Below are 144179 nucleotides of genomic sequence, written 5' to 3' on the forward strand. Positions count from 1 at the left end.
TTTCTGATACATGTGTTATTTTCTTATTTCTTGGAATGCTTGGAATAGCTCTTCAAAAAAAACTTAAGCCATATTATCACCTCTGATGTCAATTTTTAAATACTTTCAGTAAATACTATAGTTACTATGTCTCCTCCATCTTAATATCTCCACATTTCCAATCATCATATTAACATCTCCGAAGTTTTGATCATTCTCCAAAGAGATTCTCCAAAGTACATATACCTAGTTGTACTATTTCCTCAAGGCCCCAGGGCTTATATTTTCCAATTTAATGATCAATAGTCCACCTTGATTATTTTTACTGACACTGGGTTTCACAAGCCATCTGAATTTTTAGAAGTACAGTTTGATCTTTCTATGGATTACCAGAATGACTACCAGCATCTCAGAAAACTGCACTTTGGTTTGCATGGATAGGCTGTGAAATATTCTCTTTGAAAAATCATTAATATTTTTTAATGTTGTGGGTCTTGAAATTAAAAGCACAGCAAGGTGGCTTTTCTAGCTCAGAGAATACCCTTGTCCTGTGTGTATGTGTGTACACACAATCTCTAGTCCTTTCTAAGAGCCGCTGAAGGACCTGGGAGAGGTAGGAGACTGAAAGCGGAAGGAGAGGGAAATTCTTCGTGCCCAATCATTACCTAAAGCGAACAGATAATATCCCAATCAGTGAGACACTGTAAATCTCGTATAGAAAAGAAAAATAGTTTCAACATTTTACAAATCAATAAATAGCAGCAATCAGACATATAAATTTCTTTTCCTTTTGTTTTGCTAGGTTTGCCATCTAGAAAATCACATACTCAATATTTAAATTGTTGGGATATCTGGGTTTCTCCACAATATGAGCAATAAGCTTTCCTTTACCTGAAAAAAAATCCCAGATCAGACAGACAGACACACACACACACACACACACACATACAATGTTTTGCAACACACTTATCTTTGATGTATCCTGTTTGAACTATCACTGACAAACACAGAATTATTAGGGAGAAGGTAGACAGATTTCATTGTGTGCCAGTTTGAAAATTGTTTTGTACCGCAGAAAAGCCATGTTTTAATCCTGATCCAATCTTGTGGGGGCAGCTATTTCTTTTCATCCTAGTTCAATACTGTAAGGTGGAAACTTCTAAGTAAATTATCTCCACGGAACTATAGCATGCCCAATTGTGGGTGTGACCTTTTGATTAGATGGAGATGTGACTCCACCCATTTCAGGTGGGTCTTGAATAGTTTACTGGAATCCTTTAAAAGAGAAAACATATTGGAGAGAGACAGAAACAATAGAATTGCCAGAAACTTCAGAGCAAACACAGAGGCCGACGCTTGGAGAACAGATATAGGTGTTTGGAGATGCTTGGAGTCCAGTAGACGTCACCATGAGATATTAAGCAAACCAGACCTGGAGAGGCCAACGGAAACCAAGAGATGAAAGCCAGCCCCAGAGAAGCAAAATGAGGAACCTCCACAGAAACAGAGACTGAAAGCAATGGAGCCCAGGAGCAAGGGACCAGCAGATGCCAGCCATGTTACTTCCCAGCTGACAGAGGTGTTGCAAACCCATCGACCTTCTTTGAATTAAGGTATCTTTCTCTGGATGGTTTAATTTGGACATTTTTATAGGCTTAGAACTGTAAACTTGTAACTTATTAAATTCTCACTTTTAAAAGCTGTTCCAGTTCTGATATATCACATTCCTCAGCCTCCAAACTAGATACACTGAAAACAATAATCTCCAAAATGTATTGGTACCTTTCTGATTTCTCCATAATGATACTAATAGAAAGTCAGTCACATAATAAAAATTTAGCAATCAGAATAATACATGCTTCAAAATTTTGATGAAAGGAAAATAATAATAATGCAAGTTTTACATGACTCCCACTCCTGTGTTTCTTAATATCAGTGACCCAGCAGAGCTTACTATGGTTTCTACTCCATGATTGTAAAAAAAAAAAAGTTTTTATTATTTTTCATGCTTACTTATTTTATCCATCTAAAATTTATTTAAACGTAGGGAATAAAGAAAAAAATCCATTTTTTTCCTAAATGGATTTGCATTTCCAGCACCATTTATTAAATAATCTGTCTTTACCTTACCTTTATATAATACCACTTTTCTCTATAAAAAACTCCCATGGGTAGCTGGGCTTATTTCTGTATTTTCTATTTATTTATATTGAATTAGTCCCTTTTAAGTTCTCCTTGAGTGAATATTTTATTCAAAAAGGTTTCATAACCTTGGACAGAAAACGTATCTTCATTATAACTCTAAGACAGAAAGAAATCCTGAGGGGGTGATGAGACAAGCTGCCTTCACAGTAACTGTACACAAAGAAGTCCAATTAGCTGGGTTTTTTGTTTTAATATTTCAAATTTCAAAGTCTCAGGAATTTAGGTGTAAGAATAATTTATAAAGTTTTCTTTATCTTCCTATATACTTTCATCCGCACTTAGTTCTCAGTCATGTAATCTTGAAGAATTCTACAAAGATAGCAACACTTCTATGGATTTGATAACGCCATTTTGAAAAGGACTTTGGCACAAATAGTCAGGGCAAAAAAGTATGTTCACCAGTGACTTATAGTTTCCAAGTATGGGCATTATTATTACTATCACCTAAGACTCATAGGCTGGGAATCTGTCTCAAAGATATATCATCAGTCAAACCATATGGCTAGCAAATAGCAAAAAAAAAGAATCTCAAATCAAACCCAGATCTTTGGATAGTAATCCAAAGCTTTTTCTACTACAAACTTTCCAAGCTTAGAAGCATTTCCAAAGTTTGGAAATTGGTCTGACACTATAATAGGCATCGCATGACAGGAAAAGTCTTCAGTTCTTATGGGCTGTGATAGGATGAAGTTATCTCTAATGTTCCATACACTGGGCAGAGATAAAACTGTGAGGTCAGTGGTTTATCTTGATAACCTCTTGTCAATTTTCTAATACTCACTTCTCCAACATGCTGTTATTACATGTTTTCATGGCTCTATTTGGCAAGAAACATGTCTTACCCAAACTTGTTGAACTTAAACTTACTTTCACATCCTGAGTCACAACTCTTTTCGCTTTTAATATTGCAAACTGAGAACTCTGCATTCTGAAGCAGTCTACTAAATTTCCCTATGTGTGTGTGTGTGTGTGTGTATAAATATTTAATTAGAGTTGTAGGTTTACAAAAAGTCATGCAGAAAGTACAGAGTTCCCATATAAAATTCCTCCCAATCCCATACAGTTTCCCCTATTATTCACAATGTGCCTTAGTGTGGCACCTTTGTTACAAACGATGAGACAACATTATTATATTATACTGTTAAGTCTAGTCATTATTTTCATTTTTTCATTGCAGTTCACTTTTTTATTGCTCAGTGCTGTGTTGTTTTTTTTTTAAATTTTTATTAGTAACATATCTACAACCTAAAATTTCTCCATTTCACACATTCAATTATATAATTAAGTGGTATTAATTACATCCGCAGTGTCATGCTACCTTCATTACCACCCTCTACTAAAACTTTGCATCACCTCAAATTCTGTACCGATTAAGTATTATCTCCTCATTCTTTATACCCCTCTCTGGCCTCTGATAATCTGCATTGTAGTTTCTGACCTTTATGAATTTGCTTGTTCTAATGATTTAATACCAGTGAAATAGTACAATACTTGTTCTTTTATGTCTCAAGGCCCATCCATGTTGTCACTATGAATCGGAGCTTCGTTGCTTTTTATGGTTGAATAATATTCCATCGTATGCATACATCACATTTTGTTTATTCATTTGTCTGTTGATGGACAGTTGGGTCACCTCCATATTTTGGCTATTGTGAATAATGCCTCTATGAACATCAGTATTCAAATATTTATTCAAATCCCTGCTTTCAATTTTTTGGTTATATACCTTAAGTAGGATTCCTGGGTCATGTGATAATTGCATACTTAACTTTCTGAGGAACCACCAAATTGTTTTCAAAGTTGCTACACCATTTTACATCTCCACCAACAGTGAATGAATTTTCCTATTTTAACACAACCTCACAAACACTTGTTATTTTCCTTTTTTAAGAAATAGTAGACATTCTTGAGCTAGGACTCAGCATCAAGGGACTGAGGAAAGTTTCTCGACCAAAAGGGGGAAGAGCAAAATGAGACAAAATAAAGTGTCAATGACTGAGAGATTTCAAACAGATTCGAGAGGTTATCCTGGAGGTTATTCTTACGCATTAAGTAGATATCACCTTTTTAATAAGGTGTAACAGAGAGGCTGGAGAGAACAGCCTGAAAATGGAGATCTGTGTTCCAGTAGCCATGTTTCTTGAAGATGATCATATAATGATATAGCTTTCGCAATGTGACTTTGTGATTGTGAAAACCTTGTGTCTGATGCTCCTTTTATCTACCTTATTGACAGACGAGTAAAACATATGGATTAAAAATAAATAAATAACAGGGGGAGCAAATGTTAAAATAAATTTAGTAGATTGAAATACTAGTGATCAATGAAATGGAGGGTTAAGGGGTATGGTATGTAAGAATTTTTTTCTATTTTCTTTTTCTTTCTTTTTCTGAATTGAAGCAAATGTTCTAAGAAATGATCATGATGATGAATATGAAAAAAAGCAGCCATTCTAGTGGGTATGAAATGGTATCTCATTGTGGTTTTGATTTGCATTTCCCTAGTGGCTAATAATACTGAGCATCTTTTCATGTGCTCTTTGGCCATTTGTATATCTTCTTTATAGAACTGTCTATTCAAGTATTTTGCCCATTTTTAATTAGGTTGTTTATCTTTTTGTTTGTTGCATGGCAAGATTTCTTTATACAGCCTGAAAAATAACCCTTATCAGATATGTGTATGTGGTTTCCAAATATTTCCCCTCATTCTGTAGTTTGTCTTTTTACATCCCTTCTGAAGTTTTGTGATGCACAAAACTTTTCTATTTTGGTGAAGACCTATCTATCTATTTTTTCTTTTGTTTTTCATGCTTTTGGTGTAAAGTCTAGAAAACCATTGCCTAATACCATGTCCAGGAGGTGCTTCCCTTATGTATTCTTCTAGGAGTTTTGTAGATTTTCTTCCTAAATTTAGGTCTTTGGTACATTTTGAGTTAATTTTTGGATATGACATGAGCAGGGCTCCACCATCATTCTTTTGTACATAGGATGCCCATTTATCCCAGAACCATTTGTAAATTTTCCTCATTGAATAGACTTGACACCCTTGTGAAAATCAATTGGCTAAGGATGTGGGGAATTATTTCTGAACTCTCAAATCTATGCCACTTGAATCTATGTCACTCCTTGTACCAGCATCTTGCATTTAGATTACTGTAGCTTTGTAATGAATTTTAAGATCAGTGAATGTGAGTCCTCCAACTCCGTTCCTCTTTTTCAAGACAGTTTTAACTGTTCAGGGCCCCTTACCCTTCCATATAAATTTGATAACTGGCTTTCCCCTTGCTGCAAAGAGGCTTTTGGAATTTTGATTGAGAATGTGTTGAATTTATAAACATCATTGGGTAGAATTAACATTAACAGTATTTAGTCTTTCAACTCCAGTACATAGCATATACTTCCATTTACTTAGGCCTTTTTTGATTTCTTCTAACAATTTTTTTTGTGGTTTTCCATGTACAAGTCATTTACATCCTTGTTTAAGTTTATTACTATATTTTTTATTCTTTTAGTTGCTTTTAGTTGAATATGGATTTTTTTTTCTTGATTCCCTTTTCAGATTCTTCATTTCTAATGTATAGAAAAACTACTGATTTTTGCATGTTAATCTTGAACCCCTATAAACTTGCTGAATCCGTTTATTAGCTCTCCCTCATTTTTGACAGACATTGCTGGATATAAAACTTTTAGTTGGCAATTGATTTCTTTTAGCACCTTAAATATTGCATCCTAGTGCCTTCTTGCCTTCATGTTTTCTGATGATAAATTGGCACGTAATCTTACTGTGGCTCCCTTGTACACAACACACTGTTTCCTCTTGCAGCTTTCAGAACTCTCTCCTTGTCCTTGGCATTTGAAGTTTGACTACTGTGAGTCTGAGCCTGGTTCTCTTCTAGTTTATCCCATTTGAGGTTCAACAGGCTACTTGAATGTGCATATTCATGTCTTTTGTTAAATTTGGAAAGTTTTTTGCCATTATCTGCCCATTTTTCTTTCTTCTCCTTCTAGAACTCCCATAATGTGTATATTGGTACAGGTCTCTTAGGCTCTGCTCACTTTTTTCATTCTTTTTTCTTTCTGCTTCTCAGCTGAAAACATTTCACTTGTCTTCTCTTTGAGTTCACTGATTATTCTGCCAGCTCCAATCTGTTATTGAAATTGGAATTTCTAAAAATCAAATCTATAAATTCAGAAATCTAAGGAATTTTTCGTTTCAGATTTTGTGGTCTTCAACTCCAGGAATTCTAATTTGTTCCTTTGTAAAATTTCTCTCTCTTTATTGAGATTCTCATATTGTCCATTCATTGATTCCCTGATAACCCTTAGTTCTTTCTCTGTATTTTCCTTTATGTTCTTGACTAAATTTAGGATCATTTTCAAAAGTCTTTGTCTGATATGTCTAGAATCTGATCTTCTTTCTTGATGTTTGCTGACTTATTATATTGTTCTTTTGGATGGATCATCATTTCCTGTTTCTTTGTCTTGTGATCTTTTGTTGCACACTGTACATGTTCATATTTTAATGCATTACTCTGTGATATAGACCTAGTTCTGCATGTTCCTTAAGTTTGTACCCAGATAGTGACGTGAAAGAGATTTCATTAAGTGACAGAAGCTAAGAAAAAAAAACAAAATAAAAAGCACCTTTCACAGTCTTTATGTCAGCTGGTGCTCTCCTTCAGAGTATAGCCCTCCTATTAAGATGATCAGCTCAAGGTGAATGTAAAATACAACATTCACTGCATGTTTTCTGATACTGCTTTTTGTTCTGTGCTTGCTTGGGACCTAACAATTCCTCCATTTATCTTTATCCAAATATGATGATTTCCTTAAATAAATTCTAAGTGGTAAATTCCTGAGTCAATATATATTCAAAATTTGGAAGCTTTATAAAAGATTTAGCCCAAAGAAACAACTTCCTACTGAGGCACATTTAGGTTATTCCAACAGGTGCATGAGCGAGTTGCATGGATCACATCATGTGAACCAAGTAAGTGCTCCATTACTACGTGTAAGAAAGATTGTTCTTACAAGCCTGGTATTCTCAAAATTACGAAGGGTCAAAATGAAACCATTTTATATGTTTAATAAAGGGCCATGCTCAACCCTTTATATTCCATGGAAGAAATTTCTAAGGGAACACTGAAAAGACAAAGATTGGAAAACTGGGAGCATTGTCACACATGTTTTGAATAATAATGAAAATCGTGAGTTCAAATACACACGGAGACATACATCATCATTATTTTATGTACACTAAGAGAACTTAACACTTTATCAATTTTTAGAAATTTTATATGGTGATTGAAGGGATTCTTTTTTTTGCTTGGGCAGGCACCAGGAATCGAACCTGGGTCTCCAGCATAGCCACTGAGCCACCATTGCCAGCCCTTGAAGGGATTCTTGTAGGTTCATTTAAACATAAATTTTAACAAATCAATCTTGTGGTCACACTACAAGAAAAATATAAGCAAAGTAAAGCAAACTTTTAAAGTATTTTGTAAAACTTCTTCACATTCAAATTTTGACATTTCTTGAATCACTTTTAGACTCAGAACTGTCCGTGTTGAACTTCGGGTGCCCATGCTGCAAATTTCAATGACAGCTCTCTTGTGACTGTCTCTTAGTGATGGCTGTTATAAGATACACCCCCTACTTCAGAGATATTCATTCATAAATGATGTGCATCTTAGAACTGATGAAATATGGTGTATGTGTATAATCAGTCAGTCAGTGAATTATTATAATGCATATGTGGCAGTAGGGTGTGCAGAGAAATCATATATAAACAGATACATTTGAGGAACATAAACACCAATATAACAAGAGCCAAAGTAATTAATCATAACCATAATCTCAATTATATATTTCAAGTGACATTCACCATTAAAAATCAGAGGAGATATTGTAATTTTCCAACCAAATTGCAAATATGCATTTCTGGTAAAATGGCATGATGAGTCCATTACCTGATGCACACTGAGTGTGTAAGCGGCACCTGATTGCACCTGAAATTCACCTCCCAAAGGGTAATTAATCCCTTCCCTTTTCGCTTAGGGACTCCTTTCCCCTTCTCTGCTTATAGATATTTTTTCCACACAAAATAATTCATATACTAGAAATTTTGTCATAGAGAAATTGTCTTCTTTAACAGTCTGCCCTAGGAATAGCTTGGAAGACAACAATTTGCATTTATCAAAATCATGAAATGATCATTGTGATTCAATCTGCCAAAATGTATCTTTCTAGAAGATATGAAGAACAAAAATGTTGCTACTGATGTCAGAAACAGTTGAAATTGCATTTGAATCTTTTGGAAAAATGTGTTTATGTTTTCAGAAAGCAAATAGAGTATGCTGGAATCCACAAGGCTCTGGTATATAAATAAATGAGTGATACAACTTTGAGTAAAAGATAGCATGAGATTGGCATTTCCATTAGAACTTTGGAGATATGACTAAATAACAGACACTGCTTATTTGCTCTTCCACCATTCTTAAATGTTGTCCCTGAATAATAATTTTAGCTATTGGTCAATTGGTTGTGTTCCCCCCGAGAGAGAAAATAAAATTTATTGGGAACTGAGGTGGCACTTTTCTAACCTAGCATATAGTAGCAAAAGTTGAATATGCAAAAACAAGTTTCACCATTTAGCTAACCTTGCCACTTAACATTATTCATGAAATAGTAAGTTCTCTGAGGGTGAATGAAATCCCATTTTAGTATAGTCCTGATGACTGCGGTCAGATATGGAATGTCACCCACTGCACCAATTCTGTGATTTGAGGGAAAATACTGCTCCTTCATTGTTCTCAAGATCACATCTCCAAAGCACATTGAGTTGCAGAAGATTTTCGGCATTCTGTGTGACTGTTCAATGTGGCAACCATGAAGGGAAAAGCTTTAGGAATATTGCACAATGGGAATGAAGAACAGTTCTGTGTGGGTGAAAAACATCCCATAACACCTTCTGTTATGAGTACTTGTGGCTCTTTCCTTTTGCTTTCCCCCGCTTCGAGCCCTTGTGTTGGAAAATGAAAAGGGAAATAACTCTTCTAGTTTCTGCTTGCCTTGATAGTGCACTGCAAGTCTATTTCTGGCTAAATTTGCAGAAGAAAATTATAGTCACATGCTTCCAGGAAAGAGTCCTGATGATTACAAGGAAAGGAGGAACCCATTACTGATTTCATTGGGCTTATATTTGGGTCTAAATTAAGATTTCTACATGTTAGGAAAAGCATTTCACAGAATTATTTTCTATGTTTTGCTTTTATTGGTAAATATAGAACATGTGAAAGGGCATTTGACCAAATCTAATGCCTTGGAAATTAGATCTGATGGTACGGCAAGTATTTCATAGAGGAGGCATGTTCTAGTTTGCTAGTTTCTGGAATGCAATATATCAGAAATGGAATGGCTTTTAAAAAGGGGAATTTAATAAGTTGCTAGTTTACAGTTCTAAGGCCAAGAAAATGTCCCAATTAAAACAAGTTTATAGAAATGTCCAAACAAAGGCATCCATCCAAGGAAAGACACCTTGGTTCAAGAAGCCCAATAAAATTCAGGGTTTCTCTCTCAAGTGAGAAGGCACATGGTGAACACAGTCTGGGCTTCTGTCTCAGCTGGAAGGGCACACAGTGAACATGGCATCATCTGCTAGCTTTCTCTCCTGGCTTCTGGTTTCATGAAGCTCCCTGGGAGGCGTTTCCTTCTTCATCTCCAAAGGTCACTGGCTCGTGGACTCTCTGCTTCATGGTGCTGCAGCATTCTCTGTTCTCTCCGAATCTCTCCAAAATGTTCTCTCTTTTATAGTACTCCAGAAACTTATCAAGACCCACCCAAATGGGTGGAGACATATCATCACCTAATCCATTTTAACAAACATTCTTGATTAAATCACATCTCCACAGAGATGATCTGATTACAGTTTCAAACATACAGTATTGAATAGGGATTATTCTGCCATTATGAAATGGGATTTTGATTAAAACACGGCTTTTCTAGGGGACATAAATCATTTCAAATCTGCATAAGGCACATTAGAGGAAAAGGAAAGCAGGCTTTCAAGTGGAAACACTTGAGTTCTAGCATTTTCTTTAGCCTTATAAATTGGGTAATAATGGGTAAATCTCTGGGTTCCTAGTCCTATAACTAAGCTTTAAGTATATGGGAAGCCAGAGACAAATTCCACTTATCTGAACTTCATTTTCCTTATCTATAAAATTAATGTAACTGCATTTGCTGTCTCCTTTAAGGATAGTTTTGAGGTACAGTTGAGATCATATTTATGGAAATCAATTCCAAAGTATAATATAGGATAAAATTCAAAGATTCAGAACAATGCACTTATAGGGATCTTTGTAGGAATCCTGCCCATATCTCTTTGGTATGTATGGATTTGAGGGATCTACTCTTGGTACACAAGGAAATTGAGGCTGATATAAACAAATATGGCAATGATTCTGTAGAAGCGTTGGGGCTTTAAAACAAAAATTCCATCATAGCATATTATAAATAATTTTTTCATCATGTCCCTTGCACAAGGGGTTGACTATTTTTATTATGTCAAAAGTGGGCACAATTCACCACAAACTAAATTCTCTTTGTTTTGGCCACAATTGAAATATACTGGGTGTTTTAGTTTCCTAGGCTGCTTAAAAACTAAGATGTTGCATGTACAGTGAGTGATAAAACCAGAGCAAGGGTATGGGTCAATAATGTCCCTTGAATATTATTGTTTGTAACTCCAATAAATGTTTATGCTCTTTAAATTTCCTTCTAATTTTATTTATACTGTTTCATAGGTGTTTAGAGCACTCCCAAAAGTGTTTTCTCCATCTTCCCAAGACACAGAACTGGTGATGTACTCAAAGGAAATGTTTCATAAACAGGGCAAAAAAGAGAGAAAAGAATGTTGTGACTATTTTTTTCAATGTCACACTCCTATTCTCCTGTTTTCAATGATTTGAAGGCTCTTTCCTCATTTGGAAAGGTGTCTAGGGCAATGTGCCGTAATATTGATCCTTCAGGACATGCCACTTCAATACTCTTTCTTTACTTCTTAATCTCTCTGTGCCTCATTTATTTATTCTATAAAATTGGTTTATAATAGTATATAGCCCACCAGTTATGGTGACGATTAAAAGAAACAACATGCATAACACACTTTGAACATTTCTTACATAGTAAATGCTCAGAATATTAGCAATGATTATTGCCATTGGTGTTACGGTTTTCTAAACTCTTTTCTCAGCCCTGTCAGCAAGATGCCAGTTTTAAGGCATATAAGGATATTCTCAGGGTACGTGGAAAATTCTGACCAATTAACCTCAATATAACATATGAGTTTGTCCAAACAAGCCAGTTTAAGAACAGAATAATTTTAAGATCCCTTGTGAAGATTGTTCCTTATAATTATAATGGCAAAATGTCATGTGGAGGTTAGTATGTGTACTAATAGTACAATACTCTTTTTAAAGTATAAACATTTGATAATTTGATTGTGAAAGGAAAATGTTTACCAGGAATGTGAAAAAAACAATAACCCCATAACTGTTTGAATTCCTCTTAATAAAGCTATTGCAGGCTGAGATAAAGATTATGATCCTTTTTCTAGAAGCTTTCTGAGGACTTTCTACTTCTCATGACTGTAATTGGACCTTCTTATGGATTCAGTGGGATTTCTTAGAGACTGCATTCTTAAATTATATTTTTTTCTCAAAGAAAACTGGAATGTGCCCAGGTCACACACCAAAAATGTGTCTATATATTTTTTATTACGTGCCAAGTGCTTTATGGCTCTAACCTCCTTGAAGTTCTTATTAACACTGCAAGGTAGTTATTATGATTCCCGTTTACATTGCTTGTAAATGTTGCAGCAGAGATTCAAAGCTATCTTGGACATTCCATGCTGCCATGTGGAAAATTTAAGTGGTTCAATCGAAAAACCAACATTCTAGGAAATATTAACTTTAAAAAAATTCATAGAAATATTCAGAATAAAACATATAGCAATTCAAATCAATTGAAATATAAAAAGAAGCAATATCTTTTGAACCAGCTGTTCTGAGAAACCAGTGGCTTTATATTGTAGCATTTGAGAGAATGTTCTAGCAAATAAAAAAATATTTTGCTCTTAGCAGATATTGCTAGAAAGATTATTTTTCATTTTAACATTTATTAACATGAATGATTAGCTTGCTTTACCATGGAAAATAAAGAGTTCTTTCTTGTTACTTTCTCAGTGGAGCTGCTTGGGACTACTAATGGTTCTTTGGGATTACTCATGCCCCAGTTTCCTTTGAAGCCAGTATTACCTCAAAACCATCTGAAAAGTCAAGTGGGGAGGAGATGGTCAGGGGTCACACGAAGGCCGAGTTTCCAGCTTTCTGGAGAGCAGAGAGCACTGTGCACAGTGGCAGCTTCCTTCAGCAGCTCTGTGCCTGATTTGGGCGATGGAGAAGTATTAAGAGAGTGATAATAGTCACTTCCACCCTTCATGGGGTCTCTGGTTTTCCTTAAATATTTTGTTTTGTACCATAGCAGTCTCTACTGCTTTATTAATTAGATGCCATTTCCTAAGTACAGTAATCACATGTTGGAAGGAAAGTGGTTATCATAAATTATGTCAGAGTTTTCTGTTTATCAGGGAAAACATTTTTATAAGTGTTATTTAGGAACAGATAATTTTCTTTGGAATCATGTGATGCTCTTGAGTGGGTAAACGACAGATATGGTCAAATTGCATAGAGCTCTTTAATAATTATTAAAGAGCATCTTCCACTCCAAAAAAGATCTGCTTTTTAATTAGACTTTTCAGATTGCCATACAAGTCATAGTAATTCATTCTATCAAAAAATAAATTTGTCTTAAATATTTTAGGATCTCCAGCTGAATTTAATTTAGTAAGAGGATACCCCCCGTGTTTTTGCTCGCTAAATGGTTGCTGATTCCATGTAAACTTTTCAAAAGCGGCATGCTACACATAATTTTAAGGCTCTGAATTAATTTGATTATATATTGTGATATGACAAAACAAAATAAATACTTTTCTCAAATGCAGGAGCCATCGTGAGATAGTAGGAAAAAGAAAATTTAGGCTATAGAGTCAGAAAGGCCTGGGTTTGAATTTAGACTCTACCCCTTACTAAATGGAAGACCTTGAATAAGTCTCTTGATTTCCCTGTCATGCAGTTTCTTCCACTGTGGAATGAGGACACCATTTGCCACAGAGGGTTGTTGTAAAGATTAGGCATATAAGATCTCCAACGATTTGGAGTTCCTTTCCATAGCATACACAAAGCGTGCTTTGCTGATCACTGCACACAGGAAGAGGAAAGAGCGTTCTTCTGCCTGTATTGCAGACAGCACTGCAGACCCCCTAATTAATAGGAATTGCATTTGAGTCAGGGCATAGTCTAATGGACTGGATTTAAAGAGCAGCATTAAGCTTGATTCTGAGAGAAAGATGTGTTCCAACTGGAAGAAATTAAACCTGGGCACATTTAATTAAGGGCAACTGATAAGGATCCTGTATCTGCAGTTACTTTTACTGCAGTAATGAACACCCACCCAGCAAAGATCCTTTCCTTTGCTGTGTCCAATCTGCTGTTAAGCCCAACCAGTGCATTAGAGGATATCTCATTCTTACAAAGGAGTTCCTTTCTGTTCTGTGAAATGATGAAAATGCCTTTGCTCACGATAGGGAAATTTACAGGGAGAAAAAAATGACATCTCAAATGTCTTTAGAAAGCTTTTATATAAAGATGTAGGTCATTCCAAATAATCTCTGAAAATCCCCTCTAAATTAAAAAAATTAAAGTTTAATAAATATAATGCTGAATTAATATGATTATAGGGAACTTCAGGTCAAACTAATGATGTAGGCAAACTATATTTTTATATATTCATCCTATAAATATCCACATTTTGGAATTAGAACACAATATTAACTAATTTTATCATAGAGATTTTTTAGTTCTATATTCAGATTTTCATGATATAGTATTTTAATACATACAATTTACTCTGTGCTGAGTTCTTAGTCACGGATGCAGCATACAAATGCAACATTGATTCTATTGAGGAAATAAACTGGGGATTTCTGTATTTGACGGAAAATATTCAAAATACCACTTTGGGCAAAGCCTCTAGAAAGAAAATAAAGTTAACTTTTGCTCTGAAAGCACTTGACCCCCAAAGTTTTCAGTTGATATTAAAATTGAAATATTTTGCTGATTTGTCTTGAAAATTGTTTCATTCTGTTGTTTTTTGCCATAAATACTAAAAGGTCCAAAAGGGCCTAAGGTGTCTGTTTATATATCTGATTTGAGGTTGGGTAGCCTGTTATTTCTTAAATACCCTAGTTGGGTCTTCTCCTTCCCAGAAACAATATTCAACTTTTAGTACTAAAGTCTCAGATTTGCTGGGAATTCTATGAGAGAATGGCTCCCCAAATTAGATTTTCAGTAATGTGCAAAGTAAGACTTTAACATTTCCTGTCTAAAAAACAATTATTTGGGGGACTATTTAAGAGATTTAGGGAAAAGAATTTTGCCTGGGAATCCTATAGGGTCACTCCCTACAGTGCTTTTATTAGAAACAATGGGGCACCATTGCCGCCTGCCCTGTTCTCTGCTTGGTCAGATTCTCAAAGGTAGAGTACAAACCCTAGAAAAGAAAACGTATTCTCTCTCACCAAAACAACGTCATCTTTCAAATAAAACCATTCGGTCTAATTTGCCAAGAGTCATCTCCATATTTTCTGAGTAGACTGGGCAAATGGTTCTGAAAATGTCCATAGGGGCACCTTGAAACCCCCTCACATGTCACATGGCTTAAATCTTCATTATGGTTCAGTTGAATCCTGGCCTTTCAGCTTGGTGGTTTCCTTTATGCTGTAGTTCATATCTATCACACAGAACTTTTCACACAGAAGTTGAGTTTTCTATGATCGAGAATATAGGAGTCATAGACTTTGTGTTCCTCCAAATAACTATTTCCTTAAATTTAGTTGAGGAAACTTTTTTTTTCTAAAAGTAGGAAAGCATGCCAAAATGTCTCCCTACAGAGAGGTTTCCTTTTTCCTCACTCCTCAGTTTCTTCTCAGGCAGAGATTTTTAGGAAAGTGATAGACAAGAGAAAAATGAGGAGCTAAAAGTTTATTTTTAGATTTATCCAGACTGTGCACCAGGAACTTACTAGGATGTTTCCTGACCAATACATGGGCCACTTTCACTGATCTTAAGTGTGGGGGCCACAAAACCAGTACACTTTTCAAGTTGCCTGAGTGATTTTAATATGCATCTAGGGTTGAGAGGCCCTAGAGATTCCAATCATGAAACAATAACAACTACCTCTCAGGTGCAAAAGCTCAGCTTCTACTTGCTACTGCTTATTACTTGTGTGACATTTAATATTTCCTATACTGGTTTCGTATTGTAAATTGGACCTGGTGAGTGGTGGCAACAGCTCTATTCTTATCTCTTTTTTCTTCTTTAGTCATTAGAATCACAAGCAAAGTTTCCCTTTCATAGAGCAATTCATTCTGCTTGAGGATATAAATGTGCATCAGCGTGGCCAGCGTGATCAGTGTATCTTTTCCACTCCATTTATTGTGTCAGAATTAAAGTTCCCCAGGCATTTATTTAATAGCTACTGTATGAATTTATTTTTTTCCATTCGTCCATTCATTCATCAAATGTCCATTGGATACAAACAACTCATGAAATGCAAAGAGCACACATTTATACTGCAACCAGCGGTAGATAAAAGAGGGGAAAGCAATGTACACATATGGTCTTGTTACAGTCCCCTTCATCATAGGTAGGTGACATCCAGGGAGACTGTCTATTCAATATAAATCTTAGAAATACATTCCTGGCAGTGCAGTAATATGACATCAGGCCCTCAGTCGTTATCTTAAGAAAACAATCTAGATCCTCCGGACCTTAGGTCTGTTCCATATCAATTATATTACATTATTCTATGTACTTCACATGTGGAAAGAACATTTTAATAATTTATAATTCAGACCAAGAGCCTACAGTGACTACTGTACATAAAATTAATTCAGGGCCAATTAGCAACTTGATGCTAACTCTTAATCAGGCTCATATTCCATTCCTGCCTAATGAGGTCACCACCTTTCAGTCCTCTTGGCTTCCTTACCAGCTCTTGGATGCCTTTGATAGTTAGAATGCCTCATCTCAGAATCCGGGATCCTAGAGCTAGAAAAGACCTAGTTCAAACTTTTCCAAATTGAAAAGTTAGAAAAAACCAGACCTAGGGGGTCTTGTGTGTGACTTATTCAAAACGCCACATCTAAACTTTAATCTCTTACTTGAAATACCTGAGCCCTATTTTAGTCATCTATTGCTGCATAACAACTTTCTCCCGAATTTAGTAGTTTAAAACAATGATTATTTATTATCTCTCACAGTTTCTGTGGGTCAGAATTTATACAGGAAGTCTGGGGCTTCAGCTGAAAGACTTCTAGGCAGGAACGGGTTCATCTGAAGGCCCTTTTGTCACAAGTGTGGCAGTTGATACTTGGTCTCTTGACCTGTATATGCATGTTTGGCCCTCTGTGTGCCATGGCCTGGACTTTCTTAAAATATGCTGACTGGGTTGCCAGGGCAAGTTTCTCAAGAAAGACAGAGAGCCACACACACAAACATCGTGGTGCCTATTATGGCTGATCTTGGCCTTTGTGAACAATTACACAAGGAAATGCAGGCAACATCAGCCTGAATCCACTCCTGCACAGATAGTGGTATAGGGGAAGATTTCTTTAGTTCCTTCTGCTTTTCTTTTCAACAACTCTTCTCTTTTCTTGGTAGCTGATTCAAGTTCCAGGCTGTTTCAAGAACCCCAGCATTGATGCCCCACACGGGCCTGCCCCCTGCTCCTGTCAGTCTTGGCTCACTACTCTCCTTACTCTTCATTGCCTTGCCAGCTGGTCGCCCTTTGGAAACACTGCTGTTAATCTAAATGCTTGCTCAGTGGGGTGTTAACTGACTTATGACAGCTTACTGTGTCCCCTTTTTACCACTTCCGCCCCTGTTGGTGTATTTACCCTGTGTGTGCATATGTATGCGTGTTCAACCAGGAAGTGTTCTGGGGCCACTCTAATTACAATGAAGTGGTTTTCACTTCATTGACTATAAACTAATCTTAATTTAGGTCTTTGGGAGTTTATTCTTTCCATATTATTAGCCACTTCCTGGAAAAGTTCTTGCTTAAGCAAGTAAGGGAAGAGACTGAGATTCTCCAGACCTTATGCCACAATCATCAGCTGAAGTGGAAAAAAACAATCACTACAGACAACTGTTTGGCCAGATGATTCAGCAAACAACCAGGCCATCTGGATATTTGGTAACAGGTAGTAACAACAACAGAGTCCTGTTTACCGTCAATTTAGCAATTTTCTTCTGTAGTGTAGAGAACATTGTTTTGGTTTTTTGTTTGTTTTTTAAGGAAACACTAAGAAACCTTAAGCCCCACCTTTGTGATTGTTCTTTAAGTTCCTGGGTGTTGGTGATGTAGCCACAGTGTGTACCAAAGATACACCTACCTCCGGAAGAGTATGGATGAGAAACCATAAAAATTGGTCTTTAATAAAAATCACTTCATATCCTGACTTATTAGCCTCCTGGCAAAACCTGTTCCTCTTCCAGTGTACCTGACCTCAGTGAATTCCACCTCCTTTAGTCATGTTATAAAAGCAAAAAACCTGAAAGCTATCCTCCACACCTTTTCTCACTCATATCTAATCCATCATCAAGTCTTGTCCATGTTACCTCTCAAATCACTTCCAAGCTGTCAGTCTCTCCCCTAGACAATAGCAATTGCCTCTTAACTAGTCTCCTTGCTTGCATTCCAGCGCTTTCCAAATTTTCCTTAAAAGTTACATGTCTTTCTTGTCACACCATCCCCCTCAAATCCCCCACTAAAATACTTTAAAGGCCTCCCATTGTACTTAGTTTACAGAATCAAAGCTTTAACAGGGCTTTAGCCTTCAACTTCGCTTCAAACCACAGGTTTGCAGAGCTCTCGTTTGCTTCTGTTTACTATTATATTTTCATGGTCTAATGCAAAATAGATGCTCAACAAATGTTTTTGTTTGAATAAATGAGATGACTACAATAGTTCTCTTACAGATGTAGCAAAGCAAATAAAACTAACATGAGGAAATGGTTGACATTTTGGAGTTTCTACAACACTAAGAGATCAAGCAAAGGTTTAACACAGGAATCTCTATTTGTGACCCAAATTAATATCTGCCCAATAGTGACATACAGTTCACATTATTTGATTTTCACACAGGCAATATATCTGTAATAATTGTTAATGGCTCATTCATAACCTCTGGCCATTTAATTCATTTCCATTGCAAATCTTATTATCTATTTGTTTGTCTTAGTTTGTAATTCAATTTTATTTTATGCTTTTTCTTTATGCTTTTTTATGGTGATTTCAGCAGTCACCACTGATATGCTTATTAACTGCGCAAAACTACCCTAGTGAAGCATTTTAATGGCACAGTACCCTGTGTTTTTTATGGTAGCTCAAGGAAGCTATTAATGTTCTTTCACAAGAAACTGTGTAGACTATGTCTCTAAGGAAAAGAGAAGAGCTATTAATGTGACTAACACTGCTGATTTCAGTGTCTTCTAATATTTGGTCTCACTCCGGTGCTCTCCAGGAACAGACATTCTTGTGATTCTTTTCAAGAATAATTTCTCCCTTTTCCTCTAATAGTTTCACCCTAAAATTGCTTTGCTTTGGTGCTTTGTCTCACTTGGCAGTCTTGGTTAACTTCTGATATTTTTCTCTTGATGGATTTCATTCAAACTGAAATACATAAAGATTTTGAGGATCTTCCTGTCTGAGAATAAATATATTTGTCTTTCTTTTCCTCCCCATTAGTCTTCACTCCCTAAACAGTCTTTTAAAAAGTACATCTAAAGTTTTGTCTTCAATACATACTGGAAGTACCATTAACTGAAGTACCCACTGCTCTGTCCTTACTAAAGAGTTTTGGCATTTATTACCTGTATAGTGTATTTGTCTTCTCACTAGCTTGATTTGAGATGCAGGAAAAATGACAGTCTATGAGGTATGAAACTGATTAGTACATACACATACCAAAGAGTCAATATAGAACTTAACTTGGACATGCAATCTGCCCATTTTAAACACTTGCCAAGAGATTTAGTTACTACAGTTTCAAAAGAGCCTTGTTATGAAATAGTCTCTCATAAAGATAGCCTCAATCTGTACTGTTCATTGTGCATTGAATAAAATATATTTATAGGTATTGAGACATATCTATATTTCAGTTCCATTGATTGGAAGGAGTAAATAGTATCTTACCTATTTCACATATAAGGATGTAAAGCCAAAATCGGTAATACTTAGGAAAGTAAAAGTGTTATATAAATACAGGGGAGCATTATGACTGTGCTGTGCATAAATTTGGACTAATATCATTAGCCAGAGAATAACTATTGTTAATAGATAATTTCTATTGAGCACATCCTATACATGCCAGTCAGTGCTCTAAATGCTTTTCATCTCATCCTCATAGCAACCTGATGAGGTAGGTATTATTTTACAGTTGAAAAAACAAGGCACAAAGAGGTTAAGTAATTTGCTTAAAGAGACACGACTAAGAAATGGTTGATTAACTGGGGCCTGATTTGTAATTCTATTATGAATTATTTGATAGCTTATATAAGACCTGTACCTCCCCGAGAAATGTCATATTAAAATACATGTAAATTCGAAATAATGTATGAGTGAAATTCACAGAGCGGTCAATTTGTTTTGTCACAGATCTATCACCAGCCTATCACAACACTTGACTCACAGTTGGTGCTCTCTAAAGGTTCATAGAATTCATCTTGACACTCTAGCTTCAACATGTTTCTAGAGCTACAAGCATCCCACAAAGACTTATGAGCTGATAAAAAAGAGCAATTCATTTTAAAAAGAATTTACCTAGCATTATTAGAATGCTAATATACACTTTTGAAGGAAATTTCGCATCTAAGTGAACTGTACCTAAAATTAATGCAAACATTTTGACTGATAAAGCATGGGGGTATTTTTACCTATAGACGTGTATTTTTCAGTTGATCCACTAAGTCTGCAAATCAAGTTTATTGCACTCAGTGAAGGGACCCTGGTTGCCTTAAGCAGAGGAAAGACTATTTGGGATACAATTCCAATTTATTTTGTACAAAAAAATTCTGTTTCCATGCAGTTTTCGTAATGTAAGTGTTATTTATTTTGGATAATCTTTTGAAATTTTTGAAAGATAGTTATTTCAGGGGGTGCGAGGGTAGTTCAGTGGTAGAATTTTCACCTGTCATGTGGGAGACCTGGGTTGGATTCCTGGTCCATGCACTTCCCAAACAAACAAACAAGCAAACAAATAAATGAAAAAACAAATCAAACAAAAATTCAACAAGTGGTGCTGCAATAAGGGGATACTTACATGGGAAAAGAATGAAATGTGACCCCCGCCATATAGCATACAAAGAAAAAAAAAGATAATTACTTTAATTAAAAGTCATTTAGAACTCTTTTTCAGATGGAAAATAACCAAGCAAAGAAGTATTTAATTTGTTTGATATTTGAATCTGCTAAGACTACAGCTGTGGCACTCAAATTGTGTTTTTAAAAATAAACTTTAAATTTTAATATACAGGGTGGTAAGTCGGTGGCTCAGTGGCAGAATTCTCGCCTGCCATGCCAGAGACCCGGGTTGGATTCCCGGTGCCTACCCATGCAAAAAATTAAAAAATAAAAAATTTTAATATACACATTTTAAAATGTCATATTGAAAACAGATATTAATTTGTTTTGGAGACCAGGAAAATACGACTCAACCATTAGGCTAAAACATACTGAAAGAAGCTTTTGATGAAAGATATTCAATAGTCAACAGTGGTGATCCATATTTAGAATTTTTAGAGTTCAGGGGTCCCCACACAATTTATTGTTATTGAAAGTGTCAGATATGTCAGAGAAACAGATTGAGAAATTGAGGGCTACTTATTAGTAAAATTTAGATGGATTATTGATTCATGTGTCTTTTAGTTTAGTTTAGGCTTTCCCAATATTATGCCCAGATAAGCACGTGGGAAAAAATAGACTGTGGACATTTCATCACTGAGATAGATGACACTTTTCTTAGTGCCAAATTTCTTCTTTTTAGTGCTTAGGAGTTTCAGGGTTCACAAAAGATAACAATGTGAACAGTGTATTTGATTCAACTTGTTACTTTAGAATAGTAAATTTCCTTACATGTAGGGTGGGAAGGTATAGAAAAGTGTTTGGGCAAGTGGTTTCATTTCCTCTTTTGGAGGGAGGTAGGTAGGTCTTGTGGTTATTACGTTTTACAGACGTGATTTGTCTACTTCTCTCTTTATTTTGTTTTTGGAATTGCTTATAGCAGAGCTAAGACATTTGGTAAAATTCCCTGCAAAGAAAGAAGCACACGAGGAAACAGGAGGGGAGAAAGCACAAACAAAATGTTCAAAGAGATTTTTCCAGAGAAAAATCAGATTCTCATTGACACATACACACTGTGTGACTCTGAGCTGTCCTTTCTCCTCTCTAAGTCTTGGTTTCTTCATCTTCAAATGAGGATTTTAGTTTACATCATCTCTAGACTCTTTTCTGAACCTTCCCGAGTCTGTCTCTAATCCAAATTATTTGAAATGTCCTAGGTATGCATAAAAATGTAGCTATTTCCAAAAGTGATGTCATTACACCCCTTCCGCTTTGATAAGAATGGACACAACTAAATATTTGGTATTTCAATCAATTCATCGAAAAGGAAAATCTAAATATGGCAGTGGGGGGTGAGTGTTACGCAGAAAACTTCTGGTGACTTTTTCACTTGGATATGCCCTTGTCATCTAGACATCATTGAAATGATGCCTGAAATATAGACCTATTCCAGATGCACTTGGAAATACTCAGATCTGGAACTCCCTTTATTAAATAGAGGGGTGATGGGACTATGTCAGGACTGACAAAGAGAAATTTCCATAGGGTCTCCACTATTTATGCAATAATTGCTCTTTTTTGCAGAAGCATCTTCAGCGAAGGGGTGAAAAAAAACACATGGTAATATTGCTGCACTACTAAGATTTTTACTGTAAGGGCTATATGGCCTGCTTCGCTTTAGAAATAACTAAGAGATGTTGATCAAAAATCATCACAAGTGGATAGATAATATAAACTCAAGTCCTCCTAGGAGAGAAATACCAGGGAAGAGTAGCTGGAAAGATTTTGCTTCACTCTTATGGTTGAGAGTCATTTATTTTAAGAAACGTAAGTTTCTTTGTTTTTCTAAAATGGGAAACAATTCAGTTTTGCCCAGAAAAAAAAAAAAGAATGACAGTTAAAGAGTTGAAGGATACCGAGCATTTATTTGAATATTTATTTCTTTTAGAGCTTAAAACCGTAGAGGTTGTGATAGACAGAAAGACCTGTTCTATTTACAAGTTTTGTTTGTGTGTCTGCCCAAGTTGGCAGATCACAGATTTTACATGCATGGGAGAAGGAAAAATAAATTGCTAAACCAGGGAACATAATATGTAGTTAAAGAATCCCTGCTGGTGTCTTTTGAGTACCAGATATTGCTGAGGTGGATATTGTGACTATTTGAAGGTCTGTTATTTTGCAGTCAGGGATTGTCTTTATTTCAAATGCAGATGTTGCAATTTTTAACTATTTTTAGCAACTTTTAAATAATTTTACATTAGCAGTATATTTGGGGGAAGACAAATGTGAAATTTGATTTTTTCCCTTCCTTATGGTGGGAATTTCCAAAGAAGCAAAGCAGTAATGAGTAAAATGGGAAACTTGGGTGATTTTCTACAATATCATTGAAAGTTCTCTACCTTTGTTTGTGTTTTGTAGGGAATTGTTTTTATGGGTATATTATGACTATTTTTCATTGGCCGCTGAGATTCATTTCCTTTTCTTGATGTTTAACTGCATTTATGAAAAATATTGTCAATCCCTAATCACCTTCAGGGCATTCTTTAGAGATGTGGTTAGAAAGCTCACCAAACATTGTCTTAAATGTATTGCTAATTTAAAATTAACTCATTTTTTACCACAACTTGCTGATGGTATCATGAATGATGTTTTAATTACAGAGAAGGGCCTCTCAAAAACTGTGTTCTCGTGGGTTTAAGTGTCTTCCTTTAATTTGTGGGGTACTTCTCAATGGGGAACCTTTTTCCCATGCACATATAACTATTTATTTACGAAAGCGGATAATATTCTACATCCAGTTTGTGGTTCTTTTTAACTTTTTTTATTGTATAATATAACATATATATAAAGCAAAGAAAGAAAAAGGCAGTAGTTCTAAAGCACTCTTTTGTGGTCCTTTTTAAAGTAATAGCATACCATGCACATCTATCTAGGTGATTAAATATTCATTTAAATAATTTTTAATGCCTACAGTGTTCCATAGTGTACAGGTACCAAAGTTTATTTAATGAACCATTTCAAGCATTTAGATTGCTTCCAAATTCTGCTACTGTAGGAAATGTTATAATGAATATTTCTATAATTAAGTCTGGGCCACATTTATGAGCATATCCTGAGAAAACATATCTACTTATAGAACTGGGTTGAGGGTCTGGATGTTTTAAGGATTTTGACATATATTGCAAAATTGTTTACAGTTTGCAAAAGTGAAACTTAACAAACACTGCAGTTTTGTAAAGCAAAACTTAGCTAGAGGATAATTATATATTATATCCAACTCTATAATGGCAGAAACTCCTTCAAGAAATTATATAAAAGTGCATGATTCCTCATGCTGAAGTACTTTCTCTGGCTATTACTAAATGATTTTAGACACACACATACACACACACACACACTACATATTCTGATTGAGTCTAACATTTACCTTAATACAGAGAAAAGCATTGTCCAATATTAATGTCATTCTTCTTAAATGGGTACTGTAGAATCTTTATATTTAATATATCATGTAAGAATAGCAGGTCACATTTTGCAATAACTCTCATATATATATATATATATATATATGTGGCAAATATATGATAATTAAACTCTTCTATACTCTCTTCACCTTATTATTCTTAAAGAATCATTGAGTTTTCAATTAAAATTTAACTTTAAAGACATTTCTCACAGTTTCTTTATTGTGTTTTCAATTGTGCCATAAGTTTTGCTTCCTGTTTTAGTAAATATCACCAGACCATGGGTCACATGGTTTTCCTTTCTGCCAGTTGTGCACGTGTGTGTTGGCAGTGGGGGTGGGGAGGGCAGGACAGGTGGTGGTGGATAGGGTAGGACACTTTATAGTAATGTTTGAAATCTTTTTAAGTATTGAATTGTTATGAACACATACTCCCATAAAAACTATCTTTTCTAGAGAGACAAACTATCATTGTGCTGTCATTAATCCAGTGGCATAAGCCGTATTAGCCATTGTTAATATGAAGAAACTACTCTTAAAAATATTGCTTTTTACATTCGAAAATTCTTTTATGTTTTTATTTTAATGGGTTTTGCTCTTTACACCTTTCTAAATTATTTCAACATTTCTCTTGCCAATAATTAATTAAGCTGGCTCTAAAATAGCAGCTGACATGGACCATGGACCGGATGGAAGCGTTGGGCCAGTTCTATTTCCCACAGCTCTTTGGCTGGAGAGAACCCTGGGACCAGCATCTGTGAACATTGGCCTCATCACTCCCACTGGGTTAAGCAGATCTTTGGTGAACTGAGTATTTTGATTTTCACCTTATTTGCCTTTGGTTGTATAGACTCTGTCTGTATTTGATTCTGGTGAAAGGAGAATAATAAAGCACTGAGTTTTGCAATTATTGTTGGAATATTAAGGCAATTAAATCAAGGGTTATTCGTTGTCATCTAGTCCAATATTCACCTTGGTGGCCAACTCTAGAATTGGCACCATTATTTCCATGAAGAGCAACTTCAAAAGTGACATTGAAGCATTCATGAATAATTGCTTCAATAGCATTAAGTTGGAAAAAAATGCATAATTTACACGTCTTTAAGCAATAATCATTCCAAAGAATGCTTATTAGTTTACTTGTATGATTTGGGAAAAGTCAATAGTCAATTCATTTGATCTTGGGAAGTAATATTTGTGTAATGTTTTCTAAATTAATAGCTATAAATCTCTTAATAACTTTTAGACTGGTTTCTTATTGGAGGTATTTGCTAGATATAATAGGCTGCTAATCACAGCTAGTAATACTCATTGGCTGGTAAACCAACAATAAAAAGTATTCATGAAGAGATTCTAATAGGAAATACATCATCCTTATTTGGAATTAATTGTAAATATATATATTTATTAAAAATAGAGTATTAACATATGAAGTCAAAATATCTATTACAGCTAAAGTTGTAGAAATAAACTGTTGAATACAATTTTAGTAGTCCCAGAAGATAGGCAGAGAATATCTCCAGGAAAAGTGTTTTTTTTTTAATTTGGTGACCACCAGGAAAATTTATTTTTGGTTAGCACTTTGGACCCTAAGGGTATTTGCTAAATTGCTTGGAATGAACTTCTAAATGTTTAAAAAATTTTCAAAGCTCTTCTAAGATTCCGGTTCTCAGTAAGAAATACAAGTTTTAATGTTCCACTCTTTACCATTTAAATGGAGCCAGTGTCCGTGGTCCCTTTTAACGTTTTGGGGTCACGTCATATAAGGACAGAAGCCAACCTAGGCAAAACCATTATATCAGTTTGTTCTTTTAAAGAAACAATCAGAATATCCAATACAAATGTTGCAGGTAATTAAAAGAACAACCTTAGCAAGGGTTTCTCCCCCCACACACACATAAACAGTATTTTAAAGATATCCCCTTTGCTCTTCTTTTAGGTTACATACATTTTAAAAATTCAAAATGTCTTGTTTTTTTGGAGTAGTGTCTAAAATAGACTAGCTAGTCGTTACTCACAGTACACTATCCTGTGTAAATGCACTGGACTAACTCTTGTTTACCATTCATTTATCAAAACCCAACGTGTTATCTGCACTAAGCTCAAAGAATGTCACAGTTGCCTGGACACTTCTCTGATAGAGTGATGGGAAACTGAATATGTACAAGATGGACTGGTGCCAACAAGGGCTTTTACTCTTCTCTTCAGTAAGATCTTCTGTACATAAGTATAATATACAGAATTATATTATAATTAGTTAGTATTATATTTATATACAGGGTTTTTTCTTTAACAATGTGCTTTCCTACTCATAGCCAGCCAATAAATTTAATGTTTCAAAAAAAAATCTATTAGCCTAGAAAAAGTATGAAATACTTTCTACCCATGCATAGCAATCTTAAAATAGAAAGTTGTCAATTTAAGAAACACTAAATCATTAACAAACATCTGTATTCTTTCCAAAATAAAATTGTCCTTAATTTTTAAGGAGCAGATTAATTAAAGAGAAAAATCATTAACAGGTTATTTTTAAACTGTCATCACCAAATATTTATTTTAAATGTGCATGTTTCTAGAAATCAGTGTGAAATATGGAGAGCATAGATTTTGAAGTAAGAACTGTTTTCAAATTCTGTCTCTGCCCCTTCCTAACTATGAGAACTTAGTCAATTTACTCAACCACTTAGTGAACCTAAATGGAGAAAACTATGCATGCATACCTACATTTCAGGGTAGAATAATGTTCTATTAGATAGATGAATATTTGAATAATGTTCAAATCTAGATAGATAGATTTGATAGATCATCTAATCTGTAGATGATTTGCCAGGCTCTCTCTTTGCATTCAATTCATTTTCGTTTCCACCCCTCCATCCCAACAGTTCTCCTTAGAGAAAAACGAAAGTTCTTTTTAATGCACATTTCAATTTGACTAAAGATTACTATGCATGCTTGTTTATCCATCAAAGATTTGCTTGATAAACAGGAGGCCCTACCTACATCTATATAAGGAATATCAGAACATCCTTGGACTTAAAACCTAAAGCCTGGATTGGTCAAGGGTGTATCTCACCCCTGCAGCTGAGAACAAAGGCTGAAGAAAATGTCTTTAGCCTGTCATCTATAAGTCGGCTGTTGGTTCATGAAGGTCCCAGGGAGACCTGTTAACTTTTGGTCAATACAGTGGTTCTGAATAAGCTCAGTGGCTCTGCATTAATTCTATTCTAACTTCTCCACTGCTCCCTTTTGTTCCCATCACTGAAATACATATCACCACCACCACCACCAGAGGAGGTCAAAGGAAATACAAGATGTCACAGGAAATTGTTTAGATATCGGAACAACATGGATGGGGATCATCTGTGGATGGAAATTGCCTAAATGTCCTCCACCCCCATACACACCTTTAAATAATTGAACTTGGACTGTATGTGCTTCTCAGTTATTATCCATCTAGGGATGCATCCCAAACTAAATCACATTAATTAAGATTACTCCTTTGGTATGCCTAATTATGTTTTTGGTTGGCTACATCTTGCTTTATGTCATAAGTCTTTATATATTTTATTTTTAAAAAGGGAACTGGTAAAATAAATCATATGCAAGCTCCTCACACAGGACAGGCTTTCTTTAATAAAATGGTTTGCAGGATGTTCACTTCACCTGAAATATTAAATTGCCACACTGAAATAGATTTTGACACAATCATTTTAGATAAAAGTCCCTTAGATCACAGCCTTGAATATTAGCTGTGAGACTTACAATGGGTAACAACTGCTATGAGGAAAACTACTGCATCATCATGGCTGATATTTATGGAGCTGTCTCTGCTGGCCATCCCTAATGTCACTAATTCCACTTAATCTCAGTGTTTTTCAAGGGAATCCAGCTAACTTTATAAAACCTTTTGAACTGCTTGCACAGTCATGCAAAAAGGATAATTTTTAAGGCACTCAAATTTCGGGGAAATGGATCCCAAAATAATTTAATAGGAAGGAAAGAAAAGCTTTGTGATGATTAAATTTACAGGTGATGCCACTTTTCTCTAATAGTAAATCTATACTATTGGAATTGTAAATACAGAGTCAAACTTGTCTCTTGCAAATTCCAGATGAATTACCTTCGTAGGGAATCTGGGAAATGGTGAGAAGATTAGGAGGTATGTAGAAATAAGGTAGCTCCCTCTCAGGCATTTTCAATTGTATATAAACAGCCCCTGATAGCAAGGACAATATTTGTCACAGAATGGGTTGTCAGTAAATATTTGATGAATGAATTTATAAGTATAAGACATGCTCCTTGCCTCATTCCACCCCATCCCATTTCTGAAAGCACAAACAAGCAAAGCAAGTTATGGGGAAAAGGAGGACAAGTGGGGAACACCAGGGCTGGTTTGTAGCTACTGAACATTGATTGGTACAGCAGTGTGCCATGGTTACTATGCAGCAGTTGTTCTGCTTGATGGATATTTAAGGAGCACTGATTGTTAAATATTTTGAATAACATGCAAGGATGCTCCTTTATTTTAACTCATTTTATTCTGGTCTAAGTACCTTATCTTCTAAGATAGAGCATCTATCTTGAAATCAGAACCAAATAGGATTCCTGAAGGTGCTTAAGGGAAGTCAGAGTTACCCAGAGGATGAGTTGCAGATATGGGTTGCTTTTTTTCTGAACTAGATGAGGCATAGAGGCATCATTGGCAGAAAAATATCTGAGAGGGCCAGGGTGGTAAATTAGAATGTTCACTGGATTGGTAATTATGATCGTGTTTTAACCAGAGCTCTCCCTCTAGCTTCCCCAGTCATTTGAAGGAAATCATATCCTTAGGTTTTAATTAGTTCATCTGTGTAAGAAAAAGTTGGGGATATTTGAGTTCTAGAACCTCTTCCAGCTAACATCACTTCTATCCATTTCAAAACATTTACAATCAACCTAATTAGAAATTCTGTGCAAATTAAACATCAGCTCCCCATTCTTTACCCTCATTCTATCTCTTGGTAGCATATACTCTAGATTCTAATTCAACGAGTTTGTTTATTATAATTAGTTCATAATAGTGAGATTGTGCAACATTTGTCTTTTTGTGTGTAGTCTAAGAAACCATTGCCTACCACAAGATCTTGAAGATGCTTCCCTGCAATTTCTTCTAGGAGTTTTATGGTTCTGAATCTTATATTTAGATCTTTGATCCATTTTGAGTTAGTTTTTGCATAAGATATGAGCTAGAGGTCTCTTTCATTCTTTTGGATATGGTTATCCAGTTTTCCCAGCACCATCTGTTGAAGAGACTATTCAGTTCTAGTAAAGTGGAGTTGGAAGCCTTGTCAAAAATCAATTGACCATTGATGTGAGGGTCTATTACAGATCTCTCAGTTTTATTTCATGGATCAATATGTCTATATTTATTCCAGAACCATGCTATTTTGGCCACTGTAGCTTTGTAATATGCTTTAAAGTCAGGAAGTATGAGTCAAGTTTATTCTTCTTTTTCAAGGTGTTTTGGCTATTCAAGGATCCTCACCTCTCCAAAAAATTTGATAATTGGATTTTCCATTTCTGCAAAGTGGGCTGTTCAATTTTTGTTGGAATTGCATTGAATCTGTAAATCAATTTGGGTAGAATTGACATCTTAATGATACTTAGTCTTCCAATCCATAAACACACAATGCCCTTCTATTGATTTACATCTTCTTTGATTTCTTTTAGCAATGTTTTGTAGTTTTCTTTGTACAGGTCTTTTACATCCTTGGTTAAATTATTCTTAGATATTTGATTCTTTGAGTTGCTATTGTAAATAGACTTTTTCCTTGGTTTCCTCTTCAGTTGCTCCTTAGTAGTGCATGAAAACACTACTGATTTTGTGTGTAATCTTTTATCCCATCACTTAGCTGAACTTGTTTATTAGCTGTAGTAGATTTGTGGTAGATTTTTCCATTGAGTGTGATGTTAGCTGTAGATGTTTCCTAGATGCCCTTTATCTTGTGAGAAATTTCCTTCTATTCCTTTCTTTAAAATTTTTTTTTTAATCAAGGAGGGATGTTGGATTTTGTCAAATGTCTTTTTCTGCATCAAAATGATCATGTGGTTTTTCCCCTTCGATTTATTAATGAAGAGTCTTACATTAATTGATTTTCCTGTGTTGAGCCAACCTTGCATACCTATGATAAAACCTTGCTCATGGTGTATAATTCTTTTAATGTGCTGTTGGATTCAATTTGCAGGTATTTTGTTGAGAATTTTTGTATCTATATTCATTGGAGAAATTGGTCTGTAATTTACTTTTCTTATAGTGTGTTTGGCTTTGGTAGTAGGGTGATATTGACTTATAATGAGTTAGGTAGTGGCCCCTCCTCTGCAACGTTTTGGAAGAGGTTGAGCAGCATTTGGTATTAATTCTTTTTGGAATGATTGGTAGAATTCACCTGTGAAGCCATTTGGTCCTGGTCTTTTCTTTGTTGGTAAGTTTTTGATAAACAGTTTAACCTCTTGTAATTGGTCTTTTGAAGTCTTCCATTTCTTCTAAAGTCAGTGTAGGTTATTAATTTGTTTCTAGGAATTTTTTCATTTCATCTAAGTTGTCTAATTTGTTGGCATGCAGTTGTTCATAGTATCCTCTTTTTTTTTTTTTTTTTTTTTTTTGGCATGGGTAGGCTCTAGGAATCAACCCGGTTCTCCAGCATGGCAGGTGAAAATTCAGCCATGGATTCACGGTTACACCACCCCAAGTATCCTCTTATGATTCTTTTTATTTCTGTGGGTCCAGTAGTAATGTTCCCTCTCCCAATTCTGATTTTATTTATTTTCATCTGCTCTCTTTTAATCTTTGTCAATCTACCTAAGGGTTTGTCAATTTTATTGATCTTTTCAAATACCCAACTTTTGGTTTTGTTGATTCCATTATTTTTTATTCTCAATTTTGTTTATTTCTGCTCCAATTTTTGTTATTTCTTTCCTTCTGTTTCCTTTGGGATTACTTTGCTGTTCTTTTTCTAGTTCCTCCAGATGTGCACTTAGGTATCTGATTTTAGCTCTTTCTTCTGTTTTAATATAGGCATTTAGGGTTCTAAATCCTCCTCTCAGTACAGCCTTCACTGCATTCCCTAAGTGTGATATGTTGTGTTCTTGTTTTCATTCATCTTAAGATATTTACAGGCAATTTCTTCTTTGATGCACTGATGTTTAAGAGTATGCTATTAAACTTCCATATTTTTGTGAATTTTCCAATTCTCCACCTTTAGTTGGTTTCCAGCTTCATTACATTATGGTCATTGTAAGTGCTTTGCATGATGTCTATCTTGTAAAATTTATTGAGACTTGTTTTGTGACCCAATGTGTGGTCTATCCTGGGCAGTGATCCATAGGCAGTTGAGAAGAATGTATATCCTGCTGTTTTGGGGTGCAATGCTCTGTAAATGTCTATTAGGTATATTTCATTTTTCATGTTATTTAAGATCTTTGCTTCCTTATTGTTCCTTTCTATAGATGCTTTATCTGTTGATAAGAGTGGCATATTAAAGTCTCCAACTATTATTGTAGACACTTCTATTTCTTCCTTCGGTTTTGCCAGTGTTCACCTCATGTATTTTGAGATGCATTAATATTTATGATTGCTATTTCTTCCTGGTACCTTACCCCTTTTAGTAATATATATTGTCCTTCTTTATCTCTTTTAACAGTTTTTCATTTGCACTCTATTTTGTCCAATATTAGTACAGTTGTCCCAGCTTTTTTTCTGGTTATTTATTATTTCATGAATACCTTTTTCCAAACTTTCCTTTTCAACCTATTCTTATCCTTAGTTTTAAGGTGAGTCTTTTGTAGACAGCATATAGATGTATCATACTTTTTTATCCATTCTGCCAGTCTGTGCTTGGTTTGGGGAATTTAATCCATTAATATTCAGTATTATTACTGTAAAGGCAATATTTTCTTCAACCATTTTATCCTTTGGGTTTTATATATCATATATTATTTTTGTCTCTTTTTTACACTTAGTTACTCTTACTGTTAATTTCATTTCTACACTCTCCTTCAAGTCTCTTTCTCTCTTGTCTTTTCCTTTCAGTCTGCAGACTCCCTTTAGTATTTTTTGTAGAGTGGGTCTCCTGTTGACAAAGTCCCTCAGTTTCTGTTTATCTGTGAATATTTGAACTCTCCTTTATTTATTTATTTATTTATTTATTTATTTATTTATGCATGGGCAGGCATTGGGATTTGAACCTGGGTCTCCAGCATGTAAGGCAAGAATTCTGCCACTGAGCCACTGTTGCACCACCGTCTCCCTCATTTTTAAGGGGCAATTTTGCCAGATAAAGAATTCTTTGCTGGTACTTTATCTTACTCACTGTCTTAAATATCTCTTATCACTGCCTTCTTGCCTCCATGGTTTTGCTGAGAAATTGATACTTAATCTTATTGCTGTTCCTTTGTGTGTGGTAAATAACTTTTCTCTTGCTACTTTCAGTGTTCTCTCTTTACCTTTGGCACTTGACATTCTGATTATGTATGTGTCTTGGAGTAGGACTATTAGGATTTATTCTGTTTGGAATATGTTGTACTTCTTGGACATGTGTATTTATATCTTCCATAAGAGTTGGGAAAGTTTGGGCCATTATTTCCCCAAATATTCTTTATGCTTTTTTCCCATTCTCTTCTCCTTCTGGGTCTCTCATGACATATATATATTTGTGTGCCTTGTGGTATTATACAATCCCCTGAAACCTTGCTCATTTTTTTCCATTCTTTTCTCTCTCTGTTCTTCTGTCTGTGAGATTACAAATATCCTATCTTCCAACTCACTAATTCTTTCTTCTGCCTGTTCACATCTGCTATTGTATGCCTCTAGAGTACTTTTAATACCTTCCATTGTACTTTTTATTCCCATAGGTTCTGTTGTGCTTCTTTTCATATTTTAAAATTCATTGTTATGTTCACACAATGTCTTCTTAATATCCTTTACCTCTTTCAGCATATTTTCCTTCATTTCAACTTTATTTAGGAGACTTATTTGAACATCTTCAATTAGTTATTTCAAATTCTATATCTCCTCCAACTTTTTAATTTGTTACTTTGACTGGGCCATATCTTCCTGTTTCTTTTATGGTTTGTAATTTTCTTCTGATATCTAAGCATCTGATTATCTTGATGAGTTTACTCTGAAAGTCAGTTTCTCTGTCTGGTCTACAGTTTTGTTGCTGATTGTTTTTTGTCAAGCTGTTCTTTGAGACCTGGTTCATCATTATTTCCCAACCAAAATAGGGCCAGGGGCCCATGAACAGGGTGTAGAATAGTCCCAAAGGCCCTAGGGAAAGAATCAGGTAAGAGGCTAAAAAGTCTTTCTGTAGCCTCCCAATGCTGTGCTTTCCTGGCCTGCCCAGCAGATGGCACTCTTCAGCAAGCTTTTCCCCACAGCCTTAAGTTGGCACAGTGTTATACGTCCACTGGCTCTGCTCCTGTCAGAGGCAGGGTCAAAACAGTGGCATTGCTGCCTCTGTCCAGGGCCGACCAAAACAGAACCCAGCAGACTAAATTCATGGGCCAAGAGCTGTGATCTGCACTTGGCCATGCCACCCCCATTCTTTGGGCTACCAAGTCTTTCTCCATCAGCAGCAGGAGCCAGCCAGGAATGGACCCAAGTCTACTTGCCTTAAGAATGGGGGATGGGCACAGACAGCCAGGGCTAAGAGAATTATTCACCACAGTTTTTCGGTCTCTTTGTCCCACTTCCCCTGGATGCTTCATAGTGGCCTCCTCACCTCTGGAGCCTAGAACAATTATTTCTGATAGTTTCTGCTCACCTACTACCTGTCCTTGGAGGAGGAGTGAGCCCTGAAGCTCCCTACTCCTCCATATTCCCCAGAAGTTCCTCTGGCATTAATTTTAATGTGAATCTTTCACAATCTGGCTTAAAAGGGTTTATGACTTGGAATATCCAATATAGTGCCACTCAGAAAGTCTCCTATGTAACAGAATACTTTTCATATGTTGGTGTTTCTGAAAGTGGACTTTCAAAACAAAACACCAACATATTTAAAAATCATTTCTTCAATAGCATTTCAAAGCAAGGCAAGTTGTGGCAAAGTCTTGCAACTTCTATCCCATTTTAATAAAAAAATGGTAATATGTCTGCAGCATTTGTCCTTTACTACTGCCTTTTCTGCTAATCAAATGACCAACATGTCTTTCATTCACAGAAATCAATGGAAGCCAACTATTAGCTGAATCTGCATGTCCATCCTGTGACTATTAATTGCATGTTAATGTTGGTTACTACAAATGCTAACAGCTAATTTAATGAAATTACTAGGAGGATCCTTTGGCACAGGCCTTCTCAGAAACTTTATTATGTTAATGTACTTAGAACTTTCCAGAAAAGTGTCTATGGTATTCTGCATTTCTCAAACTTAGCCCCAGTAAACTATCCTCTCTCTTTTTGTTATTAAATGAGCATTTCACAGGAATTGTACTTTGGAGAACATAATGTGGAAAATTCTGTTTTAAATTATTTTTCCATTAGAGAGTCAAATAAAATAAATATTTATCTAATTGCTTCCCTCTCTGTGACTGTCAAATAATTTTGTATTCTATTGAAGATCAGTTGAAAACCAAAAATTATTAGGATGAGAAGAACCTTCAATTCTGATCCAATCCTCTAATTTTATAGATAACGAAAGTGATACTCAGAAAGGTGCAGTAATGTATTTAATAGTCATGCAGTAAGTTTGAGGTTGTTCTGGATTACAATATGAATCCTTTCTGCCCTAGTCTGGTATTTTTTTTTTCACTGTCCTGTACTCATTCCCTTTCCCATCTTTACCACCACTGATCTCATGGAAGTACTATGAAGAGACCTAGAACATGCTTTCCTTAATAAAATTGGGTTTGTGACCACATTATGCCTTGGCAAGTTAGCTCCTATAGTAATGGAGGATGATTTTTAATAGGATTTATAATCAAGGATTAGTCCAAACAGATGGCACCGCTAAGGTAACAAACCAGCACACCCTGTGGTTTTGCAAAATTCGCTACCTGTTCACTTGGACTATATCTTCAGAAATATATTAGGTAGAGTTGCCTTCAAAAGAATTGACAAATTTCAAAATTTAAACAGGTTCTAATTTTGGATGACAAAAGCCCATAGCTCTTTTTAGATGAGCAATGCCTACTTCTCCTCATTTCCTGCCCATAAACATTTGTTCTTATAGTCAAGATGTTGGTGGAGACCTTGACAAATAATGCTCCAAAGGAGCAATTGCCTCTCAAACACCTTTTACAGCTTTGGACTTTGTACCAAGCTTGGAGAATGTTTAAAACCTCAAAAATTTCATCTTTGCTATGTGGAGAGGAAAGAAAAAAAATTTTTAATTTAAAGGGCAGCTCTTTCTCATGACTTGCAGGCTTAATTGACTGTAATGGGTTAGAAATTGCTTTTGACCTAAAGCACATTTTCCAATGTGTGTTATGTGGATGGGTTAATCATTTTTATCCACGAAAAAAATGTTTCATGGTCAAATAAAATAGGGAATGATGAATTAAATAAAGACAAGCTGGTGTCTTTAGTATAGGAAAATTGGTCTTTAAACTGTTAGTGTCTGTGGTAAACCTCTAAGAGGAGTATAGGAAATGCCTTATTTCCCCAATTTATTTGGCCATGGAAACTTTATTTTATGCTGCTTCTCATGGGAGTACTGTTATTCTATGGAACACACTTTGGGAAATGCTGATCTATAAGAATAGACATTATTTCCAGACACTGACCTTTCATACTCTTTCCACAAACAATTAGAAATACTTTACTTTTCAAGGAAAAATTGTTCTCAGTAAATGAGGATTATTTTATTCAATCATCATCATCATCAGATTGATGATTTAGACTCTATTTTTTCACAGGAAGAATGGTTCCCACTGATTAACCCAGCCCTTCAGCCCAAGGGTACAATTTTCTAGAGCGAGTGTTAGTGACCAGTGCCCCTTCAGGGATTCAAAACAGCACAGAGCCTGCTGCCCAACCCTATAATTGAAACTCTGATCAATTTCTTCTTCATTTCCATGTTTTAAATCAGGCGCCATGATAAGGTTTTAGGCATCATGTTGACCTGGTTTATATATGTGGTTCCCACAAGAGCTTTGGTTTGAAAAATGTGGTTCAAAGACATTTGGAACCTGCTGCCCTAAGGAGCTAGACTACTGAGACAGATGCAGGAAGATCACAATGCTTCACATATTGGCATGAGTTCTTTTCCTATTCATGAAACATGTAGATGAGTAGTCCTCCTATAGGTAGGAAACCGGGACACAGGTGAAATTCCTTGCCCAAAACTAAAGAAATGAGAAAAGTGGAAACAGAAATTAGAATATGTTGGCTCTATAATTAGGTCTCTTTGGGAAAATAATGATACTTCCTGCCTTACCAAACTCCTGGATCAACATTCCTTAGCTTCTATCCCTACATCATCCCTTACACTAAGCAGCCAACATTTACTGAGTCTCTACTCTAGGATGGGCTCTTTTCTAGGTTCTAGAGTCACAGCAGTGAACAAGCAGTCATTGCTGTGGAGATGGGTACTTTCTAACCAGGAAGACATCAAGAAGCAAGTAAACATCTGAAAAATATGGCACTTAAGCCTTGTTCTGGTTTTCTCTGAGTCATCTTCCTATTCTCCAGATGACCATATGGTCACAGGTCAACTCTCTAATCTGGTCGCATTCCAAAAATGAATATTTCCAAGCTGGATTTTAACTCCACTAAGTGTGTGCCTGATCTGTCCTTTCCCACCTGAAGTCAGATGTAACTCTCTAAGCTTCAGGTCAAAACTATTCTCAAAGCTACTGAATTTTAACCACAACCAATATCTCCTTGGAGCTTGCTGAACACAAATCCCACATTAATCTTTCCCTAGATTCTATCCTTTAAGCTAACCATTCTTCCATGCTATCTGTCAATCATCTCTTCATCTAAGCCATTAGCCCAACAGTTCATCCTGGCTTCTCCATAGCTGTTACTCTTATGAACTCTATTTCCTCATTCTTTGCTCTCCTTCCATTTAAGAGAAGGTGAATTACCATTTTCTCCACTCTGGTTCTACTCTTTTTTGGCCTTGCTTTTCTCTGAAATTCATAAAGCCCGACTTTCTTCACAGTTTTACTTGTATTTTCTTTCTCTCCTCATCAGGAATCACCATGAATATTTTTCTCAAAGAGACATATCTACAAGGCACTATTAAAACAAGACAGTTATAGTTTAACTTTCTGACTAAAAGCAGACTTAATACAGCCAAGATTTACTATAAATTTTGCCAACATAGCATTTGCTGTAGTATATAATAATGCAAAAGTCTTTACAATGATAGAACTTTTTCAATTAAGAGATGAAAAGAAAAGAAGTTGTTTCTTGGCTAAACCCCTCTTTTGTTTCCAAATGTTCACCTTCAAATCTGTTTATATGCTATTTTTATCACCCTAACTACTTATAGTACAATTGTAAAAGCAGTGTGTGTGGCTTTGAAACTATGGGACACCCCTTTCCTATAGCAATATTCACCTTAATGGTAAAGAGTCTCCCACCACCTCCAAGCTCTTCATTTTAAGGATATTTTTGAGTGAAAATAGAGCAACTTACACATTATAAAATATAAAATGACATGAAAATATATGGCATAAATAGCATGAGCCTTTAATTACATAATAGCCCCGATTCACATTCAGAGAGAAGCTGCCTTCTCACCATGCTTATCTCCTGGATTTGGCATAAAGGAGCACAACTTTCATATTGAAAAGAGACTGGCTTTTAATTCTTATACCTGTAATGTTCCAGAGGCCAAACCACAGAATGCAGAGTCTAAATCATAACACTCTCATGAGCAGCTGACTTTAAGAATTCAACGTATGTCCATAACACCTTTCTTTTAAAAAAAAAAAACAGGATTTAATTAAAGAAAGCTGTGTCAACCTACTTTCTCAGACTTATTCCCACTTCCTGGGGGGGTCCAAGCTCCAGCTAAATTAAATTATTTTAGTCATTATTCTTTAGTTACACCTAAGTCTTCTCTGTCTCTATATCTTTTTAAAATTTGCTTTCTCTGTCTAGTAGACCTTTATCTCTTTTTTTTTTTTTTTGCTGTGGATATTATCATCCTATTTCTTTTTTTTTTTTCTTATAAGTGACTTTGTTTTCAAGTCTTCATTAATTAACGGAAAAAAAGAAATTAACCCAACATTTAGAAATCATACCATTCTACATATGCAATCAGTAATTCTTAACATCATCACATAGATTCATGATCATCATTTCTTAGTACATTTGCATCGGTTTAGAAGAACTAGCAACACAACAGAAAAAGATATAGAATGTTAATATAGAAAAAAAAAATAAAAGTAATAATAATAGTAAAAAAAAAAAAAACCTATAGCTCAGATGCAGCTTCATTCAGTGTTTTAACATGAATAACATGATTACATTACAATTAGGTATTATTGTGCTGTCCATTTTTGAGTTTTTGTATGTAGTCCTGTTGCACAGTCTGTATCCCTTCAGCTCCAATTACCCATTATCTTACCCTGTTTCTAACTCCTGCTGGACTCTGTTACCAATGACATATTCCAAGTTTATTCTCGAATGTCGGTTCACATCAGTGGGACCATACAGTATTTGTCCTTTAGTTTTTGGCTAGACTCACTTTCATACACCATATCAACAAATCAAAGCAGAAAAATCACATGATCATCTCAATTGATGCAGAGAAGGCATTTGACAAGATTCAACATCCTTTCCTGTTGAAAACACTTCAAAAGATAGGAATACAAGGGAACTTCCTTAAAATGATAGACCTTTATCTCTTAAAGGGGTGCAAGGGTAGTTCAGTGGTAGAATTCTCACCTACCATGAGAGAAATTCAGGTTTGATTCCCAGTCCATGCACTTCCTCCCTAGCCCCCCTAAAAATTCAACAAATGGTGCTGCAATAACAGGATAGTCTCATGGAGAAAGAATGAAATGTGACCCCCACCACACAGCATGCAAAAAAAGTTCTATTCGGTTTGCCAGTTGTATCTTGAAATACCAATCTTGAATTGATCACCTCAATCAGAAATCATTCCACCCTCCTCTGAATCCCTTTATTTGCACCATTTTAATGACCTTTTTACTCAGCCTGCATTATAGTTTTGGGTTTTTATTTTTATCACAAGTTTTCCATCATCCATACCTATTCCCAGGCCCCACCTGCATGTTCAGTTTCTTGTAATAGGCCCATAACTCATACCGCTCATCCATATATTCCTTGTAGTGCCTTGGCACTTAATACATACATGTGTGTGTTTTCAATTTGCTGAGTGCACTTGAAATAAATCAGAAATAATGAAAAATGACCAGCCTATATGATAACACTTCAAAATTATTCCTTCTATTCTCAATTTCCTGTGGTACTGATATATGAATTGAACACAATTACTCTTTGGGGAACAAGTATATTAGGCACACATCATAGATACTAAATTAAAAAGCAGATACATAAAATCTGTAAGTGATACAATAACTAGTGTAAGATGCAATCATAACCACTAACCCAAATTTTACACAAATCCCACTGATGACAAGAAATTCTTTTTTTCTGTGTTTGGGACAAAGCAGTCAGTTCTTGACTATTGTGGTATTGAATAAGAGTGATGGACTGTTAGATCACATGCTCAATCTTTGCTCTGGAAGAAGTGTATTCTTAATAGCAGCTTAAAGCTTGAAGGAAAAAGTATAGGAAAGTAAAATACCCAAGGCTCTACAAAGAGTGTAATTAAAGAGTCAGTGTATTGGTTTTTTAATGCTGCTGAAAGCAATATACCAAAAATGGGTTGGCTCTTATAAGGGAATTTATTAAGTTGTAATTTTACAGTTCTAAGGTCATAAAAATGTCCAAATTAAGGATTCCAGAGAAAAATACCTTGGCTCAAGAAAGGCTAATGGGTCCAGAACACCTCTGTTAGATGGGAAAGCATGTGGCTGGCATCTGCTGGAGTCTTTGGCTTCTGTTTTCAAATAGCTTCCCCCGGGGCATTTATTTTCTGCATCTCCAAGCATCTGGGTCTTGAGTTGGCTCTGTTCGCTCTCTCTGTCCAAAGTGTTTCCCCTTTTAAAGGACTCCAGTAAACTAACCAAGACACACCTAAATGGGCAGAGTCACAGCTCCATTTAATCAAAAGGTCACATCCACATAACATTTTTAAACTGGCAGAGGTGGCCCTCAACTAACTATAGAGCATGACGATTCACAAATCACAGATTTTATTTGTTCATGTACAATGAGATGATTCTTTATGAGATGTCTCCTTGGCAATATTCATCTGCTCTATTGATGAAACATGCTAACTGAAGTCCACATTGATTTTTCTTATTGTCTCCAGATCCTTTATTTTGGTCCTTATGTACAGAGGTAGCTCTGGAATTCCTTAATAAATGGGCTTAGAAGCAAAAGTGTGGTTGAAAGGAGGGATAACAGAATCTGCAGCTGCATTTGCATAGCAAGCATACTGTTTTTACTTCTATTGTATTCTATTTAGGGCAACTTGAAGGGTTTACACCTATTCTTCTACTTCTCCAGCCTCACTCGCCTACCCCTTCTGCTTAGCCACCTTCTGGCACCACAACTGAGCTAATGAGCAATTGCATATGTGTGACCACCCAGACTTTACACCTCTTGTTTAGCATTCAATCACTATAAAATAGCAGAGGCTCTATTAAGCTAGAATCATCACCTTGTTCAAAAACAAAAGCACTGTGAATTTCATTGTCTAACTAAATGGGTCTATTTAAGAGTTGTATGGTGAATAACTTGCACAATGGTACTTGGTGGCCCTCTGTTAAGCAGTCTCTTACTGGATTTGGAACACATAGGTGGTTCTGGTTTGTTGCCAGAATGTATTATAGATTGTTTTAGTTTGTTAATGTTGCCGGAAATGCAATATACCAGAAATGGGCTGGCTTTTATAAAGGGAATTTATTAAGTTACAATTATACAGTTCTAAGGCCATGAAAATATCCAAACTAAGGCATCCAGAGAAAGGTACCTTGACTCAAGGAAGGCTGATCTGGGAAGTCACTTGGCTTGCATCTGCTGGTCCTTTGGGTTCTCATTTCAAACAGCTTCCCTGGGCAGTGTTTTCTTTCTGCATCTCCAAATGCCTATCTTTGTCAGCTCGAAAGCTTTTCCCAAAATGTTTTCCTCTTAAAGGACTCCACTTAGAGACACATCTCCATGGACACCACCTAATCAAAAGATCCTACCCACAATTAGGTGGGTCACATATCCATGGAAACAACTAAATCAAAAGGATCTCACCAAAAAGAACATGGCTTTTGTGAGGTACACAACACTTTCAAACCAGCACATAAATCTTGGTGACACAGTGCCTAAATTCTGTGACTGGCTTTGTAGCAGGCAGGCCTTGCCCTCTTTCTGGTTTAGCTGTGCTCTCTGTGGAAAATCCCCAAACCCCTCTCCTTGCAGGCAAGTGAGATAAGGCACATTTCCTGGGATAGAAACCCCCTCCCCTAGCCTTCAGAACTGGTGAAGATGCACATAGGCAAGAGAAGACATTCCTGGGGTGGGGGCCCCTCAATGGTTCAGCTCTGGGCCATTCTCAACTTAAATCAGCCAATTGTTTACCTTGTCTTTAACATGTCAAAGAGTCTATAAAAGCTAAGGTTGCCTTTTGTTCGGGGCTCAAACTTTCAGAGGCGACTTGGCTGAGCCCTATGGCCATAGCAAATAAAACCTGCTTCCTGAAACTACGGATCCTTAGTTTCAGCCTGTTCTAACTTCGCTGAACGTTCCTGGAGGCCTGTGGCCTCGTTCCTGGTTTTTGCACTACAGCTTCCTCTAGGTATTGGTCCATCATATTCTCAGATGAATGCATGGGTTTCTTCATGTATGTAGGAATAACTTTATGTGAAGAGCAATCCTTTTACTCTTGCATAGAAGGCAATGTGTGTTGCTCTCCTTCAGAGTGTAATTTCCTTACACAAGGCACCTGATTCACTATCAACTGGTTATTCATAAGACACTACAGTAAAACTGAGTTGTAAGGTGGGGGGGTGGAGTATGGTCTAAAAGGTAAAACAATGAGCCCCAATTCATTTGATGACTTGTGTGCTAGATGCTATTTTAGGTGCTTTTTGAATGCTATTACTATAGTTGAAAATTCATATTTCAAGAGAACACAAAATACCAGCCAAAAGCAATGTCTGTCCTATACCTCATGAGTAAAGTGGATCCGGATATAGACCATCAATTCAATGCAATAATGCATAACTGAATGTGAAATTAAATAAAAGTACAGAGATGGCCATGCAATGGCCTAGACCACTAAGTCATATAGGTAGGATGAGAACTAAAGTGAGCAAGTCTTTTTGTGCTATAGGCTATTTTTACAAACAATTTCTCATCTCCATCCCACCCTTCTAACCAATGATGAGCAACCTGATGGTGCCAGCATACAAAATAACAACCTACATCCTTGTTGAAACTATATGTGACTCCTTTGTAAATATGAGTTATTTGTATTTGTTAGCCACTGTAACACATAAATATACAAATTTCTTTAGTTTAGCACAAAAAAAGCTTTGTTTTTCCTTCCAGCAGCATCCAATTGGAAGGGGGCTCTCCTCCATATAGTCATTGAGGGATCCATATTGATGGATGATTTGTTGTCTTCAAAACGTGTGTTCCAAGATTGTCCTGGACCCTGATATTAGAGGCAGAGAATGGAGAATTGGAGGTTTTTAAGGGTCAGGCCTGAAACTGGTGCACATAAACTCTACTTTAATTCTATTAGACAGTCATGTGGCCTCACTAATTGCTAGGTAGGCTGGGAAATGTAGTCTAAAAGTGTTCCCCATAACCACTTCAAATTCTTTTTATCTTCATCATAGGGGTGTAGAAACTAAAGCTCAGAAATAATAAATACTTTGTCCACAATCACAAAACCAGTAAATATAATTCAAACCCATGGATTCTGACTGTTTCTGGCCGGAATAGTATATTGTTTTTATGTCCTGAAGTCATGGTACCTAGGAAATTTTTTATGAAAAGGGGCAAGGAGGTCAGATCTTGTGTTTGTAAGTGATAGTTGTTCTCTGAATTGGGTCGACATTTGATGATTACCTCATGATTTTGTTAGAATTTAGAGACGTCACACATTGAAGTCAGACAGTATGTGGTCTAGAAACCTCTAAAATAATTTTAATTTTTCTTTCTCATCACTTTAAGTCAAATAGAAACCAAAGAAAAATAAAGACTATGATTAATATGAAAGCTATGTCTATTTAATTGTTATTTTTATTTTTTACAGGAGCACAACAGAGGATCATCTTCAAAAACCAAGATGAGGCTAAAAATTACAAGCCGGTGCATCTTCTTGTTCATCTTTCTAAATGTAAGTAAAACAAAATTATTCAGAGCTATATTAGTTTAGAATGTTGGAATAGGGAAGATTGTTTATGACTGACATGATCTTTTTTCTAGAGGCCAAAACTAAGTTCCTAGAAACCACTGTGTTCTTAATATTTTGTTAAATCAAACTGAATTTCCTCTAATTTAAACTAGTGTTACAGCTTACCCAGAATTTTGAGCTTTGCTTGCTTTATGAAAATTAACATTGATTTGAGGCAACATCTCCATATTACCCATTAATCATGGATATTAACATCATAAATTATAATGCTCTCAGATTACACATATATTAGACATGTCTGTTTGAATCACAGTTTCTGAACTGCTGTCCTACTAAAACATCTCAAACTTTTTTATTCTGATTATTAATTTCAAATGTATTCCTCATCAAAAACTAAGAATCTTCAAGTGTTTACCTACTACTGATTCTATAACTCTTTCTCTAAACTTTAAACTGTGACCAGTTTATTTAATTTTATGTTGTTTTTTCCTAAAGGAGGTAGCAAGTAGTGAGAAGTGCGATTGTCTTAGAAAACATTATCAAAGTCTGCTTATTTCAGTCAGCTCTGTTAAGCCATCATCACATCAGCTTCAATAGCACATGAAAGGGAGATGAGTAAGTTTTACATAAATCAATCTGGAGTTATCTCAAACCTTATCCTTTCTATCACGTAAGAATAAAATTTGCCATTGAATTACAGCTGACAGTAAGGACATTCAGTATTCAGTACCGTTTTATTGACCCAAGCAAAGCTTACCCAGAGTGCCAGAATTTCCATTACTTATTAATGTGCAGTTGCAGGCTTATAAATCGAGCTAAGCTGCTTTTCCTTACATTATTTAAGAAAAAGTATTACTAATATTCATGAGTGTATTTTTTCAAGGCAATTTTTATTTTGTAGTGTTACACATCCAGCAAATGCTTTATAGGAATGATTGTTAATTCAACCATTTTGTAGCTGTTTGGATAATGAGTCTAGTTCATTTTATGATGTCTGACTGTCATATTATTTTAACCTATTAAATATTTCTTTAGATGAATTACAGTATAAGTTGCTAAAATTAGTCCAGTATTTGGAAATGCAGGTAACTTCATGTCACTGGAAATGTAATAAAAACATTTGAACAAGAATATATAAGCTAACAGAATATGTAATTTGTCTGTAAATGCCCAAGGTCTTATGTGGCATTCTATAGAGGTAGATATATTGGTATATTTTATTCATAAAGTGATGTTGTTTTTTTTTTTGTAGCTCAAACAAAATCCTTTCATGTGATTAATTATATGCAAATATTTCTATATACATCTGTTTTATAAAGCATATGCTTTTATTTGACATTGATAGAAGAAAAACTAAAATAACTAGGAAATACTAACAAAATAGTTCAAAAATTATATAATCACCTTCTTTGTTACAAAGACTACAGATAATTTTCGGTGTGTTATTAAGTAGTTGATTTTTATTCAAAGCTTTTATTTGATTTATTTTATAATTCAAAGATTGAAAAACATTTCATGCATTTGCATGACCCATGGAAAGAAATATTTTATGGCTTGTGGGCACCTCCTTTATTAACAAACAAAACTGAACAGGGTATTTATGTTGCTCTGTGCTCTCTTTGCTGTGACAGACAGCAATTTGCTTCTCTGTCTGTATTTGGATTATATATTTGATTTGGAAGATTTGTCCATCAAACAAAATCCACTGCAATGTTTATATGATGTTTAAGTGGAAGAAGGTACACAGGACTCCAACCAGGCAACTCATCATATGTGGAAGAACCAGGGTTGATTCTTTACAAATTTTATTTTGTGCTTCATTATTTTGAAAAATATCACTAACTGAAAATCATAAATAGTTCTGACATGGACATTTTCAGTATTTGGGATAGTGTCATAGAAATCTTGTTGGTTATATCAATTTGCAGATTCTGGATCCACATTTTCGGCAAAGCAGGTCTGCCGGTAGCAATCAGTAGAGCTTTTTTCTTTCAGCACAGCAGCATGGGTCCACACGTTCAAAGGGCTTGAACAATTCCAGAGACGTGCCATTTCTCAAAGTTCCAAACAGAACAACCTGCAACTATTCTGTTTTTTATGCTGCTTCTTCTAGAAACTATATGTAACTGAAAGCCAGGCTAACTGGCTTACACTGAAATAGGAATTCCTGAACCTATGGCCTTTCAACTTCTATTGTTTTCCCTGGCCTCCATGATCAGTGTGGATTAAACCCTCTAGAATGTAAGCTCCATCTGGGCAGGGACTTTGCCGAATCTCCAGAACCTACAACAGTGCCTGGCACATAGGAGGTACTCAAGGTACCTATTGGCCGAAAGGACCAGCGATGTTTCGGATGCTGACTACAGATGTTTGTGGCAGTTTGGCAGTCGTATGTGTGGTGCCATTTACTTGAACCTCTAGGAGTGACATCACATATACGGTGGCTAAACTGCTACATGAGCCAACAAGGAAAGAATTTTCTTTTGAAGAAATGTCTTGTATGTGAAATTTTGAGCACTGATCTTTACTCAGAAAGCAATGTTTCATTTCTATGTTCATGTCAACATAGTATCATTACATCTCCAAACTATATTGTATAAAACTAACACTATAAGTAGAATATTTTTAAGTCTTTCCCATTGGTTGGTAGTTTATTATGTTTCCTCTTTATTGTTGAAAACACACCTCACTAGCAATTTGTAACTGTATATAATCATCAGTCAAAAGTTTAATGCATTTAATGAACTTTATGAAATGTGTATATGCATTGAAATAATAGTAATTCCAATGTGTGTGTTATGTCATTTTAGGGAAAAAATCCTTGAAATATTTATCTACTGTTTGGAAAATTCCATCTTCAGTGCTCAAACATTAACCAGACTAGGAGCAGGCTCAGGTTATTATGATTTATCGAACAAAAGAGGCTCCAATTTCTCATTCCTTCAGTGTGGAAACAATCTCTGGTGAGCTGAGTCCCAATCCTTGTTCACTAGAGTTTGTTTCAGCACTGGAAGAATGATAAGATTGATGTTACCATCTTCTACATGAACTATACCTACCCTGATTTTGTATGTTTGTATTGCCACTATTACTGATGTTAAAACTGCTTAAACCAAGTAATGCTGTAAATGAAAATGCAAGGGTAAGTTCTTCCACTTAGTATCCTCACATGTCTTATCACCTCATGGCCTTTGTGCAAGAATATTTCTTTAATTGGCTGTGCAACTTATTTAAGAACCGAATTCTGAATGTTATTTTTAGAAAGGATGCCAGCCAAGTCTAAGCAAAATAGTCCTTAATGTCTAAATATCTAATATAAATAATGTAAGATTTATATATGACATCATATTCCTTTATCTTATTTGGTTGGAAGATGGAAAAAATGTCCAACAATTACTAATAAAATAAATCAAATAATAATGGCTGTTACAGAAGAATCTAAAATAGAACGATACTGTGAACTAATCACTAATCTCTCTCTTGTGAGGACATCATGATCTTGCTTTGATGGCTACATGATATTTCATCAAAGTTTTTCACACACACACAAGTATGCTAAGAAAATACAAATACAAGCCTTAACATGGAATCTCTTCTAAAAATATTTTTTAAGTGCCACAGTCACTTTCCAAATCCTAATAGGATATATGACCATCTTATGATTGGTGTTTCTTTATCTTTTACACTTTCTGGTGTTGGGGGGAAAATGAGTAGTCTTACTCTTTTCTGCTAGACTGTAAGCTCCCCGAGAGCAGGATGCATATACCTCAGCACTGTATTCTCTACACCTAAGCACAGTGCTGGGCTCAGCAAGCTCAATGGATATTTGACTGGTATGAAAACCAGTGGGAAAAGGTCACATAACAAGAGAACAGTGTTCAACTACATTGGTAAAGATTTGCACATTTTCAGTCATTTGTATGGACTTATAAATTTCTCTTTCTTTTCATAAATTCAAAAGGTACTAAAATTAGAAAGATTATAATTATTTTAAGACTAGCATCAACTTTATTCACAATAAGAGTTATAAAAGCAATGTTCTAAAAGTTCTAAGTAGTTGTACTATTCTCTACATAAGTGATTTCTTCTCAGATGGCTTGCCATCACCTTCAACCCAAATCCAGAATAGAATTACCTTCTTCCCCTCAGTAAGTTTTTCATTTTCCAACATATCCCCTTTCTCAGTATACCACCATTTCTTTTCCAGTTATATAGCTAAAATATCTGGGCTCTCGTTTGATTATTCCTGTTCTCCATTCATTTTATGTCTAAGTATACCCTCACATTTTTATTGTTTGGAAAGGTACTAAGAGCTGTTTTCTTGTTCCATCCCAGGATGATCTAGCTGAAGTGCTAACCTGTGGATGCATAACTCCTAACAAATTCATTTTACTGAAACCCTCCTTTCATAATCTTCTCTAATCAAAAAGCTACAAGGGATCTCTCTTTCGCTATCAGGTTTAAATAATATTAGCTAAAATACATTGAGCCTTTCATTTACAGACACATTGTATTTGTCTTCCTGTTTATCCTCATAATATCCATTGGGAATAAATATTATTATTAGACTTCCCATTTTATACTTAAAGAAACTTAGGCTTAGAGAGGTTTTCACTTGTTCTAAATGACAAATAAAAAAAAAAGTTTAACTCTTTTTCTTAACTTGCAGCGCCCTGTATTATCTGAATCTCTTGATCCCATTTCTTACTAATCCTCAAGTGTGCTCTAATTCAGCCAGGATGGTTTCCTTACTGAGTCTCATATGCATTTCTTACCTCTAGACATTTGTGCATTTCCTTCTCTCCATCCAGATAACTTCTTCTCTCTGTTCTGCTTATTCAGACACTATATGTACTCAGAGTCTAATTCAAATTCGACTTTATATTCATTAACCATCCCTGACTATGCTTACCCAAGACTCTCTCTTCACTCTGGATTTTGATTTTATTATGTGATATAACAGTTTAGCATTTATTAATATGCTGTCTCAAAGGATAAGAATGCCCAGTCTGCACATGGCATATGTTGGAAAATAGTGAGACTCCAGCATGGATAGCTTGAGATTTAAGAATACTTAGTAAGGAGCCTGGAGGGGATATAGCTAAACACACACCACCACCTCTGCCATCAACACATTTGTGAAAAACTTCCCTCATGGAATACTTCAGACGGAATATGGCCAAATATACATTTGCTTCAGGAGGTATGATAGAGACAGCAAGCAGTATTCCTAATTTCAGAGAAGCAAAGTCATTGCAGGCTGAAGTTCACAGGTCTTCTCCAACAAAATCTGTAAGCAGAACACAGATATAAAAATGTCACAGATTCAAGCATCACCAAGAATAGCAGCCAGTCAACAAAGAAATTAACATCTGTATGAACACGAGTTAGAAAGGACTGTATGGCCCCTGGCGGTCTTTTCAGATGCAGGCATGCGCATCAACTTTGATAAGAGACCAATCAATGATTGGGATTGGACTTGACAGAGACTGACAAAAGTGATCTTATTCTCTACCAAAATGCAAATGGGCTGAGAGAAATATTCAGGGTTTACATTGATTTTCAGCAATGAAAATGAAGTATGCTATACAGGTCATTTCTGATGGAACCAATTTAAAGGCATTAAGACCAATTATCAGAGGCAGTAGATCTCAGAAGAATAGATTTTATTTGTTCTATGAAATTACTGAGGTAACTTTTTGGTTGTGTGCACAATAAAAATTATCCAAAAGAATCCAATAAAAAAGCCTATTTATTTTGCTATTGTGCTTATTTCTGATAACATGATTCATGCTTCTTAGGAGCTCCAGAGAAGGAAAAGTTAATGTAATATTGGTAATTTTTGGAAATCATATTATTTGCTTTATTTACTTCTAAACTTTACAATTATAATAAAATTAAAACAATCGTAGATGGTGAAGTATGGGGGGGTGTGAGGGTGCTACACATTTTCAATTGTGATGGAAGCTAATGCAAATAGAAAGTTTGTAGGTAGAATTTGTAGATGCGATATAAAAAACTTTTAACTTACACGTAAAGCAAAAATATTTTACATGTAGACCGTGAATAATTGTTGTCACAGAGTAAAAACAAATTGTTTTCTATCTTTTTTTGTTTTACTTATCTGCTCACTCACTCCTTCTCTCTATAAGTAGTCGATTTCCATTTTTATGCAGCACCCAACCCCAATTCTTCCTGCCTCTCGAAATCACACCCATCCTTCAACAATAGAGCCCGAGCCATTTCTGTACGTTCTAGGACGCAAGAAGATGATGGATGCACAGTACAAATGCTATGACCGAATGGAACAATTACCACCATACCAAGGAGAAGGTAAAGAGAAGAATCATGTGAACACATGTTTCAAATATCATGAAAGACTTACTTTCTTCAGTGGGTGAATGTGTTGACTAATTTTAATTTAATATGCAAGGAAAACAGCAGTTTGCCTATTGTGGTATGTTTGGGTATTTCAGGCAGCAGACATGGCTAGTTTCTATACTCACGTGCATCCCATTGTGTTTTGCTACAATAATTCAGTATGCATACCTCACAGCAGGCAGGATAGATACAGGCCTAAGTGAGGGCGAGAAATTGGAAAATGACAGGAAGGAGAGCTAGAAAACTGAGGGCAGAGAATTTGCTTGAGGTGGAATCCGTCAAAACTCTGTCTTGTTTGAGTTCATCTGGCAGCTATCTTCACTGTCAATTGGTTGGCAACTTTTGCTATTTCATCTCCCTTTCCCCACTTCGTTTCCAGAGGAATTAGAAAAAGATACCTCTTAGGCATGCATTGTTTATTTATCACCTTATCCTTGAGCCTGCTACTTATCCTGTAGCAGGTTCTATGTGACTGCCCAAATAGTATCAGGGCTAAGTACTTTCTATTAGCTATAGAAGACCCAAAGGAAACCAAAAGGGGATATTTCATGACAAAACATTGCTATAACCATTTAAATGATCTTCCCACTTCCTTGAGATATTTGAAAAGATACAAGATCTTGCTCTTTGTTATACATCCTTAAGACAACTCATATCCCCCTGCTTGGTAGGAAAATAAATGGGCTAAATATACCCTATCCCTACACATGATTTTCCTTCAAATAGTTAAAGTCTTAATTTTAGTTTATATTTTTAGCATTTCCTTTAAACAAAAAATCAAGTCAATTAGGAGACAGATTCGCATGATTCTTTCCTTAGCCAAGACTATTCCCAGTGTTTGTTAAGAATCTGAAAAGGCATTAGATGCAACTCGGCCCAAAGGAAAAAACTGGTTTTCTAAAGCAAGTGAGACGATTAAAACATGGGACTAATATTTTTAGAAACTGAGTTAGTATAGTCCTTCCACTATAGTTTAGTTACCTTGGGAGGCTGAATGTTTGCACTATGACCATTGTTTAAAATCCTTTTTTTTTCTTTTTTGAAAACTGCCTTCAAAGCCTGAGCTTTATTCTTTTGAATGCCTGTATAGAGGTAAATCTTTATCCTCATAGGGTAGGTTTAATTTATGAAAATAGTGAGAAACCACTTGGAGCCTATATGGATGAATAAAGAAAGTGATCAAATTGAGCATTATCATAGTAGGAAACAAAGTGTGATTCTAACGTAATAAGACTGCTTTTATATGTGATTCATTAACTGGCTGCAAATGCATTTACAATAGGAATCTTAAACAGTTGCATCCCTCTTGGACTGCAACTACCCAAGATAACCCATTTGAAGGTTAATGGATAGTGGGATCTACATGTTCCAAAACCATGCAGTATTTTAAAAGTGAGCCTTTTATCAAGAGGTGATGTCGCATATACTTTCACAAATGTCCCCTTGTAGCATTTCTGAAAATATTTTAAGGTAGAAAGATTCCATACATATGACATTGGCATCTTAGGAGGAACAAATTGAGAAGACCTTACAGACATGTAAATTCCATTATTAGTAGGAAAAGCTAATGCCTTTATTTTATTCCTGTTGCTGCAACTGCTGCAGTTGTTGTAACAAAATAAAATATTATCAACCATCTATGAACCTGTTAAATCTTGATGAGGATTCCACAGTTTTTGACAACTTTCAGTTGCATCCTAATTGTCTTATTTACATATGGTCTCCCACATAAAGCATTTACTTGTGAGAACCAAACTTCCAAAGACAAATTCCCTGCTGCAGAAAATTCAGTCACCTCTTAGCAATTCCTGGACTTTATTGCTAAAAAAAAAAAGAAAGAAAGAAAGAAAAAACTTTAAAAAGAAAGGATTAATAAGGTATGACATGCTGATAAACTTTGGAAAATCTGTGCTTTGAGAATGTTCCCAGCTTTGGAATTTATTTCAAGATTTTGAAGAATTAATCTATAATGAATTTTTTCAAGTAATGCTCTTTTATAGTGTTGCTCTCCAAATCCGTATGCCGATGGTGGTAAAAAAAAACTTTAACATATCACAGGAACTGCAAGATCTACCCATCTAAATTCAGTTTCCTGTTTGAACATTTGAAAGAAGAATAAAGTTTCAGAAAGTAAAAACTTATCAACATAGTTCAAAACCCATTTGATTAGCAATCAACATTTACCTCAGATTCATGTCCTCACTTACAATGAAATAAATGGAGATCAGACTAAAGTGTGCCTCTCCTGGCCAATCTTTGATACTACTTGTTTGCTGAGGAACTCAAGTTTGGGAACTCTCACAAAGTAGAACTAGAACCCAATGAGATAATTTGGTCACAGACATGCCAAGGTTATTTGATATAATGACTTTCGTTTATTTGAAACGTGGGCCATCGTGGCTGGACTAAAGAGTTCAGCCACACATAAGATTGTCCTGAACTCAATCTTCTTCTTCTGGCAATTCCACATGCCTTCCATATTGATTTCTTTCTAAATGACCAGGTCCATATTGCAACCGCACGTGGGATGGATGGATGTGCTGGGATGACACGCCAGCTGGGGTGATGACCTATCAGTACTGCCCTGACTACTTTCCAGACTTTGATCCATCAGGTAAGGGTGTTTCTTTTTATTTTACATATTGCTATAAAACTTTTAGAGTCTCCATGCTTCTGAAAATAAAAACATATAAAATATACCTACCTAATCATATTCTCCAGCTTTTAGCATGTTCCAAAGGGTTTCCTTAATTAAAATATTATGCAAATGGGCAAATATTGCATTGCTGGTCAGTTATGTACAGTGGTCTTAAATTCTCGTTTGTAAAAGTAATTTTTCTGAATTTCTGTTAACTTTTTTTTCAATTGTATTGTCTCAGATTTGATGATTTATGCAAATGCTTGATCCAGAATTCACATATACTGGGCTCATATAACATGCACAATGGAAGTTTTATATAACTTTGAGAATTATAATCATGTGTTAAGAAAATAAATCAGAAGGTGGTAATTCTAGATACTAACCAGAGTTCTGTTCTAATATCAAATATTAGAAATGCCAAGTAAATAAGAATAATAGTGTCATATAGATGATAACAAAACCCAGCACTGTGCCTGAACATCATGGACAGGCAATAAATATGCATTAAGGAAATGAATAACACCAAATTCACTTATGTTACAGAGGTAACATAGGAGTGCTTTCCATTGAATATCAGTTTTTACTTTTCAAAATGTTTCCATATATCACATCTATTTTACACTCATGCAATATATAACACAAACCACAAGTAAACTGAAGTCTCCTGAAGTCTTGCTAGTCCTCTCCCTATAATTAAGTACAATAGTCTTGAAAAAGCATTTGAGAAATCATATTTTATTAGGCCATGACAATCTCCATAGAAAATTGTACAAGTTGAAATATTTTTAGAACTTCCAAGGGAGGACATGTTTTTTCTTCAGACCTCAGGCTTGTGACAATGGTGTGGTTATTAAATTTGGCCTGGAATGCTCTGGCAGGACAAAGATCTTAACTGTACCTGTTAGCAGGTTAGAGTGGTTAGCTAAAGAGCTGAGGTTGCATATTTTAGGATTATCAAGTGTCCACAAAGGTCAGAGGTCTGGAATCCAATTGTTAGGGTAGGTGTTCAGTAGGATGGCAGAGGTATGCATAGCGAGAGGTATATATGAGTTTATATAACTGCCTCAATCTGGGAACCATACAGTCATATTGCCATGGGAATTGGGATTAGGATGGTGCTAGTAGTAGGTAAATAGTTCTTTTCTTAGCTGAGAAGATATGGAACTTTTAAAAATCCTCTGCTTGGCCCCATCCCAGAGATTCTAATTGAACTGGTCTGGACTGCAGCTTGGATATCAGAATTTTTAAAAGTTCCATTTGTGATTAAATGCGCACCCAAGATAGAGAAACTGTAGTAAGCCATAGGCAAGTCCAGATACAAAAGTGACTAGTGCCAGGCAAGCTCAACTGACTGCACTAAGTAGCTCTGCCAGTGGAGATAGAGCCCCATATCAGATGAGATCGTATAGGCAATGGACAAAGGAAAGTCCCAGACGGGTGGAAGGTAATAGCAACCCTGCTCCAGGACCTGTGGGTTTCAGAACCAGAATAACTCTGTTCCAAGAAACTAGACAAAAAATCTGTCCCATTAAAATAATTCTAAACTTAAGATACTGAAAAGGGGGGTTAAGTCTTAGTTTAAAAGGAAGCCTAGATGCTAAAACTAAGTGGGACCAGGTGTGAACACCACCTGCAAGACCCTGCTGATGGTTGATACTTGTTTCTGAGAGTAGAATCAGCCTGAGCCTGCAGAAAGTGCTTAGATAACTCTAGAGGTTTAAACTGGCTGGCTGTGGGAAAAGAGCCCAGGCAGGTAGGGTCATTCCACCTCAAGATCTGCATTTCTTTTGTCAAGAGGCAGTATAACCAGAACTCACTTCACAGTCAGTTCTTGACAGTGCTCATCTTCCTCTTTCATCCTTCAGTGTTCTGTAAGGACTGGGTCCAGGCAGAGAGTTAGAACATCACATCAGTGGAGGGGAAGGCAAGGGTGCCAACAAGGAGGGTCATCCCTGAATTATGCAGGTTAGACTAGAAATGGCATTTAAAGAAAGGAAACAGTGTCTGCTTTATGCTTAAGAGACCATGGCAAATGAAATTTGACTTTGAGATTTTTCCAAGGTGGTCAAAGTTTCTGTCCCTTCTTGGAAAATTAAGAATTGCTAAGGCATCTTACTCCTGGGAGAGAGTGGTTCTTTCAGGGCCACCTCATTACCCTTGCTCATTGACTATGAATGACAAGAGGTTATTGCCCATAGACTGAAAGTGAGACCTCAGTTAACATAGGAGCAGCAATCATATTGGAAAATGTAGGCAAAAAGGTCTCTGGGACCCAAGTTAAAGCAGAGAAATGAGTCTATCCCTGAAGCAATATTTGGAAGATGTTTTTTGTTCTTCAAGGATAAAATCTCATTTGCTCCTTTGTCTCTGAGAGCAAAGGTCCACCCTAATAAAGCAGAGATAATGGAAATGGGATTACAGGAGACCTCTTTTGAGCCAGGATCAGGCTAGCTACTTCTGGGAACTCTCATTTTGATGGAAAAGGCTGGGGTGTGAAGAGAGAAAAGGCCTAGTGCAGTTCCACATTAGTAAGCTCTAACTAAATGCTATTTGATCACGGTCTCTTACAGTATTACTAACTCTTCCCAATAAATGATCTTTCATTAATCTTAATTTGAGACCTGGTTTAAAGAGGTAACTTGATTGGCTCAAAGACCTGTTTTGCAATTAAGGCTATGAAACCAGTTGCAAAGCAGCATTGGGCTTTTGCCAAAGTGGCTATAATAATGGACAAAAGGCAAGGTTTTGATCAGCAAAATATGGATTTCAGGCATAGATCCATCTTCTCAGCCTGGTTTTTACAGAGAAGTCTCTCAGCAGGGAATAAATCCACTCAAAATAAAATATATCTTTAATATACTTAAATTCTTTAAGATTTTATCATTGACCTAAAGCTACATCTCCATGACGCACAAAACATGTCAATGAAATGTCAGTCTTCATTTTGGAAAAATTGCTCGGTAACAAACAGATATATAGTGAAAGAATTAATAGTAGTATTGAGATTCAAAAGTTGCTGATAGTCGGAAGAATGCTGTTAGCATATTAGAGGCAAAATTTAATAAGGATGTATTTAAGACACAAGACTTAGAGTAAAACACCCAACAAGATGGTGAAAGTATGACTTAGAACAAAGATCCTTAACCCTGGGACCCATTGGAACTAAAGAACCTTTTAAAAATGCTGATGCCTGGCCTCTCCCCAGATCAATAAAATTGCAATCTCTGAGGATAGGGCCCCACTATCTGAGGAAAGGTCTCCCACGTGAATCTAGAATGAGAGAAACTTAATTGTTCTCTTCACTGGTCAGTCCACACCTAAAGTCTATAAGAAGGAACTATCAATAGTGAAGCACATACAGAGAAGCTCTAGGTTATAAGGGGACAGAAAGCTATGTGGTGTGAAGGAAAAGGCAATATTTGGTTTGGAAAGGGAGACCCAAAGTAGACATAACCTTGTTTTCAGATATTGAAAGACTTGCCATGTGGCAAAGGATGAATTACTGATGGTTGTAAAAATTAGAATCAGGAGTTGCCTAGAGTCAGACTTTAGTTAAAACAAACAAAATGAAAATATTTCCTGCCATCAGAGCTGTACAACAGTGGAGTGGACTTCTTCATGAGGAATACCCCTCCATCTCATGCAGTCTGTTTTGCCACATGTAGCTACAAAACTTTGTTAACACCAGTGGTTTATTATTATTCTTTATTCAGCTTGATAAAACAGAAAAAACTACTTTCTGTCAATATAATAAATACAAAGTTTGCCATTACAAACCCCATTTTTAAATTGCAAGTAAGCTTGGAAAGGTCATCATTGTCAAACAGCATTAGCAAAACCATTGACAAATTTTCATTACCAATTTTTCTGTGCTGATTAGTGCTAAATCTTCTTGAAACATTGTTACAGTTCAGTGGTGATTTTTTTAAATGTTTTTTGTCCAATGACTGCCTCAGCAAATTTACAGTTCTAAAATTTTCTATATCATTTTTTAACAGTTTTATACAAATAAATAGTGATTTTTATGCAAATCAAGTAAATTGCTTGAAAACATCCTTTGATTTTAAAAATGCATCTTTTGATCCCCTTAAATAATTTTTGGAGTAGACATACAAACAAGTCTATAACTTGTAGTTTAAGTCTTGCTTTTAGTTCAAGAGTCATTCATACAATGAGAAATAATGAATTTCATCAAAACTGCCAAAGGCCAGAGGATTTTCATGCTAGCTCTTAGCGTATTGACTAACTAAAACTAGCGATAGAAAATTATTTTATATCATTAGATTTCAATAATATTTCAGCCAAGTGAATTTAAAAAAACAAACATGAGATTTCCTTAGCCTTTAAGATAACGGTAGTGCCCTCCAAATATTAATATGTGATTCTAAGGCTTCCATATTCCTGGGCTAAAAAGAAAAATAGTCATATTAGAAGAAATTATCATATTTTCCATAGGAAATTATCAAAGATCAACACTTTGTGAGGGATCCAAATACACTGGTAAAATCTCTTTGCACGTTATATCAATCCAGAGTTACTGTGTGATCTCTGAGGCAATAAACTCATTCATTGTTGTACATTTGGAGAACTAGAGAATGCCTGAACAACTCAGATTAAAATTGGCAAGTGCAGTCATTTTAATATTTACTTGCTCATTATTTATAATTTATTTAATACAATGTATTTTTTCTTCCAATTGTTTAGTCAATTAGGAGGTTAGAATCTAAATATTACCTTGCAGCCAACAAAAGTATTTATTATTCTTTAGATCATTAAAATGGAGTTTAAATATCCTTGGACACTTATGGAATTTCACGTTCTGGTGTCCCAGTGCCAAATTAAAATATTGTGGACAAGTATAATAATAGTAAAATGAGTTTGTCTGGTTTTTTTAGACAACCCAGCTAAAGTTTAATTCTATTGAAATATCATTTTGGTTGTTTGCTAGTGATGTATTGATTTTGAAATGTGTGTAGCCTATTCAATGTGGGGGAGGATGAGTGGAGATAAAAACACGTTTGGTGCTGGTGCTTATTTCTTGACAAATCTGATCTCACCTTTCTGACCCCTTTTTGCTTATTCCCCTCCCCCATTAGCCAAACCAGCACTTCTTGGATTCCTATGCCAAATCCAACTCCCAGGTGCCATTTCCATCATCTTATCTTCTCACCTGCACCTGCGCCTTAGCACTAAGGGCTCGGCCGTTGCATTTTCCTCTGACTCCAGTCTCCAAACCACAAGACCGTGAGGCTTGATACAGAGCTTAATAGCTCTGTAACAGCTTTGGATTCAAGTGGACCTGGATTTGATCCCTGGCCTTACTACTCACTAGTTGTGGAAGGGAAATTTGCTTAATTTCTCTGAGCCTCAGCTTCCTTATCTGTATAATGGAAACACTAAAACCTATCTCAAAGGGTCACTATGAATATAAAAGTGTATGATTTTGCAAAGTGCTTAGCACATGCCCAGTAACAAAGGTGGAAATCTTTAATATGCCAATCCAACTGAGTTGGCCAATTTTACTAAAGGTCTCCAAAAAGATGACTACCTAAGAGATGTTTAAAGAAGTAAATAGTGAAAGCTGAAGTTATGAATCCCCAGTATGTTCTTTGTGGGATGAAGAATGATAATTCAATGGAATCTTTTTGAGAGGTAGAAAAATGACTTCTTGACACATCTCTTAGCTTCTCAGTTGTTTCTTCTATTGAATTTAGCCATATCTGAATGCCAATATTTGACCATTGACCCACAAAATCTATCGTTTCATGTAGTCAACCTAATCAAAATTTTTTGTATAAATGAATGAAGAGATAGCCTTGCTTTTCTCATGTAGTTCTCATCTATAATCAGAAGTTATAATGAATATTAACAAATATGAGGTAGAGTGTAGGCAGCACTTTGGAGTATGACAGACCTGGGTTTAAATCCTGGCTCACCTACTATCTAGCGACTTTTCAAACTCCATAACCTCGCTCACTGTCTGTTTCTTTGTTTGTAAAATGCAGATAGCAATGCCTGCTTCACATGGCTCTGCTGAGGGTAAAATGAGACAGTACATGTTAAAACACCGTGTGTAATGCATGATTCATGGTAGTCTCTATTGACTTATACTCCAGTTCAAGTTGTGTATAGTGATTCACACTCTGGAATGGCTTTCAAGCTTTAATTTGTTATTTTTCCTTCTTGTTATTTTGAAATATTAATGTAATAATTATTACATTTCACTCACAGAAAAGGTTACAAAATACTGCGATGAAAAGGGGGTTTGGTTTAAACATCCTGAGAACAATCGCACCTGGTCCAACTATACTATGTGTAATGCTTTCACTCCTGAGAAACTGAAGGTAGGTTCTATTTTGAATTTCAGTGTTGAGTGATAAGCCATTATATGTACATGGAAATGAATACATAATTGTAAAATATCTGCCACGAAGAAGTTATAGAAGGAAATCAGATGATGACCTGTAAGTTCTAGGGATTCTGAAGTGGCAGAGAAAATGACCAGCAGTCTTGGTCAGCACTGCATTAATGGGAATTCCATGGGCATATGGAATCAGGCCATTTATGACAATGTGACTAGTGCCCATTGAGCAGATGATGGGTTTCCATGTGATGCCAAGACATTAAGCAGCATTTCCAGAGGCTTCCTAGTATCTCTCTCCTGCTGGAATAGTTCCAAAACTACATAATTTTTCACAAGCCACAAGATAAAAATTGCCTCCTGGACTGACCATGGCTTTGGTTTCACTCTACTTCCTTAAGGAACCCCTAATATGGAGCTGCTAGTGACCCCATTGTAAAGGTATGCCCATACAGATTATTATCAGTGGGAGTCCATTCTAATTCATTATACTGGTCCCATTTTAGCTATTAAGTGTGTTGAATATCATCTCTCCCTAGGAACACTTGTTTAAGCCAATGGAAAAAATGAAGATACGTTCTTTTTTTCCAGAAATCTAAAAAGATCACAAAACCTACCCCAGCCCCTCTCCCCACAGAACTGGGAGAAATAATTGGTTGATGTTTAGCCATATAGGGCATCTCTTAGTAACCCTGTGGTTGCAAGAGAGACCTTTTGTTTTTTTCCAAGATAGACTATAAACTAAAGAATTACTAAGATGGAGAGTAGAGGCACTTCAGTGCTTTCGTTTGCTGTTGAGAAACTTTTGGAGTAAGGAAATTTTCCTTTCATTACAAACAAAACAACAACAGCAACAACAAATAAGATAACTTGGTAATTAACTGACTAGAGGGACACCTCATCACAGACATAGGCTAAGGGCACCAAGGCCATTTACCTCTTCACAAATTGCTTAGTAACCACTAAAAATAAGATGCATGCCTATATCTTAAGGGAGAGCTATTTACTTAAGATCTGATTGAAATGGCATGTCATTAAGTAAGGAATTTTCTGAGTGAGTGGTGATTAATATTTTACAAAAATAGTTTTATAAACATATTAACTGAATTGTTAAAATTCATGCAATTTTAAATAAATATCAGTATATAATATTTGATCTTCTTACATCTAAGAAGGACATAATGACTTTTAAGAAGAAATGTATCCCTCTAGGCACCTAATATAATGATTCACAGTCTTCCCCCAAATCTTTCACCTCATTGTAGGCACAAAAATTTGAAGAAACCAACCCAGAATTTGTTTTTTAAGAAACTCTTAGTCTTGAGAATGACTAAGGATGGCAATTAAATCATGAGCTATTGATTTAATCTTACACATTTAAACAACTCAATTTCAGAAAAACACATATTTAAAAATAATATTTGAGAGGCAATAGTAAGAATATGAATTAAGTTATATGAAATTTTCTTCAAAAAATATGCTGTGGTAAAATATCAACATTGAATGGGGCATGAATATGTGTCAATTAAAAATGTTTTAAATGGCAAGGGGATTCTATTCAAACTTTTTAAGAAAATGCCACTCCTGGTTTTGCCTAATGATAAGAGTTAGGAAAAGTAGCCAGGAAATGAATTCCTGAGAGAAAAGACAGGAGCTGAGTGAATGGATGAGTGTGTATGTGTGTGTGCGCGTGTGTGTGTGTGTGTGTGTGTGTGTGTGTGTGTGTGTTTAAAGATTCCTAAATACCTCTAGAGAAATAACATATAAGCCATTTAGAAATTTTTATCAGCTTCAGATACATACCAGCTATTCCAAACTTATTATCATTACCTGTGAAGAGAAAAGTTGCTGTTTGAAGAGTGATATAAGCAATGACAATAACAAATATTATGTAAATAAATCACTCACCTGTTCAAATAGTGAAGCAGGCACAATTCGAAAGTTGATTACTCCATTTTGAAAGTCTAAGGCTTGAAAAGACAGTATTTGTTTCTGTCCGACAATAATGCACATCACCAAACAGAGGCTCTGCACTCTCTGAAAGCCTTTTTGCAGAATTACTGTTAAACTTCATAAGGCAATTGAAAAGAATAAAAATGTTCAAGATTAACAATTTGTATGTAAATGCAACATTTCTCCCAGGAATTCAAAGAACTATGTAGAAACGATGCCTTATCTATATGACATTTGCACCGATTAATGCCAGTTTCCAACAAACTGTGGAAAGGAGTTAAGACCAAAAGTCGGGAGATGAGTGTTGTTATCACTCTTTCAAGTCATTTGTCCTGAGTCTCCTTTTTTTTTTTTTCAATCATCTAGTGAATGTTACAGTTTATTCCTCTCCCAGACAAACAGAGGGATAAACAGTAACCAGCTCTGCCAATCTTTGGGAGGTGGAAGCTTTTCAGTCAATAAGGAGGGAAACTATCCACTATTATCAAGGAGCACCACTTGCGTTCAAATATCTCTCCCATTAGCATCATAAACATGAAAAAGGTCATTGAAAAACATACATATGCAAGGATTAAAAAGTAAAGAATTTGTATTGAACATGATTTTCTAAAAGACTTTCACCATATTTATCTGCCCAAACCTGTCTACAGAAGATAAAAAAGTACATCTGAAAACAATATTTCACTTAAATTTACAATATGCATTTTAGTCTGTTAAGAGGTAGAAATCTGTCACTTTTTAACTATATATTCATTTTATTTATTAGATATAAGACTATTCAGATTTTCTATTTCTTCTTGTGTCAGTTTTGGTGAATTATGTTTTTCTGGTAATTTGTCCATTTCATTTAAATTTTCAAATTTTTTTGAAATTTGCAGTAATGTAGTTTATAGCATGTTCTTATTAATATTTTAGCATTATAAGATTTGTACAATACCCATTTTAAAATTTCAGATGTAGGACATTTGTGTCTTTTTTTCTTTTTACATTTTTAAAATAGCTTCATGAGCTATCATTTACATCCCATAAAGTTATCCATTTAGGTGTACATTTTATAGATATAATATATCTTATGTCTATAAAATAATGGATATTACTATTATATAATTACATCTCCATTATAGAGTTGTGCAACCATCATCATAATCTGATCTCAGAATACATTCATCATCCCCAAAAGAAAAATTGTACCCATTAACTAATTCCCCATGCCCCCCACCCCACTCATTTATCCCTCCACACTTTGCCAACCATAATCTACTTTCTTGTCTCTGTAAATTTGTCTATTCTGGAAATTGCACATAGATCAAACAATAGGTAACCTTTGAGGGCTGGCTTCTTTCACTTAGCTTAATTTTTTTCAAGGTTCATCCATGCCATAGCTTGTGTCAGTACTTAATTTCTTTTTATGGCAAAACCGTATGTTATTTATCCATCAGTTGATAGACGTTTTGGTTGTTTCCACTTTGGAGCTATTATGAATACTGCTATTTTTAAAATATATATGTACAACTTTTTGTGTGGACATTTATTTCATTCCTCTTGGGTCTCTTTTTCTTGATCAGTCTTGCTGGGGTATATCAATATTAATTATTTTGAAGAATTCAGTTTTGGATTTATTGATCCTCTTTATTGCATGTTTAATTTCTCTTTGTCATTACTATTTCCTTCTTTTTGTGTTCTTCACATTTAATTTTCTGGGGTTTTTTTCTTAGCTTTTTTAAATGGAAGTTTAGATCATTGACCTTCAACTTTCTCATATATACATTTTAAGCTTTAAACCTCCACCTATTTTCAGATTTATCTGTATCAAAAATTTTTGCTATGTCATTATGAGTTCTTCTTTAATCCAAGGGACACTTAGAAATATATTACTTGATCCCAAAATATGAAAAGGAATTAATGTTATCTTTTTAATTAATGACTTCTAAACTATTGTGGTCAGTGAAAATACTCTGTAAGATTTCAGCTCATTGAAATGTGTCAAAATTTGCTTTACTAGCCAGTATAAACAGTTTGGGTAAATGTTCTTTGCACACTTGAAAATAAAAAGTATATTCTTCAGATATTAGGTATGGTGTTTATTATATATAAATTTCATAGAATTTTTAATCATATTCCAATTTTCTATAGCTTTGCTGATTTTTCCTGTCCATGTATTCTGTCAATTACTGGGAGTTACCAATTTTTTAGTATTTTGACCCTCTGGTATTAGGAACAGAAAATTTAGAATTGTATCTTCCTGACTCAATATCAGTACCTGTGTGGTATTATTATATATGAATTAGATTAATCTTGGTTGATGTTTATCTGGTTCATATTTTTCCATCCTCTAACAATTAATCTCTCTATATTCTTGAATTTAATGGTATGCCTGCAAGCAGCCAATAATTACTTTAAAGATCATTCAGTGCAACCAAATTATAGATAAAGGTGAAGATGACTGATGTCTAGAGAAGGGAAGTGACTGACTTATGAGTGTTAACAATGAGTTCTGAGTTAAGACCAGCTCTGCTGATTTCAGTCTTAAGTTTCTTTCACCATGTAATGCATATGCTATTGCAACTGATAATCCTGCACTATTTAACAGCTAATGAGGTAATCCAAGTGATCAAAAATGTTCTACAAATAACGTAAAAATGTCATGGTTATTGATTCAATAGATTATAGTTTAAGAATTGTGCAAACGCAGTGTGAGTTATCATTATTCCTTCTGAAATTACAACACTACAAAATAATATGTGACTTATGTTACATTAAGATCAGCAAGTGAAAACAAAATTCAAGATTCCAACAGATTCAATGTATTTCAATTACCACTGATGACACTGACTATATAACATTAAATGCAAAAGCTAGTATCATAATAGTGAATGAGAGTGGGCGTGTGTGCGAGCGAGAGAGGGAGAGACTGATGAAGATACTGAATCAATCTCTCACCATTCTGCATGGTAAATAGTGTCATGAGAAAAGAAGGAATATGATGAATAGGGAAACAGTGCCATGATACTATGCATTTTATGAAGTAAACCATATTTTTGAGCCAACTAACCTAACACTAAAAGAGAGAATATAAAAGAAAACCATGTTTGTGGGGAAAGAATTAACAAATGACTGTCAAAGTGAAAGGTTTCAACTTCTTCAGGGAACTGAATACTACTGATACCACTTTAAATCCAGGTTAAACAAAGACACAGAAGCCTTCTTCCATATTCCTTGTTCCTTCTTTACATTCTCACTACTTGGAGATGGAGGCCTTTGGAAAATAGATACCTGTTCTGTCAGTTTTGTGACGTAGACATATCCACTGTCCATAAGACCCCGGAAGCTAAAGCCACTTTACTGGGCTTAGGGATGACAATTTGTTATGCACTTAAATGTCCTTATGAACTATATTTTTGAATAAAATTTAATTCAATGCAAGTAACTTTATTCTTTGAAAATGGGGCAATTTATTCCCATAAAATAACATTGGGAAAGATAAAATTAATTCTCTGATATATTCAAGTTATCATTTTAGTAGATTTTTTCCAAGGGAGGAAACCATTTGTTGATTTACAATGATTTTAATTGAAATATTTTCTCTTTTCTATAATTACTTATTAATCTATTTCTTTTTGTGACTCTTTTTTCTTCCAGAATGCATATGTTCTTTACTATTTGGCTATTGTGGGCCATTCTTTGTCAATTTTCACCTTAGTGATTTCCTTGGGGATTTTCTTATTTTTCAAGTAAGTACACTTATGGCATCTGCTTTTTATTTTCTACTGAAGTTACTGAAATAGGTGGGAAATTCTATGTTAGCTGCAGCAATTGCAAACTACAGTTTCACCGTATAAATGGATCTGAAGCTTCATATAAACAAATTATCCTTAAATACTTAAGTTTACAACTTGCCTTTAGTGCCATTTCAAAAACAATTAGGCTTGGTTTAATTAACGTACTTCTTTATTGCAAAATAAAACAGCACATGGTCATATGTACTATGAAAGCTCTTCTTTACACCCCTGCTTTACCATATGCTGCCTTCTGTAGATAAAGTTCTGCATTTTACTCCTGCTCAACAAACTGAGAATTTTAGAGTAATATTTATTTACTATTCACTGATACTTTTGCTTCTTGAAAAATTGAAAAGTGTGGCTGGAATAATCAAGATATGCTCTAACAGAGGCCCTCCTTACTTAAATTTAAAGTTACCATGTAATACAGGTAATTGACAACTCATTTTCTTTTTATTTGGAAATATAGGAAAATATGGCAAACACAGACCATTCACATATTTCATCTTTCCCCTGCGTTTTCTTTTAAAAGTTCCTGAGATTCTGATTTTATTTCGTGAAGATATTTTAGGAGTAGTTATTAGAATGACTCATTGATATCAATAACTGTATGTTTTCAGCTTTCACATGATGAAAGGAGTTATATTAAACAGTGTGTGACTTAGTCACACAGGAAAATAAAAGAGTTTCATTCCTCTAGGATAATCATTCCACGCTGCAGGCTCTCTTTAGTTATATAAAAAAGTGAAATCGAATAATCAAAATAACATTTTGCTATGGGTATTCACACAAATACATAATAACAAGTTTATGAAATGGAGGAAAAAGGAATGAAAAAAATTCAACAAGTTTCTTGGGGCCCAAAGGCTGTAAATGATGACACCAAGAAGCAGCAGTGCTGGGGTTGGTCTGGTAGGATCTGAACCCCAATAATGACCCGTGAGATCAAACCTGAGCTCATCTAGGATCCTATGGCTGCATCTGAATTCCACCATCAGGAGGATGTAGAGAAGACAAACCACAAAGCGGATTCCACGTGGAACAGGAGATGTAAGAGGAGATTAGAAGAGACGGGAAGAAAGGACTGGGGGAGACTGAATAAAGCCTGACTGTGATGGGCTCAAGGACGCTGACTCCCAGGCTGTCTTGGGGCTGACTTCATGACCTTTTTCCCCATCTCATTACACAGTTTCTGCCTGGTGACATTAATGAATAGTAGAGTTTTCATTTGAAACATACTCTGAACCTTAATGGTCTCTCTTGTAAGAGGCCTTGTCTTAATTAATTTTATGGTATCTGTTATAACTAAAAGGGATTTTATCACTTACCATTTCAGTTATTGTAAGAAGTCACCCCAAGGACTGAGAACTTTGAGGTTCCATGACTAGAATACTGTTTCAAAAACTGTTTGCAAAAATCAGGCAGAAAAATCGTAATAGGTCTCAAAAATGGAAACCTCACCTATTTGTATATGTTCTCTCCCTTATTGCTCAAGGAAATATTTAAAAGTTTGCCATAGTGTTTTTCCTCCAGGTACTTTAACATGCTGATACCGGTTAATGCTTTGTGTTACATTTTCTTCCAGGAGCCTCAGCTGCCAAAGGGTAACACTGCACAAGAACATGTTTCTTACTTACATTCTGAATTCTATGATCATCATCATCCACCTCGTTGAAGTGGTGCCCAATGGAGAGCTCGTGAGAAGGGATCCAGTAAGCACTGCATGACTCTGGTTTTAATTTTATTTTAAAGCATAAAGTGTCTGTAAATAATGAACATGGTATTATTGTTTAATCTAAGCAACTGTTTACATGTGTAACCATATTTGTTTTTATAGTTGAATTTTATATTAAACTAGGCATAGCATTTCTGTGTAGTTCTTGAAAAGCATTCTTATATACCATAGTAAATTGAGTCATAACCAAATAAGAACCACACAGCAAACCAAGAGTCTTCTTGACTACTCAATAATTTATTAACATCTATGGAAAATTTACTAAGTGTGAATTGTGGAATTGGACGATGTTAGATGATGCACTATGGTGGTGATCTCCAGTGGCCCCAAAATGTTGCTTAATGGGGTCATCAATGTGCCTTGATATGGATCCTTTCAGTCTTTAGGGTGTCAGCTTGGGCTTGAGCCTGTCCCTCATCAGAAGCAGCTGTGCATCTACTCTGTCAATCCATTCCAATACTACCATGGTCTGTGTCTGCGTGACTTGAAAAGGTGACTGACAGAAAGGAATACAAAAGAATTTGGGAAAGCAAGACAGAGATCCATGAGGTTCATGCCCACAGGCACTGTTGTTAACAAGCAAATCTGGCTAATGTTCTCCGTGTCATTGAGTACTTTGGAGAACAGGAGATCTGAGATCATTTAACTCCATGACTGAGAAGAGCTTTTTATATTCCTTTTACCAGAACTGTCCTGAGAAGTGTTCACAAAATTAATATGTCTTCCATATTCTCTCTTTCTTGCCAAGATGTTGTTTTTCACAGTAGTTTCCAAACCTGGCCACACTACAGAATCAACTGGGGAATATTTATAAATATCAGATAGCTGCTATTTATATGATGCTAGATTTTCAGTAGATTTGAGGTAGACCCAAAGTGTTTCCACTGTGCTGCCAGTTTTGAAAATCACTGGTCAATGTTGGATGATGCAAACAAGCTGTGGAAGAAGTTTCTACACTGGCAGAGGAGAGCAGGGGAGTGTCACTCTGAGGCTTGGCTGATTCATTATTGGATCCTGGTATAAAAACACTAACAAAAATCTCAACTAAAAAAAAATTTAGAGTTTATTTAATACTGAGCCCTCTTTTTACAGATCAGGAAACTGAGGATGAAAAAGGCAAAGTGATTTGCCCCAAGTCACGTAAATAGCTGGAACGAGAGCAAAGATTCAGAGCCAGGTCTCCTTATTCTCAGATTTTGTTCTTTCCATTGCATTGCTTTGATGTATCTCTAATTATAAATCAGGTAATGCTTAACACCAAAGAGGTTAATTAGGTTTTGAAACCTATCAGATTGATTTTTTTAAATCAAATCACTTTTTGGCACTGTGTTAGCAAGGAACCACAGAATTTTTCATTTGTCAACCCAGTGTTTAAATAATGTATGGTCATGGTTTCTATCATTTAATGGTCGATTATGCCCTCAGCAAATATTTATATTTTTAAAAATCCACAAGTGTTTCCTTACCATCTCTTTTGCAAACCTGCCTTCCTTAATGTGAACAATAAACATTTTCCTTTTAAATATCTGTTAATGGCCTACATTTTAAGGCAATTTAGATGCATTTGAAACAGCTTAATGATGTGATTTTTATTAGGTTGAATGTCAAATGGCCAATATTAGACTGAAGTCTAATACTGGCAAATTCATATACTTCATCCTAAAGCAAATGTGTGGACGCTAGCCTGGGTGTTAGTTCACAGTGGGTTATCCACAGAAAGGGCAATTACCTCCCCCACCCCAGGCCTGAATGGACAGCTGGAGGAAGCCATATGGGAACCTAAAGGTAGAGAAGCAGTGTGGTGTGGGCTTCTCTAGAGAAACTCTGGCCTTCTTTCCAGGACCAAAGCCAGCCTGTGGCCCCCCTGGTTCACTCTCCTGTCATTTCTCAATCTCTGCTCATGTCCCCCTGGAACGACCCCAGTCAAAATCCAGAATGCTGAAGCAGCTCACCCTGCCTGGGTCAGGGCAGGGGCGGGGGAGGGGGCCTGGTTGAAAAGTACATCTGGAGGAACAAACAGAAACCATCTAGTACACAGTGAATAGCCAGGGGATATTTTCATTTTTATTTCTCTGCTTCAACTATGCTTTGCAAACGTCTGTAGATAGCCTCATCTTTCAAAACTGGCATCTGACAGCTCTGCCAGCCCAATGACAAAAATGCGTGAAATCTGCCTGGAGCTTGCATCTTGCATGACGGTGGCATGACATGGGAAAGCAGCTTCATTTGACTTCTAATAGAAGAGCAGTGTTAATAATTTTTGCAGTATAAATATATCCAGAAAGGCATTATAATTCATCCTTTAAAAGCATGCATCTGTTATTTGAGACAAAGTCCTGTCTTACTCACCTGCAGAATAATGTAACCAAATGGATTTACCTTGATGCATTTTCGTTTTTAATATCCATACAAGACCCCAACAGAGGAAAGGGTAGACACTGTCCACATTTTTGAAGTTGGGGAAATCGAAGCTCAGTGAAGGCAAGTGTCCTCGATACTATGCATATTTCGAGCCGGCATTCAAACCCAGACCTGTCTCACACAGAGGCTCATCCTCTTTTTGCTGTACCACATGGTGTTCTCAATTATCTTTATTTATGTCCATAGGAAGATGAGTTCTTAAGAAATGGAATCGGTCATTCCAAAGTGATGACTCTGTCTGGGATTAGACACACACAGCACAGTTAATTAGGAAACTGACCCCCACTGAGTTTAAAACAGATGTAGAAGCAATTAACTAAGCATCTCTCAGCAGAGAAGACTCAAATGTTTGGCTTCCCATTTCCCATTAAGTGTGGAGAATTTGGGAAAGTTACCATCTGTGCAAAGGAGGCCAGAAGATGGCACTTCAGTCATTAAATACTCACACTACTTGGGCGCAGCTCCCCATCAAATTATGAAGTATTCTAAGTTATGAATAAGCTGTCATCTTCCTTTTGGGAATCTGCCACCTATACCCCGCCCCCTCCCCAGCCTCCTTTCTAACTGTTAAGGTCAAGGTGCTTACATCCACTATGAGATCTGGCAAACCCGTTATCTTCCTCATATAGTCTAAATGCAGGATTTTTCTAAGTTTATTATTAAATTCTAGGAACCATTTTAATCATATCCATCAAACAAAAATTAAAAAATCTTCCCTGCTTACTGCCAAGGGATTTTCTTGGACTCCCAAAGGAACATAAGCTTTTAAAAATTCCCAAGGGCACATATTGAAAGCTAACATAAGATTGCTGTTAATTCTTGCCCTGTGGCTGACTCCTTAAGTATCTGTACTTGGCTTTCCATCAAGTCTGTTACTTTGTTCACTGTGCTTAACAATCTCATGAGTTTTCACTTTCATAGGATACTTTCTGGGCAGACATGCCTAGAAGCCCCCTTAGTCTCAGCACACAGGCTATTTCCTAGTTCTGTACAAGCTTGCCCAGCTCTGCTTGCAGCTTCCCAACTACCAAGGAACCTTTAATACAGCTCGTAAGCAGGTGTCCAGGGACCTGGCTCAGCCACTCTGCAGCTGATATCTTGAGGGAATCTGAGTGTAAGTTTTGGGGAACCAGAGAAATTAATAGGAAACTTTCTTCTGGTTATAGCAGAGAGAGGGTAGCTCTCCCATATACACTGGACTTTCTCAAAGTGACATAAGTTTGAAAAATAAGAAAGAAGCTTATCTTTATATCATGACTAATGCCTGATTCCCCCAGTAAATATATTTTAAACTTATAGATTTGTCATTTTTGTGACAAAAGGGCAAACTTCCCAGAGAAATTTGTAAAACACTGAAAAGATAGAATTTTGTTCAATCAATCAAGTGTCTATTGAGCATTCCAAATTCAAATGTTAGTCTACAGGATTAGCTGAATTCCAACCATTTTGAAAAAAAGGTCTATTAATGTTATTTCCTTCACAATCCCTAGGAAGATGCAAGCATCACACGGAAACAACATCCTGTGTCTTACAACCTTATATCTGGGATTCAGTCATAGGTTTACCTATTTCAAAGTTTGTTTTTGTTCTTGTAAAACAAAGGAGCAAAAAAAGTGGATATTTTGTTCTGTGTGCCTGAAAGAGAATCCTTTTCTCTAAAGTTGGAAAAAATGAGAACGACCAATAGCAGCCACTTACACTGGTTATTAGAGTGATGCCATATGTGAGAAAGCCCTGTGCCCTTTTCCACATCCCAGATGTCTGTTTCTTCCATAAGATGTTTGGAAGCACATATCTCTCACCAAATACAAATAAGTAGTACAGGCTTAAAACCGTCAACTACAAAAACAACAAAAGATCAATTCATTCCTTTAAACTGTGAAACACATACCTCATCCAGAGAATGTGATTTCTCTATTTGAATATAGTCCTTGCTTTCCAATGAAATTTTTGTTACATCTCTTACTAACCGTCCACATACAAACAACACAGGGCTGTTCTCTCCAGGCAAGCAAAATTGGTTCAAGAAAGGGCAGGAAAAAAACTCTCAAGTAGACATGTTGTATATGTTATTTATGCTTGAAACTGCTTATTTATGAACTCCAAGAGAGACCCAGGTGGTGAAATTTGCATTGTATCTCACCTTGAAAATGTGTTTCTGGGTTTATGGCAGCCCAATTTCTTGAGAATCTCTTCTCATCAAAAAATATTATTAAAATAGATTGCAGTTGAAACTGTAACTTCAGGCATCAAGAAAGAAGAAAGTGTAATCAATTCAAAAATAAGGGGGAGAAACAAAAACTAGAAAGAATATTTACCTGCTCATTCCAAGCCCCATCTTTTCCTAGGAATAAAGTTCTGTGCCTCTAAAGGTGCAGTGTATTATCCAAATGCTGAGGACCACATCATCAATTTATGGCTTAATTATATGCCAAAGGATTTACCATTGGTATTTAATGTTACTTAAAATTAGTTACTTGAAAGATTGCAATTTTCCTGAAAATTTGACATTCCAGAAAACATTAGATTAAGGTACTCCTTAGCCTATAAAAGTAGAGACAGGAAAGAAAAAGCCAAGAAATAAGAGCCAAATACAGCAGGAGAAAATTTTGGAAAAGGAAAGTTACTTTAGACATTGTCAATCTACAAATATTTATTGAAATTGAAACTAATGGAAAAATATAACAATAGTTACAAATTAAAGAAAAACATATCCATCAACATTTAACCTATCTAGGATTCTGGCATATATTTCCCTTTTTAAAAGAACAGAGTACAATAATTTTGAAAGACTCTCGCCTTTTAGCAAATTAAAGGCAGAATTGTGGGTTTTTATTATTATTATTATTTGACCAAATCCTCAAACCACTGAATCAGCTGTTAAGAAGCAACATGATTTTCTTTCCCAATACCCAAAGGAATCTATTATAAAGAAAAAGTTATTTCATGAAGAAGGAGGCTACATCACCTCCAACGTTGTCACACTACTTCTGTAAGGGTTTATTTTATTTTATTGAGAGTGAAAGAAAGCATAGTGTCTGTACTCTCAACGGACATTCCTGTGGGATTTTAATTCCTTTCCTATCAAAGGAGTCAGTTTCTTTCCTTGAAAGTTTATGGCTAGGCAAATTCTCCTCTGTACAATCAAGGGTGAAATTTTATTCCTTCACATCCTTAAAAAAAAAAAAAAGTAAAATTCAAAATAACTCATTGCATTAAAAAGGCCTGAATAGTTCCTCACTTTATTGAGTGATGTGAAAATTTGCCATTCTAATTTGTGTCATTTGAGCAATTCATTTCCATAATGTCTAAAATTTTCATTTTCTTGTTCTTTCTGCTCATTTGAGGATCTTCCTATAGAGTCAGGAGGCAGAATTAAAAGCATTGTTCTTGCTGCATCAAAAGGAAGCTGGAAGCATGCTAATCATTTTCTAGAAAGTAATATCTCTCTAAACTTTTAACTGGGTCTGAAAAGCACAATACAGACAGATTAGTTTATACTAGGACCTGAGCACTTTACTCCTCAAAAGCAGAAACAATTTCTATAAGTCTCTTAAATAAGCAATGTCAAAAGATTCCAAAGTTCTAAAAAGCGAAGTGAATTTCTTCTAAACCTCATTTGTTCAAGACAGTTGAGCCACCAGGTGATGTCAGAGCTTCATCGTAGGCCTGGGAAGATCAGCTTGGAAAGGATACTTAGAACTAAGGCATTAGAGAAAGATGCAGCACAGTGTGGAAGGAAAGCAAGGGAGGACATGTAAATGTGAAGACCAGGTACGGCAGAGTTTGTGAGGTGAGAGATCAGTGGCAGAAAAACACTAGATTGGGATTATCTATTTCAGTATCCTATGGAAGAAATAAGACAGGGAATGAAAAGGTATGATGGTCTTAGGGGACAAAGCAAAATCAGGAATGCCAAGGTGTGGCAATGCAATGATGTACCCTATTCCGGTTGTTTATGCGACTTCATTTTATTTACATGTCAGAACCAATAAGTGGTCTTTGAACCAAGACAATGTGGTACAGTAAATTAGAATCTATTACTTCCTACTTAAATGTATTATTTATACTTAGCTACTCTCCCATTTGGTTTTGAAGGGGAATTTATTCCCAACATGGCTATAACCATCCACCCAATTTCCAATTACTTTCGTCTGGGTAAGCTGTGTGGCAGCTCTCTGCTCGAAATCAGTGACTTACAAACAGTGTCCTATGGCATGTCTTACAAAAGGAGCCTTCATCTCAACAGTTGCAGCAGGTTTCCCCTGCTTCAAGAAGGGTATCCTGAGTTTAGTACAGAACTTCTTACAGACTCATTGTAATTCTCCAAGTACTTCCAGTGAGTTCTTTGCATATTCCTAGGGGTATGTTGTTTCATTGCTGTGGTTAATTCATTACTTGCTGTATTTAACTGGATTGCTCCAAACAGTATAACATTGTTCCTGCTGGACAGCCAGATATTAAATCCTAGCTCTTCTGCTTATTTGCAGATTATTTTATAATCTTGAACAAGTTACAGAACTTCATTGTACCGACATAGAGATAATAATGGTACCTTCCTCACATAGTTGTTTGTGAAGATTAAATAAACTGATAAACCTCAAATAAAAAAAAAACAATTTCTGGCACATAACTCTCAAATGTTAGCTATTGTTATTTACATTATTGTTGTTAGCAGTTTCATTAGGCTTTTAGCCCTTGTCAGTTTCTAATTGTGGTACCCTACACAGTTCATTTCTGTGTTGGACAGCATAGGGGATGTGGAAACTCAGAGCACTTATAAAATCTTGCTTAAATCCAAAAGAGTAAGTTTAAAAGCAGAATGCACACACTGGGAGATTTGGGGATCACAAATGATCAAATGGGCTGAAAATAAAGAACTAGCTCAGCCCTGGTTTGAGAGTTCCCAAGAGGAGTGAAAGAATCCCCTGACTATACTGTATAGACAAAGGCTCTTGAATTTAGAAAACTGCTATTTTTGTTCTCCAGCCACATTTCTTTCCTATCAGTCAGAATTGTATGTACCTTAATTTTTTGATTGCTCTGGCTTTGTTTTCTGAGCCCTTTCAGAATTTACCTTTGCCTATTTCCATATCATCTCCTGATGTGTTTATCTAGGATGGGATTTGTCTCTCGTGTGTGTGTGTGTGTGTGTGTGTGTGTGTGTGTGTGTGTGTGTGTGTTTATGAATCTAGTCACAGCCACAGTTCCAGAGATTCAAGCTCATTTTCTCTTGAGCCTTTATCAGGAATCATCTCAGGATTGCATGACAGACTCACGTCTACTTGAAAATGTTACATCTTTATAATCCTCTGAAGAAAGAATGCAGTACTTTTCTTCAAAGTAATTTAATGCTGACTTTTTGAGTGGGAGATTTTTCTACTTCATTCAGCCAGATTTAAAGCCTGTACAAGTTGACAGTTTTCAAGTTGAGACGAAGGCCTTTTTTCCCTCATTTTATCAACTGTATCAGCTTGACAGAGAGGTCTGTAATTCTTCTTCTTGAGGTTTGACTATAGGTGTGAATCAATCAGGACGTTTCTTATTGTTTCATGAGTTCACTGGAACAGGAAGCTTTTGCTTTTTAATGGTTATGATGATCAGCACTTGAAAACCAGAAAGTAATCAAATAGGTCAGGTACTGAGGAAACCCCTCTGTACCCCAAATCTACTCAAAATGAGGTTTGTCAACCAATAGCATCCAGCATCCCAGGTGCTTACTAGAAGTGTGGAATCTCAGGTTCCACTGTATACTCACTGACTTGGAATCTCCACGACTTGTCTCAGCAATCTGTGTTTTAAAAAGCTCTCTTGATGCATGCCGAAATTTGAGAAACACAACTATAGGCTCTTTTATTTTTTATATCTACACTGGATATATTTGGAGGGATTCATTACGTCAGGGTATTCAGGAATGAATAATACTATAAATAGCCCATGCCCACTCCCACTAGAATTTATCGTCAGGGAATAGATTAAAGCATGTTTTCTGATTCGTGAGATATGTGAAGGGAAAGAGAAGAAAAGGTAAGATATGTGTCCTTTCTATGTCCCTGTGTATCAAATTCTTCCTCCCATTTCTAGGGAAGAAGGCTAGGAAAATTACCTAATTGTCCATCTCATTTGGTCCATCCTCCCTTTTAGAAAAAAAGGAACTAATTTATCCCCCCATACTGCTCGTTTCCAGTCCTAAATACTTCAGGGAAGGCAAGGGAGATGCAACTTCCATTCCCCAAAAATGTGTGCCCCACTGAGGCTTACTGATACAAGCAGTGCTAGGGTATGAGAGGCACAACAAGCTGTAAACACTGTGCTAGCTGGTAAATGCAAACAAACACTTACGATGCTTCTACACGCTGGCTTCTAGCCCCATTCTTATCTCCTTTGCAATTGTAGCCATAAGATTACATCTAAGATGCATTCCTGCAATATCTTATATATTGGCTATCTCTACCTGAAACTTTCACATGTAAACAAATATTTGATCAGTCCAGCAACTTATTAGGCCCCCACATAATTGACTAGATGATCAGATTATTCTTCCCTTTAAGTCATTATTAATCTGCCTGTCTCCTGCAGGAATTTTCTTCTCTATGTTTACCAGTCCTGCCTTCCTGTTTTCTAATTCTTCTGGATGATTTCAGTGTAGGCTGCTCTTACAGAGTGCCCCACTTCTCACCTCTGCATGATCATGGTGTTCTGTGTAGAGGGGACCAGGACATGGATGATGACCAACCAGGCAGTCATGTGGAGGAGTCTTCTGCCTTGCTCCTAAGGAATCTTCCTGCTTTTTCCAAAGGAAAACCCCATACTGTCTTTGAGAGTGTAAAATTACTCTTCTATTGCCCCTGAGTCCTGCATGGCATGCTTCCCTAAAGAAATAGGAAGAAACCTTTCCAGGACTTCTTGATGCACTTAACACCCTGAGACACACACACAGGCAATGCATAACAATTTTCTGGAGTAGAAAATTGTTACTCCCCAAATAATTCTAAACAGAAACTGCTGCCCTGAAAAAAAAAATTAACCAAGGAGTCTCCCCAGAAGATGAAGAGACCTTGAGCATTTAGAAATATCATTTAGAAGCAAAAATGCTGCAGAAAAAAAAATAAGATTCCGTGACTGAAACAAGTCACACTGTTCCAGGCACATTGTAGGCAAGAAAAACCTAGAATGAAAACAGTAAGGTAAAAAAGCTTTACTGAGATCTGGAAGAATTTAAGGCATGAGGGACTAAATATGATATATACTATCTTTGAAACAAATGTGTCACATCCCAGAGAATCATTCCTGTTTCTTCCCCATAAGCTCCCCATATTTGGAATGCAGTTCAGTGGTTTAAGATATCAATGAAACAGATGACATTCTTTAAAGCATGAAATAATCAAACACTTAATTTAAAAAGCTAATTTGAAGAATATTAAGTTTTACTTGAAAATTTACAAATATTTTCCATGAAAGGCAAGGCTAAAGGGAAAAATGATAAAGTAGAATTGTATCATAGGGTTACTGGATATTAAAGATAGCTTATTTAAAAAATCCCCATATAACCAGAATTACCCTCCCAAATCTCCTAAAGCCTTGATCAAGCACAGTATATATCCTTGTAGAGTCATTTTTATCACCCCATCCGTCATTTTTATCCACGTTAAAGTTTAAGAATCCTTTGGGTTATGTTTCTGGGCACCTTTCTCTGCTAGGAACACTTATTTCCTTGCTTTAAATAGCTTCCAGAATAAGGGACCACTTAGAAGGGGGAAGAGATGGCAATGTTAAAAACAGTATTGATTGGTTTGCTAAATTTTTAAAGAAACTTTGTAAAACTGAGACAGTTTTAGAAGGAAAGAAGAGCAACAGAAAAGATGGGGAAAAAAGAATCTTTGATCCTACATAGTGTAAAGTAGTCTACTTTTCTTTGATTGTATACCAAAAATATTTAGTTATCTCATTCTCCGATGACAATCCTCAAAGCACAATTCACAACTACAGACAATTAAAGAAGGGAAAGAAAACTCTTCTTACCATAACCTCATGTCATCAGATCTGGTATTTCCCATTTTGTTTTCGTCCTACAACTCTGTTCCATATTACTGATAATGAATGAAGAATAAGCAACACTTCCAATCATCTCGAAAAGAATGGAAACACTGTAGATTTCTTTCTTATGAAACTAAAGCTAATTCTGAACATCTTCTCCAATAATATTACTTTAAAAGTATCCTGAAATCAAAATATTTCCAAGAGGCAGCCCAGTGAAGAAAAGAGCTTACCTGATGACTCCATGAAATGGGAACCTTTTCAGTATTCAAGAAAATATTTTCTCTGGAGTATTTGTTTTCCAAGGAATCTCAGGTGGAGATGGCAGGGTGGGAGAAACAGACACTGAATATATTTGATTCAGACAAAAGTTTGTGTTCTTTTAATTATAATGATGAGGAAAATAGCAAGACATACATTTAAACAGATCTAAAGCTAAGCCATCATAGAAAAATGTTTCAATTGCACATATAAATAGCACTTCAATGGAGAGCAATCATCTTAGTGTCGCATGTAATTGAATTCAGCTGATAAATAATTTCTCTATCACTCCCTGATGAGAAAAAAGTGATTACACGTTGTCCATGTAATAAGTTCAAATTCATTAAAAAGGTCTGGAATATGATTATATACAGAATATATATGAATATATATGAATAAATTATGTATTATTATATAATATATATGAATATATATGAATATATTACATACAGTCAATGATAAACATGAAACATTGCTATAAAGTGAAAAATAAGTATCTTATCAAAATTAAGCTACCAAATTTATAGACAACTATATCCTTAGATATTTTATTTGAATATTATCTCAAGACTGGGAATGTATTAAAATAAACTGCAAATCATGAAGATAGGAAGTATTTTCAGAAATAACAATCAAAAGTAAAAAGATAAACTAAAGAATTTTAAAGATAACTCCTGAGATGTAGACAATTATTTTTATTTCAGCATAATATATTTCCTTGAGCTTCTGAAAATGAAAAATCACTCTATTAGTTATGAAAATGCTGAGCATATATTCCCCAAAATATGAATCATACGAGACCTACTATCTGGAGAAAATTATTTTATTCAAAGTTTCCCATTTTATTATCCTACCACCATAATTTTCACATGACTTTTATAGATATTTTATAGTGGTTTATTATCTAAAATTAATTAAAAGCAAAGTAGTGATGGCTGAGTTGTTTGTATCTGGCAAACTTCCCACAGATAACAACTATAACCTCTGGACAAAGTATAATAATAAACTATCTGAAGATGAGAGAAATCAAAACAGGTAGATAGTGGAAGGAAGAGAATACCAAGTATGGGTAGGATTCCTATTATTTTACAGATTTTACCCCTTTTCAGTGCAGCTAAAATGTTGATAGTAAACCCTCAATCTTTCTGACTGTAAGAACAGAAGACAGATTTAGGGCAGCCACAGCCCCTGAAAATCAGTCAGTTAATCTTGGAAAGCAGAGAATCAGAAAAGAGGGGTCCCAGATTCCATGTACGCCTTGTCTAGGGTCTTTTGGCTGACCCTAGAAGTATTGTGTGCAGGGAGGAGTGCAAGCAGTATAGCTGTCTAAAATAACTGAACTGAGATTTGAAGTGCCCCTATCTAGAAAATTTCACTGTGAATTTAGCTATTAAATGCCTACTAAAACAAATGAAGCTCAGAAAATTTCAAAGACATATAGCAAAATCCAGAATCTGCAACCTAGTATATGCATACAATTCAAAATTACAAGAAAGAAAGAGTGGAGAGGAGACAAGAGGAATAGAGGGGAAGGGAGGGGAGGAAAAGGGGAAGTGAGGAAGGGAAAGAGGAAGTGAGGAAGGGAAAAAGGAAGGAAGGAAGGAAAACACGATTCATTCTCAAGAGAAAGTACAGATTCTGACATTAAGACTCAGACATTAAGATTAGTAGACAAAAATTTCAAAACATTATAATGTTCAAGGACATGAATGAATGAAAATAGGAAATTTTGACCAAAAATTAGAAATTATTAAAAAGAATTAATTGGGAATTCTAGAACTCAAAAATACAGCATCTGAAATTAAAAAAAAAAAAAATGCACTGGATGAGTTCAACAGCAGAGTGGAGATAGATGAAAGAGTCAGTTGATTTGGAGATAGGCCAATATACATTACCCAAGCTGGAAATCAGAAAGATAAAATATTGGCAAAAATGAATAGAGACTACAGGACCTGTGGAGCAATATCTAAAATGCATGTGCTTTGAATCCTAGAAACACAGGGAAGAAAATGAGCCTGAAAAATGTTTTTAAGAAATAAATGCCGAAAGTGTCCCAAAGTGCTTTATTCTCACCAGACGTTAATTCAAGAGCAAGGAATTATCTGACATAGAGAAGTGACGTTATTAAATGAAAACTGTCATAATTCCCACTGCCTACACTCTAATTTCAGAACATTCCAACAGGTCAAAATACCACATTTGAATTTATTTTCCTTAACAGACATCTGCATCAGGCAGAGAAAAGCAGATCACCCTAAGGAGAGTTTAGGGAACATTGAATAATCATTAAAGGATGTTTCCCCCAAAATAATATTCCAAATTGTTGCAACGTTTGGACTTTGAAGGTTGCTTTATAACTGGGTAATGCACAATAGTAAAATCTAGACCAGGCGAGACATGTGTTTCTATGTTGTAAAGTGGAAGGGTACATGGAAAAAGAGAACTAAAGAACATTAGAAAATTGTACATAAAATGTAGCACTCGCGTACCCCTTTGCATATACCCAGGGGTACATATGCATGTCCAGATTGAAGACCACTGTACAAGGGGAAACAGCTGTTCTACAAGGGGCACGGGGTACAGATGACCAGACTTAAGGGGTGCTTCCTTTCATAAAATACACTGCATGGAACTTGAAAGACCATGCAAAGACTGAAGCTGGGCCCAGGGATCCAGGTATTCTAAGTTTTCTGTTTGTGTCAGCAGCCTGACTCGACAGATGCGTGCCCATGTTTGCAGATGTTGGCAAGAACAGTAGTGCTGTTAGGTAAAAACAAAGACCCTGGAATTTATTTCTCAGACTTTGGGTACGCAGCACTTATTTAGGCACACTTGATGATGTAATCATTGAATTAAGCTTTAAGATTTATGGCACTTTCTGTTAACAGAAAAGCTACTTAAAAGCCATATTCACTTAGATTTAATAAGTATCCATTGCACAGCTTCCTATTGGGTTTAAGTCCTGGGGGTGGAGCTGGGAGAGGCAGTAGAAAATATAAAGATGAATAAGGCAGACATATATCTAACAGGAATTACATGTTTGCTAACTATGTTATCAAGATGTCCTTTAAGTGAATTTTCAAAAAATTAACCATTAAATTTGGCCAATGGAGTCTACAAATAATCTTTATTATTTAGGGTATTTTTAAAAATGACTTTTCTTTTCCTTTTGGAAATTGACTTGTCAATTCTTCCCTCGCTCAAATAAACATAATTTCACCCTCTTCCTTCTGTAGTAAAATAAACTAATGATAAAACATTTTTAGAAGCTTCAGGAAAATGTAAGCAATCCTCCTTAACCACTTGAGATAACTTTGTACCCACAGAGTTATTTCTGCTTTAAAACAAGGTGACAGAAATAAACTTGGCAGCTTTGATTCAGTCCAAAGTATTAAGGATTTAGTATTATTTAGACAATTTCAAACTAATTTTTCAGTATCTTGAGCTATTTATTAATGTTTCTATAGTGGGTGATGTGATTTTAATTAGTTGCCGTTAAGTTTCCAAACATCCTTAGTATATACTCCAATTAACTAAAGACAAAGGAAAAATATTCTTTGCAGCCTCTTCATTTTCCTTAAATGTTGTCCATGCAAATTTGAGAAATTCCTGCCTTTACTATAAATTAGCCTCTAGTGTAGTTTCCAAATAATACAAGAGCTGGAAGAAAAGCACAATGTGTGACTTAGTGCTCATTAACATGATCAACTTCAGCAAATTCACTAATCCACTATGCAAAAATTGTGTATAATTCCAAGCTAATAATGCAAATTCCACTAGTTTGATTCATTTGTTTCCTTTGACTAAGGCACTAAGCCATGCTATAATATGTGAGAAAAGAATTTCTAAATTCCTTAAAATTGGCTAGAAAAAATTACCTTTTTTAGAAGTCATCACATATGGTTACAATAATTTATTTCTATGTCTGTGTCCCCACCACAAGGTGATTTTCTTGATCGCAAGAATTAAACTTTCTTTTCGCAACTCTAGAACCTAGTCCAGGAGCAAACACAAAAACGTAATAAATGTTTGTGGAATGAATTAAGTAGGATGCTCCATAAAAGCTCCATCTACACTGAAGTCCAACTATAGAATTACAGTTTTTTTGCCAATTTGCAGTTGGCCAAGTCCAACCGAAAGAATTAAAATGGGGTGGTAGGAGTGGATTTATGGGGAGGTCTCTGAATAGGCAGATTCCCTAGATGTCAGCTTCTGGCAATGTATTAGTCAGGGTTCAGCCAGAGAAACAGAGCATTAAAAGCTGTATATTAAGGAACTTCTTGCAAGAAATTGACTTTTGTGATTGTGGTGGCTAGCTAGGCAAGTCTGAAATCTGTGAGTCAGGCCATCAGGAAAGGTAGGCTGGAACCCTTGAACCCAAGAGGGAGCTGCTGTCCATAGATGGAATTTATTTGACTTCACAGAAGCCTCAGCTATGTTTTGAAGATCTTTCAACTGACTGAATCAGGCCCAGCTCAATTGCTTTTAGGGTAATCTCCTTATTTCAGATTATGGACTTAAATTCCACCTACAAAACCACCTACAAACCACAGTAACACTAGATTAATATTTGACTGAATAATGGAGGACTATGGCCAGTTGACACATCAAAGACCATCACAAAATGTAGTGGCTTCTTTTGTTTGAAATTCTGGGAATCTTTCTGTAACAATGAAAATGGAATTGATTTATTCTGGGAACTCATATTTATAGCGGCAAGTTGCGAAGTAAGAATGACAGAATTAATAGGGCATTGGTCTCTTGATTAATCTCTGCTCAATATCTAGCCATGTTGTCTTGGGAGAATTACTAAACCTCTCTAAGCATGCATTTTCTTATTGGAAAAAAATTGGAATTATAATAATTCTCAATTTTAGAATAGTTGTGATGCTTACATGCTTGTCTTTTTGTATGTGTGTGTATCATTTAGCCGGTGATTGATACCTGCTGAGTACTCAATAACTGTTAGCTCTTATTTTCCTTATCATTATTACTATTGATATTAAAATGTTACAGAAGTGTATGTCTGTGTCTCTAGGAGTCTTCCCAGAAAAGGAAAACACTAATTCACAGGCAGAAAAGGATAAAAATGGCAGAGTCAGAAATGAAACATCCATTTTGGAAACTCCTTTTTCAAATCCCATAGAATCTCAGTGTGTACTCAATAAAAACTCATCTGATATTCTACCAGGGATTTACAAATATGCCACAAAGATCAAATAAATAATATGACAGCACTCTTAGTCAGTCTTACTTTCTTGAGGACCCCTGCATTAGCTATGAGTTTTTCAATAAGAATCCACCGAATGTCTTCCACATGCACTGCTCTGAACTAAGCACCATCAGAAGTCACAAAATGTACATATCACATCCCTTTCTTAAAACTCTATCTCAGGGAAATAAGCTACATCCGGCATATTTCATCTTTTCCACCTCCATGCCTTTATATTTGCTGTGCTCTCACGTTTTGCCCTTTCCTCATACAACAAACTCCTTCCTTTTCAAGGCCCAGCTCCACTATTCCTTGTCATTATTAGAGAGGGTTCCTGAAACTAAGCACAACCAAATGCTCTAGAGCTGAGTGGATTTTGCTGCCCAGGGAAGATTTGGTTGATATTTTTGATAGTCATGGCTGGAAATGAGGGGTGTGCTAATAGTGTCTAGTGGACAGAGACTAGGGATGCTGCTAAACATCTAATGATGCACGAGACAGCCTCTCCCACCCCAATAGACAATCTCCATAGAGCCAATTGGAGACTAGCATGTTACCTTGTTATACAGCTTACACAGAGATTATTCCTACACAGACAATGGTATATAGTTAATCTGATTCTCCCAGGAGTGTAAATCCTACATTTCCACTGAGTACTCAGCGAGGACGTCATCCTATTCTTTGCACCCAAGCTGGGCCTGACAAACACTTGCATTCCAATATGGAAACCAAGCTCTCTTTGTAATTGGAGCCCTGCTGACACCAGAGTTGGCTGAGCCCCATTTCAGGTTCCAGACTCTCCTTTCAGAAAGAACAATTTTAAATTGTCCAACCCCAGGCTTTCTGTTATTAACTAAGAGCTCACTTCAGGCCCATGATTTTATAAGCTTTATGACTTTAGGGGAAATTTTTGCTTTAGGGAGTTTGCAATTCTTTCAGAGCTAGGGAGGAAACAAGGAACTTACATTTGTCCTATTCCATCCTGCTTTACCATATGAAAACAAAAACATTCACATCCACTGGGCTCTCCATATTTCTTGGTTCATACATGAGAAATTTATCACCTGATTCTCTCCACTTTATGTTTAAGGAGACATAATCAACAGATCAGTGAATTTCAGGAGCACCATTAAAAATATCTAGGTTATTTGCCCCATTAGCCATTGAAAAGGGACCCTAAAAGTCATGTGACAAATCATTGGATGCTATCTAAAAGTGTGAGTCTCTGACACATTGCAGAAAAATGACCCTGGCCAGTTTGTATAAGCCACTAGAAAGCATCAGGGCAAAAAACATTTTGTGGACTAAGCTTCTGTTGGCCTATTTGGCTGTTACATGCAATACCAATGACATATACACCATCTAAAACTCTATCACTCTAATTAATAGATTTAGATGGTAACATGTGTTGACAGATGCTTAGGAAAACTGCCTTGCAAGCTGAATGCAGATACTCCTGCTCAATTTCACATTTGCCTTCTGTTCACTATCAGACCCCTGCCAGTATTTTCCACTGACGGGTTTCTTTCTGACAGGTGAGCTGCAAGATTCTCCACTTTTTCCACCAGTACATGATGGCATGCAATTATTTCTGGATGCTCTGTGAAGGGATCTATCTTCATACACTCATCGTGGTGGCCGTGTTCACGGAGGAACAACGCTTGCGGTGGTATTACCTCTTAGGCTGGGGTATGTATTTTCTCAGTTGAGTTTTGAGCCACCTTCACCCCGCCTTTGTTTAGAGTCCTCTAGACTTGATCTCCGAGACCGGAGTCAGGAGTCCAGGTCCTCTGAGGAATGAAGGGTCACAAGTGCTGGCAGCAGTTCAGTCCCCTAGAGGGGTTGGCAGAATGATAGGCCTCCTGTTAGAAAAACGTTCAATTGAATTGTGATGAATTGGAGGCGAGAGCAAAGAAGGAGGGGTATAATTCTAAGGGTATATTCAGGATACAAACTCAACTAAATGATGGAAGCAAAGCATGCACCTGTTGAGAGAGGAGCTGAATAGGGCTCCTTCATTTTTATCCATCACTTCTAGTGCAAAAGAGGATTTCATAACTTGAATTCTGTACCTACCCCATCTTGGCCTCACTTCCCATCTTTAAGAAGTTTTCCTCTCAGTCCATCAGCTACATTTCTCCAGCGAATCAAGAAGTAGAGTCCAGTTGAGAGATAGATAAGCATCATGGGCCTCTAGGAAGAGCCTGGCCTGATAATGTTATTCATAGTGATGGCTTAGAAAAAAAGCCTATGTTGGAGTCTTACGCTGTGGCTGCTTCTGTATAGACTAACTCTGGTAGGGTGCTGACGTCCGTAGAACTCTCCTGAAATTATTCCTCTTCCCCCAGGACTGCTAAAAGTCCAGCCCCAACTGGTGCAAGGGGAGCAGAGAGACAGTAAGGCAATGAGAGAGAAGGAGTTCTGGGGCAAGAGCACTGCTACCTTATCAAGAAAGAAACTTCCTTTGAAATGTCCCCCCCAAAATGGATCTATGGACTATCCCACTCTGATGATAGAACCGAAGGCTGCACTCATCAAGTCCATTGATTGATGGTTGTGCCTTTTGGAGCAGAAGCTGTAGATTGCCTTCAACTAAGCCTGTCCTTTAATGCAGCAAGTTGGAGACTCTCTAAAACTGTTGATAGGAGATTTAATGAAGAGGGAGATGGTACATCAACTTTGTATTTAAAACCTTGCCCAACAGACATTGTTACCAACCACATAGAAGTGTGTCTGGGAAGTCAGACCAAACTCTTTTCCACAGTCTGTATGCCAGGGCTGGACCCATGAATATTTGTTTCCATTACATCATTCCCTAACAGGAAACTCAGATTTTAAACCATGTATTTCAACCTAAACCCAATGGAATTGCTGAATCAAATGGAATAATCCAGTAAAGGTGGGTCTATGGAGCAGTATTGGGAGTGCCTCAAAATTGACTAACTATGCTACCATTCTTTGGTTGCAAGTAACAGAGAACAAGATGTTCTGACTTGAGCCAAAGAGAGAGATGATCAGAATCTGGGTTATCACATGGACTTCACAGAGAGAACTGCAGCCAGGCTATTAAAATGGCTATCCTTTGGGACCAGATACCAAGAGCACTCTCCTTCTCTGTGCTTTTATCTGTTTGTCTCTGGGCATCTGCTTTAACTCTTCTCTTTTTCTACAGACTATATTCCACAGGGTCTCTGCTCCCCCAGTTCTCATGGTAAATACCACCTGCCCTTAAATTTCCAGAGCTCACATTTTTCTGTTTCAGCCACACATAGAGATTACAAGTCCACATTTAAGTCCCAATTCTGAATAGCAGGGCAAGAGAAAGATAGTCTAACTGAATGAAGCCAGGTGGCCTGCCCTGGTCCGATGAACTTGAGGGGATGTTGTCATATAGTTACAACATGGCAGAGGAATAACTCAACCATTAAAATGGGGGCACAGGGTGCATTCTTTGTGAACTGGGCAGGCCATCTAGAGTATGTACCAAACCAGTTCATTGGTTTGTGCTGCTCCCAGCTGAGAGGTCAAAGCAGCAGTGGCAGCCCCAGCATTCTGTTACCCTAAACATCACTGAGGTTAGAAACCAGTATGTGACTATCTTTCTGGTGTCCCACAGCAGGCACTAGGTTCTCCCCTATTTCCTTCCTCAAAATAGGCCAGAAGGCCATCGAAATGGCCTTTTAGTGTTTTGTTTTTCTTTTCATTCCAGCCCTCCATGAGAGACTGGGCTTTCCTTTCCTTCCCCTCTTCAGCCTCATACACACCTTTTCAACAAATTCTGGACTCTAAAGCTGTTCATGCCAGGAATGAACAGGATACAATTTTATCCCCTCCAGGTAATCATAGCAACTGTGATCATGACAATGGTAATGTTTACTGCTAATTAGAAGTCTTCCAAAAGAACACCAGAAGAAACCATCCCACCCCAGGCATGCACACATACATGTGTACAATGCTGTTTCTGTTGAATCCATTTCACTTATTTGCTTTGAAATAAAATTCATGGCGTATTTTTTCTGTACCAGTTTTGACTGTTCAAAAACCTACCTGCCACATTCAGAAAAATGCTCATGGAAGAAAAGGCCTGTGAATTTATTCTTGCCTATGACATTCAGCAGATGTGAGGGCACCCTGGAAGGAACAATTTATTCTACTCTTACATATTGATGCATTGTGAATTAGTTATAAAATTTTTTTTGCATCATCAGAGACAGCTTGATGAAGACATCTACTTAACATGTATAAACAATTCAAGGGAAAAAAGGAAACAAATTTTTCAGCTGTAGCAAAAAGAAGATAATGATAATAAGTAAAATATTTGTGATTCCTTAACCCTCTTTAATCAACAAACATTTAAAACAACATTTGTCAGAGTGATGCAAGTAGAATCCTAAAGAAGATTGCATTCAGTGATTTAAGAACAGAATAATCAGTTTAAAAGAATGAGAGGATTTACACTTCCACAGAGAGAGTCTTGGAAAGACAGTCAACTGATACAGTTCTAAATATAATTATTTTTAATATGCCAGAACTAAACATGTCTTTCTTCACTCCTACACACACACAGAAACATACACAAAATTCCACTTACCATTTAAAAATCACAGTACCAAATCTCCGTTCTGAAAACAAAATAAGAGACAGTTATGATGACGTATTTTAAAGCAATAGATCTCTCTTGGAACTTCAAGCAAGCATTATCTTTTGAAGAGAGGAAAAGAGTATTATAACCAAAGTGATTTCTTAAGAAAAATAGTTTCACAGAAACTTTAAAGAATTTAATGGAGCATAGAAGAAATTCTAACTGGATAATATTTTATTTTACTTTTGAAATTATTTTCACACTGGAAGAGTACGATAGGGTCTAAATCTTACTTTTCCAAGAAAAAAGGCCCACCATGCTTTCAGAAGATTCCTGAAGTGTGGCAACAGAAAATTTTGCCCAAAAAAGCCATAATTTAAGACTTAATGCTATTTTCAGGTAATGTACAGCCCATACATTTATTTTTCAGCTCTAAATAATATGCTCATTACAAGATCTGGAATTTATCTCAAAGAACTTGTGGGTCATTTATGATTGTCCCTGTCTGGATGAACAAGTATCTGGTGATGAAATTCTCTCTGAAAGAATGCCTCTTTCCGCAGTTACTCCCTCCCACGTCTACACAGGACCACTTACTGGTCAATTTCTCTCAAATGGAGGCACCTCTGAATTCTGAAATTTAGTTTGGGGAGAAAGCATTTATCGTTCAGCTTTCATCAGATTGAGTCTTAGTCTTTCTAGTTTCCTTCTTGTTCTAAATAAAGGGAAAGAAATTTCCTATCAGCCTTTTACATTGAACAAAGAGCCTTTATATACACCCCCTAAAATCAAAGATCCCAGGAAGAGACAATTAGTCTAAGAGTCACCATCTTTGGTGAGATGGAAGAGTTGTTATGGGAAATGAGGAAGAGGGAAAAGAAACTGCATTAAAAAGAGGCATCATGGGGTGGTGCAACGGTGGCTCAGTAGCAGAATTCTCACCTGCCATACCAGAGACCCAGGTTCGATTCCTGAAACCTGCCCATGCCAAAAAAAAAAAAAAAAACTGGCATCATGGCTAGAAGGCAAAGAGCCCTAGGAATTAGACGTGGTGGGTGGGTTCTGTACTACTCTCTATATTAAGTAGGAAACACAGATTGCTCTCTACAAAATGATCGAGTGGAACTGGAATCTCCACATGCTTCTCTTGCTTTAAAATTCTAAAACAGGCATTTCTCTGAACCCAAGCAGGGAAATATGTTAGAATTTCTGTGAATAAAGTAATTATGTTTTGTATTAATAGCCAAACTCAAAATTATTTCAAGGTGAAACATTTTATCTATGGGCCTACTGAATTATATGCTTCATAGGTTTAGAAGCTGAGGTTGTTCTTAGGTGAAAACTCAGTATTTTGAGGCATTCTCTTTTTTTGCATATAATTCATGTTCAATTTATAAAACATACAAATCAAATTGAACAATAGTTTATTGTGCATAGATATACCTTCGAAAGACAGAGAATCTTTTTAATAAAAATCACAACTTTATTCTAGATTACATTTATAGAAAGAAAATTCATTTTTAAACAATGTAACCTGGCAAGATGCATTGCTAGTAACAATCTCCATCCTTCTGTTTATAAATTTAATGCTGCTTTTGGCTAGCACATTGAGATTAGTCAGGGAAGTGGATACTAAGCTGCCTTATTAAACGTTCTGAAGTCGGAAGTTAGAAAGGGTGCCAGATCCAGGAAATGCACTGACCTCTCCGAAGTGTTTCTATTAAAAAGAAAAAAAAACCAGGATGGATGCATGGGATATAAGCAGACAGAAAAGCCAAAAATCCTAGAAGACACAGTGTGAGGACCAACTACGGCTTTGGGAGCAGTCAGGCTCTCTCTGCCTTATGCCATTGTCATCAATGTTGTCACCACCATCATCATCTCAGGCATAGCAGTGGGAGTAACAATCACAGTGAAATTAATAATTAATAATTATTAATAAAAATTAATAATTAAAATTAACAATTAATTAATGCTGGGCTGGGAACTTTGGGAATGGTTTTTAATGGTCTGTATGCTCTAAACAGGGTTCTCTGTGAACATTCCTACTTGGTTTTACCAAAGATAGTTTGTGTAAAACCACCAGAGAAATATTTTGACAGAGACATTAAATTTGCCACTCATTTTGCAAGTAAAAACGACCATTTTTCATACAACCCTAGTTATAGCTCATGACCAAGAAACCAAGTGTTGATTTGAACATTTTCACATTTTTAGGGTTCCCACTGGTGCCAACTACTGTCCATGCCATTACCAGAGCTCTGTACTTCAATGACAAGTAAGTATTATAATGGTTTTGAAGTTAGCATGTTCATAAGTAAAATGCACCCTATTGATGTGGGTCAACCCCCCACCCTTTTTTTCAGCTGCTGGCTGAGTGTGGAGACTCACTTGCTTTACATTATCCATGGCCCTGTCATGGCAGCATTGGTGGTGAGAATTGCTTTTTAAATCCATTATTAAGAGTGTTATCTCTTTGGTTAGGATTTCTGTGACTATGGTTCTCTCTAGCACATGTATTATAACTTGAAAATGAAGCTAACATAATGATATTCTATAATAAGAAGAGCAATTTGATTTTGCAATTTTCAAAAAATGTCTGTCATTTGATACAATCGGTGAGGGAGGACACCATGAGTTCATTTCTATACATTCCATAAAAGCAATAAGGTTTATTTTTAAGAATTCTATAAATAAATTTTTCTAGGTAAAGGCCAAGTGGCTACAAGGATGGTGAAAAGGTAACGCTGATAAAGAGACTGACCACAAAAAACACATCATCCACTGCAGCTTTTTCCCCACATCCTGCCAAGCTTAAAATCACCTTCCATTTCATCTTTGGTACATGGCTGTATTTATCACTGATTTATTACTGATCACACACTGTCAATATTTCAGGCATTTCCTATACACTGTGCTGTTTCTAACAGCAGCCCAGCAAAGAAGACATATCAAGACCCTTGTCCACTAGGAAAACTGGACTCAAAGACTCTAGTAACCACCAGTACCCCCAAATCACAAATATAGTGTAAGAATCAAGATAGGGGAGAAAGTGTCTGTCTAGATCTGAATTCAAGCTTTTTATTTCTACCCGTGGTTTTCTACTACTTGTTGGCCAGCATCAGAACCCTAAGTTTAATATTTAGACATTATTTTTCCATTAGCTTCAAAGACAGTGTTCTCTTCAGATAAAAATGAGAAAAATAAAAACAGTCTGTGTCGTATGCCCAAGTTCTGTTCCTGCATTGAGGAAGCATCCATAAGTAGCTGATCAAATTAGGTTATCATCCAGGCTATCTTCTGGCTTTCCTGACCTTTCCAATGCAAATTAAATTTTTACCCTTCTCCAGAGTAGTGATATACTTTCTAACCAAACTGTCCTTACAAGGACCCACTATTATGGGTCCTGAGTTTTACAGTATCCCCCAAGAGTTCAATTATTAGTAAAGGTCTCTTCCCTTTCTCGGATTTTGGGGGGAAATACTGCTTATTCTATTCTGGGTAGAAAACCCATTCAAGCCATTTTAAAGTAAATTATCAATAGCAAAAACAATTTTGGTTTCAAAACTAGTCTTCACAGCCAAAAATAATTATGACCAAACAGGTGTTTAATTTCCTATTTTTTATTTATATTTAAAATCCTTTTGCCATTGTATGCATTGGTCTGGAAAACATCATGTTTTACATCAAAATGAACACAGGAAAATTAGATATACCCTTCAAATTCTTTAGATGCCTGAATAATCTGATATCCCACGAGTCAACCCATATAAAATTGATCGAATATTTCAACTCTTGATTTTATATTTCGTGTTACATATTCAGCCTTTAGCTAGTATCAAACGTCTTTACTTGATGGGCATCTTGCTACTCCTGAAAAAATAATTCTTATCACCTTTCATATTCTGAGAAATTTGTTATATAATCTTTATTCTTTGATCTAGTGTTTCCATGTAGGAGAAGTTTCCGTATCATAAATGTTAAGAACATGTTGCATTTATCAAATGTGCTTTGATGCACCAAAGTTATAGAAGTCTTTGGTTCTGTGAAGTTGAAGCTCAGATATTCAAACATTCAACACAAGCTCAATTAGTGAGTTAGTACAAATAGTGAACCCTATGTGAACATACTAGGAGACATTAATTGTACACTTTAGATGGATTGTATGATATGTGAATTTATCTCAATAAAACAGCTTTTTTTAAAAAAAAGTGAGCCCTCAGCCTGCCCAGTCTGAGTTTCCTACTGTGGACATCGATGTTATTCCTTGTCTAAGATTCAGGAGACTTAGCTCCACCCCAGCCCTACTGCCTATCAGTTCTGCAATTTAGATGAATCAACTCACCAAAAATGTTTCCTCATTTTTATCAGGAAGAAGTTAAATTAATTGATCTCTTGGGTACTTTATGGAAACAGTCTATGATTCTAAGTCATTGAAAAATTATTTCCATTTCTTTATTTGTTAAAATGTACAGAGGTCATAGTAACTGTTAATAAATTCAGATTTGTAGAATGTCTTATAATTTAATTTTTATTATTATTATTTTCACAAAGTAAAGTAAAAATATTTAACAATTTCGTTATTACTTCAGAAAACACATACTCATACACATGTGTAAATTAACAAAGGATTTAGCAAAAATAAGATGAATCATTCAAATCTGAAATAAGTTAATTCTCTCCTTTTGAAAAAGCTGCCCATACATGTATGGAAAATTGATTTATGATAGTGGCACTTCAAAGCAGAGGGAAATGATGATGAGTTCACTATGCATACAGAAAATAATCGGATATATAAAGTGGATTGTTACTCCCTCCACAAACCAAACACAAAAAATAAATTCTACACGGATTGTAGGTTTAAATGTTAAAGACAAAAAAATAGAACCCCTAGAAGACACACCTTAGATGAATATCTTCATGAGCTTGGGATATGGAAAATTTTCTTAAACAGGATACAAAAGACACTTAAGGAAGAGATTGATCAATTGATCACTTTAAAATTAAGACACTGTTTAGAGAGTGAAAAAGCAAACCATAGAGCCAAGGAAAGCATTCACAATATTCCAAGTACCAAACAATAGACTTTTGAAAATGTGCTCAACCTCCTTCAGTTATCAGGGAACTGCAAATTAAAACAGCAACAAAGTAACACTACAACCCCTACCAGACTGGCTAATAGTAAAAAGAATCACCATACCAAGTGTTGGCAAGGTCAAAGAGCAATTGCAATGGTCATACACTGCTAGAGGGAATATATAATGGTACCATCCTTTTAGCAAACAGCTCAGCAGTTTCTTATAAAGCTAAACATGCACTCACCATATGGACAGACAGTTCCAATCCTAGTACTTAATCAAGAGAAATGAAAGCTTATGTCTACCCAAAGACATGTCCACAAATAGTCATTTGTCTTTATTCATAATGTGCAAAGAACAAAAACAATTCAAATTTCATCAATAGGAGAAATGATAAAGATATTACAATTGTATTATTCATACAGTGGAATACTACTCAGCAATAAAAAAGAGTGAAATACTAATATATACAACAACATGCATGAATCTCACAGATGGTATATTAAGCAAAAGAAGCCAGACACAAAAGAATATATGCAATATTACACTCCATTTTTATGGTAATAGAAATTAGTGACTGGAAAGGTATAAAAGGGAATTCTCTGGGGTGATAGAAATGTTCTTCATCTTTTGGGGGTGGTTATTACACATGCACATACAATTGTCCAAATTTATCAAATGTGCACTTAAAATCTGTTATTTAAATTAAAGGTAAATTAAACCCCAGCGAGTTGCTTTTTTAAAAAAATATACACACACACATGCATGTATTCACACACACACACATTAACTGTCTCTAATACATAAACTTTATAGATATAGTTTTCAGTCCTCATTTTCACTTTCAGTTATGTAGTCCTGGCTAGGTGGGAAATCTTGATAATGAAAACGTGAGATAAAAGCTTCATTTCTGACTCCACTTTATAAAAGTTATAAAAATCATAATAAAGTATAAACACCCTGATGGAAAAGATTTGGCTATGGGTGGTGGTGACAGAGGCACATCTTGGTGAATGTAATTAACACCACTGAATTTTTAAGTTTGAAAGTGGAAAAAATGGGTATTTTAGGTTGTACATAAGTGACCAAAATTTAAAAAACAAAACGCAAAGAGTGCACTCTAATGTAATGTATGTACTATAGTTAATGGTATAATTATAAAAATATTGTTTCATCAGTTGTAACAAAGTTACCACACTAATGCAGTGTTAATAACGGAAAACTATATGTGAGAGAGAGAGTTTAGGGTAACTCTGTACTTTCTGCATAATTTTTCTGTAAATATACAATTGCTCTAGTGAAAAAAAAAGAATACTATCACTAGAGATGAACCTAATATATTTACAGATGCAGAAAAAAATATTTTCTCATTTACTAAGAAAAAAAAAGATATGTTAATACAGGTCTGTGAAGGGTCTTTGCTAATACGGATACTTGGCGTTCCAGGAATGCTAATAGATTTGTAGTTCCTCTCAGGCAGTCTCTCACGTCCTGTGTGGGTGACATCTGTTCCCCACACTGGATATAAGAACTGAGGATAGTCAGGGTTAAGTGATACTTACCCAGACAATTTGCTCATAACGTCGTATTTTGGCAGGTCAATTTCTTCTTTTTGCTCAACATTGTCCGTGTGCTGGTGACCAAGATGCGAGAGAACCACCACCCGGAGTCACACATGTATCTGAAGGCCGTGAGGGCCACGCTGATCCTGGTGCCGCTGCTGGGAATCCAGTTTGTCGTCTTTCCCTGGAGACCCTCCAACAAGATGCTCGGGAAAATGTATGATTACCTTATGCATTCCCTGATTCATTTCCAGGTAAGGAAGCTCATGGGGAATTCATGCAACATCTCGTTCAACTACTTGATGCAGGGGGAACAACTTCCTGGGTCTCGTTCTGTGGTTAGAAGGACCTTTCAAATGTACGTTGACCCAGAAGTGGTAGGGCACCTCTCTTCCTTACTGAATGCTTTCCCTTTCTTTGAATCGTAAAGCAGAGAAGGAAAATGGAGGGTGTATGAACTTTGAGAGTACATCTTTATTAGGACAAATATTTATCCAGGGACTGACCCACCACATGGTGCTAAGGATAGAACTTTTAATCCCACAAACCCCTAGATCTTTTTACTTCTCCCCAGTATTTTGAGTGCCACATTTGTTTTTGCTTTATTAGGGGGAATTTTGGAGGCCAACATAATGACTGCCAACGATCAGTTTCCTAACCTGGATTACTATATATATATATACAGTTCCTAATGCTATGAAAATGCAAGACAGAGAAGCAGACATTTGTGCCATAGTATGAAATATCTCCTCTTAGACCACAGATTGGAAGCTCTAGCCCTGTTAAACTGGGCCCCAGTTTCTAATGACTTTATTTTGCTGCCTTGGCCTGATCAGAGAGCTCAGGACTTTATGATCCCTACCAGGTTAGCCATTCCTGTAGTGTTAACAAAGACCCCAAAAAACAGATATGACTGAGATTCTCATATTGTCTAATAAAAAATAAAGTTAAGTATGGCTATTTATTAAGCTCTTTTTTTTTATTAATTAACGGAAAAAAAGAAATTAACCCAACATTTAGAAATCATACCATTCTATATATACAATCAGTAATTCTTAACATCATCACATAGATGCATGATCATCGTTTCTTAGTACATTTGCATCGGTTTAGAAGAACTAGCAACACAAGAGAAAAAGATATAGAATGTTATTATAGAGAAAAAAATAAAAGTAATAATAATAGTAAAAACAAACAAACAAACAAACAAAAAACCTATAGCTCAGGTGCAGCTTCATTCAGTGTTTTAACATGATTACTTTACAATTAGGTATTATTGTGCTGTCCATTTTTGAGTTTTTGTATCTAGTCCTGTTGCACAGTCTGTATCCCTTCAGCTCCAATTACCCATTATCTTACCCTGTTTCTAACTCCTGCTGGACTCTGTTACCAATGACATATTCCAAGTTTATTCTCGAATGTCGGTTCACATCAGTGGGACCATACAGTATTTGTCTTTTAGTTTTTGGCTAGACTCACTCAGCATAATGTTCTCTAGGTCCATCCATGTTATTACATGCTTCATAAGTTTATCCTGCCTTAAAGCTGCATAATATTCCATCGTATGTATATACCACAGTTTGTTTAGCCACTCGTCTGTTGATGGACATTTTGGCTGTTTCCATCTCTTTGCAATTGTAAATAACGCTGCTATAAACATTGGTGTGCAAATGTCCATTGTGTCTTTGCCCTTAAGTCCTTTGAGTAGATACCCAGCAATGGTATTGCTGGGTCATATGGCAATTCTATATTCAGCTGTTTGAGGAACCGCCAAACTGCCTTCCACAGTGGTTGCACCATTTGACATTCCCACCAACAGTGGATAAGTGTGCCTCTTTCTCCGCATCCTCTCCAGCACTTGTCATTTTCTGTTTTGTTGATAATGGCCATTCTGGTGGGTGTGAGATGATATCTCATTGTGGTTTTGATTTGCATTTCTTTAATGGCCAGGGACATTGAGCATCTCTTCATGTGCCTTTTGGCCATTTGTATTTCCTCTTCTGGTAGGTGTCTGTTCAAGTCTTTTTCCCATTTTGTAATTGGGTTGGCTGTCTTTTTGTTGTTGAGTTGAACAATCTCTTTATAAATTCTGGATATTAGACCTTTATCTGATATGTCATTTCCAAATAGTGTCCCCCATTGTGTAGGCTGTCTTTCTACTTTCTTGATGAAGTTCTTTGATGCACAAAAGTGTTTAATTTTGAGGAGCTCCCATTTATTTATTTCGTTCTTCAGTGCTCTTGCTTTAGGTTTAAGGTCCATAAAACCGCCTCCAATTGTAAGTTTCATAAGATATCTCCCTACATTTTCCTCTAACTGTTTTATGGTCTTAGATCTAATGTTTAGATCTTTGATCCATTTTGAGTTAACTTTTGTATAGGGTGTGAGATATGGGTCTTCTTTCATTCTTTTGCATATGGATATCCAGTTCTCTAGGCACCATTTATTGAAGAGACTGTTCTGTCCCAGGTGAGTTGGCTTGACTGCCTTATCAAAGATCAAATGCCCATAAATGAGAGGGTCTATATCTGAGCACTCTATTCGATTACATTGGTCGATATATCTATCTTTATGCCAATACCATGCTGTTTTGACCACTGTGGCTTCATAATATGCCTTAAAGTCAGGCAGCGCGAGACCTCCAGCTTTGTTTTTTTTTCCTCAAGATGTTTTTAGCAATTCGGGGCACCCTGCCCTTCCAGATAAATTTGCTTATTGGTTTTTCTATTTCTGAAAAATAAGTTGTTGGGATTCTGATTGGTATTGCACTGAATCTGTAAATCAATTTAGGTAGGATTGACATCTTAACTATATTTAGTCTTCCAATCCATGAACACGGTATGCCCTTCCATCTATTTAGGTCTTCTGTGATTTCTTTTAACAGTTTTGTGTAGTTTTCTTTATATAGGTTTTTTGTCTCTTTAGTTAAATTTATTCCTAGGTATTTCATTCTTTTAGTTGCAATTGTAAATGGGATTCGTTTCTTGATTTCCCCCTCAGCTTGTTCATTACTAGTGTATAGAAATGCTACAGATTTTTGAATGTTGATCTTGTAACCTGTTACTTTGCTGTACTCATTTATTAGCTCTAGTAGTTTTGTTGTGGATTTTTCCGGGTTTTCGACGTATAGTATCATATCGTCTGCAAACAGTGATAGTTTTACTTCTTCCTTTCCAATTTTGATGCCTTGTATTTCTTTTTCTTGTCTAATTGCTCTGGCTAGAACCTCCAACACAATGTTGAATAATACTGGTGATAGTGGACATCCTTGTCTTGTTCCTGATCTTAGGGGGAAAGTTTTCAATTTTTCCCCATTGAGGATGATATTAGCTGTGGGTTTTTCATATATTCCCTCTATCATTTTAAGGAAGTTCCCTTGTATTCCTATCTTTTGAAGTGTTTTCAACAGGAAAGGATGTTGAATCTTGTCAAATGCCTTCTCTGCATCAATTGAGATGATCATGTGCTTTTTCTGCTTTGATTTGTTGATATGGTGTATTACATTAATTGATTTTCTTATGTTGAACCATCCTTGCATACCTGGGATGAATCCTACTTGGTCATGATGTATAATTCTTTTAATGTGTTGTTGGATTCGATTTGCTAGAATTTTGTTGAGGATTTTTGCATCTATATTCATTAGAGAGATTGGTCTGTAGTTTTCTTTTTTTGTAATATCTTTGCCTGGTTTTGGTATGAGGGTGATGTTGGCTTCATGGAATGAATTAGGTAGTTTTCCCTCCACTTTGATTTTTTTGAAGAGTTTGAGGAGAGTTGGTACTAATTCTTTCTGGAATGTTTGATAGAATTCACATGTGAAACCGTCTGGTCCTGGACTTTTCTTTTTAGGAAGCTTTTGAATGACTAATTCAATTTCTTTATTTGTGATTGGTTTGTTGAGGTCATCTATTTCTTCTTCAGTCAAAGTTGGTTGTTCATGTCTTTCCAGGAACCCGTCCATTTCCTCTAAATTGTTGTATTTATTAGCGTAAAGTTGTCCATAGTATCCTGTTATTACCTCCTTTATTTCTGTGAGGTCAGTAGTTATGTCTCCTCTTCCATTTCTGATCTTATTTATTTGCATCCTCTCTCTTCTTCTTTTTGTCAATCTTGCTAAGGGCCCATCAATCTTATTGATTTTCTCATAGAACCAACTTCTGGTCTTATTGATTTTCTCTATTGTTTTCATGTTTTCAATTTCATTTATTTCTGCTCTAATCTTTGTTATTTCTTTCCTTTTGCTTGCTTTGGGATTAGTTTGCTTTCTTTCTCCAGTTCTTCCAAGTGGACAGTTAATTCCTGCATTTTTGCCTTTTCTTCTTTTCTGATATAGGCATTTAGGGCAATAAATTTCCCTCTTAGCACTGCCTTTGCTGCGTCCCATAAGTTTTGATATGTTGTGTTTTCATTTTCATTCACCTCGAGGTATTTACTAATTTCTATTGCAATTTCTTCTTTGACCCACCTGTTGTTTAAGAGTGTGTTGTTGAGCTTCCACGTATTTGTGAATTTTCTGGCACTCCGCCTACTATTGATTTCCAACTTCGTTCCTTTATGATCCGAGAAAGTGTTGTGTATGATTTCAATCTTTTTAAATTTGTTAAGACTTGCTTTGTGACCCAGCATATGGTCTATCTTTGAGAATGATCCATGAGCACTTGAGAAAAAGGTGTATCCTGCTGTTGTGGGATGTAATGTCCTATAAATGTCTGTTAAGTCTAGCTCATTTATAGTAATATTCAGATCTCTATTTCTTTATTGATGCTCTGTCTAGATGTTCTGTCCATTGATGAGAGTGGTGAATTGAAGTCTCCAACTATTATGGTAGATGTGTCTATTTCCCTTTTCAGTGTTTGCAGTGTATTCCTCACGTATTTTGGGGCATTCTGGTTCGGTGTATAAATATTTATGATTGTTATGTCTTCTTGTTTAATTGTTCCTTTTATTAGTATATAGTGTCCTTCTTTGTCTCTTTTAACTGTTTTACATTTGAAGTCTAACTTGTTGGATATTAGTATAGCCACTCCTTCTCTTTTCTGGTTGTTATTTGCATGAAATATCTTTTCCCAACCTTTCGCTTTCAACCTATGTTTATCTTTGGGTCTAAGATGTGTTCTCTGTAGACAGCATATAGAAGGATCCTGTTTTTTAATCCATTCTGCCATTCTATGTCTTTTGATTGGGGAATTCAGTCCATTAACATTTAGTGTTATTACCGTTTGGATAATATTTTCCTCTACTATTTTGGCTTTTGTATTATATATATCATAGCTGACTTTCCTTCTTTCTACACTCTTCTCCATACCTCTCTCTTCTGTCTTTTCATATCTGACTCTAGTGCTCCCTTTAGTATTTCTTGCAGAGCTGGTCTCTTGGTCACAAATTCTCTCCGTGACTTTTTGTCTGAGAATGTTTTAACTTCTCCCTCATTTTTGAAGGACAATTTTGCTGGATGTAGGAGTCTTGGTTGGCAGTTTTTCTCTTTTAGTAATTTAAATATATCATCCCACTGTCTTCTAGCTTCCATGGTTTCTGCTGAGAAATCTACACGTAGTCTTATTGGGTTTCCCTTTTATGTGATGGATTGTTTTTCTCTTGCTGCTTTCAAGATCCTCTCTTTCTCTTTGACCTCTGACATTCTAACTAGTAAGTGTCTTGGAGAACGCCTATTTGGGTCTAATCTCTTTGGGGTGAGCTGCACTTCTTGGATCTGTAATTTTAGGTCTTTCATAAGAGTTGGGAAATTTTCAGTGATAATTTCTTCCATTAGTTTTTCTCCTCCTTTTCCCTTCTCTTCTCCTTCTGGGACACCCACAACATGTATATTTGTGCGGTTCATATTGTCCTTGAGTTCCCTGATACCCTGTTCAAATTTTTCCATTATTTTCCCAATAGTTTCTGTTTCTTTTTGGAATTCAGATGTGCCATCCTCCAAATCACTAATTCTATCTTCTGTCTCTTTAAATCTATCATTGTAGGTATCCATTGTTTTTTCCATCTTTTCTACTTTATCCTTCACTTCCATAAGTTCTGTGATTCTTTTTTTCAGTTTTTCTATTTCTTCTTTTTGTTCAGCCCATGTCTTCTTCATGTCCTCCCTCAATTTATTGATTTCGTTTTTGAAGAGGTTTTTCATTTCTGTTCGTATATTCAGCATTAGTTGTCTCAGCTCCTCTATCTCATTTGAACTATTGGTTTGTTCCTTTGACTGGGCCATATTTTCAATTTTCTGAGCGTGATCCATTATCTTCTGCTGGCGTCTGAGCATTTAGTCAGATTTTCCTGGGTGTTGGACCCAACAGGTTGAAAGATTTTTCTGTGAAATCTCTGGGTTCTCTTTTTCTTTTCCTGCCCAGTAGGTGGCGCTCGTGGCACACGTTTATCTGTGGGTCCCACCAGTAATAGGTGCTGTGGGTCCTTTAACTTTGGAAAACTCTCGCCGTGGGGGAGGTTCGCCAGCCGAAGCGGCTTGGAAGAGTGCCAGCCTGCCCGGGGGTCCGAACGCGAGGAGGGTCACCGGCTGCCGCAGCCCGAGAGAGCACCCGTCCGAATTTCCTAGTCGGCCCAGGGCGCCAAGCGTGGCGGGAGGGCGCCAGCCGCCGTGGCCCGGGAGAGTGCACCGTTCCCAGCCGGTTCGGGGAATCACATGTTTGGAAGGGACCCCACCCCCCCGTCACCGTTCTCTGCGGCCTGGGGATTTCCGATCCTATTCTCTCAGTTGGTCCGGGGGGCCGCGCGTGGGGGCACCAGCCGCCGTGGCTTGAGGGGACCGCCTGCCCAATTCTGCCAGCTGGCCTGGGAAGGAGGAAGGGAGGGACTCCGGCTGCTTGCCGCCCCGCCCGGGGAAACCCGCACCCCTCAGCAATCTCACCGGAGCGGGTTCTCTCAGCCAGTCAGCCATTCCAGGATGGGGTACACTGTCTTTTTGATCTCTATCGTGGCTCTGGGAGCTGTTCTGTATCGTTTCTACTCCCCTAGTAACTGTTCTGGAGGAGGAACTAAGATCGGCACGTCTTACTAAGCCGCCATCTTCTCCAGAAGTCCCCTTAGCTGGTGCCTTGGGTGTCCAGAAACCCTCTTGTTTCCACCCTCCAGAAAACTCTCAGGGTGGGCTGGGAACTCCAAAGGAAGCCTTCTTCCCAGCCCTAATGCTCCTCGTGACAGTGCGACAGTATCCGATCCCTCAAAAGGCTCTGGAAGGGATTCAAAGCCACTTGGTGCAGTTAGAAGCACACTGAATCATCTGACCGTGCAACTCTCCATGGAACACTCCACTGCTGCCCATTGAAAAAAGCTCAAACCAGAGAATTCTGCCCCGTCCAGGACCTGTGAGCAGTTAATACAGCCGCAGAAACGATCTGTCCTGTGGTTCCAAATCCATACACCCTCCTCAGCGTGGTTCCAGGGAAATCTATTTATTAAGCTCTTGATGGGTAAGGTTAAGTATCGTTAAATCCATTTTACAAAGAAGTAAAATTTTCTGGTTACTGGCGCAATCAGGAGCTCTAACTCTAAGGCCACGGTCTTCAACATCGTACCTTATAGGCTCCAATCCAGTGGGTCCAGCCAAAATTTTGAAGGAACCCAAGTTTTTCAAGGCACCTCCCTGTTTCTACTGTCAGTGTCTGTTTTCCCATTTCTCCCAGAACGCTCAGCTGGTCGACAGGAGCATGTTCACCACTGCCTCACACACACAATCACCATCCAGCCTTCTTTCCATATATAACATTGACACATGTTCCATGAAGGGTAATGACTTTGCACAGAGCTGTCAATGCCTCCTGCTCTGTCACCCCCCCCCATTGACCAGAGAGATGTCAGGAATCCACAGCAGTTTGGTGACCATAAAGCAGAAACATTTTTAGGTCTTGCCTCATGTAGAAGACAACACAGTGAGCTCCCAGCATCTGCCACACAGGACAGGGAAGTGGCTGCCCTGCTTCCATCCACTCTGCCCCAGACCCAAAGCCCCACTGAAGCTACCATGCTGGGTATTTGAGAGCAAAATGGAGAGTTGGGAGCCTGAAGGCAATGGTGCTTCTGCCACAGGCTCTTAGGCCAGTCACTGTATCCATTATAAATTTCAAATCAGTTTCATTTTCTACCACATATGTGAGAAGGAGACCAATATCAATCGCCTAAACAGAAGGCTTAGGGACTGTTTAATTATCTGTGCTGTGGTTCTGGCCATTTCTTTGGACAATTAAAGCTTGGGCAGATGGAACCTTCTAAGGAGTGACTGATACCTCCGAGCCACAGAGTCCACTTCCTTACAGAGGATGAAATTTGCTGTGGGTCCCTACTGTACCCACCACAGGGACACTGGACAAGCTCAGGACCTCTACCATGCGTTGTGACCTGGAAAACTATTTCTCAACTAAATTCCACAAGATTTCAGTTTTTAAAGTTTGTTCAGTACAAAACCTCTTTGAATCCATGATCGGCTTTTTTCTGCTATGTCTCCATATTAAAGGGCAAAGAACAATATATTGACCTGATTTACTAGAGCTGTCCTTTTAGCCAAATGATAGACTCCTAACAACAAAAATACATGCCTTACTGAGTATTATTGCAGGGCAGCACTGAACGAGCAGGTGATTCTTTTTCTTGCCTTCATGCTTCTTCATCCGGCCTTGACTTACTATCCCAGTGGTGAGACGTTCCTTCCCAGAATGTCGATTTCTATTGATCACTAAATAATGCAAAGCACACACAAATAATTTCAACTCTTATTTTTCCTCTTCTTATTTTTAGGGATTCTTCGTTGCGACTATCTACTGTTTCTGCAACAATGAGGTAAGCCTATATTTCACATAATACTATCACCAGTTCTTTTACTTTTGCTACATTATATCTACGATTTCTCCCTGGAGCCTTGTTATTTCACTTTTCTTAGGACCACATGATTTGGTAATTATTAAATTAATGTCTTTTAGGAATAATTCTATACCAATGCAAATCACCAATGCAAATCACATTTTGTTAAGAGAGCAAGAAATTATTTTCCTGTTAGTAATTAGAGATGTTTTCAACCCTAAACAAATTGATTATTTAGTTTATTCTCTAATTTTCCTTTGTCATTAAAATAGTATCCATTGCGTACCTAAATATTTTGCTTCTCTGCAACCTGTCACCTAACTTCAAGCCCAACATTGCAAGGTTTTTATAGCTCCAATTCTCTCTTTCCATTGGTACATTATATCCATACCTTCCTTCACCCTTCATCTATCCTTCAACATGTTCCTTAATTCAGCAAAAATATATTGCTGACTATTCTTATACTTTAATTCTAGATGCTAAACTCTAGGGATCTAGGGTAGAGATCAAAAACAGTCTTCTATTTTCAGTGGTTAAACCATCATTTCCCAATCATCCCATGCTTAACATCAGTTGCTGTGACTGTATATCATTACATTTCGAGTTGATTCGGGTGCATACAAAAGAAACTTTTTTATCTGAAAAAATATCAAAACCAGGCTAATATAAAAAACAATAAGGTTCAGGAGGGCACTTTTTAAACAGCATGAGAAAAACACATGGTTTTGTAAACATACTGAACTATTTAATAACTATGATACCGCCATTGCAAGCATCAGTCATAAAAAGTAAACCCAGTGGTGCTCCTAACAATTGATCTAGTCTGTTTGAGAATGTTACCTCTGCTTTTTCATGTAAAGAAACCATTTCTATTTTAATTAAGATTTTATTACTGGAAGAAGTTGCAAGTATGACATTTCTAATAATGTGGAAATGATGTACTGGGTCAAATGTAATGCCGTAGCTACATGGATTTTAGGAATCTGGGTCTCAGCTTGGCATTCTGTAATTCTTTTGCTTACAACATTAAACATGACAGGGCACTCACACATGCAGGAAGTTATTTCCAGCCACATCTGAGATCTATTGTGATTGGGGCTCAATATTAAGTTTTACCAGAGAACTAGGGAGCTGTGATAATGAGGAGATGGGTGTTTTACTTTTGATTATCAGTATGTTATCAGTTATTCCTACTATGGAAAGGATCAGATAGAGGGTCAATGGGTAAACTAAAAGCAGGGAAGAAATATGGGGAAGAATTAAAGTAGTAGGTACCAGGAGATGATCATGAGAACATGCCTATGTACCCAGAATGTCCTACAACTCTTACAGGTATGTGTAAGAGATTATCCAAATATGTCAGTAAATTATTCAGTATTTGAGAGACTCCAGAAAATGATTACAGCTACAAAGATGCCCAATTTGTCACCAAGAAGTAGCTTAGATTTTGAAAGAGTACTAACAACACACTGGATTTTCTCCCTTTTACATGTTTCTTGCTATTTCCCATGCCTTATATATAAAATAGTTTTTAGATCAAAGTTCCATGATCAGACATGTTTCAGTTTAATAGCCATAAATCAAAGTGTGAGAAAACTAAAATTTTATTTGCTGTAACTTATTTCATCTTGCTGTCAAGAGCCTCTTCCTCCAGCTCCTCTTGGTTTATGACAATGTCTTTGTGGAAAAGATTCAGCCAGTTCAAAGACTCTATTCAAAGACATAGTTTTTTACCAAGTATGCTAGCAGCCATCACTTCTGAGGACCCTAAAGTTCCCTTTGCTAGGTAGTCTCCTTGACCAAGCCTCCGCCCTGCCCTGATTCACTAACTCTCTCCTCCAAGCCACCTGAGGAGTCAGGAAATCCAGCTCCTTTCTGTACACGGCACCTCAGCTTGTCGGACCTGCAAAGCTGTCTGCAGTACCTGTCACAGCCACTGTCACCCACTGCTTAGGCGCCACACTGGGCAGTTAGGTCAAAAAAGCTCTACAATTTAATTTCAATTTTCTGGACTGTGCTCTGAGACTCACAGAGAAAGATATGCTATAATGGGGTGTTCCTATAATTCCTTGCTTTCTTTTTCTACCCTTTTCCCCAGGAATTTCCACCATGATAAGGGAAATGCACAGCCATCTGTGTTCTGTTTATCTCTGTTCCTCTTCCTCTAAGGACCAGAAGGGATCCGCACTCCTACTCCCCCTTCCCGTCTGAAAGGGACTCCCTATGTCTTATCCTGCATCTTCTTTACACTAGAGCTTTTGGTAAAATTCTATTTTCAAGCCTGCAAGCCACCATACTTTTCTAATTTAGAAATGCTTTCTCACATCGATAGAAGCCTGGCTTTCTAGAGCTAAGCAGTGACTTCTTTGTTCTAGATCAGTGGTTCTCAAACCCGAGTATCTGCCAGAATCACCTGGAAGTCTTGAGAATTTGCATTTCTAACAAGTCCCTGGTGACACTGATCCTGCTGACCCAGGACCACACGTCAGGAACCCACTAATCTGGGCAGAATCTAACTCGCTTCTCAAGCAGCGATTGACCTTGACTTAAGTGAGAAAGATGCAGAGCAATATTATGTAAGAGAATTAGGAGATACAAAGGCTGAATATTTTCAAAAATATTAACTGTATTACAAATAATAATTCCTTGTCATTTTTTAGGACAGGAAATATTCCCCAAACATAGGAAAATAGGTAATGAAAGGGAATGAGAAAGCCCTGATTCTAGAATCAGCAGGTACCAAATTACCTCAAATTTTAGAACATATAAATCTGTAAAAAAAGCAAAAAACTAAAAAAAAAAAAACAGTGATGAAGGGAGACATTGCAAATATGTCCTTTAAAAGAGTTGGGAAAAATGTCAGCAACAACTACATTGGTAATCTTCAGACATGTTCCTCAGCATTAATGAATAGGGTTAGATAGAAGTGTGTTCTGTTCTATTCTTTTTATTTTATTCTATTCTTAGTAGAAGCTATCTTCTAAGAAGTCATGTAAAGACATTTAAAGCATGCAATTGTTTTAGCTGCCAAATGAATTTAAAATATTTCAAAACATCATGACTTTCAATTTTAAAATCAGGTTGCATCAGATCTGTTGGGCTGTGGTCGCAGAAAGCAGGTGGAGATTTTTTCTCATTCACTGGAACAAATCTCCTGGGATAAAATTCACCTTCCATCCAGCAGTACCTAACTCCAGGTGCTTATGATGAACTTAGCAGAAGGAGAAATTCAAAAAATAAAACCTTTCAAGTCCAATCACGAAGATTCCAACCTGATTTTCTTTTTTACAAATGTGAAAACAGAGGCCTGATAACACCTGGTTACCCACCTGGTTAATATAGAAAAAAATGTAATACTTGGGTCTTCAAACCATAAGACCAAGTCTCTTTTTTTTAAAGTTATCAGTAAATAAATCGATATAATCAGGAGAAAAATGTAATGTCATTTGTGTTCATTGCTTTCATGATGACTGATGAATTTCAATAATTCAAAACTTCATATGTTATATTTATCCCTTTGGGAACTCCCAACATTTTTGATGTCTTCTGGCAGAAAACAAAAATCTCCCTGCATTTTTACAAACAAATTCAACACCATTATTCTTGTAACATTAGTTCAACCTGTGATATTGTAAGAGATAATTGCCCTTATTAAATTTTAATTATCAAACTGTCTTGTACATTCTGCTAGCAGCCTGTCTTTATATATGTGGATTACAAACTGAAACAGATTGTCATCTCCAGACAAAGGGATTATAATTAGGGGAGGCTATGAACCATCTGTAATAATACGTTTTTAAAATTATGTAATAATTATTTATATCTCTATAGTATTTATATCTTTACCTATAATATATTATGTTGCTATAATTATTTATATCTCTATAACAACTTTCATTGGCCTCTTAGTATTCCAGACCTTGGACTAAGAACTTTATCAGTTATTATTATTATCATCTCCACGTTTTTTCTCCTGGATGAGACAAAAAAAAGACAAATGGACTCTTTTGACCATGTCCTTATCAGCTTCCTCAGCAGCACATGTTGAGAGGCTGGAGAGTTAGGAAGGCAGGTTCCTCTCTGCCCCTAGAGGAGCTCAGCACTGTGGTTTGCTGTTCCCAGGACCCACCCAGCACCCCTTCCCCCACTCCCAGCGCCCACCCCCTCCTCTACCCAGACGCAGCTTTCATGGAAATGGAAACTGCAGGGAGGTCAGTTACCGGCCGTTCCAGGGGGAAGATATTTGTACCACTTTTAAGAGAGGGGTCCGTCTCTAACCAGTAGCGGTCCTGACAAGTCTGGTTGTCGCAGATCTGATACCTTGAGAGACAGTCAGGACTCTGCTAGGAACAAACAGAAGAACACGGGTCTCAGCCACCATGGGTCTCCTCCCACTGCGTAATCCTTTAAACCTCCCTATGAGCGCTCACAACCCGTTCTCCCCTGCCCCACGCAGGCTCAAGGAAAGCCACAGGTGGAGGGGGGTACGCGCGCCCCAGTGCCACCTGCCGACTCCGCCTTCCTGTTGGAGAGGTTCCCCCCCACCCCACCCCACCCCCGAACTGTTCCACGGGGCTCTGTCAAGCTCCTACCTCGGGCAAAGTATTCTTTGGGCCTCAATCTCCTTATCTCACTGTGTTTTAGGGTTGTCATGAGAATTAAATGGGATAATGTACGCCAAGGGTGCGGCATAAAGAAACAGCAGCTGCGATCACGGTAGCTGTGATTATTTTGTTGTGGCGTTTGTTACGGATGGCTTAGCTGGAAACAAGCAGAACTACCTTGGAAATTTCCCTGAGCTACCCAAGTCTTAGAATATGAATTAGCATCTAAACTTTAAGGTCTGCTCCCTACAGTGTGTGCTGTGGCCTAGTGCTATGTCGGCAGGCATGGGCCCGGTTTGGGATTGTGCTGCCACATTCCACCAGTCTGGACCCGCTATACCAGCTGACTCCCCTGATGTGTAAAGTGAAGATAACAGCAGTACGCTTCTCACAGGGCTATGATGAGGATTAAATGTTAGTAAAAACCAAGTGCTTGGAATAGTGCATGGTATGTGGTAAGTGCTTGGTCTTTACTAGTTAAAGCTTTTCATGCTTCCTTTATTCCTTATCATGACTTTTATCAGTGTGAAGTTCAGCTGCATGGCACACGTCACTCCGTAGCACTTTAAGTTTTCGTCCTTTATCTTTTTTATAATAAAAATAGATATAAGATGTTTTGTACTCAAGCACTCATCACCTCCCCAGAAAAATAAAATTAAAGAGTTTGTTAGGGTAGTTCAGTGGTAGAATGATCGCCTGCCAGGTGGAAGATGCAGGTTCGATTCCCAGCCCATGCTCTTCCCGCCCCCCAAAAAATCAATAAGTGGTGCTGCAATAACGGGATAATCACATGGAAAAAGAACGAAAAGAACCCTCCCCACTCCACCCCACCCCACCCCCATATACAAAAAAAAAAAAAAAGGTTGTTGCCTCAATAATTTGGAAAGACTGGCATTCAAAATTTTCAGATTAACAAATTATCCTGATTGCCAATTGTCATCTTGAACCTCACAATTGCTCTGCTGTGTGACAATGAACCTCTCAAGCTGCATCTCAGACTATCTCCAACTGCTTTTCAATGCATTCTTTGGTTGCTCTGCTGTGACCTGAGTAAAATCTTTAAAATTGTATAACAAATAATAATCTGGAGAGATTGTTATTCCCCTATATACAGAAATAATATGTTTTCCTCAGAAACATTCAGCCTTATAATATTATACTCATGGTTTTATAACATTAATAGGTTTTTATCTGGTTTCAGATTCATACAAATAGAGATTAATAAAAGGGCTCTTGATGATTAACATGTTATATGGCTTATCTCATGTTATCTTACTCCCAGATTCTCTTTACGTGCACCACAGTGTTTAGCTGTTATATTCAAGTTTGGCAGTAGAACAAACTAAAGATGTATTATGCATTGATGCAAATATTTTCCATGTATGCTTGCCTTATGTACTGAGTGACAGAAGCTCTTAGAAATAGAGATTCTAAGAGACAGAATAGAGATTGTAACAATAATCAGTTATTTTAGTTTTGTTCAGCTATCAAACAAAGCAAGAAGTTCGAAGACAAAAGGAGGATGAATTACTGCTACTAATCCAAATTCACTGCTGTAAATACCAAAGCTAGACCAGCAAATTTATTGGCTACAGTATTGTTTTCAGTTATCATTATGTGGTTTTCCTATGTAGTGCTCATAAACTTTGCTTGGGTCATTTCTGACAATCCTGTGAAAACAAGGCCCACTTTTCTCTTCCAGGTTCAAACCACCGTGAAGCGCCAATGGGCGCAGTTTAAAACCCAGTGGAACCAGCGCTGGAGAAGCCGCCGCTCTGCCCGGTCCACCTCTAATATCATGATGTCCGCCAACGATCCTGCTGTTTACATCTGCCATCAGGATCCCAGAAATGAAGCGGCCAACAATAAGGGTGAAGAGGGAGCTGAAGTCATCGCTTTGAAAATCATAGAACCAGAGTCATCTGCTTGAATGTGAAGCAAAACCGCATTGTGATCACTGAGCCTCCACTTCCTGGGAGAAAGATAGACCATACATTTAAAGTGACCCCCATCTTCCCAGGAGCAGAACATATCATTCGTGAAGAATAATTAAGTGAATTTGTCCATAGTGAATCTGAGGAAAGTTATATTTGGTACTATTGCTTTGGGAGACAGTCTAGGAATGGAGTCTCCCACTGCAACACTTGTGAACTCCATTATTCATCCAGGACTGAACTGTGGGTGTCATAGGAATATAAGCAGAGTATCCAAGAAAAAAACAATTAAATTGACATAGTTCAGATACAGGGTGCTGCTTATTAATCTTGAGCCATTTATACCTTTGCAAAGTTAAAATAATTGTCAATATTCTTCTTTTTAACTCTAGACTTTGAATTAGGATATTTCTGTATTTGGCTGTGGATCTGACTTTGAAATTGTTTTTATTTCCATCACTTCTGCTGTTATTCCCAATATTTTACCATCCACACAATCCTGGCTGCACCAATTATAACATACCTCTGCAAGGCAAACTGACTTTCTAGAAGAAAGATGACTAAGGATGTGGGGGAAAAGACCTGCATTTGGCAGGCAGAGATAATGCTTGGAATGAAAAAGAAATTTCAAGTCCATTTGCTTGAAACTCTGCATGGACCAATTTGCTAATTGGTTTATTGATATTGTACAGTCAGCTTGGTTTGGGGCAAATCCTGCCTACTGGGCAAGCCCTAAATGCTGTAAGGAATTGACCCTAATGTTCAATATGCTTTCAGCACTGACATTTATAAACCAGGAGGTCACAAAGAATCCATCACTAAATTTTTCACCAAACTACCAAAAATACAATTCCTAATGGAAGAGAATACCCTCTTTAAAGACAGTTTTCCGCTTTCCTAAGCTCCAGGATTTATAAAGCAATTACTCCAAGGTTTATAAAGCAAATTACCTCTTGCCCTTGGGTGCTATCTAGCTGTAAAAGATAAATTTGTTTAAGACTGGTAATTAAAAGACTCCATATAAGTCTATAAATTGCTTTCCACCGAGCTTCAAAGCTTAACAAAAGCTCAGTCTTTTCCAGGAAGATTCAGTAGGGCTAGTCAGAAATGAGTTTGTAGTTTACCTCTTGGTTGCTGCTATTAGAAAAACAGGAGAAAAAATGTAACCATGACCACATACGAGTTCATGTTAAAATAAAAGTTTCTCATTAAAACCCAATATTATATTCCGATGTCTCTCTTCAGAATAAGATCTTTGAAAAATCCCTAAATAAACCAGTATCACTACTGGCACTGAAATTTATCTGTTAATTTGCAACAGTAATCAGAGTTACCATTATTTAATTTGTATGCTAAATGAGAAACCCTCCAAATTTCAATTCTCATCCATGTCATCTTATGCCACTGCCTTTCACAAATGAGTTAGCTATGGAGAGACAATAAGTTGATTTGTTTTGGTTACATATTTAGTGCACCCAAAGAAAATTAGATTCCTCCAATGAAAATGCATTTTGGATACTATAAAAGTTTATGTATGCTTTACTGAATATAAGGGAGTTGAAAAGAAGATATTTTTCCAATCACAGTGTTTATGTAGTGTGGTTCCTATTTTTGTTTACAAACATGGAAAACAGAGTATTCCAGGCAGCTCTCATACAAATGTTATAATATATTGCTGAAATTTGTAGATGTTTATTGTGCATTATAGTAGGAGCTCAAGAAAACAAAATAGCTTATTGTAGAATTGTACATGCAGCCAAAATTATGTGAAATGCTCATGCTATGTATATGTATAAATTTAATACAGAATATGTTAAAAGCAAAAAGATGTATAATTGCATATTTTTCTAAAGAAATATATGTTCACCTTTTCATTCATTCATCTTGTCTCCTGTTCATTCCATGCTCTGTTTTTCATTTCAGCCTGCAGACTGCTGACATCCCATCTAGTTTGTACTGTGGGGGGACGATAAGACAATCCAAATAATAGGTTAGAGACTGTAAAATCATCAAGGCTATTTTCTTTATTACTCCTTAGTCTTCAATTTGACTATAAACTCAGTGTCACAGTTCTCAGGCTCGATATAGCATGAGTTTGGGAAATACAACAGAGAAATCTAGGGCAACAAAATATTGTATGGTTTTATTGTTCTTTTTTGTCCCTTCATTCTGAGACAGACATGAACTGTCCAACATTTTCACATTACATCAAATCATTAGAAGTGTTGTAATCACTGGGTTTTAATACAGTTTGGGAGTTAGACTAAGGCTGGCTAAAAGACAACTTATTAAATATCGCAGAATGCACAGGGCCACTATTGGAAAGATGCTCAGAGCTGGAAAGCATGAAATGGAAAAAAATGATGATTGAATGAGAACTGTGGTGAGCTAATAAAGGGGAACAGGAGCAACTTGTAGATTCTTCACATTATGTGATAGCATTCAAAATTTTTGGGTTCATGAGATCTGGAGGACTTTTGCAGAAAGGATAGATAAAGGCCACATCTTTCCTTCTGTATACTGAAGGGCAGTAAAAAATACATATCATTGCCCTTGTGATCTTGAAGAACAAGAGAAATTTCCCATTATACCATAAAAATCAGATTCTTCAGTAGGGTAACTTGAACTCAGATGGCCAGATGCCCAACTGCTTTAGTCCTGAATACAAAGTGACCTAAATAGGCCTATTGATCTCTCGTGGATGCCATAATCCCTGAAGAAGGGAAAGATGATAGAAAAGATAGGAAGGAGGTACTACCAGCATGCGGCTCCATCCTTCTCATTCATTCACTCATTTGTTGCACAGATATTTCTCACACCTTTCATTCATTCAGCCAAACAACAAATATTTCTTGACAGTAATTACCTTGGTGACATTTCTTTTCCGTGGTAACTGCTTCTTTCCTATATCAGTAATGACAAAATCAAAACCTGCTGAATGAACCGTTACCTTAAAATCATAGCCCTGATATTTCTGAGGTGACAAAGAAAGTAACACAGATGCCTGGAGGTGGTAGCTGAGTGTCATCTTCCTCCTCATTTTCACTAGGCAGGAGAGGTCAAGTTATAAAACACCATTCTCAGGACAAGATCCCTGGACAACGTCTTAGCTAAGACTCATTTCTCAACAACGAGCTCTAAAGTAGTGGTTCTTCCATTCTCTAGATTACTATTCAACTGTTCATCAAACAAGTTAACACTACAGAGTTTAAGCTAAGATTATTCATGAAAAGGGGAGATTAGAAGCCTTTTGGAAAGCCAATCAGGGCAACTAAATAACTAAATAAAAATGAGTTCAGGTGAACTACTTAGTCCTTACTTAAGCTGATGCAAGACTGATTTTACAGAACTAATAAATAAATAACTGTGGAGTGGGATACAAGGGAGAACAGAGGAAGCAATAACTGGGAACTTAAAAGAGAGTGGTAAAATCTATATATGTGAAGGCAAAGGAAGGTAGAGATACCATATTTGAAAGTTAATAATTAGATATTTTGGAAGATTTTTGTTCTTTAAGATATGGGATTAAAATCTGTTCAATATCTCTGAATAACATAAATTACTGAAGTAGAGAAAATACAGTCATTGAAAGTGTACCAACATAGGTCAAGAACATTTTCTTTTATCATATCTCCCTCCATATGGATTAACAACTAATTTTGAAAGATTACAGACTTTCCATGATCTTAGCCATTGGTGAGCCAGTCTCTTGGGTCACTGATCAATATTCATTTTCTATATAAATGAATAAAAATCTAACGTCTTCTGTCTAACTTTCCTAGAAGCCCTTTCATTGAGACTAAAACTGTGCCTTCCTTCATTGCCTATTGACCAGCAATGCCACTGCACATCACCGCAGTCTCCCTTGCCTAAGAGACCCATTAGCTTATTTTAATTTGGAGAAACTGCTTCCAAATAAAATCTGAGAGTATTGCTAGTGAAATGTTGAAAAGAAATTCATAAAAACCAGTTGAGATGTCTCTAATGAAAAAAAACAACTTTCAGAATTAAACAGGAAATCTGATTCCTTCCAACTCTGCCAGACTGGTTGAGCAAAACTAGCACACTGTTGTTCCATGCAGAAGCTTTGTATTTAAGAGTATACCCAGTTGCAAAGTCCTGAAATTTTTGCACAGCAGAGTGGGTGATTAGTCTCAGAGCAGCAAGCATTTTGTTGAATGTTGAGCCCTCCCCATTGCACCATGTTTTTGTGCATCGTCATCATGAGGAGAATATTGCAGGACCTAAAGTTGTGGACACTGTCCCTTAAACAAGAATGATTTCAGAAGAAGAAAAACACCAATAATTGAAACACTATTCTCAATCTGTACAGGCCTGTAGATATCAGCTCACCTACTCAATATAACATCTAAATCTTTCTTTATCCCTAGTTTAGTGATAAGAAATCTAAGTGGAAGAGAAGTTGAATCACTTGACCACTATCACATAGTTAGCAGGTGGCTGGGTTAGGATTTGAATCACCTGTGCCCAATTCTTATGATTTTTAAATCACTGTGTTGGTTGACCCTACAAACTATCCTGCCATGTAAAGCATGACCATTTCCCTCTTAATTCTAAAGGATATCAGTTATTATCTCCTGCTGATTGAGAAGGAAAGTCATGGTTCATACATATATCTTTTTGGTCCAGAATTAACTTGATTGGTGTCCTAGTTAGCTAGCTGCTGGAATGTGATATACCAGAAACAGAAGAGCTCTTAAAAGGGGAAATGCGTATTAAGTTGGAAGTTTACAGTTCTAAGGCCGTGAAAATGTCTAAATTAAAGAAAGTCAGTAAAAAATGTCCAAATTAGGGCACCAACAAAAGTTCACTCAAGAAAGACCAATGAAATTCAGGGTTTCTCTCTCAACTGGAAAGGCGCATGGCAAATATGGCAATGTCTGCTAGCTTTCTCTCCAGGCTTCTTGTTTCATGAAGTTCTCCCAGGGGCGTTTTCCTTCTTCATCCCCAAACATCGCTCATTGCTTGGGCTCTCGTGGTTCTCGTGGCTCTGAAGCTTTCTCCAAAGTGTTCCCTCTTTTAAAGGATTCCAGCAAACTATTTGAGACCCACCTGGAATGGGTAGAGTCCTATCTTTCTCTAATCAATGTTTAATACCCACATTTGGCTGTGTCACATCTCCACGGAGATAATCTAATTAAGTTCCCAACCTACAGTGCTCAATGGGGATTAAAAATAACAGCTGCCTCCACAAAATGGATCAGGATTTCAACATGGCTTTTCTAGGGTATATAATCTTTTCAAACTAGCACAATTGGTGATCCACAGATTCCATCAAATATGAGGGATCTTTCAATGAAATTCATTTTTCTGTAGTCAGAAGGAGTGATGATTTCTTTCTTTAGCCAGAGGGTTTTTCACATACAGTCCTGGCCTCCACCACTTCCACTTGGAATATGGTCTTTGTGAGGATATTTGGAAGACAAAACACATTTTAGGAAACTTTCCATGCCTTTCAGTGGTAACAAGAGGCCAATTTGAGGCCTACTGGAGAGCTGAATAAAAGTAAGCAGGCTGATAGGGGCAAGATGGCAGCTTAGTGAGGTGCAGAATTTAGCTCGTCCTCCAGAGCAGCTAGTAAATAGTCAGGAACAGTACAGAACAACTATTGGGGCCACAGCAGTGACTGGACACATAGTATACACCAGTCTGGATGAGCTGGACTGACTGAGACCCCACACAGAACTGTAAGTCCCCCAAGCCATGGAGGCCAGTGCCCCCTCCCCCACCCACACCCCGCACCATGGGCATGGCAGTCTGGTTCCCTGAATGGAAAGGAAAGAGACTTTATAAAAGCAGGGGCTTAGCTCAACCAAACTCCAATTGCAGAATTAATTAACAAATTCTGACTCCTGAAAATAGATCCCCAGTTTAGATAAACCTGGAATAAGAGTTAAATGTACTAGTTTTTGTCCTGGCAGAGATGGGGCAGGGTTGATGGAAGACACACACACACACACACACGCACACACACACAGAGGCTTTTTGGATCAGACAGCACAAAACACTTGAAAAGGGCTGCACCCTAAAAAAGGGGGGGCACACAGAGCCTGAAGATTATAAAGCAATGAACCAACTTACGCTCTTGATTAATAATCCTGAGTTAATTGGGGGTCCTTCTCAGAAAAGAATTTTTTGGCTTTGTTTCTACTACTTAACAGCTCATTAGATAGAACTATAAGGCTTCTCAGGCTCCAACTGCGGAGGTGAGGGCAGAATAAAGCTTGTCTGAAAGACAAAGTGGTTGGTCAGGTAAAAGGAGTTTATTCCCTGGAGGCTGTGCTTTCCCCAGAAGAGGGATGGAGCCCAGTTCAGGTGAAATCCCTCCCTCAAGGAATTCGGTCCCCAGGGACTGGAAAACTGAAGCAATTAAAGCCAGCCTACAAACTCTCCTCTGTCTTAACCACACCCCCAGCAGGGAGAGTCTGCTGAAGTTAAAGGCACCACATCACCTTATGCTGGTGGGAAACCACAGGTAAACAAGCACTATATACTGGGCAGGATAGGGAAAACACAGTGTCTAGAGACTTCATAGAAAAGTCTCAACCTGCTGTGTCTCACCTTCAGGGAAAATTGATGCAGGTAACTCTTTCCTCCTGAGAGGAGGCCAACCCAGTCTGGGAACACCTGACTAGGGTCTATAATATGAGTAGGCCCTCCTAAAACAAAAAAAAAAGGCTCCATATAAGCAAGACAAGAAACAAACAAAAAAATGAGAATAGAAAGATTCTGATCCATTAAACAAAACCTATACTAGATGTCTAGAATAAACTGAACTGAATGTCAAAGCACAGATAAAGAACAAAACCATCCACAAGAAAATCCTAGGTAAAAGAGTAAAAACAATCTCCAGAATAAACCAATTAAGGAAATTAAATGCCTAGACACCAATAAAAATGAGTTATCCTAGGAGAAATCAAAGATATGGCCCAATCAAAGGAACAAACCAATAATTCAAATTAGATGCAAGAGTTGAAATGAATTAATTCAGGAAGTTCAAACAGACATGGAAAATCTCATCAAAAATCAAATCAATGAGTTGCAGGGGGATATAAAAAAGACAATGGGAGATCAAAAAGAAGTCAAAAGTCTGAAAAAACAAATCACAGAAATATGGGAACGAAAGGCACAGTAGAAGAGATAAACAAACAATGTAAACCTACGATGATAGATTTGAAGAGGCAGAAGAAAGGATTAAGGAACTGGAGGACTGGACATTGAGGTCTGATATACAAAAGAAAATATAGGGAAAAGAATGGAAAAATATGAGCAGGGTCTCATGGAACTGAATGACAACATGAAGCACATGAATATATGTGTTGTGGCTGTCCCAGAAGGAGAAGGGAAGGGAAAAGGAGGAGAAAGACTAATGGAGGAAATTATCTATGAAAAAATTTCATCTCTTATGAAAGAAATAAAATTACAGATCCAAGAAATGCAGCGTACCCCAACAGAATAGATCCAAACAGACACACTCCAAGGCACTTACTAATCAGACTGTCAGATGTCAGAGAGAAAGAGAGAATTTTGAAAGCAGCAAGAGAAAAGCAACCCATCACATACAAGGGTAACCCAATAAGAGATGTGTGGATTTATCAGGAGAAACCATGGAGGTGAGAAGGCAGTGGCATAATGTATACAAGATTCTAAAAGACAAAAACTGTGAACCAATAATTCTATATCCAGCAACATTGTCCTTCAAAAATGAGGGGGAAATTAAAACATTTTCAGACAAACAATCATTGAGATTGACTGGCTCTGCAAGAAACACTAAAGGGAGGACTGGAGGCAGATAGAAAGACAAGAGAGAGAGGTGTGGAGAAGATTGTAGAAATGAAGACTATCAGTAAAGAGAAAGGGGAAGGGAAAAAGAGAAAAAAATTATATATGACATGTAAAATCCAAAAGGCAAAATGGTAGAAGAAAGTACTGCCTTCACAGTAATAACACTAAATGTTAATGGATTAAACTCCCCGATCAAAAGACAGAAACTCTCAGAATAGTTTAAAAAACAGGACGCATCTATATGCTGTCTACAGAAGACTCATCTTAGACCCAAGGACAAACATAGTGAAAGTGAAAGGTTGGTAAAAGAGATTTCATGCAAACCTAATCAGAAAACAGCAGAAGTAGTTATACTAATATCCAACAAATTAGCCTTCAAAGGCAAAACAATTAAAAGAGACAAAGAAGGACACTATGTATTAATAAAAGGAACAATTCAACAAGAAGACATAATAATCATAAATATTTATGCTCCGAGCCAGAATGCTCCAAAATACATGTGGCAAATACTGATAGGAGAAATAGACACCTCTACCATAATAGTTGGAGACTTCAATTACTGGCTTTCAGTAATGGACAGAAAATCTAGACAGAGGATCAATAAGGAAACAGAGAATTTGAATAAATCAATAAATGAACTAGACTTAAAAGACATTTATAGAACATTACATCCCACAACAGCAGGATATACATTTTTCTTAAGAGCCCATGGATCATTCTCAAGGATAGACCATATGCTGGGTCACAAAGCAAGTCTCAATAAATTTTAAAAGATTGAAATCATACAAAACACTTTCTCAGATCATAAAGAAATGAAGTTGGAAATCAATAAAAGGCAGAGGGCCAGAAATTTCACAATTATATGGAGACTAAACAACACACTCTTAAACAACCAGTGGGTCGAGGAAGAAATTACAAGAGAAATCAGTAAACATATCAAGGCAAATGAAAATGAAAACACAACATATCAAAACTTAAGGGATGCAGCAAAGGCAGTGCCAAGAGGGAAATTTATTGCCTTAAATGCCTATATTAAAAAAGAAGAAAGAGCAAAAATCAAGTAATTAACTGTTCATTTGGAAGAACTAGTGAAAGAATAGCAAACTAACCCCAAAACAAGCAAAAGGAAAGAAATAATGAAGATTAGAGCAGAAATAAATGAAATTGAGAACATGAAAACAACAAAAAAATTAAAAAGTCAGCAAAACCAGAAGTTGGTTCTTTGAGAAAATCAACAAAATTGATGGACCCTTAGCAATGTTGACAAAAAGAAAAAGAGAGAGGATGAAAATAAATAAAATCAGAAATGGAAGAGAAGACATAATCACTGACTTGCAGAAATAAAGAAGTTAATGAGAGGATACTACAAGCAACTATATGCTAATAAACTAGACAACATAGATGAAATGGACAACTTCCTAAAAGGCATGAACAACCAACATCAACTCAAGAAGAAATAGATGACCTCAACAAATCAATCACAAGTAAACAAATTGAAGCAGTCATCCGGAACCTCCCCAAAAAAGAAAACTTCAGGACCAGATGGCTTCACATGTGAATTCTACCAAGCATTCAAGAAAGAATTAGTACCAATCTTGCTCATGCTTTCCAAAAAAGTTGAAGAAGAGGGAAGGCTATCTAACTCATTCTACGAAGCCAAAATCACCTTTACACCAAAGCCAAAAGCAAAAATACAACAAGAAAAGAAAATTACAGACCAATCTCTCTAATGAATATAGATGCAAAAATCCTCAACAAAATTCTTGCAAATCATATCCAGCAACACATTAAAAGAATTATACACCATGACCAAGTGGGATTTATTCCAGGTATGCAAGGATGGTTCAACAAAAGAAAATCAATTAACGTAATACACCATATCAACAACTCAAAGCAGAAAACCACATGATCATATTGATTGATGGAGAAAAGGCATTTGACAAAATTCAACATCCTTTATTGATGAAAACACTTCAAAGGATAGGAATAGATGGGAAATTTGTCAACATGACAAAGGGAATATATGAGAAACCCACAGCTAATATCATCCTCAATGGGGAAAGACTGAAAGCTTTCCCCCAAAGATCAGGAACAAGACAAAGATGTCCACTGTCACCATTGTTATTCAACATTGGGTTGGACATTCTAGCCAGAGCAGTTAGACAAGAAAAATAAATACAAGGCATCAAAATTGTAAAGGAAGAAGTAAAACTCTCACTGTTTGCTGATGATATGATACTACTGTATGTCAAAAACCCTGAAAAATCCACAGCAAAGCTACTACAGCCAATCAATGAGTACAGCAAAGTGGCAGTGTACAAGATCAGCACTCAAAAATCAGTAGACACTACAGATGCAAGAAAAAATGGTCCTCATGCTTTCTGTCTGATTGTGACAGTCAAGATTGAATAAGAGAATACAGGAAAGTTGAAAAACATGGGGCAGGAAATAATCTTTGCAACTCAGAAATAAACTTTAAATAGCAAATGGCCTTTTTACTCCATAAATAAATAAATGAATAAAAATCAGTAGAGCTTCTATAACGAGCAATCTGAGGAGGAAATCAAGGGAAAAAATCATTTACATTTTTGTAACGTAATATTTAGGAATAAATTTAACTAAGAATACAAAAGACCTATGCACAGAAAACTACAAGAAATTGCTAAAAGGAATAACAGAAGACCTAAATAAATGGGAGGTCATACCATATTCATGGAGTAGAAGACTAAATATAGTTAAAATGTCAATTCTACCTAAATTGATTTATAAATTCAATGCAATATCAATTAAAATCCCAAAAACTTACTTTGCAGAAATAGAAAAACCAATAACCAAATTTATTTGGAGGGGCAATGTGTCCCAAATAGCTCAAAATATCTTGAGAAAGACAAATGAAGTGGGAGGCCTCACACTGCCTGAATTTAAGGCATATTATGAAGCTACAGTGGCTCAAACAACATGGTACTGGCATAAAGATAGATATACTGACCAATGGAATCAAATTGAGTGTTCGGATATAGACCCTCTCAGTTATGGACTGTTGATCTTTAATAAGGCAGTCAAGCCACCTCACCTGGTACAGAGCAGCCTTTTCAATAAATGGTGCTTAGAGAATTAGATAACCAGACACAAAAGAATGAACAAGGATCCATATCTCACACCTTATACAAAAATTAACTCAAAATGGATCAGAGACCTAAACATTAGAGCTAAGACCATAAAACTTTCAGAAGAAAATGTAGGAAAATATCTTAAAAACTTGTGATAGGACATGGTTTCTTAGATCTTACACTCAAAGCACAAGCATTGAAGAAAGAAATAGATAAATAGAACTCCTCAAAATTACGCACTTTTAAGCATCAAAGAACTTTTTCAAGAAAGTAAAAAGACAGCCTATGCAATCAGAGACAATATTTGGAAACCATATATCAGATAAGGGTTTAGTATCCAGAATATATTAAGAGATTCTTCAACTCAGCAACAAAAAGACAAACAACCCAATTTAAAAATGGACAAAAGACATGGACAGACACTTCCCTGAAGAGGAAATACAAATGGCTATTAAGAGATTCTTCAACTCAGCAACAAAAAGACAAACAACCCAATTTAAAAATGGACAAAAGACATGAACAGACACTTCTCTGAAGAGGAAATACAAATGGCTAAAAGGCACATGAAAAGATGCTCAACTTCCCTGGCTATTAGGGAAATGCAAACCAAAACCCACAATGAGATATCATCTCACACCCACAAGAATGGCTGTTATCAAAAAACAGAAAATGATAAATGCCGCAGTGGATGTGGAGAAAGAGGCACACTTATCCACCATTGATGGGAATGTAAAATGGTATAACTGCTGTGGAAAGTACTTTGGTGGTTCCTCTGGAAACTAAGTATAGAATTGCCATATGATCCAGCAATACCATTGCTAGGTATCTATTCAGAGGACAAGAGGACAAGGACACAAATGGACATTTGTACACCTATGTTTATAACAGCATTATTTACAATTGCCAAGAGATAGAAGCAGCCCAAATATCTATCATCAGATGAGTGGCTAAATAAGCTGTGGTATATACATATGATGGAATATTACACAGCTGTAAGGCAGAATAAAGTCATAAAGCATGTAACAACATGGATGAATCTTGAAGACATTATGCTGAGTGAAAGTAGCCAGAAATCAAAGGACAAATACTGTATGGTCTCAGTGATATGAACTAACATTAATAAGTGAACTTGGAGAATTTCAGTTATGATAACAGGTTATCAAGAGAGAGAAATAGAGTAGAGATTGGATAATTGGTGCTGAAGGAAAACAGATTGTGCAAAAGGACTGATTATAAAAACTCAGAAATGGATAGAACAATACTACCTGATTGTAGCACAAGAATGTAAGTACACTGAATGAAGCTGAATGTTAGGATGATACAGGGAGAAGCATTGAGGGCATGTATGAAACCAGAAGGAAAGATAGAATATAAAGACTGAGATGATATAATTTAGGAATGCCTAGAGTGTACAATGATGGTGATTAAGTGTAAAAATTAAAAAATGTTTTTGCTTGAGGAAGAACAAAAAAATGTCAGTATTGCAGGGTGTTGAAAATAGATGGTCATCCATATTTTAAAACTTCAACTTCTGCATGAGACCAAAGATAGAAATGTTCATTTGGTGCAAAATTTATATTTTGACTAGTGCATTTCCTAATTTAATTTGTATGGTCAGTTTAATTGAACACATAAGCACATGGAACCTTGAATAGGGCTTGAGATTTCACAGGTTTGTCTAAGTTAGTGTGATGCCCCTGCTAAATTTCAGAATGATTTGAACAGGAAATGAAGAAGTATTTGCAAAGGCCCCTTGGGATAATGAGGAGAAAGGGGAAAAAGTCAACTTCCCAATTTGGAGAATTCCTGATAGTCTCATAAGCAGTAGGGACAACCAAATCAATAGACAAAGCCCTCAATCTTTGGGTTTGCCCCTATGAAAATTATCCTTACAAAGGATAGGCTATGCCTACTTAAAATTAGCCTGAGGAGTTGTTCTAGTTTGCTAGCTGCCGGAATGCAACACACCAGAGACGGATTGGCTTTTAATAAAAGGGGACCTATTTTGTTAGTTCTTCAGAGGAAAGGCAGCTAACTTTCCACTGAGGCTCCCCCTCATGTGGGAAGGCACTGGATGGTCTCTGCTGGCCTTCTCTCCAGGCCCCTGGGTTCCAACAACCCTCCCCAGGGTGACCTCTTTCCGCATCTCCAAAGGCCTGGGCTGAGCTGCGAGTGCTGAGATGAGGAATGCCGAGCCACTTAGGCTGTGCTATGTTGTGCTCTCTCATTTAAGCACCAACCAATTAAGTCAAACATCATTCTTTACAGCAGGCATGCCTCCTAACCGACTGCAGATGTTATTAGCAACAGATGAGGTTCACGTACCATTGGCTCATGTCCACAGCAACAGAACTAGGTGCCTTCACCTGGTCAAGTTGACAACTGAATCTAACTACCACAGCAAGCAATCACCCCCAGAGAACCTCTATTTTTGCTCATATGTGGCCTCTCTCTCTCTAAGCTGACACAGCAAGTGAACCCACTGCCCTGCTCCCTCTATGTGGGACATGACTCCCAGGGGTGAAAACCTCCCTGGCAACATGGGACAGAAATCTTGGGACTCAGCATTACCCTGGAGGTTATTATTATTCATTCTATAGATACCTGCTTTTGTAGTTTATAGTGTATTAAAGTGTGTTCTAGTTTGCGAGCTGCTGGAATGCAACACACCAGAGACAGATTGGCTTTTAATAAAAGGGGATTTATTTTGTTGGTTCTTCAGAGGAAAGGCAGCTAACTTTCCACTGAGGTTCTTTCTTACGTGGAAGGCACAGGATGGTCTCTGCTGGTCTTCTCTCCAGGCCCCTGGGTTCCAACAACTTTCCCCGGGGTGATTTCTTTTCCATCTCCAAAGACCCGGGCTGAGCTGCAAGTGCTGAGATGAGGAATGCCAAGCTGCTTAGGCTGTACTACATTGTGTTCTCTCATTTAAGCACCAGCAAAAAAAAATTAAATCAAATGCCACTCATTGCAGTAGACACGCCTCCTAGTTGACTGCAGATGTAACTGGCAACAGATGAGGTTCACGTACCATTGGCTTATGTCCACAGCAACAAGACTAGGTATGCTCACCTGGCCAAGTTGACAACTGAATCTAACTAACACAGAGTGACTAGAGGGAAGCACCTGAAATTGTAGAGCTGTGTTTCATTTGCCATGTTTCTTGAAGATGATTGTATAATGATATAGTTTTTACAATGTGACTGTGTGTTTGTGAAAACCTTGTGTCTGATGATCTTTTTGTCTATGGCATGGACAGATGAGTAAAAAAATATGGAAAAATAAGCAATAATAGGGGGAACAAAGGTTAAAATAAATTGAGTAGATTGAAATACTAGTGGTCAATGAGAGAGGGGGTAAGGGGTATGGTACGATGAGTTTTTTCTTGTTTTTTTAAATTTTTTTGCTGGAGAGATGCAAATGTTCAAAAAAATCATGGTGATGAATATACAACTATGTGATAATAGTGTGAGACATTGTACACCATGTATAGAATGTTTATATGTCAAGTTATTTGTGTGTTTATTAAGGTTTATAATAAAAATTTTAAAAAAAAAAAGAATTTTCTAAAAAAATAAATAAACAAACTATATCCAGGATTTATACAAATACATAGTAATGGTAGCTAATTTTGTAGGAGAAACAATCAAAATAAAATTAAAGCAAAACCAACAAGTAAGCAAACAGACAAACAAAAACTACAAGAAAATAATACTGCCTCCCTTGTATTATCAAATAATAATAAAGATGGGAGGATGTGGATGTCTGTCACGCTATTTCAAAAAAAAATACTAGGAGTTTTTGCCCTGGCAGAGTGGGGCAAAGCTGACAGAAAAAAAAAGGCTTTTTTAGTTGGACAGCACAAAATACTGCAAAAGGGCTATACTAGCTTGTTAGCTGCCGGAATACAACACACCAGAGATGGATTGGCCTTCAATAAAAGGGGATTTATTTCATTAGTTCTTCAGAGGAAAGGCAGCTAACTTTCAACTGAGGTTCTTTCTTATGTGGGAAGGCACAGGATGATCTCTGCTGGCCTTCTCTCCAGGCCTCTGAGTTCCAACAACTTTCCCTGGAGAGATTCCTTTCTGCATCTCCAAAGGCCTGGGCTGAGCTGTGAGGGTGGAGATGAGGTATGCTAAGCACTTGGACTGTGCTACATTGAGTCTCTCATTTAAGCATCAGCCAATTAAATCAAACATCATTCATTGCAGCAGGCAGGCCTCCTAGCCAACTGCAGATGTAATCAACAACAGATGAGGTTCATATGCCATTGGCTCATGTCCACAGCAACAGAACTAGGCACCTTCACCTGGCCAAGTTGACAACTGAATCTAACTACCAGGGTTCCGGGACGATGGTGGAATAGGATAGGTCAAGTTCATCTCTTCTCCAAGGAACAGCTAGAGAAGGGATGGAAGGTAACTGTGATGGCGATTCTAGGATGTAAGTGACCCACTAGGGTCTTCCACACCACATAGGAGGCCTTGGTTGCAATGAAGAATTGAGATGCAGAGAACCAAAACCCATCCAGCTGGTGCAAACAGCCTAATGTACTACTTTCCAAATGGAAGCCCAGAGCCATCAGGAGTGCATGGGCAGGAAGACCAAGACTAGGAATGCTCTTTCTGTGTATCCACCATGCTGCACCCTTCTGCACTCAAAGCTCTGCCTGAGATGCACCACGTACCCAAGCCCCCTGCACCACACCTCTACAACCCCATTACCCACACCCCAGGCACAAAGGCACCAGCATCTGTACCAGCATCACCACACTGTCGTGCCTTGCCCTGCACCTTACATCCCGCTCCACATCCATCCTGTAAGTGCAAAGCTGTAGACTACCGAAGGAAATCAACTTACAAAGTGAGGCAATCAATATATTTACATGCCACAAAGACAAAACAGAAGATCACTATGCTTATCAAGATGCAGTCAGACATGGGCCAGCCTAATGACCTAACTAAAACACCAGTGGAGTTATGGACTTTGAAACAACTAATCAAAAATGTTCATATAACTCTACTAAATAAAATTAATGGAATGGCTAATGACATAAAGGAGATCAGGAAGACACTAGAAGACCATAAATAGGAATGTGAAAGAATAAATAGAAAAATAGCAGATATCACATATATTGAGGATTCTGTAGACCAAGTAAAAAATATACTAGAGACACACAACAGCAGATTTGAAGAGGCAGAAGAAAGAATGAGTGAACTAGAGGACAGGACAACTGATTTTGAATATTCAAAACAGCAAATGGCAAAAAAGATGGAAAATTTTAAATTGGCTCTCAGGTAAATGATGGGTAAAACAAAGTGCAGAAATGTAATAATCATTGGTGTCCCAGAAGGATAAGAGAAGAGTAAAGGGCTAGGAAGATTAGTTGAGGATATAATGGGGGAAAACTTCCCAACCCTTATAAAGGATATGAATATGCAAATCAAAGAAGCCCAATGAACTCCAAATAGAATAAATCCAAATAGACCTTCCCCAAGAAATGTACTAATCTGTCAAATGATGACGAGAAGCAGAAAATCCTGAAAGTGTTAAGAGAAAGAACAATCTACTATATACAAGGGAAACCAAGTAAGACTGTTTACACTACCTGACTGACACTATGGAGGTGAGAAGGCAGTGATATGACATATTAAAAATCCTGAGAGAGGCTTCCAGCCAAGAATTCTGTATCCAGCCAAATTGTCCTTCAAAATGAAGGGAGAGATTAGAATTTTCACAAACAAGCAAATCCTGAAAGAAATTGTCAAGAAGAGACCAGCCCTACAAGAAATACTAAAAGGAGTTCTGCCAGTTAAAAAAAAAAAAGACAAGAGAAGGAGGACTGGAGGAGGGCACAGAATTGAAGAGGACCATTAAGTGTAACTTAAAGGATAAAAAAAGATAGAGGGGGTGGTGTGACAGTGCCTCAGCAGGTAGAATTCTCACCTGCCATGCCAGAGACCCGAGTCTGATTTCTGGTGCCTGCCAATGTGGGGGTGGGGGGGGTGGAAATTAAAAAAAGAGAGAGAGAGAGAGAGAGAGGAAAAAGAATATATAGATCTGACAAAATCCAAAGGATAAGATGGTGGATTCAAGAAATACCTTTTCAATAATCACTTTGAATGTTAACAGACTAGTTACCAATTAAGACACAGATTGGCAGAATGGATTAAGAAATATAATCCAGCTATATGCTGCTTAAAAGAGACTCATCTTAGACACAAGGATACAAATAGATTGAAAGTGAAAGGATGGAAAAAGATGCTCCACACAACTTGTAACCAAAAGAAAGTAGGAGCAACTATACAATATCAGACAAAATAGACTTTAAATTGTAAAGATGTCATAAGAGACAAAGAAGTGTACTATATATAAATAATAGAGACAATTCGCCAATAAAAAAGAACAATCATAAATGTTTATGCTCCTAATCAAGGAGCTCAAAGAACATGAGACAGACATTGGCAAAACTGAACAGAATACAAGTTTCTATAATAATAGTAGGAGACTTCAATACACCACTCCCCTCTATAGACAGAGCAACCAGATGAGGATCAACAAGGAAATAAAGAAGTTAAACAACTTGATAAATGAATTAAACGTAATAGACATTAATAGGTCATTCACCCCAGAACAGCAGGATATACATTTTTCTCTAGTGCTCATGGATCGTTATCCAAGATAGATGGTATGCTGGGGCACAAAACAGGTCTTTATAAATTTAAAAACATCAAAATTATACAAAGCACCTTCTCAGATCACAATGGAATCTAGCTATCAATAACCACTAAAGAATGAGAACTTTCACAAATATATGGAGATTAAATAACACACACTTAAACAACTAGTAGGTCAAAGAAGAAATTCCTGTAAAAATCAGTAGCTATCTGAAGACAGATGAAAACAAGAATACAACACATCAGAAATTATGGGATGTGGTAAAGACTATGATGAAAGGGAAATTTATTGTCCAAAGCATATATTAAAAAAAAGAAACAGCAAAAAATGAGGATATAACTACTCACCTGGAGGAATCTACAAAGGAACAGCAAACTAACCCCAAAACAAATAGAAGAAGAGACATAACAAAGATTAAAGCAGAGTTAAATGAATGGAAGAACAAAAGAACACTAAGAGAATCAACAAAACCAAAAGTTAGTTCTTTGAGAAAATCAATAAAATTGATGGGCCACTAGCAAGTCTGACAAAGAAAAAAGGAGAGAGGATGTAAATAAACAAAATCAGAAATGGGGGTTGTCATTACCAGAGACCCTGGAGAAATAAAATAAATCATAAGATGACAATACAAACAACTATATGCCAACAAACTAAACAACTTAGGTGAAATGGACAAATTCCTGGAAACACACGAATAAGCTACACTGACTCAGGAAGAAATAGAAGATCTCAACAAACCAATCACAAGTAAAGAGATTCAATCAGTCACCAAAAATCTTCCTACAAAGAAAAGCCCAGAGCAGATCGATTCTCAGGGGAATTTTATCAAACATTCCAAAAAGAACTAACACCTATCCTGCTCAAACTTTTCCAAATAATTGAGGAGAGAGGAACATTATCTAACTCATTTTATGAAGCTAACATCTCTTTAATATCAAAACTTGGTAAAGATGCTAGAAGAAAGGGAAATTATAGGCCAATCTCCCTAATGAACATAGATGCAAAAATTCTCAACAAATTATTAGCAAATTGAATCCAACAACACATTAAAAGGATTATACACCATGACCAAGTGGGGTTTATACCAGGAATGCAGGATGGTTCAACACAGGAAAATCAATTAATGTAAAAGAGCACGTTAACAAATCAAAAGGGAAAAATCACATGATCATCTTGATTGATGCTGAAAAAAGCATTTGACAAAATTCAACATCCTTTTCTGATAAAAACCACTTCAAAAGATAGGAATTAAAGGTAACTTCCTCGATATGATAAAGGGCATATATGAAAAACACATAGCCAGCATCATATTCAATGGAGAAATACTGACAGTTTCCCCTAAAGATCGGGAATGAGACAAGGATGCCCTCTGTCACCACTATTATTCAACACTATACTAGAAGTTCTAGCTAGAGCAATCAGGCAGAACAAATAGATAAAAGGCATCCATATTAGAAAGCAAGAAATAAAATACTCATTATTTGCAGATGACATGATACTCAGAAAATCCTGAGAAATGTACAACAAAGTTACTTGAGCTATTAAACAAATTCAGCAAGGTGGCAGGATACAAAAATAATGTGCAAAAATCAGTAAAATTTCTATACACAAGCAATGACCTAAATGAGGAATCAGTTTAGGAAAAACTTCTGTTCAAAATAGCAACTAAAAGAATCAAATGCTAGGAATGAACTTAACTAGAGACATAAAGGACTTGTACACAGAAAACTACATAACACTGCAAAAGAAATCAAATAAGATCTAAATAGGTGGAAAGGCATTCCCTGCTCATGGACAGGAAGCTTAAATATAGTTAAGATGCCAATTCTATCCAAATTGATCTACAGATTCAATGCAGTACCAATCAAAGTTCCAACAACCTACTTTGAAGACTTGGAAGAGCTAATTACCAAATTCATCTGGAAGGGAAGGAGACACTGAAAAGCTAAAAATTTCCTAAAAAGAAGAAGAAAGAATTGGGAGGATTAACACTTCCTGACTTTAAAACTCATTGTAAAGCCATACTGTTCAAAAGAGCATGGTACTGGCACAAAGACAGAAATATTGACCAATGAAATTGAATTAAAAGTGGAAATAGACCACTATATCTATGGTCAACTGATTTTTTGACAAGCCCCCCAAATCCACTGAACTGGGACAAAATAGTCTTTTTAATAAATGGTCATGGGAGAACTGGATATCAATAGCCAAAAGAATGAAAGAGGACCTAACCACACACTCTATACAAAAATTAATTCAAGGTGGATCAAACAGCTAAATATAAGAACTAGTACCATAAAGCTACTAGAAGAAAAAGTAGGGAAACATTTTCAAGACCTAGTAATAGAAGGTAGCTTCTTAAACTTTACACCCAAAGCACAAGCAACAAAAGAAGAAATAGATAAATGGGAACTCCTCAAAATCAAATGCTTTTGCAGCTCAAAAGACTTTGTCAAAAAGGTGAAAAGGCAGCCAACTCAATGGGAGAAGATATTTGGAAATCACACATTGGACAAAGATTTGATATCCTGTATACATAAAGAAATCATACAACTCAATGACAAAAAAGCAAACAACCCAAGTATAAAATTTGCTAAAGATATGAATAGGCATCTTTCTAAAGAACAAATACAGATGGTTCAAAAGCACATAAAGAATGCTCATTTTCATTAGCTGTAAGGGAAATGCAGATCAAGACTACAATGAGACAGCACCTCACATCTATAAGAATGGCTGCTATTAAACAAACAGGAAACTAGAAATGTTGGGGAGGATGTGGAGAAATTGGGACACTTATGCATTGCTGGTGGGAATGTATGCTGGTACAGCAACTATGGAAGACAATTTGGTGGTTCTTTAAGAAACTAAATATTGAGTTGCCCTACAACCCAGCAATAGTACTACCTGGTATATACCCAGAAGAGTTGAAAGCAGTGACACAAACAGATATTTGCACACCAGTATTCATAGCTTTATTCACAATTGCCAAAAGATGGGAACAATCCAAGTGCCCATCAACAAACAAGTGGATTAACACAATGTGGTATATACATATATACAGTAAATTGAAAGGACATCCTGAAGCACATGACAAGACAGATGAACCTTGAGGACATAATGCTGAGTGAAATAAGCCAGACACAAAAGGATAAATACTCTATGATTCCACTTTTATATGACCGTGGTGAAGGTAAAATCAGAGGCTTATAATACAGAATATAGGGGATTTAGAGATACATAGAAGTTAGAGATGGGTGAACAATTAGCAAATGAGGTTGAACCCCAATGTAAGGAAATAGATAGAAATGAAGACAATTTTCTAGTGGGTCTATAAGTAATAACACCATATTGAAGGTAGAAATGATTGAAAGGGGTTGTATAGACCTACGTGTCCCACTGATCAGCACTACAAATAAAAATAAGTTCCTTTGACTACTTCAAAGGTATGATTCTTGTACAAAGAGTGTTTAAGTTCAGGGTATAGGGGGAAAATTGCTATTGCATGTTATGGGATATGTTTAACAGGAAAACATCAGCGGTACCACAGCAACACCAGGGGTAAATAGTGGGGGGAGGGACAGAGTGAAGAGAAGGTTTAGATTTCCTATTTGGTGAGGGTGTTTATTGATTATCTTTCTCTTAGGAACAATGAAATTATCTAAAATTGAGAGTGTTAATAGACTGTGGGCTTTGGACATTATATATGATGCCTAGTGAATGCAGGTGGTTAAAGGGTGCACTGCCTGAGAAGTAGATTGGTGAATGATGGTGTATACATATGATTGAATATTGTGCTGCTACAAAAAGGAACAAACTTGTGAGGCATACAACATTGTGAATGAACCTGTGGGACATTTGGTGAGGGAAAATAAGCCAGAAACAAAATTTATAAAAATGCTTATAGGAAAACAGGGGCTTAAATTTTAAGCTTTTGTAGCAGTCACATTTTGTCTGGAGTGGTAATTATTATTTCTGGATTTGAGAAACTGCTTTATATATATACAACCTGGTATTCAGAGATAAGAATGAAGGTGATCAGGTCAGAGTTCAGGTAATTCAGAACACAGGGGTTAGGAAGACATTGAATATATTTTAGAACCTCACCTATTCTTTGAGACCAAAAGAAGAAAGGTTTATTTTGTCCAGAACCTAAATTATCTGTAGCATATAATCTAACACAACCTATCCAGTTAGCTCATTTAAATGATCAAAACACAGGGAGCCCAGAATAAGAATAGGGGCTTTAATCCTATACAGCTTAATGTGATGCCTAGATATATCCCAGAATATATTAATCAGATAATCAAAAAGTACTGGCAAAGTTCCTTGAGAGATCAGAGAAAAAATATGGAATTATTATACTTTACCACCGGGGAAACCCCTGAAACTGTCAAACATTAGGGACCCCCAAATCAATGGCCAAGCCTTTGATCTTGAAGCTTGCCCTTGTGAAGTTTATGTATGTAGTGGAAAAGCTTAGCCTACCTAAAGGTACACCTAAGAGTCACCTCCAGAGGACCTCTTTTTCTGCTCAGATGTGGCCTCACTCTCTCTAAGCCCAACTCTACAAGTGAAATCATTTCCTCCCCCTTATGTGGGACATGACATCCAGGGGTGAAAGTCTCCATGGTGGCATGGTTGATGACATCCCACGAAATGACTGGAAAGGTTGGGCCCTCTAGGTTTCAGGACTTATCTGGTCCACGGACCCACCTGGAGGTTGTAGGCTTCTGGAAGTTACCCTAGTGCATGGAACCTTTGTGGAATCTTATATATTGCCCCAGGTGTTCTTTAGGATTGGCTGGAATGGTTTTGGTTGGGGTTTGGCAAGTTATGATAAGTAGCGATCTAACTGAAGTTTGCATAAGAGCAAACTACAGAGTAGCCTCTCGTCTGTATTTGAACCCTCTCAGCCACTGAAACCTTATTTGTTATGCTTCTTTCCCCCCATTGGTCAGGATAGTATTGTTGATCTCAAAGTGCCAGGGCCAGATTCATTTCTTTTAGTCTCTAGTATCTTAGAGCAGCTAGGACTAAAAATCTAAAATTGTGGAATTGTAACCCGTACCAAACTCTGAAATCTGTTATTTTACAACTAATTGTTGGGCTGTGCTTTGAAATGTATCGCTTTTTTGTGTGTACATATTATTTTTCACAAAAAAGAAAGAAAAAGGTGATGATTGTATATATATATATTCCTTTTAGCCTCCAATGTTCTGGAGCAGCTAGAAGGAAAAATCTGAGATGGTATGGTAGCCCATGACAAACTCTGGGATCTGTCCTGTAACTACTTGTTGAAGAGTGCTTTGAAAACTATTGCTTTTTTCATTTTTCTTTGCTTTGTATATATGTTATATTATGCAATAAAAAAAGTTTTTTTTTTTAATTAGGCAGGGTACACTTCCTACCATTTATAATAAGACTTCCATTTGTTGGTTTCAAGAACTTGTGCCTGAATAGTTAGGATGGTCAGGATCATGAACATTCAACCAGGCATTCAACTATGCTCCAGTAGTGGAGAGAAGTATAGAATGAGGAACCACAGGGTCAGCCAAGTTAGCAAACTAGTCAGGACTGTTGGCTCCCTCTCCTGATAGCATGCCAGAAGAAGCTATAAAACAGGGGGACACATGCATTTCAAGAATTATAATTAACGAAGAAAAAAAGGAAAAGAAAAAACAAGTAAAAATGAGAAAACCCTAAGCTTTTTGAACCAGTACTGCATTTTGAGGAGAGATGGAGGAGCTGCAGTGGTCTGGAGAGCAGCTAGAGGTGGTGAAAGTGGGCAAAATCGCTTCATTAACTACTGCTCTTGACTTTCTGTTGCCTTGGAACATGACTTGTGGCAAAAGATCTGACTTCTGGTATCGGTGCCCATGGGATACATTGCAAATGTCCTGAAGGAGTAAGGAATTTACGGAACCAATGAAGTGTGCACCAAGCAGCCACAAGGGGAATTCATTCCTCCCCTTCCTTCATTTCTTTGGAGCTCACAGAGTTGGTGTATTATTCTTGGTAAATTATCTCAACCTTGGTAGATTTTTCTCCACAAGTTTTAAAATAGGCCAGGTTTAATTTTCCTGGTGGAAAAGCAGCAAGGAAAGAGAACAAAGATATTTCTGTAGTAACTGAATCTTAACCCTCTGACCCATTCCCTTCATTCTCCTTAAATTCACCAGGACCCACAAAATAAGACTAGCTTTTGGCCATCCCTCAGTAGACCTTATCAGACCAATTACTCCAAGAATAGGAGCTCATAGGCCAAAATAACTAGACATCAGTAGAGCACAACTATTCCAGAAGAAAGTCAACAATCTAAAGTACACAGTCTGCCAAAGAGTGATTGGGTAACATTGACAAAGAATTCCAAATGAGCTTGAAAATAAGTATTGAAGGACTTCAATATAGTAGCAAAAGGAAAAGAAAGAAGAAATAATATTTAAAAAGTGGAAATACTGGTTATGAAAAGTGCAGCAGTTGAAATAACACTATATGAAATAATTGAAACAAATAACAGCTAATCAGTGATATGAAAAGTGAGTTAGTGAGTTGGAAGATCAGATTAGAAATCTGTCCTAGAAGAAGCAGGAAATGATGAAGAGATAGAAAACAGAAAAGAGAAACTAAGAGATATAAAGTTAAAAATGCCAATATCTGGACAATAGGAGTTCAGAAGGATATGAAAAAATGAAAAAAAAACAGAGAGAGAGAGAGAGAAGGGAAAATATTTGAAGAAATAATAATAAAATACTCCAGAGTTAAAGGAAGATAAAAGACATCAGTTAGAAAGTATTCAAACTCTTCCAAATAACTACCCAAAGCTAAGTCTTTTTTAATCAAAAAAGACTGGGGCAGGGCGGGCCACGGTGGCTCAGCAGGCAAGAATGCTTGCCTGCCATGCCAGAGAACCCGGGTTCACTTCCCAGTGCCTGCCCATGTTAAAAAAAAAAAAATTAAAAAAAGACTGGGGCCAAAAGAAATCAAAATGGCATAAGAATAGGCTAAAGCTTTTCTCTTTTAGTGGTAAGGTAAAAATTTCAATAATTAAGAAAGCAATATGAAACTCACCAAAGCTCCATCTCGAGGGAAGTATTACTACTTGGTCTGTCTACTAGCTCACTGACAAGCTCCATCCTTATGACTTGTCTTTATTTGACCTGACTCAGAGCATTCTCTATGTGAACAGCCCTATCAATAAGGAATTGATGAAAACAATAGGAAAAGCAATTATTTAAATTGCAGCTGCTCGAAGTGGTGATAGCAGTTGGAGTTAACTAGAAGTGGTCCAGAAATCTGCAAAAAGGAGGAAAAGTGGGAAATGGATGTTCATATGGAACTTTGAAAAGTTTTTACATATTCACTAACATCTAGAAGGTCATATGCATTTACAAGGCTGGTGTACATGCCCAAGTAAGACTTTTAGAAGGTCCTAAACTCTTACATTTGGTTGATCTTAAGACTGCCAAACAAAAATTGGTGCAAACTGTCAGCCAGAGCTTTAAGATATGCCACAATACACATACACCCAGGGTCCCTTGCTAATGACTCAAAGACTTTGGTTCAAGACACTTAAGGAAATCTCCATCCAGCTGAACACAAAGCTAACTGAGCAGAGACTTCAGTTGTCTCACAACATATAGACTCCATGCATTACAGAATTTATGAAGGAAATTCATTAAACAATAAAACATCATCATCATCATCAACAACAACAACAAACTCTGGGAGGAGAGGAAATATCTGATTTCCAGAATTGTTACATGATATTTTTTTAAATATCCTATTTGCAATGAAAATTACAAGACATTCAAAGAAACATACAATTGTGGCCTATAGACTAAGGTAAATCAGAATACAGGGTAAAGGATGGTATTGTCTGTATTTTAAAACTTCACCTACTGTATGAGCCCAAAGGAGGAGAGGTTTATTTTGGCAAAAACCTAAATTTTCTGTAGCACACACTATAACTTAACCTGTGTGGCTAATCCAGTTAAACAACCTAAATAAATGGACAGTAGAATTAGGAATGAGTTCTTGCAATTCTGTATAGCTTAATGTAATACCTGGATACATTCCAGAGTATGTTAGGCATACAATTACCCCAGAATTTAACATAATCATTTATTATGCTTACAGATTCTGAAGGTCAAGAATTATAGAAATTTTCACCTAGACAGTTCTCATTTGGCAGGGAGTAGGGGGATCTCTCATGAAGCTGCATTCGGAAGTCAACTAGGGTTGAAGTCATCTAAAGTGGATGAAGGATACTGTGCCAGTTTGAAGTTATTATATACCTCAGAAAAGTCATGTCCTTTAATCCTCATTCACTATTGCTGGGTGGAATATTTTTATTGTTTCCATGGAGATATGACCCACCCAATTGTAGGTGGTAACTTTTGATTAGATGGTTTCCATGGAGATATGTCTCCACCCATTCAAGGTGGGGTTGCTTACTGGAGTCCTCCAAGAGGGAACCATTTTGGAAAAAGCCTGAGAACCACCAGAGCCACCAGAACTGATGGAGCCAATAGAATGGACAGAGCCCCCAAGGAAGCCTTTGAAGAGAAAGCTATTGGATTTCACCATGTGCTTTTCCAGCTGAGAGAGAAATCCTGAACATCACTGGTCTTCTTGAACCAAGGTATGTTTCCCTAGATGCCTTGGATTGCATATTTCTATAGCCTTGCTTTAATTTGGACATTTTCATGGCCTTCAAACTGTAAACTAGCAACTTAATAAATTCCCCTTTTTAAAAGCTACTCCATTTCTGGTACATCACATTCCAGCAGTTTGCAAACTATAGCAGATGCGTTTTCAAGGTATCTTATTCATATGACTAACATGGCCTTTACATAAAAAGTTTGCCCAACTCTGGTCTAAAGTTGGAAAAACTACCTGATTTGCTTTCACTTGTTAGTAATAGCAATTCACCCTCATTTTCCTACTTCAGGTCTGTATCAACTATCCAACTCCAATGTTTTACTGTCATTTAGGCCATAGGGACCTTGATGATCTCATCATTTCCCAGAAAATCAGTGCCTGCTACATTGATGAAATCATGCTGATTGGGTCTGATCAGATACAAAAGAATTTCATAATATAATTTTTAATATAATTTAGTTAGAGCTATTAAAAAGGAAAACTGAGCAAATCATACGGTTAAAACAAACTGAAACTAAGACTCAACTGTGTACCAAATTGGTACTGTAACACAGAGAAACTAATTTTTCTAGAGACATGGGCTTTATTATTAATAGTAATATTAATATTGTAATTTTGAAACTATTACATATGTTGTAGGATAAACAACAACACAACAGTTGTAACTAACTGTGCAAATTTTATTTTGAACCAATATTTGTATGGTAAAAGAAAAAGATAAACTCTAAATCAAATAAGCTAAGAAAATCTTTGTGACGACCAATTTTAAATAGAAATATCAATATGAATGCTTGATATTTAAAACACATATTGGCTTGGCTCTGTTCTTTGGAAATATAAAAGAAGCAATGTCAACCTAGTAACTACTTTGACACCAGATTATGTTTTCTAAGTACCATCCTTCACTAAAAAGAACAAAATCTCCTTGAAAAAACAGTTAATTGATTCCAGGTCTGGAAGAGTTCAAAATACCTTATTGTGCCAAACAGCAAGAAATCACTCAAGAACTAATGGGGATATGTTAAAAGGACACAGGAACCTGTTTAAAGGGGTAGCCACTGGCCAAATTTGAGAAAAGTTGATTATCAATTGAGTCATAGTTGTAATTGAGTGTAATACATTAAAAATTAAAAATCCACAAGACCACTTTGATCTCCCACTTTTGCAAGTTCCTCAAAATGTTAAACAGTAGAGAGGAGGCGAAGATGGCGGCTTAGTAAGATGCATGCATTTTAGTTTGTCCTCCAGAGCAACTACTAAATAACCAGAAATAGTACAGAACAGCTCCTGGAGCCACGACAGAGACCAGACACCCAGCTCACCCCAGTCTGGACCAGCTGCACCAGCTGCAAGACTCCGCAACAGTGAGTTTCCCGAGCCTCATGCACTTTCCCAAGCCACGGACAGGCGGCTTCCCAGACCGGCTGTGGGTCTTGGAAAAGTGAGTTCCCCAAGCCGCAGCAGCCGGTGACCGGCGCCCCTCCCCCCCAGGCGGCTTCCCAGACCAGCTGCGGGTCTCGGAGCGACGGGCTCCCCAAGCCATGGTGGCCGGCAGCCGGGCAGCTTCCGGAGGGAAAGGAAAGTCTCCAACAGTGGCAGGGACTGGGTCCAACTAAACACCAATAGTGTCATTAACAAACAAATTCTGACTGCTAGAAGTGGGCCCCCAGCTCAGGCGAAACTGATCAAGGCAGAAGTCGCCTATTGGGCTGACTGAAAGGGAGGAAAGGGGATGAAGCTGAGCCTTCTGCAGCTGTTTCTGCAGACGCTTGGTTCCATCTGGACTCAGCGCCGGGATTGCACAGGCTGCAACTGCCCCAGGCGTGGAAACAGGCTGCTTTCAGGGCTGTCTACCACCTGAAACTTCCCCACGGGAGGGGTGAAACGCAACTCAGGTGGAATCCCTCTCAAGGAATTCAGATCCCAAGGCTTCACAATTTGAAGCCATTAAAACCAGACTACAACCTTTCCTCTGTCTCCACCATGCCCCCAGCAGGGAGAGCATTCCAAAGTTAAAGGAGCCACAACATATTTTGCTGGTGGGACCTGCAGACAGACAAGCGCCACATACTGGGCAGGATAAGAAAGCAATCTCCAGAATTAACTAATTAAGGTAATTAAATGTCCAGATGCCAGCAAAAAATAACAAATCACACCAGGAAAATTGAAGATATGGCCCAGTCAAAGGAACAAACCAATAGTTCAAATGAGATACAGGAGCTGAGACAACTAATGCTGAATATATGAACAGAAATGGAAAACCTCTTCAAAACCCAAATCAATAAATTGAGGGAGGACATGAAGAAGGCAAGGAATGAACAAAAAGGAGAAATGGAAAGTCTGAAAAACCAAATCACAGAATTTATGGGAATGAAAGATACAGTAGAAGAGATGAAAAAAATGGAAACCTACAATGATATATTTCAAGAGACAGAGGTTAGAATTAGTGAACTGGAGGATGGAACATCTGAAATCCAAAAAGAAACAGAAACTATAGGGAAAAGAATGGGAAAATTTGAGCAGGGGCTCAGGGAATTGAATGATAATATGAAGCACATAAATATACGTGTTGTGAGTGTCCCAGAAGGAGAAGAGAAGGGAAAAGGAGGAGAAAAACTAATGGAAGAAATTATCACTGAAAATTTCCCAACTCTTATGAAAGACCTAAAACTACAGATCAAAGAAGTGCAGCACACCCCAAAGAGAATAGATCCAAATAGATGTTCTCCAAGACACTTACTAGTTAGAATGTCAGAGGTCAAAGAGAAAGAGAGGATCTTGAAAGCAGCAAGAGAAAAACAATCCATCACATACAAGGGAAACCCAATAAGACTATGTGTAGATTTCTCAGCAGAAACCATGGAGGCAAGAAGACAGTGGGATGATATATTTAAATTACTAAAAGAGAAAAACTGCCAACCAAGAATTCTATATCCAGCAAAATTGTCCTTTAAAAATGAGGGAGAGGGCGGGCCGCGGTGGCTCAGCGGGCAAGAGTGCTTGCCTGCCGTGCCGGAGGACCCCGGTTCGATTCCCGGCCCCAGCCCATGTAAAAAACAAACAAACAAACAAAATATAATAAAACAAGAAAATGTTTAAAGATGTTTCCCTTTCTTCCTCCCTTCCTTCCTTCCATCCTTCCTTCCTTCTCTGTCTTTCCTTCCCTTCCTCCCTAAAAAAAAAATAAAAAAAAAAAAAAAAAAAAATGAGGGAGAAATTAAAATATTTTCAGACAAAAAGTCACTGAGAGAATTTGTGACCAAGAGACCAGCTCTGCAAGAAATACTAAAGGGAGCACTAGAGACAGATATGAAAAGACAGAAGAGAGAGGTGTGGAGAAGAGTGTAGAAAGAAGTAAAATTGGATATGATATATAAAATACAAAAGGCAAAATTGTAGAGGAAAGTATTACCCAAACAGTAATAACACTAAATGTTAATGGACTGAATTCCCCAATCAAAAGACATAGACTGGTAGAATGGATTAAAAAACAGGATCCTTCTATATGCTGTCTACAGAAAACACATCTTAGACCCAAAGATAAACATAGGTTGAAAGTGAAAGGTTGGGAAAAGATATTTCATGCAAATAACAACCAGAAAAGAGCAGGAGTAGCTATACTAATATCCAACAAATTAGACTTCAAATGTAAAACAGTTAAAAGAGACAAAGAAGGATACTATCTACTAATAAAAGGAACAATTCAACAAGAAGACATAACAATCATAAATATTCACTCACCGAACCAGAATGCCCCAAAATACATGAGGAATACACTGCAAACACTGAAAAGGGAAATAGACACATCTACCATAATAGTTGGAGACTTCAATTCGCCACTCTCATCAATGGACAGAACATCTAGACAGAGGATCAATAAAGAAACAGAGAATTTGAATATTACAATAAATGAGCTAGACTTAACAGACATTTATAGGACATCACACACCACAACAGCAGGATACACCTTTTTCTCAAGTGCTCATGGATCATTCTCAAAGATAGACCATATGCTGGGTCACAAAGGAAGTCTCAACAAATTTAAAAAGATTGAAATCATACACAACACTTTCTCAGATCATAAAGGAATGAAATTGGAAATCAATAATAGGCAAAGTGCCAGAAAATTCACAAATACATGGAAGCTCAACAACACACTCTTAAACAACCAGTGGGTCAAAGAAGAAATTACAAAAGAAATTAGTAAATATCTCGAGGCAAATGAAAATGAAAACACAACATATCAAAACTTATGGGACACAGCAAAGACAGTGCTAAGAGGGAAATTTATGCCCTAAATGCCTATATCAAAAAAGAAGAAAGGGCAAAAATTCGGGAATTAACTGTCCACTTGGAAAAACTGGAGTAAGAACAGCAAACTAACCCCAAAGCAATCAAAAGGAAAGAAATAACAAAGATTAGAGCAGAAATAAATGAAATTGAGAACACGAAAACAATAGAGAAAATCAATAAGACCAGAAGTTGGTTCTATGAGAAAATCAATAAGATTGATGGGCCCTTAGCAAGATTGACAAAAAGAAGAAGAGAGAGGACACAAATAAATAAGATCAGAAATGGAAGAGGAGACATAACCACTGACCTCACAGAAATAAAGGAGGTAATAACAGGATACTATGAACAACTTTATGCTAATAAATACAACAATGTAGATGAAATGGACAAGTTCCTAGAAAGGCATGAACAACCAACTTTGACTCAAGAAGAAATAGATGACCTCAACAAACCAATCACAAGAAAAGAAATTGAATCAGTCATTCAAAAACTTCCCAAAAACAAAAGCCCAGATGGCTTCACATGTGAATTCTACCAAACATTCCAGAAAGAATTAGTACCAACTCTCCTCAAACTCTTCAAAAAAATTGAAGTGGAGGGAAAGCTACCTAATTCATTCTATGAAGCCAACATCACCCTCATACCAAAACCAGGAAAAGATATTACAAAAAAAGAAAACTACAGACCAATCTCTCTAATGAATATAGATGCAAAAATCCTCAACAAAATTCTAGCAAATCGAACCCAGCAACGCATTAAAAGAATTATACATCATGACCAAGTAGGATTCATCCCAGGTATGCAAGGATGGTTCAACATAAGAAAATCAATTAATGTAATACACCATATCAACAAATCAAAGCAGAAAAATCACATGGTCATCTCAATTGATGCAGAGAAGGCATTTGACAAGATTCAACATCCTTTCCTGTTGAAAACACTTCAAAGGATAGGAATACAAGGGAACTTCCTTAAAATGATAAAGGGAATATATGAAAAACCCACAGCTAATATTATCCTCAATGGGGAAAAATTGAAAACTTTCCCCCTAAGATCAGGAACAAGACGAGGATGTCCACTATCACCACTGTTATTCAACATCATGTTGGAAGTTCTAGCCAGAGCAATTAGACAAGAAAAAGAAATACAAGGCATCAAAATTGGAAAGGAAGAAGTAAAACTCTCACTGTTTGCAGATGATATGATACTATACATCGAAAACCCTGAAAAATCCATAGCAAAACTACTAGAGCTAATAAACGGGTACAGCAAAGTAGCAGGTTACAAGATCAACATTCAAAAATCTGTAGTGTTCCTATACACTAGCAGTGAACAAGCGGAGGGAGAAATCAAGAAATGAATTCCATTTACAATTGCAACTAAAAGAATAAAATACTTAGGAATAAATTTAACTAAGGAGACAAAAGACCTATACAAAGAAAACTACAAAAAACTGTTAAAAGAAATCACAGAAGACCTAAATATGGAAGGGCATGCCATGTTCATGGATTGGAAGACTAAATATAGTTAAGATGTCATTCTACCTAAACTGATTTACATATTCAATGCAATACCAATCAAAATCCCAACAACTTATTTTCAGAAATAGAAAAACCAATAAGTAAATTTATCTGGAAGGGCAGGGTGCCCCGAATTGCTAAAAGTATCTTGAGGAAAAAAAACGAAGCTGGAGGTCTCACACTGCCTATTATGCATAAGGCATATTATGAAGCCACAGTGGTCAAAACAGCATGGTACTGGCATCAAGATAGATATATCAACCAATGGAATTGAATAGAGTGCTCAGATATAGACCCTCTCATCTATGGACATTTGATCTTTGCTAAGGCAGTCAGGCCGACTCACCTGGGACAGAACAGTCTCTTCAATAAATGGTGCCTAGAGAACTGGATATCCATATGCAAAAGAATGAAAGAGGACCCATATCTCACACAAAAGTTAATTCAAATGGATCAAAGATCTAAACATTATGTCTAAGACCATAAAACAGTTAGAGGAAAATGTAGGGAGATATCTTATGAATCTTATAATTGGAGGTGGTTTTATGGACCTTACACCTAAAGAAAGAGCACTGAAGAAAGAAAGAAATAAATGGGAATGCCTCAAAATTCAACACTTTTGTGCATCAAAGAACCTCATCAAGAAAGTAAAAAGACAGGGCGGGCCGCGGTGGCTCAGCGGGCAAGAGTGCTTGCCTGCCATGCCGGAGGACCCCGGTTCGATTCCCGGCCCCAGCCCATGTAAAAAACAAACAAACAAACAAAATATAATAAAAACAAGAAAATGTTTAAAGATGTTTCCCTTTCTTCCTCCCTTCCTTCCATCCTTCCTTCCTTCCTTCTCTCTGTCTTTCCTTCCCTTCCTCCCTTTCTCTTTAAAAAAAAAAAAAAAAAAAAAAAGAAAGTAAAAAGACAGCCTACACAATGGGAGATAATATTTGGAAACAATATATCAGATAAAGGTCTAGTATTCAGAATTTATAAAGAGATTGTTCAACTCAACAACAAAAAGACAGCCAATCCAATTACAAAATGGGGAAAAGACTTGAACGGACACTTCTCAGAAGAGGAAATACAAATGGCCAAAAGGCACATGAAGAGATGCTCAATGTCCCTGGCCATTAGAGAAATGCAAATCAAAACCACAATGAGATATCATCTCACACCCACCAGAATGGCCATTATCAACAAAACAGAAAATGACAAGTGCTGGAGAGGATGCGGAGAAAGGGGCACACTTATCCACTGTTGGTGGGAATGTCAAATGGTGCAACCACTGTGGAAGGCAGTTTGGCAGTTCCTCAAAAAGCTGAATATAGAATTGCCATATGACCCAGCAATACCATTGCTAGGTATCTACTCCGAGGACTTAAAGGCAAAGACACAAACGGACATTTGCACACCAATATTTATAGCAGCATTATTTACAATTGCAAAGAGATGGAAACAGCCAAAATGTCCATCAACAGATAAGTGGCTAAACAAACTGTGGTATATACATACGATGGGATATTATGCAGCTCTAAGACAGAATAAACTTACGAAACATGTAATAACATGGATGGACCTAGAGAACATTATGCTGAGTGAGACTAGCCAAAAACTAAAGACAAATACTGCTAGGTCTCACTGATATGAACCGACATTAGTGAATAAACTTGGAATATGTAATTGGTAACAGAGACCATCTGGAGATAGAAATAGGGTAAGATAAGGGGTAATTGGAGCTGAAGGGATACAGACTGTGCAACAGGACTGGATACAAAAACTCAGAAATGGACAGCACAATACTACCTAATTGTAATGTAATTATGTTAAAACATTGAATGAAGCTGCATGTGAGGTATAGGTTTTTTTTTTCTTTCTATTATCATTTTATTTCTTATTCTGTTGTCTTTTTATTTCTTTTTCTAAATCAATGCAAATGTACTAAGAAATGATGAATATGCAACTATGTGATGATATTAAGAATTACTGATTGTATATGTAGAATGGAATGATTTCTAAATGTTTTGTTAGTTAATTTTTTTTAATTAATAAAAAAAAAAATCTTGAACAGTAAAAGTTGCCATATGACCTCTGACTATACCCAAAAGAAATGAGAACACAGGTCCTCAAAAAGAAAGAAACATAATTGTTCTTAGCAGTATTATTCATAATATCCCAAAAGTGGAAACAACTCAAATGTCCAACAACTGATTAATGGATAAACAAAATGTGGTATATCCATACAACAGAATATTATTCACCATAAAAAGGAATGAATCACTAACACATGCTATAACATGGATGAACTTTGGAAGCAGCTGCTATGTAAAAAAGCTAGTCATGTAAAACTACATATTATATGATTCAATTTATATGAAATATCCAGAATAGGCAAAAGTATATGTACAAAAAGTAGATTTGTGGTTTCATTGGGCTGGGGGTGTGGTGGACATGGAAAGTGACTGCTAATGGGTATGGAATTATTTGGGAGTGGGTGATGAAATGTTCTAAAATTAGATGATGCAATGATTGAACAAGTGTGATGTATTAAAAAACATTGAAATATCCACTTTGAATTAGTGAATTAGATGGTATTTCAATTATATGTCAATAAAGCTGCTTTTAAAATTCAAAGTAGATTTCAGAACAAGAAAAATTACCAAGTATAAAAATGAACATTCTTTCATGATAGTTCACCAAAAATAGAAAAAATGGCAAATATGTATGCACTTAAGATCGAAGCTTCATAAAACCTAATGTAAACATGGTAAAATGGAAAGAAGCAATATTCAATTCCACAATTATAGTTGGAAACTTCAACACTCATCTTTCAACAACTGAGAGAACAAATAGAAAATCTGTAAGAATATAGAGAACCTGAACGATGCAAATAAGTAATGACATAATCATATCTATAGACCACTGCACACAACAACATCAAAACACACATTCTTTTCAAGAGCACAGCACATTCAGCAACATAGGCCCTATAATGGTCATGTTCAGGTGCAAATTGGCCAGATGGTGGTGCCTGGTTGTCTGGTCACCTGTCTGTTGCTACAAGAACATTTCATGGAATTAAACCATAACCACATTGGCAGCATCCACAACTGACTGCATTTGCAATCAGCTAAGGGGAAGGTCTTCTGCA

General features: G+C 36.7%; 1 protein-coding gene across 1 annotated transcript; it reads left to right on the forward strand.

Annotated features, from left to right (window-relative positions):
• Window positions 1-43542: 43542 nt before the first annotated feature.
• CALCR (calcitonin receptor) lies at window positions 43543-109799 on the forward strand. Its single transcript, XM_077163226.1, has 12 exons — window positions 43543-43593; window positions 49788-49944; window positions 52496-52606; window positions 58865-58977; window positions 64587-64678; window positions 66312-66438; window positions 83928-84081; window positions 89192-89252; window positions 89341-89407; window positions 93650-93868; window positions 102369-102410; window positions 108738-109799. Exons 1-12 carry the CDS (start codon window positions 43543-43545, stop codon window positions 108963-108965), a joined length of 1422 nt encoding a protein of 473 aa, XP_077019341.1. The 3' UTR covers window positions 108966-109799.
• Window positions 109800-144179: the final 34380 nt, after the last annotated feature.

Source organism: Tamandua tetradactyla, chromosome 1 (assembly GCF_023851605.1).
Source record: "Tamandua tetradactyla isolate mTamTet1 chromosome 1, mTamTet1.pri, whole genome shotgun sequence".
Taxonomy (NCBI): domain Eukaryota; kingdom Metazoa; phylum Chordata; class Mammalia; order Pilosa; family Myrmecophagidae; genus Tamandua; species Tamandua tetradactyla.

What these genes read in the sequence shown, in the direction of transcription:
- CALCR (XM_077163226.1), top strand. Translation starts at nt 43,543, where the DNA reads ATGAGGCTAAAAATTACAAGCCGGTGCATCTTCTTGTTCATCTTTCTA. An exon ending in TCTTGTTCATCTTTCTAAAT is followed by an intron (nt 43,594 to 49,787) that starts GTAAGTAAAACA and finishes ATTTTTATGCAG; the next exon opens with CACCCAACCCCAATTCTTCC. An exon ending in ATTCCCTGATTCATTTCCAG is followed by an intron (nt 93,869 to 102,368) that starts GTAAGGAAGCTC and finishes TCTTATTTTTAG; the next exon opens with GGATTCTTCGTTGCGACTAT.